At 38.0% G+C, this 144,179-nt stretch overlaps 5 protein-coding genes and 1 long non-coding RNA gene across 10 annotated transcripts; 2 read left to right on the top strand and 4 right to left on the bottom strand.

Moving 5' to 3' along the window:
• The first annotated feature begins 11,088 nt into the window (after nt 1-11,088).
• LOC104598360 (uncharacterized) lies at nt 11,089-48,885 on the top strand. Its single transcript, XM_010260392.3, has 2 exons — nt 11,089-13,633; nt 13,764-48,885. The coding sequence occupies exon 1, from the start codon at nt 11,462-11,464 to the stop codon at nt 13,349-13,351; it is 1,890 nt and encodes a 629-aa protein (XP_010258694.1). The 5' UTR covers nt 11,089-11,461; the 3' UTR covers nt 13,352-13,633; nt 13,764-48,885.
• Nucleotides 34,691-38,316, bottom strand: LOC104598390 (uncharacterized). The gene is made up of 6 exons (XM_010260424.1): nt 37,910-38,316; nt 37,262-37,809; nt 36,517-37,118; nt 35,688-36,148; nt 35,466-35,552; nt 34,691-34,901 (listed from the first exon to the last, which is right to left on the bottom strand). The coding sequence occupies exons 1-6, from the start codon at nt 38,314-38,316 to the stop codon at nt 34,691-34,693; spliced, it is 2,316 nt and encodes a 771-aa protein (XP_010258726.1).
• A 7,561-nt stretch (nt 48,886-56,446) lies between the features above and the next one.
• On the bottom strand, nt 56,447-60,324 carry LOC104598361 (uncharacterized). 2 transcript variants are annotated; one of them, XR_735373.3, is made up of 3 exons: nt 59,976-60,324; nt 59,498-59,805; nt 56,447-57,080 (listed from the first exon to the last, which is right to left on the bottom strand). It is a non-coding gene; the product is annotated as an uncharacterized LOC104598361 (long non-coding RNA). The 2 variants fall into 2 exon arrangements; XR_735372.3 differs by having other exon boundaries at nt 56,447-57,071; nt 59,976-60,322.
• A 7,429-nt stretch (nt 60,325-67,753) lies between these two features.
• Nucleotides 67,754-70,764, top strand: LOC104598362 (Tetratricopeptide repeat (TPR)-like superfamily protein). Its single transcript, XM_010260395.3, has one exon. It carries the CDS (start codon nt 67,881-67,883, stop codon nt 70,461-70,463), a length of 2,583 nt encoding a protein of 860 aa, XP_010258697.1. The 5' UTR covers nt 67,754-67,880; the 3' UTR covers nt 70,464-70,764.
• A 17,096-nt stretch (nt 70,765-87,860) lies between these two features.
• LOC104598363 (uncharacterized) lies at nt 87,861-92,078 on the bottom strand. The gene is made up of 4 exons (XM_088891108.1): nt 91,137-92,078; nt 89,904-91,026; nt 89,734-89,805; nt 87,861-89,650 (listed from the first exon to the last, which is right to left on the bottom strand). The coding sequence occupies exons 2-4, from the start codon at nt 90,411-90,413 to the stop codon at nt 89,552-89,554; spliced, it is 681 nt and encodes a 226-aa protein (XP_088747234.1). The 5' UTR covers nt 90,414-91,026; nt 91,137-92,078; the 3' UTR covers nt 87,861-89,551.
• Nucleotides 92,079-116,239: 24,161 nt separating this feature from the next.
• On the bottom strand, nt 116,240-123,105 carry LOC104598365 (putative UDP-arabinose 4-epimerase 2). 4 transcript variants are annotated; one of them, XM_088891646.1, is made up of 12 exons: nt 122,555-123,105; nt 121,757-121,920; nt 121,080-121,204; nt 120,325-120,438; nt 120,095-120,202; nt 119,913-120,004; nt 118,220-118,361; nt 117,957-118,051; nt 117,274-117,403; nt 116,986-117,130; nt 116,574-116,858; nt 116,240-116,370 (listed from the first exon to the last, which is right to left on the bottom strand). In XM_088891646.1, exons 2-11 carry the CDS (start codon nt 121,815-121,817, stop codon nt 116,617-116,619), a joined length of 1,254 nt encoding a protein of 417 aa, XP_088747772.1. In that variant the 5' UTR covers nt 121,818-121,920; nt 122,555-123,105; the 3' UTR covers nt 116,240-116,370; nt 116,574-116,616. The 4 variants fall into 4 exon arrangements, with proteins under 4 accessions (XP_088747772.1, XP_010258701.1, XP_010258702.1 ...); XM_010260399.3 differs by lacking the exon at nt 116,240-116,370 and having other exon boundaries at nt 116,389-116,858; nt 122,678-123,104; XM_010260400.3 differs by lacking the exon at nt 116,240-116,370 and having other exon boundaries at nt 116,389-116,858; nt 122,555-123,104.
• Between the last annotated feature and the right edge of the window lie 21,074 nt (nt 123,106-144,179).

Raw genomic sequence — 144,179 nt, forward strand, 5'->3', positions numbered from 1 at the left:
TGGACACATGTCCGTAGGATGACTAGGGATCGAACAGATACCACACACCCTGGCTGGTTGCAATTGTCCTACAGCGAGTTGCCTAACCAAAGCAGTTAAATTTGAAATCTGATTTTCCAGATTAGTATGGCTTACCTCATTTACATGTTTAATGGTACCATTTGTCCTTCCACCGAACTGCTGTGAATTTTCGGCCATGTTGGAAATTAATTCCCTGGTCGCTTCGGGTGTTTTGTTCACTAAAGCTCCTCCACTGGCTGCATCTACCATACTTCTATCCATGGGCTAGAGCCCTTCATAGAAGTATTGGATTAACAGTTGTTCGGGTATTTGGTGGTGTGGACAGCTAGCAACGAGTTTTTTAAACCTTTCCAAATATTCATATAGCGTCTCACCACCAAATTGCCGAACTCCACATATTTCTTTTCCTATGTTTGCAGCCCGGGATGCAGGAAAGTATTTATCCAAAAATATCCTATTCATCTCATCCCATGTGCGTATTGAACCGGGAGGAAGAATATACAACCAATCCTTTGCTTTATCTCGTAAAGTAAATGGAAAGGCTATATGTTTTACCTGGTCCTCGGTCATACCTTGGGGCTTCATACTCGAACAAACAACATGGAATTCATTTATATGCTTATGAGGGTCCTCACTTGGAAAACCATGAAAAATAGGCAGTAATTGTATTAAACCAGATTTCAGTTCAAAAGCTACCTCAAGAGTGGGATATGTTATGCATAAGGGTTGTTGGTTCATAATCGGTGCAGCCAACTCCCTCAATGTCCTCTCTCTATCAGCCATTCTTTTTCCTTCTTCGAAAATGGGTAGATCACAAGCTGGTAGGTTGAAATCCGAGTTCACCCTTTTAGGCGAACAATCCTTCCTTTGCTTTGCCTCCTTCTTTAAACGACAGATAGTCCTCTCAATTTTTGGGTTGTACTCGAGTTCACCTCGTTGAGAAGCACGAGTCATAAAACAAGAAGGTTAACAAAAAGAAGGTAACAGCTAAGAAATTAAAAAGCAAGATCTTAAATTAAATACAGAACCTCACAATGGCACAATCGAACCTCCCCCTTTGAACTAGAAACGAAAAGCTTAGCTGCTCATGATCTTCGGATTCTCCATGCTCTGCTTCTCAATGGCTGAACTGCTCTTTTGATAGCTTGAGTTGCTTGATGATCTCTTGGATCTTGGATTGAGTGATGCTAGAGCTGGTCCGCCCCCCTCTTTATATAGCAGAGGGAGAGGGCTGCTTTCTCCAACTCCTTCTAGGAGATTAACCTCAAATTAGAAAGTTCTGATTTGTTTTGGACTTAATCCTATCCTATCTCTTATCTAGTGATCTAATCCAATCTTCTTATCTTTATAGGATTACATTCAAGAATTTAAATATAATAAGACTCTCTTTCTGAAGGTTATATTCGAAATTGGGACTCTAGGCTCTTGAATTCGAGTTGGGTTACTTTAACACTTGGGCTGCTACAAGGCTCTTCTGTGTGTTGGGCTTCAGCTGGGAAATGGGCCTGGCTGCGAACTTGCTCCAATTTCAGGCCCGGTTTTGTATTCGATGCGGAACGAATCTGTCAAAACCCAAAACATAAAAGTTGTGGGCATTTCTTTCATCTTTCTGATGCCTCTCGAATTGTCTAATTCAGACTCCAGAAATGAGAGTTATGCCCAGATTATTGACTGTTTCCGAAACTGTGCAAAATCATCTGAATTGCCCTGTTTTCCTCCAATTGCCTTCTTTCTTGCCCTGAATCGAAATCCAAGAGTAATGAGTTCACTTAAGTGCTAAATTAATGTAAAAGAGTGAATATTAGGGGATAAAAATAGGGTTCTTTTTGGTCTCATTAACTATATATTGATGTTTTTAACTTGTTGTTGACTTGGGTTCTCTCTTTGGTAAGTAGGTTCTTTGTTATTTTTCACCAAAAATATTATTTTTTTCTCAAATATCAATTTTTAGTTTAAAAATTAAACCTAAAATTAAAAAATTATTTCACAATATATAGCATACACATACATAGCTGTGTTATGTTTTTCATAATATTGACAGAAATCGATAAGTTATATAGCGACGAATTACAAATTCCATCATTTTAACTTGAAACTCTAATGACAGACTAATGAATCTATTGGTATTTTATATACATATAGTGACAGATGATAATATTCATCACTAAACACCACTTCTACCAACAAGTTTTAACCATTAGTAAACATGGTTGTTGGTATATATAAGGTTTTAGTGACAGAATTATGCTTCCACTGGTATATTGTCAAGACATATAGTGACAGATCCAAATATCTGTTGATAAGAAACATCAATACCAACAGATTTTGACTATCAATATATGTAACTTTTTTTGTAGTGCTTCCCTCTTTTAGTCCACCTCACACATTATTACTTTTGCCAATGTTTCTACCTTTCCCATTTGTGGTGTTGGTAATGTTGATGTTCAATCTTTATCCTTGTCATCTACTTTATATGTGTCTAAATTTCCTTTTAATCTTATGTTTGTTAGTAAATTAACTGCATTCCTCAATTGTTTCATCACTTTTTACCCACCATCTTGTATTTTTTTTAGGATCTCAAGAAAAAATATTGGTGGAGGGCATGAAATCAGTGAATTGTATTATCTTGATGGTGGTAGTCTTATAGTAGCACTTCAGTCTTCCCTTACTCCTCTCTAGTGGCGTTGTAGAATTGGTCATTAATATCTTAAAGCTCTCAAATTACTTGTTTCATCATTGAGTTATCTGTCATTATTACCATATGAATCATGTGAGCATGGGAAACACCGTTGGGTTTCCTTTAGTCCTAGAGTCAATCATTATGTATTGAGTCATTTTGCTTCATTTCATTAAGATGTTTGAGGTATAAATAGAATTTTGTCATATAATTGTTATAAATATTTTGTAATTTTTGTTGATGACTATTCAAGGATGACATGAATTTATCTTATGAAAAAATAAGTGAATTATTCTCTATTGTTCTAAAGTTCTATGTTGAAATTCGCCTTTGGTGTTTTAGTAAAAAATTATTCATTCTAATAATAGGAAAAAGTTCTTTTTTACTTCATTCCAACAATATTTGGAACATCACAGTATTATTTATCAAACTTCTTATACATATACTATACAACAAAATGGGGTGGGAGGAAAAAAATGAACTGCCATTTGCTTCCCTTCTACATCATATGAATGTACCTAAACGATTTTGGAGTGATGTTGTTCTTACTAATTGTTTTCTTATTAATTGAATGCCTTCATTCCTTCTTGATGGTTGTTCTCCATTCTCTATTTTCTTTCCTATGTTGTCTCCATTTCCTTTAACTCTTTAAATATTTGATTGTCTATTTTGTTCAAAACCTAGGTCTTATATTGGACAAGTTGGATGCTTGTGCTATAAAGTGTATCTTTTTTGGATATTCTAGGACCCAGAGGGTTATAAGTGTTATAATCCTCTTACTATCATTTGTTTGTCTTGATGTTACTTTTTTTAGTCAATTACTTTTTTAGTATTGTTGTTGTTTCTCCCTCTTCTTTGGTGGTTTTTCTTCCAATTTCAATTGATGATGCCATCCCTTTTGTTCTAATTGTAGCCAAGCTTTCACATCATCTAATGTAGACACACTGAGTGGCCACTAATCGGGCAAGTGTATACTCATAAATAGACACCAACTCCCCCTCCTTTAGTTCATTCTTCATTGATAGATCCTATTTCAATTGTTCATATCCCTGTATTGCCTCTTTTTCTAACCTTGACCTTTTCATTTCTTTGTTTAAAAGTAAATGTAGTTGTACTCTTCATCTAATATCCAATTATGTTTCCATTTCCACTTTCCATCACAAGTTTACTTCTCTTTTATTTTCCATATCTATTTTTAAGGATGTCCAAGAAGCTCTTACCTCATAAGTGTGGTTTCAAGCAATGGAAGAACTCTTTGCTCTTGCACATAATCATACATGGGAACTTACCACTCTTTCTCTTGGTAAAGATGTTGTAGGTTGCAAGTGGTGTATACTGTCAAATACTTATTAGATGGCATGGTGAAAATATTGAAACATATTTAATTGGTAAGGGTTACTCATAGTTGTTTGGGGTGGACTATATGAAAACCTTCTCTCCAATTTCTAAAATTGGTTCAATGCATGTTTTCTGATCTTCGACAACTATGTATGATTGGTCATTGGTTTAGATTGACATTAAAAATTCATTTTTACATGGTAATTTGGTTGAAGAAGTTTATATAGAGCAACCTCTTGGGTTTGCTGCTCAAGGAGAGGGTGGTAAGGTAGGTAGGCTCAAGAAGGCAATGTATGGGCCAAGACAGTCTCCTCGAGCTTGGTTTGGTAGATTTAATGAACTTGTAAAAGAATTTGGTATGAGATAGTGTTAGGTTGATCACTCGGTATTTAACTATAATTCTAAGATATAAATATTTTGTTGTTTGTATATGTAGATTATATTGTTCTAATCGGTAGAGATAGGTTGGGGATTGATAGGTTAAAGGCCTTTTTGCAAGATCACTTCCAAACAAAGGACCTTGGAAAGTTGAAGTACTTTTTGGGTATAGAAATTTCAAGATTAAATGATGGTATAAATTTGTGGCAAAGGAAGTGTGTTCTTGATCTATTGGAGTAACAGGGTTGTTAGGTGCTAAACCGACGAAACTCCCATGGAGCCAAATGTTAAATTAAGCACTGATGTGGGTGATGTGTTTGATGACCCTAGAAGGTATAGACGTTTGGTTGGAAAGTTAAACTACTTAATTATTACTCAACCAGATATTATTGTGGTAAGCTAGTTTATGTAGAATCCGTGAGCACCTCATTGGGATGCAATTCTCAAAATTATGCAATACTTGAAGGGAGCACTAGGTTGTGGGTTGTTGTACAAATTAGGAGGAAAACATGAAATAGTAGGTTACACTGACGTAGATTGGGCTGGTTCAATATCTGATAGAAGGTCAATCATAGGATGTTGTGCCTTCCTTGGAGGAAATCTAATTACGTGGAAGAGTAAGAATATATAGTTATGGCAGGAAGCAGTGCTGAAGTTTAATACAAGGCCATGGCACACACAACATATGAGTTTGTGTGGTTGAAAAATCTCCTACAAGAGATTGGGTTCTCAGTAAACAATCCTATTAAATTGTATTGTGATAATGAAGTTGACGTCTACATTTCATCTAACCCAGTTTTTCAAGAGAGGATGAAGCACATAGAGGTTTATTGCCATTTTGTAAGAACAAAGATCTTTAATTAGTGGAGTGATAAGCACAGAGCATGTGAATTCAAAAAACTAGTTGGTAGATTTGTTTACAAAAGGATTGAGTCGTGAAAGAGTGGATTACATATGTAACATGCTGGGATTATATGACATATACTTTCCAACTTGAGGGGGAGTGTTAGAATCAACTAAATTGGGGCAATTTGGTCTTTTACATTCTTATTAAGTTGTGCTTTGTATTACTTTAAGTTATTGTCCCCACACTTAAGTAGGGGCATATTAGTCATTGTAATATTATCACAACTCTATAAGCTTGGATAGGCTAAGAGAGAAAGGATTCTCTCTAGTCGAGATCATAGTTCTCTCATTATCTTTTTCTCCTCCCTTTTCTCTTTCTCTCTTCATCTTTCAACTTAAGTCTGAAATACAAGGGCCAAAGTATTCAAACACAAGAAAATTGAATAAAAAAATCTAGTTATTTGGTTCGGTGTTTTTTATAAATTGAAAGACCAATTCAAATTTTGGTTAATGTAAAAAGACTAGTGGTTAAACAATAGGAAATACAACCCCAACCCCATCTTCCTTTCCTACTTGCTAAGTTAACTACCATACTCAATAATCCCACCCCAATCCAATCTCCCGTTCTCATTTCCTAACCCATTTGGCCATTAATACGTTCATTTCCTAATGGCCCATTCAAAACCATTTTTGATTTTCCTAATTTCCTTTCTTTGTTCCCAACCACATAGATTCCTTCAACTTAGTTGCTTCGTCGTCTGATGCCGGTGATGAACCAACTTGTGAGACTACCACAATCCACACTCTTAGTGCATCAGTACCAATTGCTGTATGTTAAAAGCATAGACATGTAGTTGTTAAAACGTAGCTAAACCATTGGATTCACCATTCAATTCTTTCAATTAAGCTATATTTAACACCATCTTCCCTTTATTCTTTAATATGGGTTTAGGGATTTTTTTTTATTTTGAATGAAATTTACAATATAATAAAAAACCAAGAAACTGAAAATTGTTTAACATATGAGCCAATTAACTACTTGTTTTGATTCAATTTTGGTTTGGCTTTTTAAAAAACAAAGTGGTTTGATTCAATTTAAAAAAAAAAAAAAATGGTCACCAAATTGTGAGCACCCCTAATTGAGGCTATACATATCTCCCACCCATATCTCACTACAGCTGTACATTTAGAACGAGCTCGGATTTGCTACCCACGAGATGTTCCCACATCTCTACCCATGAGACATGACAACTGTGCATTGGGAATATCTCCCTTATCATTCATGGGGAGATGTTCCCAATACATGGTGGTGGTCCTTTGTGGGTATGGATGTGGGACAACTTGTGGGTAGCAAATATCGAGTCATTTAGAACATCTACCGCATTTTCATGTTACCATTCATGGGGAGATGATCCCAATGTACAACTATAGTGTCATGCTGGTAGGTGTGGGTAGGAGATCTGAATTGTATTTGAGGGGGCAACTAGCAAGGTATATTTTAAGTAGTGGTTTTGGAACCACTAGGTATAATCCCTACAAGCAAAAAACTTTGTACACATTCTAAAAGCGTAGAATTCAGGTGGACATTGATAACATCTCCCCTTGAATTTAACACGTGGGAAAATATTCCCAATGCATGGATCCATGTTGGCATGTTATGTGGGTAGAGTTTTCAGGCTCTAATGAAAAAGGTATATATATATATATATATATATATATATATATATGTAGTTTAGTCAAATCATGGTATATATATAAAGTAGAAACGTGCCATGTCAAATAGCCTGAGCTTTCTTCCTTACCCCAACCAGGAATTCTTAGTCGCTCTTCATTTTAGCCTTCCTTGCTCTCTCATGAAGCCACCACAACACTCCCTTCTCCCTCTCTCATTTTGACATCTCAGCATGCTTGCCCCATCCCTCTTTCCTCTATGTTAATCCCTTCCTAAAACTATTCCTAAAATCTCTCTCTACCAAAATCTAATATAATATAGCCAAGTGGCACCACTATCCCCCACTTTCTCCTAAATTATCTTTAATTCCTATTTATCTCCTAAATTATACATAATTCCTAATTATCTCCAAAATTATCTCTAATTTAGGTGGCGTTTAATCGCACTTTTCAGATGTTTGAATCTGAAAACGTTGCTTTTCAGACCTCAGACCCGTTTGATGTCTCCTCTAAAAACTAATATGAATTTTGTTTTCAGATCTGAAAATCATAGCGTACAGGCCCACTCTTAACATGCTCAGACGCATTTCAGAGCCGATGCATGGTCGAAATTACCCTTCAACTCTTTTTGAAATGACACACTTTACCCTTGTGTAATCCAAACCCAAAAAACCTAGGTCATTCGTGTTTTCGCTTTCAAGGATGGAAAGGAAGAACACCGCTCGTTATTATAATAATAATAATAATTATTATTATTATTATTATTATTACTAATTATTTTTAGTGATTATTAATTATTAATTATATTAATATTTTTTATTAAACATTAATTATTTTTTATTAGTGATTATTTATTTTTATTGTGTTATTTATAATTATTAATTATTTTTAGTAATTATTATTTATTTTATTATTTTTATCGTGTTATTTCAGTATTATTAACAATTAAATAATGAATTATTTATTAATTACTAATTTTATTAATTTTTATTAATTATTTTAATTTTTATTATTTTAATATTTTTGTTAATAATTAATTATTTTATTAGTTTTTTGTATAATTTTGATATTATTTTGAATTTGATTAGTTATTTTATATGAAATAGTGCTAATTGCATTCACAATTACAAAATAGCCTGTTCTAGGGGTAAAATAGTAAAACAAAGCAATTTCAGATGTTGTAGAATTGATCCAACACAAACAACATTATCTATTCAGATCCTCTAAAAAGTAGAAAAGCATTTATTCCTTTTTTCTGGTTTCAGACACTTTTAATATCTTTTTAACTTTTCAGACTTCAGATTTTAGATTTATCAAACGTCACCTTAGTAGAGAGTTCTCTCCTAAATTATCTCTAATCCGTATTTATCCTATCCCCCACTTTTCATCTATATCTATCAAAAGAAAGTTTCAATTAAAAAATTAAAGAATTATTTAAATATTATAATGAAATTATGTAATAACTTTAAAATATTTATTAAAAACAAAAAAAATGTCATAATTTAATAATATTCATATTATTAATAATTTTCTACTTTTATGAAATTCATAATAAAATTATGTACTAACAATATAAATTATAATTTTATTAATTATTCAATTTACATATTATTTAAATAATAAAAATCTAAAATTAAAAATATTATTTTAAAATTTCAATAACTAAATATTATAAATAACAAAATATTAAAAGTAGCTCAATATTTATATAACAAAATATTTAATATTATGTAATAACTTTAAAATAAATAAAATTTTTAAATATTTTACATATTATTTAAATATTTAAATAACAATATTTTAGATAATGAAATATTTAACATAACTAAAATTTAAATAGTTAAAATAATGAAATATATCTATATATATATAGCAAGATGGTTCATGTCACCATGCCTTTCCTTGCTCCATTACCCTCACACTACATTCTCCTTGACTCTCTCTCCTCTCTCCTTCCCACCACTCCCAATAAGCCAAGTCTCCAGACTCTCCCTCTCTATTCCCAACCTAACTACCTAAAAATATTCCTAGAATCTCTCTCCTAAGATATCTCCCCTAAGTCATTAGGAAATGTATCATGTAGTAAATAATTATTGAAAATTATTGGAATATTTTGGAAAATTTATTACATTTGATAGATTTTGGAAAATTATTGAAAATTTGTGTAATTTTCATTGTAAATTATTAAAGCTAAATGAGTATGGGAAAGGGAAAGTTGTTACACAAATTATTAAGATAAATTAGTATAATATTGGAAAAACAAAATTATTTGATTAGTTTATATTAGAAACTATAAGATAAATTAGTGCAATTTTGTGAGTAAACCATTTAAAAAGAAAATAAATTATTTAATAGCAAATTAAAAATAAATTTCAATAAGTTTTCATAATTACACACATGTAATAAATTTTCCAAAATTTTCATAAAATTACATTTTTGAAAATTAAAGATAATTTAGTATACTTTTGGAAATTTACCATTTGGTTGATACTCAATATATCATTTTGATTATTTTTGTCATCAAATTGAATATTGGGTTCCTCGTGTTAGATAGTGTATACCCTTAGCTCCAATCAGCATGATGTACATTATGACATTTATAGTAAATAAATAAAGTACATATTTGATTCATGTTATTGTGGTGTGTTTCTGTGTAATACCCTTAAACTGGACACATATGAGACTCGTGTTAGTTTAGAATCTTCACAGTCGTTGAATAGATCTGGGGAGATTTATCCTGTCAAAGTTGACACTGATGTACTACCAAGTTGGTTGGGTGGCTTGTCTCAACTTCCAGAGTGAGACCTAAGGTACATACAGTGTGAGTTTTCTTGAAACCCTGAACCGAACCAAAATTCCAGTATTACCCTAGACCTTGGAGACAGATGGGCAAAACTAGAATGTTATACCTAACCCCTATACTCGATTATGATACTGCACTAGGTGTCGGATTGGGCTGTCTTTGATATGCCAATCAATGAGATCCTTAGAGGGGGTCAAAACTTGGGTATGTTGGGACAGTCTGAGAATTCATCTGAGTGGGTAATCATAGTGACAGGATCAGCCCCTTTGTTGGACAAAGTGAATGATCGGGAAAATGCACTATCTTTGATGGAAACCTAAACTGCTAGTAGTGGAATTCAAATGTGTTTGAAATTTGGTTTTGTAAAATATATATATAATTGTTTCAAAATGTCCGCAAAATGTTTTAATTCCCGGGATCCATGTGAGTAGAGAGGTCATTGCAGTCGAGGGAGAGGTCCTCTCTTGTTGGGCAGTGTTTGATCATTATGGGCTAAGAGGTTAAGTGTAAGACCATTGAAGGTTATATCTGATGGGATAATTTTGCATCTGCCCACAGTCCTTGGGCCTTCATAAGATGGCTGCACCCAATGACCATTTAGTGTAAATGTTGGGCCCATTGGGAACCCATAGAGAGCCCATAGTGATGGACTCAGGGGTTCACTATATTCAATAGTGAATTCGGCCAGACCTTGTAATAGAGGCTAGGCTGAACCCATGTGGCTGATGTGTAGATCAATGTTAGGGTCCCACGCCATATAAAGAGTGCCAAACTAGCCAGCATTTAAAGGGAAAGTGAGCTATGTGACTAAATAGGCCCAAAGCCCATTTCGAACTGGGTTAATTGGATTAATTAAATATGGGCGGATCTGGGTTTGGATCAACAGATAATGATAAGATGATAACTCTTATCCACTTAAAGAGTTTAGATCCAAATAGAGATTTGGATCAAGGAACTCCTAATGATTAGGGATAGCTGATCTTTATCTGTAGATAAGATAATGGATTATCTTTATCATTTAAAGAGTCAAGGTCCAAATAAAGATTTGGATCAGGAGATTCCTAATCAGATTACAGAAGACAACTCAGTTAGAATGATCTTGCTTTCAGTTCTTTTTCTTCCTGCTCTTGCCGCCCTACCCCGTTCGATTTCCGATTCTTGGATCTGATCAAGATTTGATCTTGATATTGTTTATTGCTAGAAGAAACAATTTTGAAGCTATGCTCACTACCTTATTTGATTCTTGCTGAAGAATCATATGTTCTTAGTGAAAAATTACCTGTTGATCCTGCCTCATTCTATGCTCACTACCCTTATATGCTTTATTTCATGGGAAGATATTCCAATGCAAGACTGATGGAGACTGTTCGAAGGGTGTGAGCATGGACATGCCCTTACTGAAGCCGAATTCGTTTTTTCCAAACAGCCAAAGTGATATCTTTTTCGAGAATTTCTATTTCCCCATCATTTCCAAAACCATTCAATTTAGTTAACTCAGCTATTTGGGTCGGTCCAGCCTTTTTCCTTCCCTTTCTAAAGTGTTAGGGGTTCTTTTTCCTTTGTTGCTCCTCGTTTTCGTTTTGAAATTTGAGGGAAGAAAAAAACAGTAAATTTGAGAAGCTGAGGAAGCGCGGATTTTGCTTAATTTTAGCTCCAATTAATCAAAGGGAGTTGATGGGTACTTGCGTGTCAGTTCAGTTGGTCAGCCTCGTTAGAAAACCTAACTTATGGGCGTTGCTCGCATCCTACTGTTCCAAAATCGAGCTCTTCTTCGACAAGAATCGATCTTTAGAGTACACTTTAGTGCTTCTGCAGCATCTTTGGATGAACATCCGTCCGCTTGCGCCCTAGCTGATGAAAATGATGTCGTTCCCAGCGAGAGTTCTTACCACAGTAGAGAGTGTAAACTATTTCCATTGATAGTCCGAGTATTCCATTCTTTGAGTTGGAGAATTGCCAGAAAAATAACGTTCTCAGAAGCTGTCGAAAGGTATGGATTTTATTGTTCTATTCATGCTTTTGGGTTCATGGTCCATATCTTCTCATCAGCAGGCATGGGAAGGGAGGTATCCTGTTTATTGGGAGAGATTGTGCGCTACTACAGGGAAGCAGACTATGATACATTTGAATTGCTCCCCTCATTGCTGCATTTGTCTGGGGCAGAAAGATCAGTGTTCACATTCGAAGTCCTTATGCACGTTTTCTTGAAGTGTTCAATGCTCGAGAATGCAATCGATGTGTTTGTGAAAGCCAAGGGCATTGGACTTGAACCAAATGTTTTGTCCTGCAATTTGTTGCTCAGGTATCTGGCCGAGGGGAACCGAAAAGAATTGCTTACCTATCTGTTTGATGAAATGAAGAACTCTGGGCCGTTTCCTAATGTCTATACTTATACCATTTTGATGAACTTTTACTGCAAAGGAGGTCTTGGGCAGGCTGAGGCAGACATCAAGCGAGCTACGGCAATACTAGAAGAAATGGGCAGGTGTGGTGTATGCCCAACAGATGTGACATATAGTACGTATATTCATGGGCTTTGCAGATTAGGAGATGCAGAAATGGCACTGAACTTTCTTCGTGACTTGAGACGTAGAAACCAGCCTCTTGGTTGTAACTGTTACAACGCTGTTCTATATGGTTTTTGTAATAAAGGTGAGCTACACACGGCTATGTGGATTTTTGAAGAAATGAAGAGATATGGAGTATCACCGGATGTTTACAGCTACAGCATTCTGATCGATGGGAGCTGCAAGAAGGGGGATATTCCGAAAGGCCTGAGTTTACTGGAGGAAATGGTGATCAGTAACTTAAGGCCTTCAATGCATGACTATAACTCAATTTTGAATGGTCTATGTGAAGGTGGATACATGGAAATTGCACTGGATGTGTTCTATAAACTTGAATCTGCTGGTTATATGCCGGATCAGGTTTCTTACAATATCTTAATCAATGGATTTTGTAAGTGTGGAGAATTAGATTGTGCCAATAGATTTTTGGATGAAATGATCAGAAATAAATTTTCTCCTGATGTTATCAATTATACCACATTGATCCATGGTTACTGCAAGAGGGGACGCTTGGAGAAAGCCTTGAAACTTTTTAGATTCATGCTGGAGGGAGGTATATTACCGGACATTGTGACTTGCACCATTATTGTTGAGGGATACTGCAAGGAAGGGCGTATGAATGAAGCATTTTTACTTATGAATGAAATGAAAGACCTAGGTATTACTCCCAACTTGTTTACCTATAATGCAATAATTAACAGGCTTTGCAAGGAAAGGAAATCAGAGAGTGCTTGGGAACTATTCCTTTTGATGCTGAAGAGTGGTCATTTTCCTGATGTTGTTATCTATAATACTCTTATTGATGGGTTTGTCAACCAGTCAAATTTAAATAAGGCCTTCAAGTTGTATGCAAGGATGTCAAAAGATGGAGTGACACCCAACAATATTACATATACGAACCTGATCAAAGGATTGTGTAGTTGTGGCAGATTTCATGAAGCCTTGAATTTGTTCAAGAAAATGATTGCAAAGGGTTTGATGCCGGATGAAATTTCTTACAAAAAAGTTATTGCTGGCTTTTGTAAAATTAGAGATAGGAAGATAGCTTGAAAACTGTTCTCTGAAATTAAACAAAGAGGCTTTTCACCAGATGTTGTCGCTTATTCCTGTCTGGTTGATGGGTATTTGCACATTGAATCAGTTGGACAGTGAGCTCCTTCTGGATAAAGGTTGAAGGTGTTCAATGAAATGAAGGAGAGGGGCATCTTCAGATGGTAATACCTATCTGAGACTAGGATTTGGTAATGTCCATGATGATGGTTAGGGGCCCAAAGAAATGATTGCCGTTAACCAGATAATATTATTCAGAGTATGAGACCAAATTTATACTTGGTAAGAACCTGGCATCCCCATCCCATAAAATTTGATAATATATCTTGGTTTTTTTTGATTGTTAATGTGATAATATGGCATTGTTTCATAATAAAGGTGATTATTATATCATCGACTTTCTCTCTTGCAGGGCTGTTCACTGCTTTTCTTCATCTCAGGAAATATGAATAATGATCTAACATTTGCAGTGCTTCAACTCACCAAGTGCCAAATCTAAAAGGAATCCTTGTGTGGTTTGAACCAGTAACTGGGTTGCATATTAACATGCACAAAAGTGAATATTGCAGCAGGTGAAGTGGCTAATCTTGCTCTATTGGATGACAAAATGGGTTGTAAAATGTGGATTTTGCCATCTAAATATTTGTGGTTGCCTTTTAGGGAAAAATATACCTCAAAAGCAATTTGGAACCCCATTATAAAGAGGGTGGAAGTCGAAGTATTTATCTGAAGGGGGAATTGGTGCTGAACTGCTGATTAGAAATGTGCTTTCTTGTTTTCCTACTTATTTGCTCTCCATAAAACCAATTTTGACTAGCACTGCAAGAGCAATTAAGAAGAAAATGTGAAGCTTTTTATGGAAAGGTTGGAGGGAGGAGTTTAAATTTCACCTAGTAAATTGGAGAAGAGTTTGTGCTCCATGGGAGGAAGGGGGTTTGGGGTAAGGAACATTCATGAAGTCATTGTGGCTTTACTAGGAAAATGGTTTTGGAGATATGCCAAAGATCGCAATATTTTATTGGAGAAAATGATTGCAGACAAGTATGGATCCAATAATAGAGATTGGGGTCCTGGTTGGGCAAATAACTCCTTTGGATGCTCACTGTGAAAGGATTAGAGAAGGTACCGACAATTTTGCAGGGGTATCAGCTTTGAGGCAGGGAATGGAGCTAGGATTAGCTTCTGGGAGGATAGATGGGGTTTATAAAGGTCCGTCAAGGATGTGTTCTCTGCTCTTTTGGACTAGGTTCTAAGCAAGGTTGCTTCTATGAAGGAATATTACGATGAGCAGAATGGTTCTATTGGTTAGAATCCTGTTTTCAGGAGAAATCCTAATGATTGGAAAGTAAATCTGTATTCGAATTACTGTAGGTCCTAGATGATGCAAAGATAAATGGTAATTACCCAGATAAAAGGATATGGCATTGGAGTAATTCAAAGAAATTCTTTGTTTTGTCCTTTTACAAAAGTCTAGTTTTGGATGGAGACACCACGTTTCTGATTTGAAAGGTTTTGGGTATAGCGGTTCCCTCCCAAATTTCATGTTTTTTTTTTCTTTGTTATGATAAGAAGAGGGCTGGGTTGAAAATCCAAATTGCATCTTTTTGTAATAGCAATTTGGAACACCCAATCCAACTACAGAAGGACAAGGACCACAAAGACACAAACAATCATAATGAAAACTAGAGACCCCCATACAAAAGCAGCTAGCCTTCAGCTTCAAAGGTCTCGTCATACCCGTCGTCGTCCTCGTTCCATACCTTAACTTTTTTTTTTTTTTGAAAAGTAAATAAGAATTCCATTAGAAAAACCAAAAGAGAATACAAGAGGAAGGTGATAAGTTATCACCCGAGAGGAGAAACAAAACTGAGACACAGACTGATACAAATCAACAGCATACTACAGAATTCTAGCATAATAAAGATGAAAACACCTATAGGACTAGACCCTGAGCCATCTCCACATTCTCCCACCTGCATCGCAAGCATATAGAACCTAGCGAAATCAGGACCCTAATCTTCCCCTTCCAACACTTCCTCCTGCCCATCGTCATCTTCATCTGACATCTCTCCTCATCCAATTAAACCTTTAGGCTTTCTTCCCTCTTCCTCCTCCCAAACTCTTCAAAGGCTTTCCTGGCAAACTCCTTTACTGCCCCAGAAGAACAAGCCAAGGCTTTTACCAATCTCTACATCTTTTTCAGCAGCTTTCTCAATGGAAATACTTCCAGGTCTCTCCACCTTTTTTTCAGAGCTCTTATCAGGAACTCTCACAATAGAAGCAGATCCAATTTCCATAGTTTCTTCATGCAGAAGAGTCCCCACCTGATTACCCATATAGGAGACAACCTGAGAGTCCTCCTTAACAACTGCTTCGCTTGTCGATAAAACATTCTTACTCCCTCTTCTCTTATACACCCTCTTGTAGTTCCTTATGGGACCAGTCCCTACCAACCCAGGTTTCAACTGAGAGAAAACTTTGGTGATGTGAATAGTATGTGAATATCTCACTCCATTGACTCCAAGAGATTTTTTGGAGGTCACTTCTTCAGCTACACCCATATTTTTCTCAGCCTCCTCTTTCCTCCCCGAATTCACACCTAACCTTCCAATCACCATCTCAAATAGCCGGTGCTCAGCATCATCACCTTTGGCTTGAGGCAGGGCTCAACAGACCGTGCCAAGGTCAACATTTCCTCCATTGCCAAACCCTGATTTGCCTCCTGAGTCCTGAATCAGCAACAACAACCCCTCTTGAGTCCTTCTCCCTCTCTTTCAGCCCAATCTTTCCTTCTTTATGGATCTCGATAGAAACATTAGCCAAAATTCCAAATTCCTTTTGCACCAGAAATAGAAACCGGAGACGACGTACGAACATTTTCCTTCAATGTCACAGCTCCAACTTCCACCATAGATTGATCACATCAAACATGGGCCTCATCGCTATTGCTAGGGATTCAGACAACATCATGATCAGTATGATCCTAGCCCCCTTTGCAATCTTCACAGTGACCTTCTCCTTCTTCCTTCTACCATGCATTTCCTCCTTCCCCTATCAAATTCTTCTTCATTCTCTCTTCCCTTTTGCTCTTTTCAAATGTTTCGAAAGCTCATGAATTCCTCTCCACCCCAAAAAATAACCCTAAGCTCTTGCTTATTCTAACACCCCTGTCGGCCAAGCTCTTAATCTCCACTATATCCCCCTCCTTTCTAGCTTGTTGAGACATAGTGAAACAACTCTCACCATTCCATTTTTTCCTTTGTCACTATAAGGGCCAGCCGAGTTCAAGAGTCGTAGAGCAACTTTAAGTTGTACCACTAACATCATTGTATTCTCTAGGGGCACATCCTTCTTAGCTCGGTACATTATTCCTATTGATATGCCTAACCCCATTGATGTAGATGCTTTTACCGTGGATGATCTTGACATTCCTATTGCAAAAAAAAGGGTGTCAAGTCCTGTACCACTAAGCATCCCATTTCCTATTTTTCTTCCTATGGTAACATCTCACCTTCTTTCCATGCCTCTCTTTCTTCTATTGACAATGTTCCTATTCCTAGGAATGTGGTAGAGGCCTTGTTGGTACTTGAATGGATAGATGCAATGAATGAATAAATAAGTGCTTTATATAAAAATGGTACATGGGGATTGGTGGACCTTCTTGAAGGATAAGAACCATTAGGATGTAAGTGGGTATTTACAGTGAAACACATGGTTGTTGGCATAATGGAAAGGTATAAAGCCCAGTTGGTGGCAAAGGGTTTTGTTGAGCAAGAGCAAGAGAAGAGAGGAGAGGAGAAGAGAGAAGAGAGGTGAGTCGAGTGACTGAAAGCCCTCCAGAACTTAGGGGGCGAATGAAAGAAATTATTATTTATACTAGTCCAGTCGAACAATATAAATAGAAGAGAAATTACAACAGTACCCTTGTGGTACTAAACCTGAATACACAAACAACTGTCAACACTCCCCCTCAAGTTGGAGCATAGATATCAATCATGCCCAACTTGTCACAAAGATCATGATGTCTGGAAAGGTTTAAACCCTTTGTAAAGATGTCTGCAAGCTGGTTCTCAGAAGTGACATAGGGGGTACACACTTCGCCTGTGATAACTCTCTCTGATTAAATGCTTGTCAACTTCGATGTGCTTTGTTCTATCATGTAGCACCGGATTGGCAGCAATGCTTATAGCTGCTTTGTTATCACAAAATAGAGTTATAGGTTTGGCCACTGTGAAACCCAACTCCCCCAACAAATTCTTTATCCACATGCCTTCAGCAACCTTGTGGGCCATAGCACGATATTCAGCTTCAACACTGGATCTAGCCACCACATTTTGCTTTTTACTCCTCCATGTAACAAGGCTCCCTCCTATATAGGTGCAGTAGCCACTGGTAGACTTTCTGTCACTTTGGGATCCAACCCAATCTGCATCTGTATAAACTTCAACTTTCAAATGTTCGTGCTTTTGAAATAACAAACTACTACCTGGATACTTCTTTAGATATCGGAGGATTCTCTCTGCTGCTTCAAGATGGGAAGACCTAGGAGCATGCATGAACTGACTGAGGACACCAACAGCATATGCAATGTCTGGGCGAGTCATAGAAAGGTATAACAATCTCCCTACAAGCCTCTGAAACTGTTTCACATCCTTGAAATGTTCACCACAATTGTCACCTAATTTATGGTTGGGGTCAATGGGAGAGTCAACTGGCTTCACCCCCATCTTCCCAGTGTCCTGAAGTAAATCTAGGACATTTCCTTTGAGAAATGAAGATACCCTTCTTTGATCGGGTGACTTCAATTCCAAGGAAGTATCTGGCAGGTCCTAGATCCTTCACTTCAAATTGAGTGGCAAGAAAAAATTTCAATCTCTGAATTTCATCCTCCCAGTCACCAGTAACAATTATGTCATCCACATATACAATTAGAGCAGCAATTTTACCTTTTCCTCTTTTCACAAACAGTGTGTGATCTGATTGACATTGCCTGTATCCTTTCTATTGAACTGCCACATGGAATCTACTGAACCAAGCTCTTGGTGATTGTTTCAGCCCGTATAAGGACTTCTTCAACTTGCACACTTTCTGTTCATTGCCTTGAGCTAGAAAACCAGGAGGTTGAATCATGTACACTTCCTCTTCAAGGCCACCATTCAAGAATGCATTCTTGATGTCAAGCTGGTGTAAAACCCAATCCAGATTAGCCGCAAGAGAGAAAAGGACTCTAATGGAATTCATCTTGGCAACGGGGGCAAAAGTTTCTGCATAATCAACTCCATACACTTGAGTAAATCCCTTTGCCACTAAGCGAGCTTTATACCTTTTCACTGTTCCATTAGCCTTATGCTTGACTGTGAACACCCATTTACATCCAATTGGAACCTTTCCCTTAGGAAGATCAACAAGTTCCCATGTGCCATTTTTGTGAAGGGCATTAATTTCTTCCCTCATGGCATTTGTCCACTCAGGAACTGAAAGAGCTTCTGCCACATTCTTAGGGATAGGGACACTGTCAATAGAGGTAAGGAAAGCACAGAATGAGGGTGAAATGTTCTCATAGGAGACAAAGTTGGAAATGGGATGTTTAGTGGTGCACAATCTAACACCCTTCCTGTGAGCAATAGGGTGGTCAAGATCATTAGCAGTAGAGGAATCATTTTCAATAGATTCGAGGACATCATCGGGAGCCAAAATACCTAAGTGAGTATGATCCTCCCCCGAGGAGTCTGGTGGCACTAGAGGAACAGCTTCCGGATTCTCTACAGCTCTTGAATTTGGTTGGCCTTTGCGACGACGAGAAAAAACATGAAAAGGCGGAGGGTCAGGGAGAGGGGGAAGCTGAACCAGTTTCTCCTCATGCCTACACTCCCCCTGAGGAGAAACAGGATAGAAAGACTCATCTTCAAAGAAAGAAACATCCATGGAGACATAGAATTTACGAGAAACATGATCAAAACAACGGTATCCCTTTTGAGTGAAGGAGTAACCAAGAAATATACAAGGGATAGCACGAGAATCCAATTTCCCACGGTGGGAGACAGATTTTGGACAAAACACCGACAACTAAAGACACGAGGAGGAATAGAAAGAAGAGGAGCCTTAGGAAAGAGAAGTTGATGTGGGGCTTTGTACTCTAACCGACGAGAGGGCATACGGTTTATAAGGTAAGTGGAACAAAGAACAACTTCAAACCAAAACTGTTTGGGAACATTCATATGAAGAAGTAAACCCTGAGCCACTTCAAGGAGATGCCGGTTTTTCCGTTCGGCCACACCATTTTGTTGTGGTGTGCGGGCATAAGAGCTACGGTGAAGGGAACCATGCGAAGCAAAAAACTCTGTGAGGTCACTATGAAAAAATTGTTTTGCATTGTCTGATTGAAAAATTTGGATTTCAGTTTGAAATTGAGTGAAGATCATCCGCTGGAAATCTTGAATGATTTTTGGTACTTCTTCCCTAGTTCGCATCGGGTATACCGATGTATATCTAGAATAATCATCAATGAGGGTAATGAAATACTTGTAGCCACTCTCAGATGGTAAAGTAACAGGGCCCCATACATCAGAATGAACAATGTGAAACGGAGATTCAGATTTACTATTTCTTTGAAGAAAATGAGTTCTACAATGCTTACTTAACTGACACGTTTGACAAGAAAAATCAGAAACAGACATTGACTTAAACAGTTCTGGGAATACAACATCAAAGACTCAAAAGACAGATGACCAAGACGACAATGCCATAAATAGACCTTTTTCTTACAGGACTGACTCATAAACTGACTCATAGATTCTGTAACATGAAGACCAGCCTTATTCTCCAGCATGTAAAGTCCATCAGCCATACGACCCCTACCAATCGTCCTCCCCGAGGCCAGATCCTGAATCACACAATGGGAAGGGAAAAAAATCACTGAGCAATTCAAGGAATTAGTAACACTACTAACAGAGAACAAATTAATGGGAAATTTTGGAACATGAAGGACATCAGAAAGGGTAAAACCAAGAGGAAGAGAGAGAGTTCCTTGACCAGCAAAGGGTGTTTGCATAGTGTCGCAAGTAGAAGTACAAGTAGAAGATGCTGCCTCTCCCCCTGTCTACAAGTAGAAGATGCTGCCTGCAATTGATAAATTTTGGCATAGTGTCGCAATTCTGAATATGTAGACTTTGCTTGTTCCCAGATTTCATTTGCAGTTTCAGCCCACATGAAATTCTTCCTTAATTGAGGTTGCATGGAAACCAAGAGCCAGGACATGACAATACTATTCTCCTGATTCCATTTATCATATTCAGCACTCCCAGAGGATGGTTCTTTTAACCTCCCATTGATATAGCCTATCTTCCCCCTTGCAGTGATGTATAATTTGATCCCTTTTGACCACTTCGGGTAATTTAAACCATCAAGAGGGACAACAGCCATAGGAAAGGATAGGTCACCCCCACCCATTCCATTCAGCATTGAGGAGACTCCAGATGTGGCTGAGTCTTCACTGCCCATGATATCAGAATAAAAAATGAAGGAGCAACCAAAAAAGTACAGCCGTACAAGGCTATTGCAGAAATAGGTCCTTTTGACCTCCGGTTTCACTAAGAGCAAAAAAAAATGAACACCGTTGTTGTTTGTACAAGAACAGGTCCTTCTGACCTACAGTTTCACTGAGAACAAAAAATAGAACATTGCTGTTGCAGTACAAGAATAGGTCCTTCTGACCTACAGCTTCACTGAGAACAAAACAAAAAACTGAACACTGCTGTTGCAGTACTGAAACAGGTCCTTCTGACCTACGATTTCGCTGAAACAAGTCTGAACACTGCTGTTGCAGTACAAGAACAGGTCTGAATGACCTAATTAGTAGGCCTGATAGCTAACCAGTCGAGGAGATCAACAGGGTAGCCGAACAGTCAATCAATAAGATTAATATTGAGCAGACAATCAATCGGCTGAACAAACAATCAACAGTCCACAATACAAATAAAAAAAAAGGTTGAATACAGTTACTGTGTTAAGGAATACAGTAGGGCAGCCGAACAGGCACTTAACAATAGGCAGCCAAACAAACAACAGTAGGGCAACCGAACAGTTCATCAAACAATAGGCAGCCGAACAGACAAGGATGATAGTACCTCTTTTAGTTTCAGATGATAGTCTCCCTGTAAACCAGAACTCCTTCTACGAACCTCAAACAATAGGCAGCCGAACAGAAGATGACCAATACTTCTTTTAGTTTCAGATGTTACCCTTTCTGAAGACAGAACACCCTCTACAAACCTCAAACAATATTCTCTCTACAGTCGAGCAGACAAGAGGTGCAACTTCTGGGCTGGAAGATGAAAAGACTCTGTAACTTCTGGGTCGAACTGATTTCACCAGATTAGGAGTTTGATTGGAGACAGCACTGGATGCAATAGCAGTTAGCTTGACATCACCCTTCAGGCCTGGACGACTTGCTCTGATACCATGTTGAGCAAGAGCAAGAGAAGAGAGGAGAGGAAAAGAGAGAAGAGAGTTGAGTCGAGTGACTGAAAGCCCTCCAGAACTTAGGGGGCGAATGAAAGAAATTATTATTTATACTAGTCCAGTCGTACAATATAAACATAAGAGAAATTACAACAGTACCCTTGTGGTACTAAACCTGAATACACAAACAACTGTCAACAGGTTTCACACAAGTGTATAGAGTGAGTGGATTATATACTGACATTTGCCCCAGTAGCCAAGATGAATTCCATTAGAGTCCTCTCATTGATAGCTAGTTTTGACTAGGACCTTAACTAGTTAGATATCAAGAATGCTTTCTTAAATGGTAATATAGAAGAAGAGGTGTATACGGTTCAACCTCTTGGTTTTTGTGCTAAAGGCAGGGAGTAGAAAGTGTGCAAACTAAAAATATCCTTGTATGGCCTAAAACAATTGCCAAAGGCTTGGTTTAATAGGTTCCATCTAGTTGTGCAACAAACTGGTTTTAAGTAGTTCTAGTCCAACCATACACTAATTGTGAAGAGGGGCGAAGGTAAAATTACAACCTTGATAGTGTATATTGATGACGTTGTAGTCATTGGAGATTGGACAAGTGAAATTCAAAAGTTGGAGAAGTTCTTAGACACTCAGTTTGAAGTGAAAGATCTAGTTACCTTGAGGTATTTTCTTAGAATTGAAGTTGTCCACTCACAAAAGGGGATCTTCATTCTCAATGGAAATACATCCTAAATTAAATTTGTTGTAGGACATAGATAAACTAAGAGTAAAGCTAGTTGATTCTCCTATTGATCCAAATCACGAGTTGGGTTTCTATCATGGAGACAGAGGATGTGAAACAATTTTAGAGATTTGTGGGAAGAATTTTGTATTTGTCTATGACCATGATTGTTCTTAGTTAGTTCATGCATGCCCCTAAGGCCATTTACATGAGCATTCTTAGGTATCTCAAGAAGTTTCTAGGGGCTGGTTTGTTAATCCAGAAGCATGGACATTTAAAAGTGGAAGTGTATATAGATGTTGATTGGGTTGGGTCATAGATGACAGGAAATCCACCGGTGGATATTACACCTTTGTGGGAGGAAACCTAATCACATGGAGAAGTAAGATACAAAGTGTGGTGGCTAGGCCACTGCAGAAGCAAAATACATAACTATATCTCATGGAGTTGCTGAAATATTGTGGATAAAGAATTTGTTGAATGAGTTGGGATTTGCAGTTGATAGACCCATGTCATTGTATTGTGACAATAAGGCTGCTATTAATATTACAGCTAACCTTGTCCTCCATGATAGAACTAAACACATTGAAGTGGGCAAACACTTTTTCAAGGAGAAGCTTGTGAATTGCTAAGTATGCACCCCTTAGGTTAGTTCTGAAGAGCAACTTGCAAATATCTTCACAAAGGGTTTACATCACTTTTGGCATAGTTGTGTGACAAGTTGGGCATGATTGACATCTATGCCCTAACTTGAGGGGAAGTGCTAACAGTACTTGTACTTATAGTTACAAGGCCTTTTTGTCATTGTACTCTTTTTTATTTTATTAGTTGGGTCACCCTAATATAAATAGAAGAGATGGTGCCACCAGTCTTACTTTTTAACTCCCAATCATCTATTTCTCTCTTCTTCCTTTCTTATTTACCATCAATTTCTTCCAAGAAACAATGGATAAATAAACTTTGTAAATGTTTAACTCACAGCTTGTCATCTCTTAGTGCCAATCTATTGTAGTTCAGAACTGTCTGATGTATAAATTTGGAATGTTGTTTTTTTCAAACAAAGCCATGACTATAATACTTAATCACTATCCTTTGATTGATATGGTGAATATCAATTTATTTTTCCCTTATCTTAAGTGGCATATTCTTTTTTGCTACACAGTTTTGGCATTTTGTAAGGCAAGAAACGAAAAAAAATCAGGAACTTTTGTTTTCCATCTTACACTAGAAACATTAAGAGAGCTAAACTGTTTACAACAAGCATCATTAACCCATGTAGAAGAAATGAGTCCAGGGCATGAAATACTACTACAAGGAAGAAAATGGGTGTGCTGATTTTATATGACTTTCACACAAGTGGAGTGCAAAATAAAATATAATTGTCCACTCTCAAATATTAATATGGATCTGTATGTTGATGCCTATTGGTGTCACCCCAAGATTGTCCAAACTCCAAATATTTAGTAGTTGACTCGTTGAAGTATCCTTGCCTATCAATAAAAAACACCAAAAATATAGCAAATGCAAGCCATTTCCAAATTTCAGTGCAGAAGGCTGACAGCTCTCATAAAAGAGACCTTACCAGCAAGCTAGCTTGCACCTTCAGGTTTAAGTGTCACTAGTTAACTTTTGTTTGATTGAAATTGTTTATTGATTTGCCTTTTAATGAATAAAATGGCCATATAATTTATGGTTAAAATAGTGAACCCAACTTGTCATTCAGCAATTAAGGAGTTCACAGCCTACTTAATTACTTATTTAGATTACTGTGTTTTTTGTTGTTTTGGATGGTATGAAAGAGCATGGCGATCTTCAAAATGGTATTTTCTGAAGTATCAACTCTTGAATGCTGGGATGGGGGTTGAATCGTTTGATTTAGATGCTCTTTTTTTTGTTGAGGAAAGTAAAGCCTGGAATCTGTGTATTGTAGGATGTATTTTTATCCTTGTTGAAGATGTTGCTAGTCAACTATGGTCTCTGTGAAGGTCGATGCATAATCTATGCAAATGGAGCCATTGCAACACTGTTTCTTCAAATTTAGATTTTAATGAGCAAAATTACACAATGCATTGGGCCAAGGTCTCTGAATTTTATTTGTCCAGTGGTTAATCCTTCAAGAATGGAGTCCTGGAAGACCTCTCTTAAACTGGGCTTTGCATGAAGCATGAATGTGAGTTCACATTCATGATCTTACATTGGAACATGTTAGATAATTGGTTGGGGAAAGGATTGGACCTACTCTTAAAGCTCTAAAAAATTGAGGTTTGTGGGTATTTTTGAGGCCTTAAGGTTGTGATTAATATTAATAGGACTTCAAAATAGATGCATTTGTGCATAGTTTGATTTGGGTATTATATTGTTATAGAATTTGTAATCACTCTGCCATGTTTGTGGATGAGTGGGCCACCAGTTTAGAAGAGATAATGTACCATTTAGTGGGAAGGTGAACCTTATTAGTATCTCCATAATTGCTCTTTGATTTGACCCAGTCCCTGGTTGAGGAATGAAGTTACCTGAAGGTCTTGGACTGCACCTGCTTTCCAAGGTTTGGTAATGTCTTAGCAGCAATCTATTTTGAGGGGTTCTGGTGAATCATCTAGATTTGTTTGTGCTGATTGAGAATCTGATGTTGGTGTGGAAGAGGATTATTGAAGTGGTGTGCTACTCCCAATGGGCTATTTATGTTCTTTTACATAAGCCTTGTTGAGGGATGCCTAAATAAGGGGATCTGGGGATTCATATAATTTCTCTTTTTAGTATAAACTATAAAATATACTGATTAGGGTGCGAGAAGAAACTATAACTCTCAGCTAACTATTCTGATTTTCTCTTCTTTCTTTTTCTTCTTCTTCAAACTTGATTCTAATAAGGAATAATTCTCAAGTTGGATTCAGAGCTTTTTTCAAGTTGAATCTATCTTCATACACTTTCCAAGGTGTTGCTGATGTCAACATCCATTAAGCATCCCACAACTGTATGTCCTGTCAAGTAACCCCTCACAAGAAACCCTAGAATCTGTTAAGAGGCCAATTATGTTTGATCTGTAACATATTTCTGAAGACTATGGAAGTGTTCCTATATTTTTTTTGATCGTATTTGAAAATTTGGCAACTTTTTCTTCCCTCTGTTTTGCTTCCTATCTTTATCAGTCCTTTTGAGTTGTTCTTGGTTGAATCATGACTGGTTCGAGTAGATATAAATTCCAGAACATTATCACAACAATGCTGCCGATTGGTGATGATGTTGGAAGCATGATTTCAGTCTCCATTGATGTTTGAAGGGGCTGAAATGCTGTTTATTGCTTTGTGTTTTCTGCCAGAGTGTTTTGATTCCAAGGACTAGGAGAGAATCCTTTTTTGTGTCCCAGAAGAGGAGTTCTTTGTGGGACTGTTATGTTTGGTCAGTGAATTGTAGATGGTGTTTTGAGTTTAGTATTTTATGACTGTCCCCTTTGATCCTATATTTTTGTCTTTTGGCTTCATGGGGCTACACAATGGTGGGTAGCCCATCCCCCATCCCCTTAACCCCCAACTGGTGGCAGTGGGATTTGATTCAAGGTATCTGCTACAACTAGTCAGAGATCCTACCAACTGAGACACCATCAGCTTGTCCCCTTTGATTTTATAGATGGTGCAAGTAGTCAGTAGTGTTATGGGAATTTGAGAGGGTTCTAACATTCAGATCACTAAGTTATGTTGGATGGAAATAACTTTTTAGAGTAGTCTTAATTGGCTAAGTCGTCTATTGAAGGCAAAGGAAAGCTAGGATATCTTACAGTAAAACTTACTGTCCTGGTTAATATGTTCTATGTAGTAGCATATGGCCAGGAATTACATGTTCTTATCAACTTCCAAGGAGATCCGGGATAGAGGTCATGCCACTTATTCTCAACCCCAAAATGTTGCCATTGTTAGAGTCTATAAACTAGGAGGGAGACTTGTAATATACAGCAGGGAGAGAGGTCTATTGTTGTATATTTCTCCTCATTATGGGTTGTTTGGGAAGAGAGTGGTCATTTGGAGGCACTAGAGTTGAGGGATCCACTTGATGCTAAGTAGTGTGGGAAATCAAATATTTGATTTCTCATGGCTGGGCTGAATGTATTGTGTTGGCTAAGTAACATATTTGAACAATTGAACTCCTGGCTGGGCTGAATGCTAGTTGTGATTTTACCAAAAAACACATTCTAAGCTGATATTCTCATTCTTCTTATTGGCATTCTATTGTCTAGGAAGAAGAGAGGAGGATCATTGTGATACCTATTCTGGTAGAAGAGCATTAAACTTGTTTACCATGAGATAGAAAAGAGAAAATGGTAAGGGTGTATCTTCTGGGAAATCTAAAGAGGTGTTATGTGACTATTATAAGAGGTCAAGACACATTGGAGATAAGTGTTGGAAGCTTCATCCTACCTTGAAGACTGAGCTGTTTAAAATAGGAAAGAAAGGAAATGCTATTGTTGCTACCTCTCAGACACCTACTCAACATTCTTCCACATGAGCTAGCAGTTTTGAAGTTGCAAGGAAATTAAGGAATCTATTGGTTTGGTTTGAGACTAGTGGGTGTCTAGTTCTATAGGCCTTGGTGCACCCTCCATTGCCTTTGCTAAGTCATGGTAGGTGCTTGCCTTAATGCCTTTTATCACTTTTCCCAGTCCTTTGGTTCTAGATTCAAAGAGTTACTGATCAAATGATGGTATGTTTTCTCACATTACTTCTTGTAGCAGGGTGTAGCCTAGTGCTGGGAAGGAGAGGTCTGTTTGGAAGGCGACTGCTTGGCTTAATGTGTTAGGGGAGGCTTTTTCTTATTGGGTTCTCAAAGGGTTACTAAGGTTTCCTTCCGGATAAGAAGATGATCTCCCTAGTAATGGGGTCCTCTATATATAACCTTGCCTTCTGTAGAGATTACGAGGTATTCCATCATTGGGAAGTTTCCTCTTATATGACATGATTGATGTTGATTTGTAATTGGGGGGCGGGGGAAGACAGGGAGTGGGGGAGGAAGATGAGGATTCTTAGTTGATTTGTAAGAGGTATAAGGAATGGAAGGAGGAAGTTAGTGAGGAATTGCCTCGGTGGTTCTTCTCCAAGAAATTATTTCTTGTAATCTCTGTTTTGAAGTTGGTTTGTCAACTAGACAACCAACATTTTGAGATGTATTGCGTTTTTCAGTTTAATGAAATTTCCTTTCATCCTTCAAAAAAATGATGTTGATACCTAAAAGTTCAGGATCATGTTGATCTGTTTCCTCTTTTGTGCTAATTAGGGCTTTGCCACATGCTTTTCTGGGGTTGTGATATTGTCATGTGTGCCAGAGCATGCTGACTATAACCCCCTTCCTTCTGTCTTAGTATTTGGTGTTGTGGCATCCTATGACATGCTATGTAATTAGTGGCTATTTAACTTGTTGATGGTGCGATAGCATCTCCTTTAGTAAGCACTTATTCCAGATTTTGCTAGTGAGAATTGGACTGGTGATTTTTGGGTCGTTCCATGTCACTCAGCCACCTTACCTACTAAAGGAGTGAATTCTTAAGTAGGCATGACCTTGGGTTGTGGTGTGCTTCCTATTCGTACTTTGTTTGCCCTTTCCCCTAATGGTAATTTTGATTGTCATTTGTGTCATTCCTTTTCTTATTGTTATTATTATATATTTTTATATTTTGGAAGCGGGTTGTTTCAGGGGCCCCTATTTGTAAAATAGAGAGATGGCAGTCCTTAGAAGTTATTCTTGGCATCATGGGTTGAATATGGGTTGGATGTGTGGCAGGTTAAGACATGCGACAGGCTTCAAAAGTTGCTCCCTCTATCCATTGGTTTCAAATTTTGGCTATTTGAATCTCTTGGGGTTTTTTGTTTCTTCTATCCATGGCGAAGTCGGTGTCTGGTGCTTCTATCATTTTTTTAGCAATTGGATGTAGAAAACCTGGAGGAGCAAGCTAGAAGGGTGAAGGAGTCGTTTGCTGGTCAAGCATAGTGCCCCCTACGCTTGCTATTCCTGGTGAGGTGCCTTATGACATTATTAAAGGTGAGGAGCTTCTTTGTTTTCGCTCTCCATCGCTGCACAAAGAGATTGTTTGGCATTTCCATGTAGCCGATGGTGACAACTACGACAAGTGGGCTAAGTTTGTTCTGTAATCGCCCATATTCTGTAAGTTCCTTCTTGATTCCTCTCTAATCTGGGCAGTTGATTATTTTATTGGAATGGCCAAGGTGAGGGACCTATGGTTTAATTCCTTTCGTGTCTTGGTGGTGTTGCCACACACACACTTTTGTGAGTGCCTTTGGGGAGTTTGCTCCCACAATCGAAAACGTAGTTTGTTTGTTGGGTTTGTCCATGAGGTTGAAGTATAGTCCTTCCGAGTTGTAGAATATTGAATGCCTATTGAGGGGCTTTTGGAATTTATAAGGCTTTATCGAAGCACATTGCTGCTTTTAAGGGCTCTTTGAGAGGTATGAGCCATTGTGGCAAGACGCTGCTACATAGATGGCTTAGTTATTGGTATCATGACCTAAAGAATGTTATGGAAGGTAGGAGTCAAGTTCATTTAACAACCTTCATTTGGTATTTCTTATCAAGGCTTTTATTTCATGGTAGTCCTGACATGGGTTTCAGGCCAGTTTACTATCCGTGGTTGTTTTAGTATCTATGGGTTTTAGTCTTCCGCTAATGCCTATTGGAAGGGTTACAAATCAAATTAGACATGGCCGAACTAGGTTTAGTGGCTGGCTGAATTTTTAAAATTTTTCTAACCCCACCAGGGAATCGATTCTTCAGTAATTTTGAAATCTGAAATTTCAGGATCGATCTTGCACTGAACTGGACCATGTTTGAAACCCAAATTAAAATTGATCATACCTGATACAGAGACCGCAATGTGCAGCTTCCAAAGTCGTAGCTCACGCCTAATATCAGTCCCAAAATTGGCCTCCAATTGAAGATGGCGAAGTGTGTACGTGAAGCCGATTCAACAACACCGTTTCAGCAAAATCGGTCTCCAACTTGCTTGGATCAAAGTGGGTATGTGAACTTGATATCCTTTGATTTTTTTCTTGCAAAAACACAGTAGAGGACTGATGGAAATTAGTCCTTATCACAGCTGGGCCAAATTAGGGCTTCTGGGAGGTAATGAAGAAAAAAGAGCAAGAGAGAGGAAAGAATTGGTGAATTCACCCCTCCCCTCTTAGTCCCTTATATAGAGCACTCTCCTAACCTGATTAAGAGCTGATCTAGATCAAATTTGGATGAGGACTTTATCCTTAATTGATAAGAACTCTCTTCTTAAGAGAATGGGTGCTCCATACCTAGATCCATGCCCATTTTCAACCCAAATCAAGTTGTCATGTAATCGCTTAAATAATCATATTAGTAGTGGGCCTTAGGCCCATTTTCTCTAATGGTTCACGTACTAAGGTGTTGTATGGCCACTTTGGCTTGAATATTGTATGGTGCGGGACCCACAAAGGTCTCAAAAAAGTCCATAAGGGTTTGACCCACCTTTGGTAGAGGTTAGGCCGAATCCACTGCTTAGGGGCAGTGAACTCTTGACCCAATCAGCTTGGGCTCAGTTTGGGCCCAACATTACACATAAATGATCATTGGATTCAGCCACCCTATGAAGACTCAAGGATAATGGATTTATGTAAGATAAAGCCCATCAGGTAATCAACCCTGTAATGGTCTCTTGCACCTAGTCTCTCAGCCCATAATCATCGAAACACTTGCCCATAGGGAAGGACCTCTTCCATGACTGTGAAATGCAGTGTCACACTCTCTGTTTGGATGGATCTCGAGATTAAAACCTTTTACAAACATTTTTCATAAAATAATAATATTACATATAAATATATTTTGCAAATCAGATTTCAAATACAGTTAAAATCCACTGACGGCAGTTTAGTTTCCATCAGAGAGTGTAAAGCTTGATATTCACTTTGTCTAACAAAGGGGCCGATTCTATTACTATGATCACCCACTCAGGTGATATCCCAAACTGCCCAAACATGCCTAGATATTTGACCCTTGATGGATCTCATTGGTTGGCACATCAAAGACAGTTCAGTCCTAAACTTAGTGAAGTATCATAATCAAGTCTAGGATTAAGTGCAACCAGTGATTTAAAAGGCATACTTGAGGCGCACCTAGGTGCATAGGCGAGGCGCCTCGCCTAGGTCCTAGGCGTAGCAGTTTCAAAAGGTGCACGCCTGGTGCGATTGGGCGTGCACCTGATGCGCCTTATGCCTTAGCCCAAGTGTGAGCCTTTTGAAAATTTTACGCTTTTTTGCTTTTTTTGAACCTAGCAGATGGGCCGGTCCACCCTTGGACCCCCGACCACGCCCCTTGAGGCAAGCCCAAACAGTTCCATGTTAGGGTCTTAAATTCTTAATTTTCACATAAAAAATAATGATTTTATAATTTTAATTGCTTTTTGAGAAGATATTTTATTAAGGTGAATGAATGAACAACATTACCAAATAGGGGGTTCTCGAAGAAATGACACTTCAACTTCGAAAACTAGATATAAAAACATAATACAAGGATATAAAATAGGACACTATTGCTTTCCATATTCATGTCTGTGACAATACTGTTCGTTGTCGTTGCTAAGACATGATGACTCTCATAATGGCCTTAGCCTTTTATTTGAAGGGATGGGATATCCATCTTATGGACGCCAAAATCTTGCGGAACGGATAGGGCGAATTTCAAAAATTTCTCCCATCTTTGCAGGGAATCGAATTCCCTATTTCAGAAAACATATTTTCAAGGATCAATATTGAATCAAGAACCAAAAGAAGTAGGAGGGAGGATATACCTGATACAGAGAATCAATATCTCCCAATGGAGGCGTTCACGCCCAAGGAAGGATCCAAAATCTGCTCCCACTGAAGATGGCGCAATGCAGAATGGAGCAGAATCAGCAATGTTCTTTCAAAAGAACTTGACCCTTCACAAGAATCAACTGGATGGCTTGTGAGTACAGCTCCAACCAATCTTTTCTTAAAAGATTGGAATCAAGATCAGATCTTGATTTCTCCCAAGAACTGGAGATCAAACTAAAGGCAATGGCGGCGGCAGGAAGGAGGCGGCAGGAGAGAATTCGCAGGGTGCAGAAATCTCTTTCTGTGATTTTTCTTAGCTCTGAAGAGAATCAGATGTATATCTTTCTTAGGCTGCCGCCCCCTTCTTTTGTTAACCTAAAAGATCAGCTCCTAATCCAATTAGGAACTGCTTATCCAATTTGGATAAGATCTCTCTTTAGGTGATAGGGATAAACCCTTATCTTATCTGCAGATTAGATTAGCTTTCTCCTAATCTCATTAGGAGGTTTCTAAATCTGAATCACATAGAGATCTGGACTCTCTGAGTGGATAGGGTTAAGACCCTATCCTATCTGCTAATCTATCTTAGAATTTGCCCCATATAATTGACTGATCAAATCAGCCCAGTTCGAAATGGGTTTAAGGCCCATTTAAGGTTATGTACTCAATTAGCCTTCCAAACTGCTGCCCAGTTGGGCTTCCTTGTATGGCGTGGGACCCAAACATTGATCTACACATCAGCCACATGGGTTCGGCCCAGCCTTTGTTGCAAGGCCTGGCCGAATACACTGTTATGGACAGTGCACCCCTTAAATCCCATCTTATGGGCTCTATGGGCCCAACACTTACCCTAAGTGGTCCCTGGGCCAAGCCACCTTGTAACACCCAGGGACTGTGGGCAGATGCAAGATTAGCCCATCAGGTATTATCCTCAATGGTCTTATACTTAACCTCTCAGCCCATAACGATCATACACTGCCCGACAAGAGAGGACCTCTCCCTCAGCTGCAAGGAACAGTGTTGCACTCTCTACTTATATGGATCCCGGGAATTAAAACCTTTTGCAAACATTTTAGAAACCATAATATATACTTTTATATCTCATATAAAATATACTTTGCAAAAACAAATCTCAACGGTTGAAATCAGCTGTTGGCAGTCTTGGTTTCCATCAGAGAGAGTGCATCCCCGATCATTACCTTTGTCTGACAAAGGGGTTGATCCTTTCACTATAAAATATACTTTGCAAACATTTTAGAAACCATAATATATACTTTTATATCTCATATAAAATATACTTTGCAAAAACAAATCTCAACGGTTGAAATCAGCTGTTGGCAGTCTTGGTTTCCATCAGAGAGAGTGCATCCCCGATCATTACCTTTGTCTGACAAAGGGGTTGATCCTTTCACTATGATCACTCAGTCAGATGAATTCTCGGATTGTCCCAACATACCCAGGTTTTGACCCTTGCTAAGGATCTCACTGATTGGTATATCAAAGACAGCCCAATCCGACATTTAGTGTAGTATCATAATCGAGTCTAGGGGTTATGTGTAACTTTCCAGTTTTGCCCATCTATCTCTAAGGTCCAGGGCAATACTGGAAATCTGGTCCGGTTCAAAGGTTCTATTAATCCTACACCGTATGTGCCTAGGGTATCACCCTGGTAGCTGAGACAGGCCACCCCAACCGACTTGGTGGCACTACAGTGTCAGCCTTGTCAGGATAGGTCTCCACAGACCGATCCACTGGCTGTGAACATTCTAAACTAACACGAGTCTCATCAAGTGTCCAGTTTAAGGGTATTACATAGAAATATACCAAGGGAACATGAATCAAATATGTACTTTTATTCATTTACAATAAATTCATAAAGTACATCATTCTTGATTGAAACTAAGGGCATACAAAACTATTTAACATCATTCCCTAGATTCCTTTGAATTTGGGTATTCTTATTGTAGATTGTGATGCCTAGGTTCCATTAGCAATAAACAACATTATGTTGGGCCCATTCTCATGATTAAACCACGTTGAATTTGAGTGGTCACCCTCTAAGTTTTAGGAGTTTTAGGAGGAAAAGCCAGGGGTCCTTTTGGCCTGAGATGGGTTGATCCAGAGTTAGGAGTAATAGATAATCAACTATTGTATCCTAGTTTGCTGGTGTTGGTTCCAATCAGAATTGTCCGTTAGAAGCTCATTGGCATCTTTGGTTTCTAAGATGAGCCTCCCCATTAAAATTCCAACCCCCAAGATAGGTTATGGGCCCATTCCAAACTTGGCATTGCATCAACCCTTTCTCTTGAGTCTGTGATAGCGTTGGTTAGGTTGCAAAACATGGGACCATAAGCCATAAGAGAAGCTATACTAGGATTCTGGGCACTCTCATTGACTGACACTTTTTTCTCTTGTAATTCTTATTTATTGCACACTTTTTGATCCATTAATGAATTGAAATGATGCAATTATTGATAAAAAATAGCTGTAATTTACTAGGGTATGTTGGATGCTTTCCTCAACCATCCCATAAAGGGAGCATTGGTTGACAATGACCATACTTTTCATTCTCAGCACATCAATGGTTGGGATTTTTCCTTTGAGAGTGTTGAATATGTTAGCCTTCTCTTTAGTTTAGTGCCACAGGGGCACATATGTAATTTTATCTTGTTTTATTTATTTTTGATCAATAACACACTTCATTAATTTCATTAAAACTTTTCAATGATACTTACAAAGAGGAAGCCAAACTTTTTTATCTTCTAGCTATGCCATGAGCCCCAAAAGAAGGAAAAAGAAAGAGAGAAAGAAAAGGAGAAACAGAAAAATAATTACAACTGTGCCCAGAACATTGACTCCCTCACCACCCCTTGTTTAGCTAACCCATCAGCAAAAGAATTAGCTGATCTTTTAACCCAACTAATCTTAACCTCCATTTCCCGAGCCAACCATCTAAATTTCCTTCTCGTATTACTGTAATTCCATAAGCCACTGTAGTCTTTATTTAGCCATCCAACCACCACCTCCGAGTCCCCTTCAATTACAAGTTTTTTGATATTCATCTCTCTGGCTTTCTGAATTCCTTCCATAACCGCATGGATCTCGGCTCGGAGAGAGTCACCCACTCCAATTGGGCCTGAGAACATGGCAGAAACAACCCCATTCTCATCCCTGAAGAGACCCCCAACCCCTGATTGTCCAGGATTCCCTCTGCATCTCCCATCAAAGTTTAGTATTATGGAACCCACGGGGGGGGGGGGGGGGAGTCCAAGACAAATTCATCACTGTTTTGGTTTGAGTACTTCTATCAATCTCATCCTAATTCCTCAACATGTCATCCATTGTATAATCTGTGAATAGCTCTAATGATTTCATCCACTGTACCACCCTTATAAGGATCAAGGCCCTCAACTCCTCAGTGCTTTTCTCAACTTTCGAGAAAATCCTAGCATTTCTTTCTTCCCATAAGGACCAGCAAACCGCAGCCCTCAATCCTCTCCACATAATCCTGCCCCTTTTCATGTGCCACCTGAAAAAAGGAGAAAACAGATTTTGCATGTTTGATGGAGGGTTCCAGCTACACCCAAATAGGGAAAGAGCCCACTCCCAAATAGACTTTGCATATTGGCAAGACACCAGTAGGTGAAAACCGGTCTCCCCATCAGCTTTACAAAGAACACACCAGTGAGGGGACAGACAAGTATTGGGTCTCTTCTTTTGGAGCAAATCACCAGCGTTGAATCTTTCCAGAAAGGCTTCCTAGCAAAAACTACCAACCCGAGGAGGGATTGGTTTGCACTAAACCTCATGAACAGGAAAAGGGAGGGTTACAGGACTGGTGGACTGGCTTAAGACTTTGAAGAAAGAGGCATAGGAGAAAGAACCAGTGGGGGTAGGAGTCCAAATTCTAGAGTCCACCTTAGCAGGGTCTAAGAAAACATTGTCAAGAAGTTGAAGAAGACTCGAGATGCTATCAAGGTCTTAGTCTCTCACAATCCTTCTCAAGCCCAAATTCCACCCAAACCCAGAAGTGGAAGAGGAGGGGGATATGAAGGATGAAACTGGCTCATTTTTAAGGTTAGAGAGTGCATACAAAGAAGGAAACTGGTCCTTTAAGGGACCATCCCCCACCCAAGTTTGTTCCCAAAATTTTATAGCATTACCAGAGTTCAAGTCATACCTGATAAAAGGGGAGAAAATTGGTAACAATTCATGAATGACTTTCCAAGGTGAAACACGTAGTCCTAGCTCGAATTCCAGCATCCCATCCATTTAGCTCTAGCTCGTCTCCTTCTCTAGTGGGAATCTCCACAACCATTTCCCCAGAAGAGCCAAATTCCTGTTTCTAATGTTCCCGAGCCCCAGACCACCACTATTTTTACTCCTAGTCACCACCTCCCAAGCTACTCTATGATCCCTTTTCTCCTCTCCCGTCTCCCAAAGGAAGTGTCTCATCATCTTTTCCAATCTATTGGCAACCTTTACCAGGATCTTGAACACTGAAAGGAAATAAATAGGTAAATTTGCTAGAGTAGCCTTAATCAGTGTTATCCTCCCACCCATAGAAAGGTAATTCCTTTTCCAAGAGACAAGTTTCTTTTCAAAACTTTCCACCACCAGATTCCAGAAGCTCTCTCTCTTTGGGTTGTCACCCAACGGTAACCCCAAATAATTCAAAGGCCACTTTGAAACTTCACACCCAAGCACTTTTGCAGTCTCCCTGACCTCACCTTCCTCCATATTCACACCAACTACACAACTTTTCTCAAAGTTCACCTTCAAATTTGACATTTGTTCAAAGAGTTGTATCATTAATTTCAAGTTCCTTATATACCTCATATTCCCCCTTCACAGAATAGAATTGTGTCATCTGCAAACTATAGATGGGTTAGGGGGGTATCCTCCCTTCCAACTCTCCAACCTCTAATAAGGCCCCTAGAATCTGCTCTGTAAATTAGTTTCCCCAGAACATCAGCAATTAGTGTGAACAGGAAGGGAGATAGGGGATCTCCTTGTCTTACACCCCTAATGGCCAGGAAGGAGTCAACCATTGTCCCATTCATTAGTACCGAGTAATGGCAATTACGAACACACCCCATAATCCATTTGCACCATCTAGCCCCAAATCTAAATTTGGTCATAACCTTCCTCAAAAATTCCCATTCCACCAAATCATTGGCTTTTTCCATATCCAACTTACAGACCACTCCTTTCTTCCCCTCTTTCCTGAAATGCTCCACACTCTCATTAGCAATTAGAATTTGATTTATTATTTGTCTTGCACTCACAAAAGTTCCTTGATTTGGTGAGATAATAGTTGGCAATACTTCCTTCAACCTTAGAGACAACACCTTTGCAAGGGTCTTGTACAAGCTATTCACCAAGCTGATTGGCCTGAAATCCTTTGGATGCAATGCATCTTTCTTTTTTGGAATCAAGGCTAGAAAGGTGGAATTCACACTTGGGTTAACCACTCCTCTCCTATGAAATTCCTCAAAAACCAACAAAAGCTCATCTTTCACTGTATCCCAATAGTCTTGGTAGAAAGCCATTGTGAAACCATCCGGTCCTGGAGCTTTTGTTCTATTCATAGAGAAAATAGCCACCTTAATCTCTTTCAAATCAAACATTCTCTCCAATATTCTCCTGTTATCATCTCCTATATCTGGCCAATTCAATCCTTCTAACCATACCCCCCTACTTACAGGCCTTCTTAGAATTGATTTAAAATGTCCCACAAAGGCTCCTGCAATCTCATCTTGTTATGTTAACTCAACTCCATCTACCTCCAGTTTGGAGACAAAGTTTCTCCTTCTCCCATTTGCCAGAGAATGAAAGAATTTGGTATTTCTATCTCCCTCTTGTAGCCATTTACATCTAGATTTTTGCCTTCAGCTAATTCCTTCTCATGTAGGTAGTCCTCAAGTTGGCTTCTCAAACCTCTTCTTTGTTCCTTGTTTGCCTCTCCAAAGTCTCCCCTTTCTTCTTTCAAGTCAAGGCTCTCAATCTTGTCCATCAAGGTTCTCTTCCTTTCTTCAAGCCTTCCAAACTCCAATTGGTTCCACTCCTTGATCTTTGCTTTCAAGAATTGTAGCTTCCTATGGAACCTCATTCCTTCCCACTCCACCATTGGGTTGCACTCGTACCACCACTCCCTTACTCTTTTAGTGAATCTAGGGTGGAGCAACAACATATTCTCAAACCTAAGGGGGGCAGGTCCACCATTCCTCCTTTCCTCCTTGCATATCATTATTGACCAATGGTCAGAGGTCAATCTTGGAAGAGCCTTAGAGTCCAGGTTTCCCCAATGTTCTTCCCAATCCAAAGTGAGCAGAAACCTATCCAACTTGGAGCAGGTGGGCCTCGATTGGAGATTTGACCAAGTGAATGTCTTTTGGGCTAATGGTATCTCTTTGAGTTCAAAAGCATCCACAAACCTATTAAACTTCCTCATACTAGTTGTCACCCTCTGATTAGTATTATTAGTTTCCTCCGTGAATCTCACCACATTGAAGACCTCCCCCCCCCCCCACGCACCATGGCTCATCCCAAAGTCCCCTAATATCAGTCAGTTCCTCCCACAATTCATTTTGTTCTCTGTAATCAATTGGCCCATAAACATTTGTGAGCACCCACACAAAATCATCCTCTTGTTGCTTGAACTTCGCTAAGATTGAGTATTTTCCAATCAGTTCCTCCTGGCCATCCACCACATCCTTCTTCCACATTGTCAAAATCCCCCCTGAAGCACCCCAAGAGGGAGCAACCACCCAACTAATCCCCCTGACTTTCCAAATACTTCTTGCCCATCTATTATTAAACTCCATTCTCTTGGATTCCTGCAGTAATACAATGTCTGGGTCATACCTCTTTATTACCTCTTTAATCGTCATTCTTTTCCTCGCACTTCCAATACCCCTCACATTCCAACTAAGAATCTTCATAGATACTTCTTCTTTAAGTCCCTTCAAAAACCACTACTTCCCCCCTTTCCTTGTATCTCCTTTTACCCCAAACTTCTTGTCACCTTCAACATATCTTTTCAGCCTCTCAACTTTACTCAATTTTCTTTTCTTTATTTTAATTTCCTTCTTCTCCTTCTGCAGGCCACCTTTCAAAACATTCAAATCTTCCATTCTGCATCCCAACTTCCCCACAAAGTCTGCTATTAGGTCCTCCCTATTGGATGCCTCCATGCTTGTCCTCTCTAGATCTTCTCCTCCATTTCTCCCCTCCTCTCCTTCTTCCCTTTCACCTGATCCCTCCCCTCTTCTCTCCTCTATATTCTTCGTCTGTCTCAAATCTTGTTCAGGGTTGCCCTAATATAAATAACAAAAGGGTTGGCACTGCCAATCTATGTTTTTGACTCCAAAACTTTTTCTCCTCTTCTCCCTTCTCTTCTCTCACTGTTCTGATATTCTGTTGTGTGTTTACGAAGAAAATATGGTATTAGGGCGATAGATCTGGGTTTAGGAGCAGTGCGATCAGTCTTTTTCTTCCTCCAATTTTTTCTTTTGTCTATTGTGGATCGAATCCAAAGAAAAGGTACATCTGGTTGATGAGAAAACATGGTATTAGAGTGATAGATCTGGGTTTAGGAGCAGTGCGATCAGTCTTTTTCTTCCTCCAATTTTTTCTTTTGTCTATTGTGGATCGAATCCAAAGAAAAGGTACATCTGGTTGACATGAGGAGACTTGCTGTATAGTTCTTCCTCTTCCCTCTTGGTTGTGGGCCCAGAAAACACCAAGGGAAGGGAAGTCAAATGCTGTAAAGGGTGTTCCTGATTATTTTTTTTCTTCTCACCTTTGTGGATCGATTGATCCTTCTGTACCCGGGTGAGTGGGTTATGTAGGTCTAATGACCTGTGGCTGCTGTGAAAGTGTTTCTTCTCAACCTGTGTGGATTGAGTGATCCTTCTTTTTGCCTTGAAACTTGAAAGGTGGGCTATTCAGGTCTGCATGTTCTGTAACTGCTGTGACAGCAGCTTTTTTTCCTTGGTTCCTATTAAAACTACAATGATCGTGTGGCAAACAAAATGGTGAATTATTGCTTGAAGGGACTGGTTAGACCTGATACTGATATGTTTTTACATCTGAACTGGTTCAGTAGTGTGGTAATCTGAGAACGAGTGATGTTGTGTGATCAGATTTGATTATGCTGTTGTGAACAAGAACTAATTTGTGCCTAGAACTGTGACTAGACTAAGTTTTAATATCTTGACTGAATTGTGAGTCTGTGACTGAACTGAGAACTAGTACCTTGACTGAATTATGACTGAACTGAGAACAAGTACCATGTTTTCTGAGGATTCTGTTATGTCTGGTGTGACCTCTAGTCAGAGTGGAATGAGTGAAGGTTTTGACATGAGTTTTCCCATGGCTGTGATTCCCTTTGATGGTCTCAATTACCTAGAATGGTCAAGAGGAATCAAGCTTTACATATTGCAAGGGGGAAAATGGGGTATATCAATGGTAGAGTTAAAGAACCATAGTTTGGAGGTGTAAAACATGATAGGTCATAGGTGGGACCAAGAAAACAACATGGTGATGTCATGACTATTATTGTCCATGCTGCAACAAGTGAAAAAGACCTTCATGTGGGCAGAAACAACTCCTGAAATATGGGAGCAGGCTATATCTACATATTCAGAACAATGACATTATGCCAAAATATATCAGTTGTAGGCTGCCTCCTCAACTTGTAAGTAGGGGGAGAGGAATCTCTCCATCTACTGTTCAGATTTGACCTCTATTTGGAAAGAATTAGATCATTATTAGAATATAGATTGAAAATGTGATGCAGATGCTAAAGCCTACAAGTCTCTGAGTTCCCAGCAATGGGTTTTTGCCTTCCTCTTAGGGTTGAATTCTACATACGAGGCTATTAGGATTCATTTATTGGGGAGTAAAGATCTCCCATCAGTGCAAAAAGTGTATGCCCTAGTACAGTCAGAAGAGTGCAGACGAAATGTGATGAATTATTCTGAGGTGGAGCAGATTGCATTAGTAGCTAAAGGGCGTGTTGTTATAAGAGGTGGCAATTCCTTTAAGAAGAGCCACTTCCCAAAGAAAGTTGATGACAAGGATAAACTATGGTGCACTCATTGTCAGAAGTCTATACACACTCAGGATACATGTTGGGAACTTCATGGGAAGCCAAAGTGGGCCTAGGAGCTGAGTAAAAAGTCAGACCAAAATAAAAAGTCGGGACAACAAGGTCAGAAGAAGTTTAATGCAACAAACTTGGCCTATCAGGAGCCTCAATCATCTACCACTACCATGAGCCCTTATGTGATTGATCCCAGGGAAGATATTATTAATTCTTTCCGTGACCATTTGGAGCTGTATGGGAGGGCAATCCGCTAGATGGATTCTTCTTCGACCCCCTCGACTTCCTTTGCGTCTACATCAGGTAATGGTTATTCTGCCATAACTTTCCATGTGTCCTTCATCCCTCAGACTCCCTTTGAAAAAAAGATTATGGAGCCTTGAACCATATGACAAGTAAGTCAAATTGTTTTCAATCTTATCATCTGTTATCTGGTAGGGACAAGGTGAGACTTGTTGATGGTTCTTTCTCTACCATAGTTGGTCAAGGAACCATCTCCATTCCTCTTGGACTTACCTTCTCTGATGTTCTACATGTTCCAAAACTACTTATAAATTTGTTTTCTGTTAGTAGTATAGCAAATTCGTTAAACTGCTTAGTAACCTTTTTCCCTTCTTATGCGATACAGGATTTAGCCTCGGGGGAGATGATTGGTAGAGGTCGTATGGTGGATGGTCTTTATATGCTAGAGAATAAAGCTAGTCTTACGGCTCTTGAGTCCAAGAGTTTGTCTAGTACGAGTCAGTCTATTTATGGTAGAGTCGTTTGGGTCATTCATCTTTTGAATCGTTGAAAGTTTTGTTTCTAGATTTGTTTAAGTCAGTGTTAGTGTTTGAACTCATATGTCAAACTTGAGCAAACATTGTAGAAATCATTTTACTTTAAGGAATAATAAATCTGATTTTCCTTTCCATATTGTTTATTCTGATGTTTGGTGCCCTGTTACTTTAACATTCATAACTGTCTATAAGTATTTTATTACACTTATTGATGACTACGCCCAATATACATGGGTGTATCCTATGCAGTCCAGAGATGAAGTACCCAAAATTATTAAAGATTTTCAACATTTAATATTCACTCAATTTCAAATGGAGATCCAAATTTTCCAATTGGACAATGCTAAAGTGTACTTTCATAGTGATCTCCTGGAGTTTTTTGTTTCATGTAGGTCCATCCATCATAACTCTTATGCTAGAACCCCCCAACAGAATGGTGTTGCCGAAAGAAAAAACTGCCATCTCCTTGAAGTTGCTCGTGGGTTACTCATACACATGAATGTTCCTAAACGTTTTTGGTTGGATGTTGTGTTGTGTATCTTATCAACTGTATACCATCTTGCTTGTTAGGGTACAAGGCCCCTCATCTACTCTTATTTCCCAAGGCTCCCCTCTTCTCCATTCCTATCTGTGTGTTTGGTTGTTGTTTTGTTCAAGACCTGTCTCCTACTCATGGTAAACTTGATCCTTCTACCATTCCCTGTGTATTCTTGGGTTATCCTTCTTCTTAGAAGGGTTATTGGTGTTTTGATCACGTTTACCGAGTTCAAGAGCTGTGGAGCAACTTGACGCTATACCACCAACATCATCAGATTCACTGGGGACAGATCATACCCAACCAGGTACTCTTATTCCTATTGATGTTTCTGATCCTCTTGCTATTGATACTTCATCTGCTAATTACCAGACATCCCTATTGCAAAAAGGGAGTTAGGTCTTGTACCACTAAGCATCATATTTCCCATTTTCTTCCATTGACAATGTCCCTATCCCCAAAAATGTGGTAGAAGCTCTCTTAGTACCTAATTGGACAGATGCAATGAAAGAAGAGATAAATGCCTTACATAAAAATGGTACATGGGAGTTAGTGGATCTTCTTGAGGGTAAGGAACCGGTAGGGTGTAAGTGGGTGTTCACAATGAAGCACAAGGCTGATGGCACAGTAGAAAGGTGCAAGGCCAGGTTGGTCGCGAAAGGGTTTACCTAGGTATATGGAGTAGATTATGCAGAGACTTTTGCTTCAGTAGCTAAGATGAACTCCATCAGAGTTCTTTTCTCTCTTGTTGCAAATCTTGATTGGGATCTTCATTAACTAGATATTAAAAACGCCTTCCTGAATGTAGACCTTGAGGAAGAGGTATACATGGTACAACCCCTGGCTTTAGTGCCTAAGGAGGCGTTTGATTGCACTTTTTAGAGGTCTGAATCTGAAAATGTTGCTTTTCAAATCCTTGCACTTGTTTGGTTTCTCCTCTTAAACTTGATTTGAATCTTATTTTCAGATCTGAAAACTTTAGAGCTTGGTCTGGCTCTTTAACGCGCTTAGACGCGTTTCAGAGCTGGTGCATAGTTGAATCTACCCTTCCAATATTTTGGAAATGACACACGCTACCCCTAATAACCCCAAACCCAAAAAACCTAGTCATTTTCGTGTTTTCTCAGGGAGGAAGCTCTGCTCGTGAATCCAAGCTCCAGGAAGAACGCGCGTGAATCCAAGCTCCAGGTAGTCATTCTTCTTCAAACAAATGTGTCTTCTTTATTTTGTTGTTTATGTGTTTAAATATTTTTGCTCTGGTGATAATAATCTGATTCGTTTGATTTATTTATGTGTTTTTCAGAAGATGAACTTTTGTTTTTTTGCTTTGGTGGTTTTTGGAAGATTGCCTTGTTGAACGAAGGATTATTGAGGGTTTTTTTTTTTTCCTCTTGGCTTTGGGTGTTGGGGGAGTCATATGGTTTATGTTCTGAGTTCCTCTAGAGACCTCTGACAGTTTACTTTACCCTTGCCTGTGGTGATGTTTGTGAGGTCAAGGTGGTAGCGCAGCTCATCCTTTGGAGCTGCATAGGGTATCTTCTGCCCTAAATGTGTTCGACAATAGGCCGAAGAGGAGTACAAAGACTCTTGGCAGAAAAGCTATAACATAGCTTCGTTTCAAGTGTTTCAAGTTCATTAACTTTTGGCATTGAAGACCACAGACTTGCATTTCTAATGAGGTCATCAATTAATATAGGATTGAATTCAACATCCATACCCAACCATTTCATTAATGAAAGTGTAGCCGTTAATCCACCGCCAATGAAATAAGCTCCTATTAGTGCTTCAACACAATCTGAAATAGTCTTGGAGCACATCCACCTATGACCTCTATCACAGACTCTTCCAACTGCAACAGAAGTCTCTTCAGTTTGAAACTTTCTTTCAACAGGGCTTCTGTATATATATATATATATGCACTTGTTTATTTTTTGCTTGTTCTTACCACCATATCCAGTGCTATGTACAAGTCTCCCTTTTTTGACTCCTTTTCAAATGTTAGAACTTCAATGCAGTCATGTTCTGTAATGCGCAGTCTTTATTAGTTCTGGGGACCCATCAAAATGGTGACTGGTGAGAATAACAATTCATTTTCATCCAGCTTATAATTAAGTTGTCTTAATAGGGTATTTCTAATAGTTTCGGATGAGAATAACCCAACCGTTAAGTACTACTAGAATTTGGATTTTGTGAAGGGTTAGCTGCCCTTGGCCATGCAATATAATTAATATATATGATTCATCTACTAATAATATAATTAATAAACTTATTGGAGAGGATCAACCCAGCTGGGTTAAATTAAAGGATATATCTCTTATTGAACCTTAATTGTCGCCTTAAAAGTGATCTGCTGTTTCTATTAGCTTAGCTAGAGATTAAACAAAAAACAAGCCATGAACACAACCTTGTAAAGCTCAAAGCAGATCTACAACAGGCACTTCATGAAACTTTCTTCAAGTGGTTTGAGAGCAAGTGCCTGGGTTGGGTAATGTTGCATCAGTGGGAATTATGAAGAGGTTCTATAAGATTTCTATAAGCCTCATTTTTTGTTTCTTTCCCCCGCATTTCATCTTTTTGCCATTTGGGCAGAAGCGACAGTAGGTACATGACTAGTAATCCATTGTTTCTTTCCTTCTGTTTTTGGGATTCTTTGCAGCTTTTACATTCTTTCTGTGGAAGATTCCAACCTAGTTTAAGGTTAGCCTTCTTACTTTAGGGATTTAATCGAGTGAAACAGCTGGGCAGTAAGACTGTATCCTAGTTGCTAGTTTCTTTTTTTTAGATGTTTCCCCCATCTTCTAAGGGGGACTAAATGCTGAAAAATTGACATGATAATGATTTATGAGGAGACTTGTATCTTTCTCGGTTAACGGATTGCATTGGGCCCAATGGCTTTGTATTTCTCTTCCATTTTGTTGCTTTTCGAGTATTCCTTTTCAATAAGCTCTCGTATCTTGTGGATTTCTCTCCAAGATCTGATTCCATTTTGATCGGTAGTATGCTTATCGGTTAATTGTCTGAATTTTGCTTGCATACAAATACTGTAACACAACTTTCTTTAATCACATCACTTCTTGGTTTCTTACTTAAATGTTATGGGCAATAGACGATACTGATTTTATTCAGTAATCTTGATGATTTTGATTTTATGAATGGAATTACAAAAGTATATTCTAAATTTAAGTGGAAATATTGGATCAGATACTTCGTAAGACTGATGGATATAAATGGAAATATATTCTAAAAACTAGTTAAGCAATCCCAATGTGGTACTGCTAAATCTGTTTGGGAATGGGTTTTCTCCCGTTTTGGGCGTTCTTGGTATCCTCCGGAGACTGTCCAAGGTTTGTTTTCTCCTTCTTTTTTCAGTTGGCCTAAGAAGCGAGGGAAGACTATGTGGAGGTGTATTAGAGCAACGGTTTGCTGGTCTTTGTGGGAAGAAAGAAACTCACGCATTTTTTCTGACAAGGAAAAAACTTTGGAAGATTTGTTAGATCGAATCCTCATAAGAGCGGTCCACTGGCTAAAATCTTTGGAGTTGTTTTCAGATTGTCCTATGGATGACTTACTAAGAAATTGGAAAGAGATTGCTTTCACTGCTAGATGCAAGAGGACTCTGTCCGTTCTGGTCCCCTTCCCCCTCGGGCTTTATAAAGCTGAATTTTGATGGCAGCAATGTAAGGAATCCAGGGCCCTCTGGGATTGGAGGAGTCTTTAGGAATGAGGAAGGGATTGTTACTGCTTTATTCTCTGGCCCTATTGGAGAATGTGACTCTCTTAGGGCTGAGATCCTTGCAGCGCTTGAAGGAATTCGAAGAGCAAAAGACCTAAATATTAGCCGTTTGATTCTGGAAGGTGACTCGAAGGTGGTGGTTAATTGGTTGAAGACAGTGGACAGTGGTTCGCGGAACTTTAACAATGAGAAAAAACAGTTCTTATGGCTGGGTAGGGACATAGAGATTCAGTACAACTGGGTGAAGAGGAGTGCCAACTCATTTGCAGATGGGTTGGCCAAGCAAGGAGTGAATAGGGAGGCTATTTTTTGGGCTAGTTTTTAACTTTCTTTGCTTTCCCTGTGTTTTCTGTTTTTTTTGGGGAGCTAAGTTATTTTATCTCCCTTTGTATTCTTTTCCCTCTATTCTCTTATTTTAATGAAATTGATGTTATTGATAAAAAAAAAATCCCAATGTGGTACTAACCACAAACTAGCATATAGTCATTATAGAGATATCTTGGTTGCAAGGAATCTAGTTTGCCATGTTATAAACTGAATCCATCACTAATCTGTAATCTCCTTTGTCCACCAAGGTAGTGTAGAATTGAAATCAAACTCCCCACCTGAATTGAAAACAAACTCGGTTATTCCCATATGAATTGAAACTTGGTTAGATGTTTTATGGCATACAATAGGATGGTTTGTCATTAAACTCACAACAGAGTCATTGTATAGGCTATGCATACAATAGGATGCTTTATTTTATGGCATGCTTTCCTAAATGTGATTAGCTCTTTCAGGTGTGTAGGGTATTATTTTTTATTGCTTTGAGAATTTTCTTTTGTGTGATAACTATATGCTTTGAGTTTGGGTTTTTTCTACTTCTGACATAAGCCATACCTATCATTAATAGGGGGTTAGGAATGGCTACTAGAGATAATTTTGATAAAGCCACTTGGAAGGACCCAAGCTTTGCAAAAACTATTGTTGGACTAATGCCTTGATGAGGTGTCCACCCATGGGAGACAAGGTGGATCATTAAAGAAAGAATCGTGGACACGGGTTCAGGAGAAGTTATTGGAAAATATCCAAAAGAAATTCTCACAGAAACAACTAAAGAATGGGTTCGATTACCTAAAGAGAAAATATCAACTATGGCTGACACTATCAATAGGATTGGAAATGGGTATAATCCATCTACTGGTACAGTTGACTAGTCAAATGAGTAGTGGGAAGTATTCTTGAAGGTAAACTACACTAAAAATTTGTTGTTCGGAGGTAATGTATTTGTGTGTAGGATCTAATAGGATGGTTTGTTTGTTTGTTTGATAATAGGCCTACCCAAATGCGAAAGTATTTAGGTATGCAGGACTGCAATTTGCCGACGAGTGCAAAGCGTTTTTCGATGGGGTTTGTTCAATTGGTAAAGTTGGCTGGACTCTGTTGGCAAATAGGCCAAGACCAGTGGCCTTTACCCGTGTAGATGATGATACATAGGAGGATGGTCCTATTGACATTGTTGACACTCCTGCCACACCTCCCACAAGGCCCCAAACTCAAACACAACATACATTTGAAGAGTCTATAGGTCCAAGTGAAAGACCTTCGATGTTTATCTTCACTTGCCAAATGTATCTCTCAATACAAAGAAAAAACATGATCATTGCATTTTTGGAACATTTCACTTTCAATCCACATCTTTTTGTCATGGCTTTTAACAGTCAAGTATAAGTTGAGATTTCCTAGTGCAATGGCATCAACGATCTTAGCATGACAGCTATTTGTTATTTGTGGAGGTTTCCTTGAAATATTGAAGGGTTTTTCATCCCTTTCATTCAAGGATCCTTGGCCAATTATCAAGCTCTCTCTTTCATGTGTCATTCTCTAGTATGTTTCCTTTTGTTTTTTATTATTAAGTTTGTAGGTAAAGTATTCAATAATGAGTTTGTAAACTTGAACTACTAAACTTGTTTAAGTAGCCAAGACCCCTGTTGCTTATTTCTTAGTCCTACCATAGTGAGTTTGCATAATCCATGTGCTAGAAATCCATGAGAACCTTGAATATTGTATCTCAAGGTTTATATTATATTGTCCCTTTGTTTTTTGGTGAAAACGACTATATTTTTCATGTTTGAATTATAATAGAGAAAATTTTAAAATTAAATATGCCAAAATAGTTTTTTTGCATGCAAAGCATTACCTCTCTAAAAGAAATTAGAATGCCTCTGTAGGATGTAATTGAACACCTCAACAAAAGGATCCAGAAAAGAGAAAATTTAAATTCGAGGCTCATTAACCATTACTATATATATAGGTCATAACTTTCCTAAAAATGTTTCCTTTCTAAATTTATTAAACCATATGAGAAAGGCTTGGATGATGATGATGCCATATGAAAAAGGAAAGTTTCTTCTTGTTCCAGCTTCATGGACAAAGTCTACAATTAGCCCATAAAAAGTACCATGAGGGGGGTTGGAATTTGGAACACTGTTTGATGTAAGAAATTGCATGTCATTTGGAACAATGTTTGATTTAAGCCATTTTTATTCTTTTTTCAGTTTTGGTTAGAATTGTCTTTTTTGAAAGGAAAGCTAAAGGTTGGACAAAGGTGTTAGTTACTTTGTGAAAGAAGGAACCTCAAACATTTTTTTTTCTTTCAATTGTTTTTTTATTTAAAAATGAGCCATATATAAAAATATTCAACTTTTGGGGTGGTGCTTTTGTTAGACAATTATGCCCTTAGCTCCAATCAGGTATATCCTCTCTTTGGGCGTGAACACCTTCATTGGGAGTTACTACTACTTCGTATCAGGTACATTCATCTCCTCTCTTTTGGTTTCAAATCTAGTCTAGTTTTGGATTCAATAACAATCATTGAAAATGTAGTTTTCTAAAATAGGAAATGCGATTCCCAGATGGGAGAAATTTTTGAAATTTGTCTAACCTTTCTGTAGGGTTCGGCTATCCATATGATGGATCTCTCATCCCTCTAGTGGTATCAAAGCCATGGTTTGATTCTTGAATCGAAATTGAACCATATTTAATTTGCGCAAATCGGTAGAAACTGTTCTACCTGATTTGCACAATTAGCGATTTTTCTAGGAATTCGGTTTCCAGTTTTGGGCGAATGATCTGAAAATAATTCTTTATTATTTTGTTATATATTTAGAAATGTTCTATTTATATTTCTTGAATTTTTGGGCTGTTCGTATTGGAGGAGATCAAAATCTTTTTACAGCGTAAGAAATTTGTGCATTTGCGTTTTTCTTATTCATTCTTGGTCTGTAATTAATTTTATTATTTTTTTTTAATTTTAGACAGAATGTATAGGCATTCGAATCTGATATAATATTAATAGAAAAACTAGGTTTTTTATTTTATTGCATTTGTAGACGAAGCTGAAAGCGCGAAAGAGAGAATTTCGTAGATTTGTGTTCAACGATTTGCGATTTACAGTTTTGGAAACTGCATACTGTGAATTGATATTTGTTTTGTAGAGTAGCAGCCGTACGAACAACACCCTTACTGATTCTTGATTGTCATGTATCCGTTTCTTTATTTTCATATCAGGTTTTTTGAATTGAATCTTGAATTAAACATCAAACCCTAGATCCATTCGAACCAGACTGAACCAAATTGGTTGGACCGAATCTATGGTTCGATGGGGTTGTTCTCAGCCCTAAAGTTTCCTATATGGGTCGTGGAGTTGATGGTTAATTGCAAGATGCAATTCGGCCCACATCTGTAAAACCCAATTTTGGATTGTTAAAACTACTTTAGCCCAATTCAACATAAATGCTATATGGGCTGAACTGCAAAGAGCAGTTCAGCCCACGTACCTAAGTAATATTATTTGATAATATCATGGGCTCTAAATGGGCTAAACGTTTTTTAAATTTAACTATGGGTTTTACAGTTATTTAATTGATTGGATCAATTATGGATTCCATGCATGTGATGTGATGTGTTGCGTACATGGGCCAAGCATGCACATCATTGCCGTGGTGCCTTTAAGATCATTGGATGATCTCCTTTACTCAGTGAGGCCCACTTTAGTTTCTCTCCTAGAGGAACACCTTAGAACCTTAGCCGTTTTGGGTCCACTTTGAATCTGGTTTTATGAAAGTCAATGAGAGCCACTTTGGTTTGACCTAAATCAGATCTAGGGGGTTTTCGTTCCCTCCATTAAATATAAGTGCATGTGATAGGGAATTTCATATGATGAATTCTCTAAAGGTCTTCCATCATTAATATGAAGGTTGGCTATATTAGTGGGTGGAGATGCACTATAAAATTGGGTCATTCATTTATTAATGTAGTTGGCTGGATTGCTTCATGAGATGATAGGGGCGTCATAGACCGATGTAGGAGGGGCTTATCCTAAAATGGAAGACTCTCTCATGGTACCTTGGCGTTCACGAACATGATGGGTGAACACTTATTGGACAGAAATGTTTAACCTAAAATGACTGTGAACCTTGTTTGACAGAGGCCAAATGAAAAGCTCATAAGATGAGTGGATGAGATCCTTCACAGAAGGTGGTAGAGTTTTGCAGATGAAACAGTTGATTCCATGCACCACATGTGGTTTCCCACATTTCTAGAGACAACTATCTCCGTCACTGAGATTGGAGGGAATCTCAGAGATGTCAAAAAATGGAAATGAAACATAGATTAAAAGCCCTTTCTATGTAATGACATGAATAAATTAGGTTGTGGACTTATAAATCTGTCTTGCCTTTACCAGAAATGGCAAACGGAAACTTCACCAAATTGTTGGATGATAATAAACTCAAGGGCTCTAATTATGCTGATTGGTTCCAAAATCTTATGCTGGTTCTGACGTCTTAGAAATTAGACAAAATTGCTAAGAACCTTGTTCCGGATCGTCCGGGTGACAGGGCTTCTAAGGCCCGAAGAAGAGAGTACCAAGAATGGGAGGAGAAAAATTCTCTTGCCCAGTGTTATATTATAGCTTCTTTAGACAATCCGATACGACGACAATTCGATAAGATCGAAGTGTCCAAGGACATATTGGACAGTCTGAAGACTGTATGAAGAGCAGAACCGTTCTACTCGACAAAAGGTCTTAAAATTGTTTATAACTATACAGATGACCGAGAACCAACATGTTCATGACCATTGTCTAAAGATGATGGGTTATATCAATGACTTGGAGGCTCTCGGGTCAGGGCTAGATCATGACACCAAAATTGATGTTGTTATCAATTCCTTGCCTTTGTCTTTCAATCAGTTTATCATAAATTACAACATGAATAAGTTAAATGTTAACCTTCAGGAACTCAACAATATGTTGTAGAGGGCTGAAGAACTGATCAAGAAGGATAAGCCGATAGCCATGCTTTTTGAAGGTGGCAAATCGGGCAAGAAAAAGCGGGAGGCTAAAAGGAAGGCTCAGAAGAAGTGTAGCAAAATCAAAAAGCAGAAGAAAGATAAGACATTGAATGTCTGTCACTTCTACAAGCAGACCGACCACTAGAAGAGAAATTGTTCTCAATACCTGGAGACTAAGAAACAAGGTACGTTCGATTCTTTCATCATAGAGACCAATCTGTTGGTCACTTCTGCTTCCTGGTGTATTGACTCCAGGGCTTCGACTCACTGGTAGGAGTGGCTGCATCTTCTCCTTTTCTTCTTTAGTTCCATGGTTTGTGAAACCCTAGCATCTTATGTTGGCTTGACTGTAAGTAGGAGATTTGAAGTTAGTATACATATTTTTTGTTTGTAATAACCTATTTATTTATTATTTTAAATCAATTGAGCAATTGGGATTGATCCAACACAGAATTTGGAGTTCAAGGTTGTTCCAATAGTCTATAGAGAATTATCTCACTTCTGTGATTGTAGATAGGCCGGCTTGCCTTGCTATTGTTACTCTATTGGTTTTATCAAATATAGCAAGTTCAGTCTTTGGAGATCACTCTTGCTTATTCTTGCCATATTCAATGCTTGCTGAATTTAACACATCTATTAAATGAAAAGTGTTGCTAACATTTTAATGCTTGACTCACAAGGAGCAGTGAGGAAATTTGAGAAACCCAATGTTTAATGCCCAAAAGGAAGACAAGTATTATTACCAATGGCATATATCGTTAATATGTCAATTGGATATTATTGGAAAATTTGAAAGTTTTTAAGGTTCTTGTAATATTACTAGTTGTTTTAGGTTACATCTTTTATTCATCAAATTTTTCATGTATCAATTGTCATAAGATTTCTAGCATAATAAAATGCTGAATCGTTAGAAAATATCAAGTACCAAAAATGCTGAAATTAAGTAGGCATATAAATTTTTTTAAAAGAAAAAGGTCTATACCGGCGGTCGGTATCTGCTGGCTTAACTATGAGCAAGATAGAAGTATGGGCCAAATAAGACCTAAAGCGGCAGTCAATGTCCGCCAGTTAGGTATTAACAAAAATGGCACCTAAGGGTTTGGACCACCAGCTACCAGGCTAAGCCAACGGTCATGGAAAAATCGCTGCTTTTGATAACTATGAACCACCTCAGACTAGGAAGCAAAGCAGTGGTCTTTCCTACCTAAGCTGGTGGTCTTGATCTAAGGCGACAGGCGGGCGTATGACCGCCCTTATATCTAAGCCAGTTTAATTGCTCCTTAGAACTAACATATAGGATGCACACTTCCCCATTAACAATTTTCTCTATGATAAAGTGTTTGTCAACCTCAATATGTTTAATACTATCATGAAGAAATGGGTTGGTTGTAATGTTGATGGCATCCTTGTTATCACAATACAAGGGCATGGGGCCATCAATTGAAAAACCTAGTTTGCTCAACAAATTCCTTATCCACATAGCTTCAGCCACCACATGGGACATTGTTCTACACTCAAGTTCTATCTCTAGACCTAGCCACTACACATTGTTTATTGCTTTTCCATGTGATTAGGTTTTCTCCCACAAAAGAACAATACCCACTAATGGACTTTCTGTCATCAACTAATCCAGTCCAGTTAGCATCTGTATATACTTCAATCTTCAAGTGCCCATTCTTCTGAAATAGCAAACCAGCTATTGGAAACTTCTTTAGATATCTGAGGATTCTCTCGGCTGCTTCTAAGTGTGTGGTCTTAGGAACATGCATGAATTGGCTAAAAACACCTATGGCATAAGCAATGCTTGGCCGGGTCATGGACAAATACAGGAGCCTTCCCACAAGTCTTTGGAATTGCTTTACATCCTTGATAATCTCACCACAATAGTCATTCAACCTATTATTTGGATCAATGGGAGTGTCAGCTGGCTTAACCCCTAGTTTTTCTGAATCCTGTAACAAATCTGAGGTATTTCCTTTGAGAAATGAAAATTCCCTTTTGTGAGCGGGCCACTTCAATTCCAAGGAAGTATCATAAGGGACCTAGATCCTTCACCTCAAATTGAGTGGCTAAGAGGTCTTTTAGCCTTTGAATTTCCACTTTCCAGTCACCTATGATCACTATGTCATCAACATATACTATCAAGGCTACAATCTTTCCTTCCCCCCTTTTCAAAAGTAATGTATGGTTAGTTTGACACTATTGTAGCCAATCTGTTGCATAGCCAGATGAAACTTGTTGAACCAAGCTCTTGGTGATTATTTTAGACCATACAAGGATATTTTTAACCTACACACTTTCTGCTCTTTGCCTTAGGTGGCGTGGCGTTTGATAAATCTGAAATTTCAAATCTAAAAAGCTAAAAAGATATTATAAGTGTCTGAAATCTGAAAAGAGGCATAAATGCTTTTTTTACTTTTTAGAGGATCTGAATAGATAATGTTGTTTGTTTTGGATCAATTATGAACATCTGAAATTTTTTTGTTTTACTATTTTACCCCTGGAATATGCTATTTTGTAATTTTGAATGCAATTAGCACTACTTCATATAAAATAACTTATCAAATTCAGAATAATATCAAAATTATACAAAAAATTAATAAAAATAATTAAAATTGAATAAAAAATAAAATAATTAATAAATAATTAAATAATTAATTATTTAATTATTAATAATATTGAAATAACACGTATAAAAATAATAAAATAAATAATAATTACTAAAAATAATTAATAATTATGAATAACACAATAAAAAATAATAAAAATAATTAATCACTAATAAAATATTCATATGATCAAAATTTAATAAAAATAAAATAATTAATAATTAATTAATTATTTAATTATTAGTAATGCTGAAATAACACGAATAAAGTAATAAAATAAATAATAATTGATAATAATTACTAAATATATTTAATAATTAATTAGTAATTATAAATAACACAATAAAAAATAAAAAAAATAATTAATCATTAATAAAAAGTATGAATATGATTAAAATTTAATAAAATTAATAAATAATATTTAATAAATAATTACTTATTTAAAATTACTAATTCTGAACCAACACGAATAAAAATAATAAAATAAACAATAATTGATAATAATTAATAACAATAAATAACACAATAAAAATAATAAAAACAATTAATCACTAATAAAAAATATGAATATGATTAAATTTAATAAAATTAATAAATAATAATTAATTAATTATTTAATGTTAATAATAATGAACCAACATTCATAAAAATAGTAAAATAAATAATAATTGATAATAATTATTAAAAATTTTAATAATTATAAATAACACGAGAAAAATTAATAAAAATAATTAATCACTAATAAAAAAAATAATACAATTAAAAATATGAATAAATTCCATGTTTAATTAATAAAAATAAGATATTTAATAATTAATTTTATTAAAAATATAAAAATATAAAAATAAAAATTAAATTATTAAAATATAAAATAATACTTAATAATCAATTTAAAAAGCTTCAATTATTAGTACAAATATAAAATGATAAAAATGCCATAAGATACATAACATTTAATACAAAACATAAGTTTACAATAATAAAGCAATGGTCATCACCTACATGTCCGTATGTTGTACATATAATTATCTAAACCATTGTCATTTGTTCATATGTCACATAACTATCCTATGCAATTGCAACAACAATAATAAACAAAAAAATTACTACGACAATAATAACAAATTGGATGACATTGTAAATAAGAGGTGCATGTTGCATCCAAGTGCCATATCTTCCTTGAGCGGTTGCGATATTTAGATTTTCTACAAGCCATGGAATGGGTTGATTGAACTCCTTGAGCTCTGCCACTACGTCAACAATCAGTTCATCGACCCAATAAAAAGAGTACGTATGCTTTTCCCACATTGGGCAATGTAGGAAAACTCTTCCCTGATTTTCATTTGTTCCAGCCTTGTAAAGTTCCATATAACCAGCCCCACATGCACACATGATTGAAGAACGCCTATTAACCATTTTCCTTACATAAAAGAGAGTTTGTTCACATACATAACCATAACAGTACAATACAAATAAACAAGAAGTACATAACTATAATCAAAGATAAGTAGTTCAATGCATGTTCCTATTTAATATTCTTGTGTAATTTCCTCTCGCAACCATGAATTTTGCATTGGCTTGACCATGAGGCATCTCTCCAATGTCGTGATCTTTTGTCTCTACTTCCTCTACATTTTCATTAGGCACTTGCATATTAGATTCATCGTAGTCATTGAAAAGGGTATCAACTATTGATTCCCTTCTCAAATAGTTTTGGATAGCAAATCATGCAATGATTACGTCCCGTTGGACATGGAGATTGAAAGGTGCCAATCCATTTAAGAATCAGAAACCGAGCTTTTAAAACACCAAACGATCTCCCGATCACATTTCTCAACTTTTCATGTGCTTGGTTGAATTGTTCTGTTTTTATCCTAGCACACTCACGACGAAAGTTTGCTGCCAAATATCGCACATTTCGATAGGGTGCATAAAGTGTTTTGTATTTACGAATGCAGCATCACATAGATAGTACTTGTCAATGTCAATCAAACTTATGTATCAAAATAATGAATTTATTAAAAAAAAGAACACCCCTACAACATCATACTTACCAGTAGGTGGAAATGGGAAGTTATTGCCAGGGTTGTATGCAACCTCATGTAAAACCCTGGCGTCATGTGATGTTCCTCCCCAACCGGCATAAACATATGTGTAAATATCATGTTAAAATCACAAACAGCTAGCACATTTTGGAAACATTCTTTCCCTTCTCTTCCTCGGTATGCCAGTTGTTTTTCTAGTGGTACAACATGAACAAGTGTTCCATCTAAAGTACCAATAACACCTTTTAACAACAAAAGAAAATATCTAAATAAAACTAGTTCTAAGCTTAACCCATATCCTATTCAAAATTATGAAACTTGTGTGGCATTACCAATTATTTACCTTGAAAACCTGTCAGAGTCGTTTATGGTGCCCTGGGATGTTTGGGTTTGGGTCAAATGTAGTTGGACGGATCATTTCTCATGCAAACTCCATCATAGCAGCTAACACTTGATGGAAATATCTATGCACTGTTTGGGTGAAATGTTGGAATATTCTTTTCAAAATAGAGAATCTTTCATTATGGCTTAAATACAAAAGAAACATAGTCATCTTCTCCTCCCTTGATATGTATCGACTATCATGTAACCATCCGCGATTGCGAAAATGGCCACATAACTGTACATATGCTTCAACTGGCATCCTCATCATCTCGATGGTTTGTTGGTCATTTCCATTTAATAACTCTTATGTATAGATATATCTGGGTAGTGCAGATTCACAATCCGATATCCGTGCAATACGCCTCTGTAAAGTTTTTTTTATATACCAATACAAGAGCATAATCATACCCAACCGCTTCATCCTAGGTGTTAACATATTTGTTGTGTACCTGGTGGTTTATTTTCTACATTGAGATTAATCTAAAAGCAAATCTTCATGCATGTATAATATATTCAAAATATTAATTACACCAAGTCATCAAGTATCACAAAATAAGAGCATATGTAACATATTCAAAATATCAAAACAAAAAACCAAAAAGCATATTGCATATGTCGGGTGTGGCAACCAGACTGAAACCAAAACATCAATCCAAACATGAAAGAAACCGACGTATAACTCCTATGATAAGTTCATCCTCCTAGCATAAAGTGACAACCACCTTTTCATTGCCTCCTCATCGGGTGTGTCACAAGATCCATACAAATGGATCCATTCTTTCCTACATTTTGGATTTTCCAAAAAGATAATTGAAGCCTCTATATATAAAGGAGTTCTGGTTGTCCAACTGATATCAACTAGCTTCTGCATACATTCTTCCACAGTTGGTCCTCCATCCTCAACAATCATTATGTCGAGAAACTGCTCCATCTTAGCATCAATCTCATTAGTGAACACCGAGCATATAATCCCTGCCACCTCAGCTATATATTCATCTTGGCCTAAGAGCTTCAAAATCGGGGTTGTGAAAATGAAGACCGGAAGCAAAAATAATGAGCAAATGAATAGAACAATCCATGACCTTTGAAGATAAACACCTAGCATATGGTATTGCTTAGCACCGTATGCTTTCCCACAAAGAGTTTCTAGTGCACTAGCCATGCCTAACTGCATACACTAAATGAGTAATCAGTCATAAGATGATTGAATATCTTTCATCAAGATTATGGAATGGCTTGTAATGGGCATCTGAGAATCAACAGATTTTTAAAATACAAATAACAAAAAGAGGCAAATTTATTAGTTATCATAATCATAATACTCCTTTATTGCTCTGACAATTGAGGTAGCATGGACCTCAACTCATCAAATTGAAGGGAGTTTCCGATCTTCCATACAAATAAGCTTGTTGATATGACATGTACAGTTACAACTATAATCAAACATTGCAATATATCACCTGCCATCTAAGTTTAGAATTGGAATTCCATCCATTTGGTGGACAATACATGCAACAGTAGACCAATTGAGTTTCACATATATGTCTATATGACGAAGGACATACTCAGAGGAAGGCGAGGAGCATGTTCACCCACTCAAAAATTTTGAAAATCCTAATACTAATATAAACTGACCCCACAATCCATGTTGAAATTACCAACTTGGTTATTTCTCATCAGAAATTTTTCCTAGTCATAATTTTGAGATATCATCAACATTAGTCAGTTTTGCACAAAGCAATGTAACTGAATATTCAAACACTGATCATATTTTTATCAACTTTATGTATAGGCAATGTATGAATTAACAAATTGTGCAGTTTATACATATTGGAGTTAACCAAGGTTTTAAATCTCAATGTATAGGCATGCAATGTCAACCAAGGTTGGAGTTTCTTTCCATTGATTGTTTGTATGTTGTTTTCGTTTGTGTTTAATATAGAATGGAAGATGTAAATGATCTCCAAAATCCCTAGGATCAAGCCAAGTTATTTAACCTTTTAAGACCGAGTAAAAACATATATGTTTTGATCTTCAATGGCCATCAATGGCATATCTAAAGTATTTTGGACACATTTTCAATATAAAATTTAAATTAATCTAGGATGATAGTATACAACCATTTATTCACATCACTTCCAGATGGCAGTTGTAATCCTTGAAGAGAGTACAAAGAGTTACCAAAAATAATTTGATTTTCAAGAGAAAATCTTTACTATATAAGCTAGTACTAATTAGCCATAGTTTCACATCCAAGCCATAATAGTAAAGACCATAATAATTTAATAGCATCATAGTCAATGTATGCAAAAATAATCGTCAAATATTTTAATCTTTAAATCTAATCAGTGAGAAAGCATTTAAATAAGTACAATGAAAACATATAGCTCACTAAATTTGCACATAGTCAGTTAGTCACCTTTAGAAGGTCTTGGCACAGTATTCATTTGCTTGCTTCCAAAAAAAATAATTTGAATGCAAATTCTGATTTCTTTTTCTTTCAGGTTTTGCCCTATTTTTTTTTTTGTTTGCATTCAACAAATAAAACCTGAAGCAAAATAAAATCAACTTAGTATGTTCTAGACAATGTGTATTTATTATCATCTACTTAGATACGTCCTCATGTTCTCATAGTTTGGGTACAGAGGCCTGTCTTGTGGCTCTCACTGTCCATTGCTTAGCCGTTCAACTAAAACGATTGAAATATACCTCATATTTGAAATATATATCAATTCTTTGCTAATTATTCTCCCCTTTAGTTAAACAACATCTCACAAGTAAAGACAACATTTCAACGCTAATATTGACATATTTATGTATTTTATGGATCATACAGACAAGCAGACAAGTTGAAAAAAGAAGAAATAAGCATAACTTCTTTATCTTCAAAAGGAAGAGTCTAGAAATTAGACTTCCTTCAGCATCCATCTTTGCCATTGGCTTATATGGACAAGAAGGTGGAACCCTCTCTAGTTTCCTGTATTCCCAACCAAAAAGCCAATAGATTTTTGCTTGCAAAAAATGAAAACATAGACTTCAGCAAAAAGAAGAAACATAAAGAAATTGAATCATGCTCATTGGGGAAAAAGGAGGAGGAGAAGTGGCACGAATAAAATAAGATGAGAAGATCAACACAAATAGAAAAAATAAGAGAAAAAACAGAGAAGTAAAAAAACATACATAAAGTACAGAAAGAATAGAAGGAAGAAAAACCTAGATGCAAAATGAGGACAAAACGAGTAAAAGACATCTCACCATGATAAAATCGAAGATCAGTGGAAAGACATTGAGAACTGGGACGAGGAAGAGCAACAACATACAGCCAAACAAACCTTTTTCTTTCACCAAATGTCTTTAAGGACATCCCAACAACTTAACTAATTTCAAGTATTTCTTAGAAATTAAATCCAAATTTTTTGTTCTTAAGCCACTTGTAATCAAAATAATCCCACTACAAAATTTAGCAAATCAGATTGGGGAGTTTTGGGCTTGTTAACATAAACTAAGAGCAACCAAAATTTCTATAACAAAACCACGACAAGTTAATCAAAATATCTACCCTACGAGAGATCCTAATTTTGAAAAAGTCTATACCATACTGAAAGGGTCTCCTAATCGGACAAGATGAATACTATGTCTTCGTCACTCTCTTCCTTGGTTCTTCCTTCTTTTTCTTGACAGAAGGAGTAGCAGCTGTGCCAGCACCTCATGATGAGATCTCCAATATTTATCCTCTGCAAACTTAGCAAATAAACTTGGCCGGTAAGATTTGACCGTCACGTTCACGGGATCTCGAATAGATTTAGCCGGTAATATTTCTCCTCTGCAAGCATGCTCTCCTAGACGTCATAGCAAAATCTCTAATAGATGCACCTGAAACGAGGTTGTGAATTTATCCTCGGCTACAAATATTGGGTTTTCAGGTTCGACAAAGCCAAGCAAACATGAAAAAAAGGCAGAAAACAAAGAAAGAACAAAATTAGTAAGCAGAAAAAATGCTTAAGCTATCATCGAAACGAGACTCAAGAGAAAGGAATTATAGAAAAACAAAATAAAAATACGCAGAACTCACCTTTGGGGCTCTCTTCCTAGTTCATTAATTCCTCCTCTCACTCTAGTTTTGGGGCTCTCTGTCAAAATCTTGTCGAGGGTGGGAAATAGCAAACAATGCAAGAGTTTGAAGAGTTTTTTTGGCTTGTGCAAGTGTATCTCTCGCAATCGATTGATTAATTAGATTTAAGAAAAATTCCCATCCTGTATTTTGGATTGAGTGGTAATTTGGTCTCCGAAGTTTAAAATGCGATAATCCAGTATTCAAATTTTTAAATTGGGACAATTCCGTTAAGTGGCATGTGAAAAGACATAAATAACGCTAATTATGCGGAAAATTCAAATCTCAGATGTTGGTCAATTTTTCTTTAACCAGTTTTCAATTTCCCCTAGTTGATGCTCCTTCAGCAGCTAAAACGAAACGAGAAGAGAATATCTCAGATATCTCGTCGCTTTAGTGTTAACTGAAAATCAAATGGAATAAAACATGATAAAACAGAGATGGATTGACATTTTGCATGTATCTTTTAAACTGTTAATGCTATACATCTCTCTTCCAGCCACCTAAATACTGATAATGTATATTGAATCTTCTACAAATACAGCAGAGAAAATTGGACCTGTCGGCTACACGCCAACACCAACACCCCTGGCCTCAATTTATTGCTCCGCCCTCTTTCATCTATTGGTCATCCACTTAAATTAATAGCATGCAATGAGATGGGCCCCATTAACTGTCCTCCCTACTCTTCCCCTCTCAATCGGATAGTCCAGCCTTGCTCTTTAGGTGCTGCTTGAAACCCAGTTGAGATGGTTGAATTCATAGTCAAGCTTTGCTCTGTCAGAGACACACAGATACAGAGGGAGATATGTTGCAGAGCAGAGCTTTGGGGTTGTGAAGAAATTAAGCATAGTTGCTTCTTGCATACTTGGGGCAGCAGGAAATGTTGCATAAAAATGGTTTTGTTATACAGTTGCTTCTTGCACACTCGCACGCATAGAGGTTGCCTTGAGGTAATAGTAATACAAGTGGAGAACCCAGAAAGGAGATTTTTTGGCTTGATTGACAATTTGGTCCAAGACTGTGCTTTTCAGGACTGATACCCCAAAGCTTTCTCTCAATTTAGTCTTTCGACCAGATTCTCTCTCTCTCTCTCGGTGACATAGAACTTGGACTCTGTTTCATTTCTTGAGGAAGAAGATGATGAACAATGTGTTTTATTTTTAAGAGTAATTTTGACATTTTTAAAACTCTTAAATTGCACATGAGATCACGTGATATAACATAACTGATAGTCCATTAACGACAGATATTAGATTGTCGCGTTTCGAAAGTTCGGGTATTGGATTGTCGCATTTTAAAGTTTAGGGACCAAATTGCCACTCGATCCAAAGTACAAGGCATTGATCGAAATTTTTTCCTTAGATTTAGACCGGTTAAAAGCTTAGAACCGTCGTGCCAATTCGCAAAGACCGCTGCTTTTAAAATATTTTATTTTATTTAGGTTTTTCAAGCGGCAGTCCTTTGAAGACCACCACTTCAACTCTTGCTATAGTGGCAGTCTTAAAGACCGCTGGCTTAAGACCATTTTTCTTGTAGTGATAAAAACCTCCCTTGTTGTTTTGAAAAAAAGGTGTAAATACCTTCCTTTTGTCATCATTCCAAATAAAAAATGTTGATGCAATGCATTAATTTCAAGGTTCAAAGTATCGAAAATGTTATGCGTATTAGAAAGGCAAATTTAAGAGACATATCGGGATACACCTTGGATACGCATGGATATGGACGAAAATTAAGATATGCAAGGAAGCACATGGAAATGCTATAAATACATTAATAGCTTATAAATAAACATCAATATCACTAAATATAAGACATAAATATGGGCTATTTATATATAAAAATAATATGTTTTAGTGGGTTTTATGAAAAAAAAAATATTATAATCAATATATGGGAACAAAAACATACTATTTAATAAAGTACTCAATTCAGTTCCAATGTGTTTGCTTGTTTTATTCTAAAAATTAAATTAAAATTAAGAAAAGTAAATATGTAACAGAAAATTTGAATGGATTTATGGACATAATAGATCAAGTAGTTATTTTGCATGTTTCATTCTAATTTTCTAAAAACTGAACAATTATTTATTTTTATTCAAATAATTATTTTTGATGTTTTATTCTAAAAATTAAATTAAAAATAAGAAGAGTAAATATATAATAGAAAAATTGAATGGATTTATGGACATAATAGATCAAGTAATTATTTTACATGTTTCATTCTAATTTTCTAAAAACTGAACAATTATTTATTTTTATTCAAATAATTATTTTGGATGTGTATTCTAAAAATTATATTAAAAATAAGAAAAGTAGATATATAATAAAAAAATTGAATAGATTTATGGACATAATAGATCAAGGAATTATTTTGCATGTTTCATTCTAATTTTCTAAAAACTGAATAATTATTTATTTTTATTCAAATAATTATTTTGGATGTTTTATTCTAAATATTAAATTAAAATTAAGAAAAGTAAATATATAACAGAAAAATTGAATGGATTTATGGACATAATAGATGAAGTAATTATTTTGCATGTTTTATTCTAATTTTCTAAAAACTGAATAATTATTTATTTTTATTAAAATAATTATTTTGGATGTTTTATTATAAATATTAAATTATAATTAAGAAAAGTAAATATGTAACAGAAAAATTGAATGGATTTATGGACATAATATATCTAGTAACTATCTTGCGTGTTTCACTCTAATTTTCTAAAAACTGAATAGTTATTTATTTTTATTCAAATAATTATTTTGCTTGTTTTATTTAAAATTTAAATTAAAATTAGGAAAAGTAAATATGTAACAGAAAAATTGAATGTATTTATGGACATAATAAATCAAGTAACTATTTTGCATGTTTCGTTCTAATTTTCTAAAAACTAAATAATTATTTATTTTTATTCAAATAATTATTTTTCATGTTTTATTCTAAAATTTAAATTAAAATTAAGAAAAGTAAATATGTAACAGAAAAATTGAATGAATTTGATCTATGGACATGGTAGATCATCCATAGATCTACAACATAATCAATTTCTAGAGGTAGATCAAAAGAAAAACCTAAGAAATTCATTTTTTCAGATTTTTTATTATTTTGGAATTTCTTCAAATATTCACAAAGATTTACATATACCAGCAAAATAAGTGAGATTTTTTTCACAAGAATAGCATATCAACATACATAATGATGCTTTCAAGCATCCAAACTAAAAAAACCTAAAAACATTTGGCTGAAAATGTAAAAAAATTTTGAAAAAACATCATATTTTCGCTACTTTTTAAACAACCTTGAAAAACTTATTGAATATTTCAATTTTGTAGGGGTTTTGATGGGTTTTTTCTAGATTTGAGTCTTTAGGAATGTAAAGAAAGTTTCTAGAGGGTTTAGGGAAGAAAGAGGGCTTCTGAAATGGGTTTAGAAGCCCTCTTTCGAAGGCTATTCTATTTGTAATAGTGAAGTCGTCGCGTATCGGCCGATACTCAACTAGAACAGAACATACCGAAATGGGCCGATACTAGCCTAATACGAAGTCGATACTGTTTCGGCATGGTGAAAAGAGACGGTACCTTCGATTTAGGACCGTCTCTCATGCTGGTAAGTCGAAAGACCGATACGTAGATACGTGATGAAATTTTAAACCTTGATTAATTTTACTTCACTTCAACCTTTTTGCCTTTGTCCAAGAAGAGTAAAGAGGATTATTCTTTGAAAGTTTTCAAGCAAAATAAATTAGTGAAGAGTAAAATTTAAACTTTTTAAATTATATATGATAATGCATTAACAATGATAAGGGTATTTTGGTAATTTTAATGTCTTTATTTGCTGAAAGCCAAGGGAAATAAGGTATTTGCACTGCTTTTTTCAAAACTATGGAGGGGGGGGCATTGTTAGGGTCAAAACACAAAGTGGTTTATAGAATTGTTATTTAGATGTTTTTTATAATTTTGATTAAAAAATGCAAAAATAATAGGGTTAAATACTTAAAGTACCCCTATAGTTTAGCAAATGGACAAAAGCTTACCCTATTGTTTGAAAAATGACTTGAAGACCTTTAAGTTTTTCGACAATGGACAAAATCCTCCCCTACCATTAGCATGCCGTTACAATCCGTTCGCATGTGATATCACATGACTTATATAATTTTTCTTAATTCCATAGCTACCCTTTTATGGTAGATTTTTCTCTTCATTGTTCTTTAAATTTTCAAAACAACGCCTACCTTACCGAAGAAAGAACACAAAAAAAAAGATTTTTTCTTCTCTTTTTACTGTTACCGGTTTATTTCAAGTGCAAAACACAAAAAAATTGTGTTTTAGGTGTGTAAGTACATGTAATTTACCATCACTAGGATTATGATGAGGATGCCAAAGGAAAGCCATGTGGAGAAATCCCGACCAGGGCATCCCTGCAATGGTACAGAAACATTTCATCGAAGCAACAAAAGGCTCACGCACTTACGATGAGCACAGAAAGCTATCCAGGGCATGCGATGGGCATAAAATGCCTTCTGGGACCTACGATGAACATAAAAAAAACTTTGGAGATTTGCGATGAGTAATGAATGCCATTGTAGATTAGTAATGGATGCAAGACGACATTGCATGCCCGCAATTAGCCCAACACGACGATGGGTATCCTGCGATGAGCATAAGAGTGGAAATTCATTCCATGACAAGCGGTAGAGGAAGTCCAAAACCACCAAGGCTCGTAATACTCGCTTGCGGGTAATCCATAGCACAGCAAACTGTGACAAGGCATCTTGAGGGTGACCGATGAGAGACTCAAACACATCATCCGAGCCAATATTTCATTCCGGACAGGTCGCCGTGAGGGAACCCCTAAGGGGATGTAGCCAACACGTACCATGTGAAAATCCTCATAAGAAAGGAAACTTTATTTCTAGAGGATCTTCCTGGATATGTGGTGAAACCACAATGGCAAAAACTCTTAGGAAAGGTCTTCTTTATAGATCCTTCTCTCAATAGCTTCGGGATCCTCCCTATAAAAAAGGAGACAGAGAACAACCACCGGAAACGACCGTCATCATTATTCAAGACCTCCCAAATCTCCTCAAAGACCTTGGCATACCCATAACTTTGACTCGCAACCTTGACCCAAACCCTACTCCATCTTCACCTTTCAAGGAGACCATCCGACACTGCCTTACCACTGTACTACAAGGTGAAAAAAGTCTTGAGAAACACAAAAATTTGTGGTAAGATATGCAGTGGAAGTAGAAGCCTTCTTTGAGAAACACAGAAAAGAGTCTTGAGAAACACAAAAGTAAAGTGACCTCCATTAACGAACTAACAAAGCCTTTTTTTTTAATGGTTTTGGAGAGGCTTCCAGATTCTCTTGTGGGGTTTATGGGACTAAGAGTGGCGATGAAACTTCCATTTACAGTTTTGTGAGAAACCAGATAGGAAATCTGTAGGAGTAAAAGTGCAGAAGAGCAATACTACAAGAAGACATTTACCTTTTGTCTCTCTTTTATTTCTCTATAGTTGAGAAGATCTAGTTTCGATTATTGGAGGTTTGAACTATAGAAGTTTCTTGGGGTGTAGTAAGAGGACAGGAAAAAACAGGGGTGGAAGAGTGGGAGTGGAGTGGAGGTGAGAAACCTTCAAAGATGGCATGCTTGCCGATATAGGTTGAGTGGTGGGGAGAAACCTTCAAAGATGGCGTGGGAGTGAACTGATCCAAAATAGGTTGGGTTAAGGCTACATAATCTGGAGAAGCCTTCATATACTCTTGCCAAAATTTGAAGAAAAATCAAGAGTAAAGTAGTCTTTTTAATCTTTCTGTTACCGGTTCCTAATGGTTGTCCATTGTTAGAAACTATAGGGGTACTTTAAGTGATTATGCAAACATTAGATTAAATGTTTAATACAAAATAATAATAAACCAATAAAAATTAATAAAAAGTTCTTTTTTAAAAAAATTAATAAAAATTAGCATTAAGATACAAAAAAATAATACAATTTTTTTATAGAGAATAGGAAATTGATCACTCTCACTAAAGTGGAATTTAAATTGTTATTGGATAAACTAGACATAACCCAAAAAATAATACTTGAGTTGAACTTAGATGAACACTTAATTGAAAATGTCATAAAACTCGATCTTCAATTTTGCTTATAAATAAAGCCCGTACAATGTATGGGTACTGACTAATAATATATAGATGGGCAAATTTCTTAAATTACTCTTATGGTTTAGTTAATTGATTAATTCTACCCTTATTGTTTACATATTGTCTTAGAGTACCCCTAAGTTTTTTGATAATTGACTAAATCCTCCTTACCATTAACGTCTATTAATGGAAAGATGAAAATACTATTTTACCCATTATTTTCGTTCAAATTTTCAAGCCTCATTTCTGTAGTTTGACAACATCAATTGATGGAATCATCGCTGTAGCTGTTGTCAGCTACATTCATCCAAACAGAAAATGGAATCGCATCCCTGAATTTAAATGGAATCGCTGCCATTGAACGGACTCTATTCCGGACTAGGGGGACAGCTCGTATTGTGGCAACTCAATATCCTTCTCTGAGAGAGTTAGTTCCCAAGGCCATATACCACCTCAAGGTTTATCAGGCAAGAAGTCATCTTCATAGGCAAATCTCATACCCCATAAATAAAACTGTAGTGAGATGAGATACAAAATTATAGATATTCATAGAAAAAGGAAATGGGTGGCCATTGTTACCCTCCGTCAGCTCTGTTTTTCTTCTTATTTACAGTTACCCAGGATGTATTGGAGAGATGCAGAGAGTTTGAAGGAGCTAAAGAGGGCTATTGATTTTGGGTCAGTGATGCTGGAATCTTTGCCTCAAGGAGCTAGGAACAAGTTTCCTCAACCAAGATCGCTGTCGGAAATCCCTCGTTGCCTCCTCGTCCTCTTCCTCCTTTGCTGCTCTGTCAACCGATCTTGTTTCTAATCTGTTTATAAAACTTTTGAATCATCAGCTGCAATGCTGATTAAAAGGTATACAGAATCATCAGCTGCAACTGCAGATCACACAGTTTGATTCTGATCATTGGACGAGGTTGAAAAGGTGGTGTCGTAGTTGATGTATGGAGCTATTGTGATTGTAAGTTCTGAGCCCGTGTACAAAGGATGGTTGGCGTGTTTATTAGGGATTTGTGGATGTGAGGAATCACACCTCCACCAGCTATAGTTCCTTTGATCAATATATCAAGTTCTTCACCCCCTCAACTTGCAATCTGCAGATGCCTTGGTGTAATATGTTTAACCTTCAGATCCTTGCTGGCATTGCCTGACAGTTCCAGTTCCAAGACTTCTGCAATAAGATACTCTAATTGTTGCCCCTACTCTTCCATTAGCTGCAATCCTGGACTTCAGGAGACGATGGATACACTATAATCCTGCTCTAGAAGAGCGAAAGCCATGTTTCTTCTGGCGCTCAGAGCTGAGGACGTAATCGGACCTTTCGCCTTTTTCCGACATCTTTCCCACCAAAAAGATTATAGTTTTCAATGATTTGGAAACGGAAAACAAACCCAGAAGCAATAGAAGCAATTGTAGAGAGGGATAGAAATAGAGAGATGAAGAGCGTCATTAACTCCGAATAGGGAGACTTTCTCCCAAAAATCACTACGAAAACAATTAAAAAGCCGAAAGGGTATTATTGGAAATTTTGAAAAGAAAATATCAATTACATGACGGAATATGCAGAAAGTTAACTCACGATGGGAGAGGTTTTAGACAATTGTCAGAAAATTAATTTGCCCTATATAGATCCCTCTAACAAGTTCCCTCCATTAAATCATCTCAGCGTAATATTCGAATTTCTTCGACCACGAGATGCTCTGTTTATCTGCAGTATGAAGGATAAATATCTATTTTCAATATATAAATGTCTGCCGTGCATCGCTGCATTTGGGTTAAGATCAATGCATGTTAGTTGCCAAAACGTGGTAAAATCAGCCCATAATTTGATAGATTTTGATGGGATTTTGGCCGACAGGTTTGCATCACTCGCGCAGTCGTGTTCCCATCCTTCTACTCTCCGACAAGGGCGCCAGGTTCATGCTCAGGTCGTTGTAAATGGATTGAGTGAAAGTGATTTTTTGGAAACAAAGATTTTAGCTATGTATGTTCTTTGTAAAAGTTTGATAGATGCACAAAATATGTTTTTCCGGTTAGATTGGCGGTACCCATTGCCATGGAATTGGATGATAAGAGGATTTACCATGATGGGTTCGTTGGAGTTTGCGTTGTTATATTACTTCAAGTTGTTGGCGTATGGAGTTTGCCCTGATAAATATACGTTTCTATATGTAATTAAGGCTTGTTGTGGTTTATCAGCTATTAATTTGGGTAAATGGATCCACAAGACCATTCATTTGATGGGTTTTGAGATGGATATCTTTATAAGTAGTTCGTTGATTAAGATGTATACTGAGAACGATTCAATAGACGATGCGAAGCGTTTGTTTGATATAATGCCTCAGAAAGATAGTGTTTTATGGAATGTGATGCTTAATGGGTATGTGAGAAATGGGGATGCTGACAAAGCTATTGAAGTATTTCGGACAATGAGAACTGAGATGACACCCAATTCAGTGACATTAGCTTGTATTCTATCCATCTATGCCTCAAAAGCAATTGCTAAATGTGGTACTCAGCTACATGGACTTGCCATCAGATGTGGTTTGGAATTAGATCCTCCAGTTGCTAACACTTTGTTGGCGTTGTATTCAAAATGCCGGCATTTATCAGATGCATACAAGTTGCTTGATTTGATGCCGCAGATTGATTTGGTGGCTTGGAATGGGATGATTGCTGGGTATGTCCAAAATGGATTTATGGATGAGGCTAGGGGCTTATTAAATAAGATGCTATCTTCTGGTTTTAAACCGGATTCTATCACTTTGGCAAGTTTTCTTCCTTCAGTTTCTGACTTAGCCAATCTGAAGCAGTGTAAGGAGATCCATGGTTATATCATTAGACACGGTGTGCATCTAGATGTTTTTCTAAACAATTCACTTATCGATGTATACTTTAAATGTAGGGATGTAGATTTGGCAGAAAAGGTTTTTAACCAGGCAAATAGTTTAGATGTTGTTATTTGCACAACAATGATTTCAGGCTATGTGCTTAATGGGATGAACAGTGATGCTCTGGGGATCTTCCGGTGTTTGCTTAAAATGAAAATGAAACCAAATTCAGTGACACTGGCAAGTGTTTTACCATCTTGTGCTGGTTTAGTGGCTCTGAAGTTGGGGAAGGAGCTACATGGTAACATTCTTAGGAATGGCCATGAGGGAAGATGTTATGTAGCTAGTGCATTGACTGATATGTATGCAAAATCTGGGAGATTGGATATCGGTCATAGGATTTTTTGGAGAATGGTAGAAAGAGACACTGTTTGTTGGAACTCAATGATAGCAAACTGTTCGCAAAATGGCAAACCAGAAGAGGCCATTGACCTTTTCCGCCAAATGGGATTTGAAGGAGTACAGTATGATTGTGTCTCCATATCAGCTGCTCTTTCAGCATGCGCAAATTTACCAGCACTTAATTGTGGGAAACAAATCCATGGATTCATGATGAAAGGTACCTTCAGTTCTGATCTCTTTGCTGAGAGTGCTCTCATAGATATGTATGCTAAATGTGGGAATTTGGTGCTTGCACGTCGTGTATTTGACTTGATGCAAGTGAAGAATGAAGTTTCATGGAATAGCATTATTGCTGCATATGGGACCCATGGTCATATTAAGGACTCTCTTGATTTGTTTCATAAAATGTTGGAGGAAGGGATTCAGCCAGATCATGTCACTTTTCTCGCCATAATATCCGCTTGTGACCATGTAGGTAATGTTGATGAAGGTTTCCATTATTTCCGTGTCATGACTGAGAGGTATGGAATTATGGCACGGATGGAGCACTATGCTTGCATGGTTGATTTGTTTGGACGTGCCGGTCGTTTGCTTGAAGCATTGGACATCATAAGAAGAATGCCATTCAATGCAGATGCAGGTATCTGGGGAGCGTTGCTTGGAGCTTGTCGTGTCCATGGCAATGTTGAACTTGCTGAGCTGGCCTCAAAACATCTCTTTGAGTTGGATCCACAAAACTCTGGGTATTATGTATTGTTGTCAAATGTTCATGCTGATGCTGGTCAATGGGAGTGTGTTCTTAAAGTAAGAAGCTTGATGAAGGAACGGGGTGTGCAAAAGTTACCAGGTTATAGCTGGATTGAGATCAAAGGCATTACACATGTGTTTATGGCTGCGGATAGAAGCCATCCACAATCTGTTCAGATTTATTTATTGTTAAAGATCCTGCTTCTAGAGCTGAGAAAAGAGGGCTATGTTCCCCAACCTTACCTTCCAATGCACCCACAGACAATACACTTAGATGATCAAGTTAGATTCTCATCTATTTTAGGGGGAATGTTGTAAGACTGTTTTGTATTGTTTATGTACCTAAGGGTATATTTGTCATGTTATATCATTTTATTTGATCCTAATGTAAATACCCAAGTGGGTACTGCGAGACCCACCTGGGAGCTTTCAAACATTTGTCTTCTTTTCTTCTTTCTTCTTCCTCCTCTTAATTACACTAGCAATGAGATTTTTCTTTTTTTCTTTTAGGAAAAAGTGTAGTAAGGGGCTTTATGGCCCTAAAACTTGACATGTCTAAGGTTTATAGGTTGTAATTGGATTATCTTATGACCATTTTGAGACTTCTGGGGTTTGATAATCACTAGTGTCATCATAAAATGCAGTTCTTATGTTAGCTTTTCTATTGTGTTGAATGGTTCTATTGGGGGTTATTTTAAAACATAATTGTGGTCTGGAGGATGTATATTCTTGACAGAAGAAAGAAAAGTTGAGTGGTTGGAAGGCCTTATGTTCAAGCAGGGAGAGTGATTCCTATTAAACCAGTTTCGAACTCTGTCCCCATTCATTGTTATCACTATAGCTAAATTTCCATGTAAAGAACTTTTTTAGATGTTGATAAAGTATCAAAACTGGTTTTTTGGTGGAGACAGGATGCTTCCAGAGGTGGCTTTGAATGGGTTTCTTGGGATGCTCTTTGCTTACATTTGGAGGTCTTGGTTTCAGAATGCTTCAGGGAGGAATTATGCTTTGCTGTCCTAATTGTCTTGGTACTTTCTTTCTTCTCCTAATCATCTATGGTGTAGAGTGCTTAGAAGCAATACTTGAAGAACATACCCTTTTCCTAGCAAGGTGAGATGTAGTGAATCCTTTATGTGAAAATTTTTAGTTAAGGCAATTGAGAAGATGATAAATTCTGTTGGTTGGAAAGTAAAGGTAGGATTCTAATCTAAATATCTAGAAATTTCCTTGGACATTCAATTGGAAGGGTTTCCATGCTCCTATGGATCCTCATTTGTCTTCTCTTATAATACACTTACACTGTGTTTGGTTTGAAAGAGAAGTTCGGGAAACCAGTTCAAGGTCTTGGAAATTGGATTAGAGGTTTGTTACTGATCAAGTTGTTTAATTTTAAAATCTCACATTTTTCAGAACATTGAAGCAGATCAATTGATTTGAACCAAACAAAGTAATGGGTTACTGATAGTTAAACACTTCTATCACTTAATGTTCTTGTGGATATAATTATCTGCATGGACCTGTTTCTAATCTTATTAGGAAAACTTAGTGCTAGAAAATTCTCCCATTATTTAAATCGTTTTGATGTATGATAATAAGGGGTTTTGTTGGCACTACTGTAGTCTTTACTAGTAAAGGGATATCTTCTAAGTCTTCTTGTGTTCTATGCCTTAATTCAATGGTGTCTATGATCACTTGTTCTTGATAAGAGCTTGTTTTTTTTGGCTCTCAATGGAGTTTAAGGGTTTCTGATGGTGTAAATAGATCATGGGTGGAGGATTTTAGTGAATGTTTAAATAGTTGAGTCCTCATGAGATCTGATGAAAGTTCCGACCTGATTTGCATTTTATTTTAATTTCATATGGCAGGATATGCATTTTTTTTTAGAATAATACTGTTGACCCAGCCTTATCTTGGGAAAACAGATTGGTATTTTAATGCTACTGTGCCTAATGATTCCAATGACTAATTTTACTTTTGTTGGTGGAAGAAGGCATGCAGATTTCAGATCTTCATTCCTGGGTTTTCCCACCAAATGGATAGTGGGGGGTGGGGGGAGGGAGAGTTAATGGATGATCAATGAGTTTTATGGTCATACTCTAAGAACTCACTCTGGTTGTTTTCATTCAGCTGCATGTGGTCCTCTTTTGCTGAAGCAGAGTATATTCGACGAGTTGTTTGTGGGTTGTTTAAGAGCTTTTTGGTGGGCTATAGTATGGCAGTTTCAGCTTATCATTTTGGTATCTGATTTGTGGTTGGTGATCAATGCTGTTACAAGGGACAAATAAATCATATAGTGGTCTCTTAGAGACAAAGCTTTCAGGTTGAAAATCATTCAGATTTTCCGTTTGTCACTTTTAGACATAACAAGAGACAGAGTAATGAGGCAGCTCATGTTACTGCACAACATTCTAAGACTTTTGTTGGTGAAGAGGTTTGGTACGACTGTCCTCATTTTGGTATCTTTGGATAAGTCTTTTATAAGCTAATATAAGCTTATTTTTAATTACAGAGAAGAAAAAAGAAGAGGGAAATGATTATTTCACGGGCTAGTTTGGCCTACCTTGTTTTTTATATTTCACTTCTTTATTTATAATTAGAGGAAGACCATTGTAGTGATTGGTAGAGTCAAGTATAGGCCTGAGAAATCCCCATAACACACAAGTAACTAGTTTGACCAATTTTATTTTTCGCTTCATTTTGTTAACATAACCAAATAAATTATAAAAGATTAAACAAAGGAGATTCAATAACTAGTGTTGTTATTAGATCTACTACTAATCAAATAGGTTAATTTCCCACTAAATGTTGTTGTGTGTGCAGCTTAATACATTATACATAGGTGTGCTTTTTTAGTTCGTTCGGAGACCATATACCCAATTTTCTCTTTTCTCTTCTTTACATTTTATGGAGTTGGTTGACATGGCTTGAATGTGATCAAATAACTATATGAACCTTGTAAAGTTTAACATAAATATACACAAAGTATGGTCAAGTGTAAGGTTCTAAAGTTCTAGTGTACATAAGCCAAGCCTATGTTTCTTATGGATTTCGTGTTGATATATCCACTTATATTTCATGACAATTGAATGGACAAAATATGTTCCAGTTTTGAATTTGGGGCCCCTAATCTATATTTATATACTAAAGTAGAACATGCCGCGTTAGATGGTCTCTCCTTGCTCCATTAACCCAATGGAGCAATTCTAGAGGGGGTTCAAAATTGCTTTTAGAAGCCCATGGAGTTGCCACCTTAACATGGCTTATCTCCCTTTTTTTTCTCCTTTTTATTAGGAAACTAATTATCCCCCACTTTCTCCTATATTGTCTCTAACTGTCTCTGATTTCAATTTATCCTCTCCCCCATTTTTCATCTATGGGATTATATGACAATTGTTTTCTCCTATTATACCACAACTAAATGGTGTGTTCGAGAGAAGAAATTGGACTTTATTAGATATGGTCCAATCACTCTTTGTTAACTTAGATTTATCCATATTCTTTTGGGGACATGCATTAGATGTTGTGATCTACATAATAAAGTGGGTTTCAACCAAGCCAGTTCCTAAGATTCTATATGAGCTTTGGGCTAACAAGAAACTAAGTGTTAGAAACTTTAAGGGATGGGGTTATCTAATACATGTCAAAAAGATAAGTGTAGACAAATTGGAATAAAACCAGTTGTTACATATTTATAGATTACCTTAAGGATTCTATTGGGTACTTCTTCTATAACGCAAATGAACAAAAGGTATTTGTTAATTGCATGCCCACTTCTTAGAGGAGGAATACATCCTAAGCAATCATCACAAAAAAAAAAACATGTTTTTTTACGAAGAGGGCTTAGGAATAGTGGGAGACATCATTCCACAAGTTCTAAATGCCAATACCCAACTTAGAAAATCTATTTGGGTTTCTAGATCCTCTGTTCACTTTAGTTTGGATTAAAAAAGTTACTTGATGGAAATCATGGACAATGAGGAAGAACCCTTGATTTGTATGAAAGCTATGTTAGATATACACACCTTGAAGTGGATAGATGCTATGAAAGCCAAGATGGACTCAATGAACACCAATATATTCTAGGTTCTTGTAGACTCTCCATTAGGATAAAAGCAATTGCTTGAAAATAGATCTACAATAGCAACAAGGCCTTGATGGAAAGGTTAAGACCTACAAAACTTAGCTTACGATGAAATGTTATACTTAGAAATGAAGGGATGGGAGATCCATCATATGGATGACCGAACCATGCAGGGTGGCTGGGCGAAATTTCAAATTTTTTTTTCTCCCATCTGGGAATTGTATTCCCTAATTTAGAAAAAACAGCATTTTTCAAGGTTCGCTCTTGAAACAAGGATGACCGAACCCTGTAGGGTGGCTGAGAAAAATTTCAAAATTTTTTTTTCTCCCATCTGGGAATCGTATTCCCTAATTTAGAAAAACTGCATTTTTCAAGGTTCGCTCTTGAAACAAATCAGACTAGATCTGAAACCAAAAGAGGGAGAGGGATATACCTGATACGGAATTAATGTAAATAACTCCCAACGTAGGTGTTCACTCCCAAAGAGGTCACCAAAACCCACCTCCACTGAAGATGACACAACTTATGTTGAGACAGGATAAGCAAGAACCATAATTCTTCAGCAAGAATCACGTAGGGTGTGTGTGAGCATGACTTCAGATTGTTTCTTCTAGCAAGAGACAATAAGAATTATTCTTGATCATATCCAAGAGTGGAGATTGAACTGGGTAGGGGTGGCAAGAGCTGAGGGAGAAAACTGCAGAATGTTGAATGTGTAAACTGAGGAATTCGCCCCCTTATTTATAACCTTCTTTGGATCAGCTTCCTAATCCAATTAGGAGTGAGTTTCTTGATCCAAATATGATATTTGGATCTGGACTCTTAGTTGGGTAAGACATATCTTATCCTAATCAGATTACAAACCTAATTCGCCCCATTTAATTAAAACACTTAAGCCTAGTTCAAAATGGGCTTTAGGCCCATTAAGTCATATGTCTCACTTTCCCTTTTAAATGCTGGCTAGTTTGGCTTTCTTTGTATGGCGTGGGACCCTAGCATTGGTCTCCACAAAAGCCATATGGGTTCAGCCCAACCTCTGTTACAAGGCCTGGCCGAATTCACTATTGAAGACAGTGAACCCCTGAGCCCATTAGTATGGGCTCTTAGCAGGCCCAATATTTACAGTAAATGGTCCTTGGGTCCAACTACCTTATGAAGGCCCAAGGACTATGGACTTATGTGAGATTAGCCCATCAGGTATAACCCTAAATGATCTCACACTTAACCTCTCAGTCCATAATGATCAAACACTGCCCGACAAGAGAGGATATCTCCCTCAGCTGCAAGGTACAGTGTTGCACTTTCTGCTCACATGGATCATGGGAACTAAAACATTTTTGCAAACATTTTGTGAAATCAAAATATATATGTATATATCTATATAAATATATTTTGCAAAACAATTTTCAATAAGTTTGAAATCAACTGCCATAAGTTTAGGCTTCCATTAGAGAGAGTGCATTCCCTGACCATTCACTTTGTCCGATAAAGGGGATGATTTTGTCACTATGATCATGCACTCAGGTGAATTCTCAAACTGCCCCAACATACTCGGGTTTCGACCCGCTCTAAGGATCTCATTGATTGGCATATCAAAGACAGTCCAATTCAACACCTAGTGCAGTACCATAATCGAGTTTAGGGGTTAGGTGTTGTTGGTGTTCGGATTGGCCGAGGGAAATGAGGTAAATTCACTCCCAAGTTCCGAAGACAGGCCGAAGGCTTTGAGGACTCTGAAGAGGGTAAGCCGAGGCCGAGGACTGTAGGCCGAGGTGAGGTGCTCCCTTCTGAGTACAGTAGAAGCTGAGGACTACAGGTCATCATCTCGGTAATGAGGCTCCGGGAGATCCGATGTACTGCAAAACAAGAGGTGTCAGAGGCCTCGGGTGGAGACCCGAGGTGGAAGATCCGACGCTCAAGTTAGTACGAGGTGTAAGGTAGGAGGAGGTGCAGATGAGGCCTCAATGGTAGTCCTCGGATGCACTAGGTCCCCAGGAGTAAATGCTAAGGAAGCGAGGTAGGTGCAATGATGTAAACTTCTTATGCGTCTTCCCTCCTCATTAGTTTGGAGATGCGTGTGGCATGGATGCCTTGAGTTAGCGGGGATGGTCCGTATCACGTACAGTCAGACCACGTCAGGGGTCTATCGTGTGGAGGATAGTCACCCAGATAGGCACACGTTTGCCGGGTTGAGTGGTTCGCCTGGTGGGTTGCGATGGGCAGGCCCCGCGGTTTGCCCTATGGGTTGCGGCGGGTGAGCCTTGCGGTTCACCCAGTGTTGTTACGTCTTCCGAGGGCATGCGCTAAGAGGTGCGGTATAGATAGTTCATAGAAGTAGAGGGTCCTCGTAACCGTCGGAGCCGTAGTGATCTGAGTCGTTGCTTGGGCGTCGTTTCGTCTTCTGAGGACAAGTGCTAGGTGGCACATTATGGTTGGATGGTGGAAGTGGAGGTGCCTTAGCCGTTGGATCTAGCAAGATTAGGGCTGTCCATTTTCCTATAAATAGGATCCCTGGTGGTGACTTTCCCTGTCATTTGAACTTAGAAACCCTTGTTATCGAGTGAACTCAGCTCCCTATCTCTCAATCCTTCAGGACATTCCTAGGTTCTCCATCCTTCGGGACACCCCGTTTTCACCTTCTTCAATGTCTGGTAATTCACTATGTCGTTCTCAGACTCTGGCCCAGAATGCCATGAACTCCCGAACACCTAGGGAGGGAGCTCTCTTGAAACCCCTTCCCCTCTCTCCTCCTTAGGTTCTTTGGCAATAGCCCCTCTTCGACGAGAGGTAGCCATACTAAGAGAAAGGGTAGCCTCGGGGGGGCGCTGAGGGCTGTCACTGGGGAAAAAACTCCCCCCATGAAAGTGCTGCATCGGCGTCGCCGAGGGAGCCCGAAGGGTCTCCTCTCTCCGAGGAGGAAGATGTTGTATAGATCGCTGCTGGACTGGTGGGAGGGAGTGCTGCCCGAAGGGTGGTTGACGTTGGTGTCCCATGCTCGGAGTTTGACTGCTCCTTGGATGTGGGCCAGGTCAAATCCCTGACGAAGAGATTCCACATACCCCAGTCCTTTGATCTTAGGCTACCCGATGTAGGTGATCAGCTGTGGACCCCTGACGAGGGGGAAATCTGTGTCTACCAACATTTTTTAGAGTCTGGCCTTAGGTTTCCCCTCCGTTCCTTAGTCTCTGAGTTACTGGAGTGATACGGTATCACTATTAGTCAACTCGTCCCCAATGCCCTTAGGACCATCATAGCGATGTTGTGTGGGCTCTGCTTTGAGACGTGGAGCTGACGTTGAAAGTGTTTTGCACCATGATCGCGTCGAGGAAGCATGCTTTCGAGGCCAACATGTATACTTCCACCCCCGGAGAGGGAAGCCGGTGCATAACCCCTCGTCCGTCGATGGCTGGAAGGACAAGTTCTTTTACGTCTCCTGCCTTGAAGGCTGGAGGTTTAGGTCTGAGTGGGGGGAGGCCTGTGTAGTCATCGAGAGATGTCCCCCTTCGCTCCGAGATGAAGAGGTTGCTGCTGTGGCTCATTTGCTCATGATGGGGACATTCTAGGTGAATCCATTAGTGGAGGAGGAGGTCCCCGAGAGAGCCAAGGGGGCCGATAAAATCTTCCGTCCACAGTGGTAGCTCCGAGAAGGGGACTCCATCCTGGACAAGGGGGTTAGTCAGGCCCTGGTGAGTGGGGCGATCGTGTCAAGGGACCATTACCGCTTGCTGCAAAGTGACCCCAAGGCCATCTACGATGAGGGCCTATACCACCTAGCCGAGGTAAGACATATATACATTTTTGTTTTTTGTATTTCCTTCTCTTCCTCCTCTTTTGCTCACTAATTGGTTCTACTACAGGCCTGCCTGCACTTCGTTGGTTTGGGGGACCGGATGAGGCTGGCGATGTCCTGCCTCGACAGATTGGGGAAGGGGAAGAAGACTGCTGAGGAGAAGCTCTAGAAGGAAAGAGAAAAATTCCAGAAGACAGTTGTTGTCGCCGAGGAAAAATACCAGAAGTTTAGAAAGGCGTTCTTGGATGAGTAGTTAGTTCGGGAGTGCCTTGAAATACATCTGAAGGAGGCGTGGCAAGGTCTTTTCCATGGAACAGGTGGAAAAAGTTCGTCTTTGAAGCGGAGAGGCGGGCTGCCGAGGCCATGGCGTCAGCAGAGCAGTCTAAGAAGGCAGTGACCGAAGCGGTGGAGGCATAGAAGAAGTCCTCTGACTTTCTAGATGCACTTGCGGAGTATGCTTCGGCATCCTACCTTGACGGGATTGAAGACACGAAGAAGACACTCCTGCTGGTGATGCCAGATTTTGACGTCGAGGGGCTGTAGGTAATCCCAGATGCTCCCAACGAGAAAAGTTCCAGAAGACAGCTGCCACCGCCGAGGAAAAATACCAGAAGTTTAGGAAGGCATTCTTGGATGAGTAGTTAGTTCGGGAGTGCCTTGAAATACATCTGAAGGAGGCGTGGCAAGGTCTTTTCCTTGGAACAGGTGGAAAATGTTCGTCTGGAGAGCATTGTCTTTGAGGCGGAGAGGCGGGTTGCCGAGGCAGAGAAGAAGGCTGCCGAGGCCATGGCGTCAGCGTAGCAGTCTAAGAAGGCAGCAACCGAAGCAGTGGAGGCATACAAGAAGTCCTCTGACTATCTGGATGCACTTGCGGAGTACACTTCGGCATCCTACCTCGACGGGATTGAAGACACAAAGAAGACACTCTTGCTGGTGATGCCAGATTTTGATATCGAGGGGCTGTAGGTAATTCCAGATGCTTCCAACGAAGCTCAGCCTGCTGACGACTCCACTCCTCTTGCCGGTGGCAAGGCCCAGGCGTCGATCTCCCCCCCCCCCTTTTTCTTTTTTGTTCAGTTGTTGTTATTTTTGTTGTTTTTCTTTTGTGAATGTACATATATTTGGCCTACGAGACCTTCAAAAACTTTTTTTAAAGGCAACATAGGAATTCAATGATGAATGAAGCCATTTTTTGCATGCGTTGTGTCTTGTGTATGTTGTGTCTTTCTCCTTCTTCTTTCTTCTTTTCTTTCTTCTTTTTTGTTCTTCTTCGTGAGGTCCTTGCTCCTCCGAACAACGGGACCACAATACACAAAACACACAGTTTGCTCATAGAACACATAGTTTGCTTGCACGCTCACTTTAAGTAGTTAGGGCATTGGGAGTTGAGGCGGGGCCACACGTCCGAAGTGAGGCTCGCCCGACTCCAAAATTCCTTCAAGTGTCAACTTAGGCAAAGCTGAGGTGACCTGGCACCGTAGCTAAGGTCGTTGGTTGAGGTACATCACTGAGGTACTTGGGAGGATGAGGAGCCGAGGTGGAGCAACACTATCGGGGTGCAGTTCACCTGGCTTATTTCTCACCAAGTGTTTCCTCAAGGGAGTCCAAGGCATACCACCGGCGAAGCCGGGGGCTCAAGTTGAAGCGAACTGCTGAGGTAGTCAGGGTCGCTATTTTTGTTGCGCTGAGTATAGGTGGCCGAGGGGGTCACTGTACTCTGCAGAGGTGATGATGCATGTGGGGCCTCATTCGCCCTGGTGTGCCGAGGGGGCCACCATCCGTCAAGGAGGTGATGAGGCATAAAAGGCCTCATTTGCCCTAGCATGTACGCTTTTGATTAGGTGCTCATCCTAGGGTCGTCACAGTCTTCTGCATTGGTCTGTACCGATAGCTCATCCCTCGGAGGAGGGTTTCCCGTATCAGCAGGTCACGAAGCTGAGGGTTTTTTTGGACATAGGACACACATTCATTAAATATTTGAGGCGGAGAGAAACTTTTGCTTCATTCATTCATCACTTAGCCATAGGAAAATACATTCATTGTAAGTACATTTGGAGGTTCTCCGAGTTTCATATCCGGGGGGCGGGTCTTCAATCCAAGTGTTCCAAGTGAAATGTTTCAGGGCTGAGGACTCGCTTAACTCTGTAGGGGCCCTCCCGGTTGGGGCCCAGCTTTCCTACTCCAAGTTCGGGGATCATGGACTTTCTAAGGATGAGGTCTCCTTCTTGGAAGTGTATTTCCTTTACTTTTGAGTTGTAGTAGAAGGCCGCGCATTGCAGGTAGGCCGCTACCCTAATCCGTGCCTCCTCCCAGGCTTCTTCCAGTAGATCCAGGTTGGCTCTGAGGGCTTCACTGTTCTTGGCTTGGTTGTAGGCTTCGACTCGGAGCGTCGACTGACCGATCTTTGTTGAGATTACCGCTTATGTACCATAGATTAGGCTGAAGGGAGTTTCTTCCGTGGCCGTCCGAGGTGTGGTTCGATATGCCCAGAGTACACTATTCAATTCGTCGTCCCATAAGCGTTCATCAGGTATAAAAGCCCTAAATGGTCTTACACTTAACCTCTCAGCCCTTAATGATTAAACACTACCTGACAAGAGAGGACCTCTCCCTCAGCTGCAAGGTACAGTGTTGCATTCTCTGCTCGAATGGATCCCGAGAATTAAAACTTTTTGCAAACCTTTTTCATAAAACATAATATATATATATATATATATATATATATATATATATATATATATATATATATATACATATATATAATATAAATATATTTTGCAAAAACAAATCTCAAACACGGTTGAAATCGATTGCCGACAGTTTTGGTTTCCATCAGAGAGAGTGCAGTCCTCGATCATTCACTTTGTCCGACAAAGGGGCTGATCCTATCACTGTGATCACCCACTCGAGTGAATTCTCAGACTGCCCCAACATACTAAGGTTTTGTCCCTCGAAGGATTTCACTGATTAGCATATCAAAGACAGCCTAATCCGACACCTAGTATAGTACCATAATCGAGTCTAGGGGTTAGGTGTAACTTTCCAGTTTTTCCCACCAGTCTCCAAGGTCTAGGGCATAATTGGAAAATGGTTTGGGTTCAGTGTTTCAAGCAAACACACACTACATGTGCTTTGGGTCTAACCTTGGTAGCTAAGACAAGCTACCCCAACCGACTTGGCAGCACATTAGTGTCAGCCTTGGCAGGATAAACCTCCCTAGGTTTATCCAATGGCTGTGAACCTTCTAAACTAACACGAGTCTCATAAGTGTCAAGTTTAAGGGTAATTACACAGAAACACACCAAATATAACGTGAATCAATTATGTACTTTTATTCATTTACAATAAATGTCTAATGTACATCAATCTGATTGGAGCTAAGGGCATACATTGTTTAACTGGTAGCCCCTCCAAAGTCTAGTCAAATGTTCTCTCTCTTCCTTCTCTCCTCAGTTTAGACAATCCTTTTTAGACCTTTAGGGTAAGACCACATAGTCCATGATCTTATAGTACTTTAAAACAAGCGTCTTAGGGAAACTCAATATGGATTGTCCTAGCACCATCAATTAGTTCAAAAATTTGGTAGGATGTTGGTATAGTTTAGAAACAAATCACATTCTGAGAAGCTTCAAAGAAAATAACTAAAGTTGAAAAACATGAGGAAGAACAATTCTTCATTAAATAATTAATAGAAAATCAAATGAACCTCCTCTTCTCCTTTATAAACTTCTTTTACAACCTAATGCCTTCTACAAGAAAGTTTCTTAATCTAGTTTGAACACTCCTTATTAGAATCCTACCAAGTCACTTCAAAGAAAGTCCTAATTGAAGACAAATTCAGAAATCCGATTAACATGCTGGCTTGGTAAATGCAAATCAAGATAGATAGATTAAAATATGTTGTAATTATGCTATGTCGGTAAATATGATCTAAAATGGGTCATCAAAAATGGACTTAGTAAATGTTTACTCAATTGGGCCAAATCTCGTACTTCTTCCGTTGTGTTTCTTTGTTTCTAACTTTATGATAGATAATTGGTGGTGTAAACCTCTAATACGAATTGATATTTCTTCACTATATATCTTATATTTTGCAATATATTTCTTGCACTTCACATAAGCTAATCTTCCTTTAATGATCATTTTGAACATTGAAAAATTGCTTGTCAATAAAGATCTTCATAAGCTTATATGAAGACAATGTGATCAAAACCCCCAAGATGATAAATATTGTCTCCATAAATTTGAAGTTCATTATGAATGATGGAAGATTCCTCCTTAGAAATTGGTTTTTCATCAAAGATTGGAGGGTTATTCCAATCAACAGGTTTTTCTTCTATAGATATTGTTGGGGAGAATGTCCACATATGGTTTTCATTGCAATCCTTAAATATATTAATCAAATCCATAAAGTCATAAATTTGATTTTGCTTTTAGGCTTTGAAAACGATAAATCCTCCATGAAACTTCAGTTCATGAATTCATTTGGGGATATTCTTTTATGAAACTCCGGGAACTCAATCTTGAGATCTATTTCCCACCACTTTTGTTCACCACCCACAACTATAGCTAGTTTGGTTGTTTGCCTTGATGATGATAAAGAATGAGTGAAGAAACATTCATGAAAGTTTGGGATTTCAATCTTGAAACTCGTTTCCCACAGTTTTTTGTCACCATATGCAAATACTATTGATCTGGATGCTTTCCTTGATGATGAAAAAGAGGCACTTGTGCTAAAGTAGTTGTCCCTTGTTTTAGAATAGGAATATAGAAATTTCAACTCTTAAGTAAGTGCATCGACTTATTTTCTTAACTCCTACCACTTCTTTTAGTGTTTTGTTGTTGATTTCCTTCTTCATGATGTGAGCCACTTGTCTCTTGTCTCTTTTTTGGAAGGAAAAACCCAAAAAAGGATCAAACTTGTGCTTTGATACCAACTGATGCAGTTTGGAAACAAATCACATTCAAAGAGGTTTCAAAGAAAAGAACTAAAGCCGAAAATAGGAAGAATAAATTTTCACTGAATAATTAAGAGATAATCAACAAAACCACTTCTTCTAGCAATACCCTTCTCCTTTTATAGACTTTTTTTTTACACCCTTGTGCCTCCTACAATAAAGTTTCTTAATCTAATGTGAACACTCCTTATTGAAGACAAATTTGGAAATTCTGTTAACATGCTAATTTGATAAATGTGAATCAAGATAGATAGATTAAAAAATGTTGTAATGATACTATTTCAGTAAATAAGAACTAAGATGGGTCTCAAAAACCAACTTAGTAAATGTTTACTCAATTGGGTCAAATCTCATACTACATCATATATGTTCATCTACAAATCTGTTATTACTAAGGATGTTCATTGTGTCATTGGGGATGGATGGGACATTAAGATATCTGAACCTTGGTTCCCTAACTTCTTCTCATGACAAAAACTAAGGGGATGTTTGATAACTGATCTAAATTTTGTTTTGAGATTTGAAAATGATAGCGCATCGTTCTATTCTTAACGTGATCAGATGTGTTTCAGAGCCAGTGCAATGACAAGGGTGTCGAGTGTTTGATTTATTATGCCAATAGTACCCTAAAACCAACTGAGAATAATTATTCCCACATGGAGCAATAGTGTTTGCGACATAGAAGTTTAGACATTACATCCTAGGTCAAAAGGTGGAGTTAATCGCAAGGAGTGATCCAATCAAGTACTTAATAGACAAACCTCCTTTCTCAGGAAGATTAGTCAAGTGGATGATGCAGCTAAATGAATATACAGTCGAGTACACCCAACCAAAAGCAATTAAGTGTCAGGCAGTTGCAGATTTCTTAGTTGCCTTTCCCACCAATGGCAGTTTCCCATTTTTGAAGAGGTACCCGGAGAACTACCCATCATCGCAATAGTTGAAGATGGGGAGTGGACCTTAATCTTTGATGGAAGCAGCACCAGCACCTCATTCGGAGCCGAAGTCACATTGACTTTGCCCACTGGCGATACCTCGGCATATTCATTCAAACTGTAGTTCCCCCGTTCACATAATATAGCTGAGTATGAAGCTTTAGTACTGGGACTGATAGTAGCAAGGGACTCCGGAGCAAAAAAGGTCAAAGTAGTAGGGGATTGGAAACTGGTGATTGAGTAGATGGACGGTAGCACTATGATTAAGGAACTAATGATCTTTCCATATAGGACCTTGATCCAAAGATTAACCAGGGACTTGGAAGTGACCTACGAACACTAGAGCATAGCCAAAAATAGGTATGCCAATGCATTAGCCACATTGGGATCAAAGATACAACCAAGTGAAAATCCAATCAACATTACCATCCAGATGCATTATGAACCATCAACTGAAAGATTGGGACACTGGGTAGAGAAGAAGGATGGCATAACAACAAAAGATTAGAGATACAATGTTATACAGAAGTTGAGCAACCCAATAGAGGCGATGCAAGACGGAAAGACACTATTAAGGTTCCAACTGGTGAACGGAGTATTATACTATAGATTGGCAGATGGAGTTAGGACAAGATGCTTAGGGCCCAAAGAGGTAGAAGTAGTCTTGAATGAAACTCACAAAACTTACTGTAGAGACATAACCGGCACATTATATAGAAGGTTGCAAAGGTTGGGATACTATTGGTTAGAGATGAAAATAGATGCAGCCAAGGTACATAATGACTGTGAGAAGTGCATTCCGGAAGTAGACAGAAATGAATGTCTTATAGTTGGTGAAGCATGTACATAGATTATATTGAGAACAACACCACACCGACCGACCCAGAGAAAACTCTTAGCCAAAGCCAAAAGATTTTACTTTCATGATGGAGTGCTCTACAGAAAGTCTTACACTGGAAAACCTCTGCGATGCCTAGCCGGTGAGGAAATAGAAGAAGCCTTAGATGCAGCCCATATCACTGAACCAATAGCTCACCAAGGACAGCTAGCCTTAGACATCCACTTTCTACACTTAGGGTTTTATTAACCTACAATGATGGAAGATACCTAGAAGCATGTACTACGGTGCCACAAATGCTAAGTGCATGTCGAAAGGATACACTGACCATCCAATAACCTTTTACCCCATTGTCACACCGTGGCCTTTCCATACATGGGGGTAGATTTAATAGGCAAAATGCACCCACCTTCCCGGGGATATTGTTTCATCATAGTAGCCATAGACAACTTCACCAAATGGGCAGAGGCCATACCCTTGAGAAGAATTTGTGCAGAGAACATCACAAACTTCCTTAGGCAGCATATAGTCCACCAGTTCGGGGTCCCTATGAGAATTTTAATAGATAACGGGTTATTCTTAAAGGATCATGAAGTCCAGGACCTATTGGGACAGTATGGGGCAAGACTAGGCACATCTACAACCTATTACCCACAAGGGAATGGGCGAGTAGAGGCAACCAATAAAACCTTGTTAAAGATGCTGAGTAAGATGGTAGCAAAAACCAGAAAGATTGGTCAGAAAATTTGTCTGAAACACTGGTCTTATCTTATAACAGTTAGGAAGAACACACAGGCAACTCCCTACTCGTTAGTATATGGCCAGGAAGTTGTTCTACCAGCAGAGATACAGACAGTGTTTACCCGAGTAGCCTACTCAATGGGAAAATTGTTTCAAATAGAGGAGATGAACCACTTGCTCAGTGACGAACTAGAATTCATAGAAGAAGGAAGAGAGAAGTCATTACAGAAACATATTAGATACAAACAAATCATGGCTTCTAACTTCAACAAATTAGTAAAGCCCAGAAAATTTAAAGAGGGTGACAAGGTTCTTAAAACAACACTCCACATCAAACAGGGTAAATCAGATGGAAAATTTAAACCTAACTGGGTTGGACCTTACATAATCCAAGAAGCTTACCGAACTGGATACTATATACTCAAGACTGTAGACACAAATGAACAAGATGAGACTGTGAATGGTCACTGGTTGAAACCGTATCATGACTAGTAATGTAAATTGTAACTCTGAAGGAAAAGCATGTTATATGTCTCCTATACTTGTACTCAAAACAAAGCATGTTGTGAATTTTTGATTGTGCAATCTTGAAAGAAAAGTTTGTCATTTGTCCTTGTATATAAAAAGTATCTTGTACTCAAAACAGAGAATGTCATGAATTCTTTGTATACATATTCTTGAATGAAAGCATTTTACATTCTGAACATATTATTGCCCTCGAATTGTATGATAACTCTTTCCTAACTATGCCTACTATATATATATATATACATACATACATACATTACATACCCTGGTCTGCCTAGGATGCCGCATGCACCATGCAAAGACCTGGCAACCCTGGGGGAGATTTGGCAACCCCAAAGCGGATGACATGTTCCCTAGTCCGCCTAGGATACTGCATGCTCCATGCGAAGACCTGGCAACCCCAGGGGAGGTTTGGCAACCCCAAATCAGATGACATATTCCTTGGTCTGCCCAGGATGTAGCATGCTTCATGCGAAGACTTGGCAACCCCAGGGAGGTTTGGCAACCCCAAACTAGATTACATATATTCCCTAGTCTGCCTAGGATGTCGCATGCTCCATGCGAAGACCTAGCAACCCCGGGGGAGGTTTGGAAACCCCAAACTAGTATTACATACCCTGGCAACCCCAGGAAGGCCCTAACAACCTCAGACACGATCTTACATACCCTGACAACACTAGGAAGGCCCTGAAAACCCTAGAAACGATGACAAAGCAAAGCAGTTAACATTCCAAATTGCGATGAATTACCCTGCAACCCCAAGGAGAGCATGTTAGATACAAGGTATGATAATAAAGCCCTAATAATTTATTTCTCTGAATATGTATAATTACCTTGACACCCCTAGAAAGACTTTGATCGCATTGGACACGATAAAGCATCTTGGCACTTAGACCCTCTTATGTGCAATGAACTATCCTGGCAACACCAGGAGCGACTCAATCTAATCTCTGTATACATGACAACACTTATCCCTCTCCAATGCGATGACAATTAGCTCTCAGTTGGTCAACATTCATTTTTCGCATGTGTGATAAAATTACACCATCTTAGGAGTGCGATGATGTTTTTTTATCTCAATATGCGATGAAGTTTAACCGGCTCGCACAAAGGGGTATTCATTTTTCTAATGAACCCGATGGTACTTGACCACATGGTGACACCTAACCCTTCTCATATGATGATACTTAATTCTTTTGACAATTGCGGCAAGTTCTAACTTTCGCAAGTGCAATGCAATTTCAAATTTTCTTATGTGATGAAATCCATCTTTTCATACAATAGTACTTAACTTAGGCATACGTGATGAATTCTTTCTTCTCATGCAATAGTACTCAACTTCGGCATATGCGATGAAATTAAAACTCTTAATATGCGATGCCATTTCAAAAGAGTTAACCTTCGCATATGTGACGCAATTCCACTTTCAACAATATTGAACTTTGTCAAATGTGATATACTTTAATCTTTGCGGTAAAGTTCAATTTCTTGGAACATGATGAAATTTAAATCCTCAAATGGGATAGTCTTCAACTTTTTTACATGCGATGAAATTTAACCTTTTCACATATATTTACCTTTTTTTTTCAAATATACTGATACCTAATCTCAGTAACTATGCTGCAACCTCAACCATACTATGGGGCCTTGGTACACAAAGGCCAAAGTGGAAAATATCACAAAACCCACATTTGCAAGACTCACAGGGCCTGAACGACTTACTGGCATCATATTCGGCCTACTAAGGCTTACTAGCGCTTTGATCAGCCTAGTAGGCCCATGGGTATGCTTCCTCCTGATTCATAAATATAACAGAGGCAACAAACCATAGCAAATTAAAAATATAGATAGGTACAAAACGATCCTTTCATTCAAAAGTTCATTTGGTTTTACAAAATACAAAATGGCATAACACTTCATTCCTTGAACCATCCATCCCTGACACGGGAAATTTCTTCTAAACTCTGTCGCTCGGCCTCAATATCTGTTAGTTCCTTGTCCTCTGCCTCATATTGCTAGACTATCTTCCGTTGTCGAGCGCATTCGTTGAAAAAAGCATTTAGCTTCTCCTTGGCCTTTGCAAGATTGGCCTCAACAATCTTATGGCACTAGCGAAGCTCTTTCAAGGCTTGTGTAGTCAGTGGCTGAGACTCCTTGTAGCCAACCTTCCTGAAAATATGAGCTAATTGGACCACCTTCTCCTCAATCCAGTCCATTTTGGAACCCATTGTGGAAAACGATGAACATGTCTTGAGCTAGTTGGCAAAACCTGACCATGAGAGCTCCTCTATGGACTGACCCGTAATACAGTTCATCATGGCCACAATAGTGTTCAAGTACCTATAACCACCGACGGGAGCTCCACAGTGAGTAACCACCCCTTCTGCATGATCAGAGAAGCAGATTTCACCACAGAATCAGAAACCACATATTTTTCGTTTCTTCACAACCCCTCATTCTAGTGAGCCACCTCAGGGAGTCTTTGCTCATGCTCTCCTTCGGCAACCTGGCCAGACACAAGGACAACCTCTCCAGTGCAGCAAGCCACATCCACCGAACTCTGAACAGGACATTTTGGCATTTCGGTTGCCAGCAAATCTTCTCGACTGACCTCATTCGGACCCACCGTAGCACTGGGGGGCTGCTCCTGTAGGCCTGCTGTGGTTTTTTCTCCTTCTCCTTGCGCAGAGGGGATAGGCGCAGAGTCACCGATAGTAGCCTCCTCAGTCACTCTCGTGTCCCCCGAGTCACCAGGATGCTCCTTAGGTTCTCCCTGCCCCTCTGTCACGGGGGTAGTTCTACAGCGGAAGAAACCCGTGCGACGTCCTGGCCAAGGCAGGCCAGGACAAGCCTTTATGCGCTTAGAGGCTAGGAGTTGCCTGATGGGATGGCTCCACCAAAGTCAGTAGCACTGGATCATGACCTCAAGTCCAATGGCCGAGGCACTCTCTTGACTCAGACCGGTCCATGGGAGGCGCCGCTTACGTGCTAAAGGGGGACAACCATAATGGAAAGCGACCATGCGCCGATGAGGTGACTTGGCACCGATGTGAAGGGTCTCCTGTATGCCGGTGATGACAGGCACCTGTGTGCCATGATGATAGGCAACCGCTTGGGCCGGAACCCACCCGTGCACTAGGGGCAATGGGATAGCTCAATCAGCTTGGGCAAAGGGGCTGGCGAAGTGAAGGACATGCTTGAGCCAGGCCCGCATGCCAAGCCTCCCTTGAGTATCGGTAGCGCAGTGCCGGTCCAACACTATCCCCATGAGCAAGTGTGCGCCCATGAGGAACCCTGGTAGCCATGCTAGCCGTTAACCAGGGCTGCCCCGCAAGGGGATGAAGGTCTAGGAGTGCCAAAGTTAGGCACCCAAGGAGGTCAACCACCCCTCCTCAAAGAGTACGTTAAGCTTTTGGTGGTCTGCTTGAAGATGACATCAGTTCTCCCAAAAATCTTATAGGCGAAAATGACGGGCATGACCCTAACGTAAGCCTGCCAAGCGTAGGCAAGGCAAGGCTAAGCCTGTGCTGAACCGTCACACCTCGGCAGGGGGCTGTAAGGATTGCAGATCTCTCACCAATTGCCTGATCACGGGGGAAACTAGAACAAAAGAGATATTGACATCGCAAACCCCCTACGATGAAATAAATAACACACGATTAGTACAAGGAAATAAAACATACTAAAGAATCAAATAAACATGCGCACTATCTGTACCTTTTCACCCACAATGTCCTTAGAAGGGACTTGTGGGGCTCCCACATCGCGTCGGGCATTACCGACCTCCACCTGCTTGAACACAAACGATTGTAAAAAGATCAGTACAAGTCAACATAATAACATAAGTGGCAATAAACCAAATACACTACAAAGTTATAGAATCTTACCAAATCAACACTATCGGGCTCCCTCCTACGTGGACGGGGAACCATCTTTTTCACTTGCCCACCAGTGACCAGAACAGAAATGACCTTAGAGGAAGGAACCGACACTACAGACTGCATTGATTCTGTATCAGTTGTTTCCTTTGCCTCAGGAACTGAAGTTGGAGGATTGCCATGTAGGTGCTCCTCAGCCCGGGAAGAGGCAACATCGGACCTGGCATCACAGGCCTCCCCAGGTACCGACGGCCAGTAAGAGCGAGGCACCCGCACTGTCCTAGCCTTCTTTGACGTAGGTGGTCGTCTGCCTTGCCCCTCCTCAACCGCAAGACGCTTACCCTTACGAATAACGCCCATGAATTCAGGCTCCTCTGTCATCGCTGCTGCAGACCTTGGTTGAGGAGGAGCTGGTCCCGGTCCTTGCTTAGCTGCATGACCCAGAGGAGGAGCCATGACGTGATGAGGACGGGGGGTCGCAGACATGAATAATTGGAACCCGCCAAGCAATGAACACATGTAGGCCAAATGCAGGGACTTAAGGACCTTAACTCCCTTGTACCCTGCGACAGGGAATCAAGAAACCCTCGGGATTGCTAACCCATTCCCACGACTCCAGAACACATCTTCCCCTATAGACTGTAGAAACTGAGAACACAAGTCATCATACCCGTACTGATGGAGGACTCTGTTAGGAAGATAGGCCACAACTTGCGCCTCGCCGGATTGATCAAGATAGGCGATGACACCGGGCCAAAGAATAAGACGTGCCATGCCAGGAAGGGGATGAGTCGCCTCAGCTGCACATTTTGCCATCTTCAAGAATGACAGTACCAATACAAAATGGCATGGAATGCCAAATGGCCTGAGTATAAGGTCTCCACACAAACCCTTCTAGAGAAGACAGTTTCAATTTGATCTCGGCAACCCTGAACTGCCTAAGCCTCTTGGAGCCAAGCCAACGTTTTCCCCGACAAACACCCAAGGAATGTCCTTTAGTCTGATCTCCATCCAAAGTTGCAATGCTAAGCTCGAGACGTTCACACATGTACATGAAGAGAAAGGGAGAGAATATGTAGCTGCAATGCCTTTTATACCTTGGATCCATTATTTGATGGACGGTGTCTTCCATCTGCTCGAACAAATAGCCCAAAAACATTGAAACCAACAGCAACTGATGACTGCCAGTAGCAAGCACGGAAAGGGGAACCAATACAGTACGAAGGCCATATTCAGAGTTACCTGGAAAGAGGAACCGGGATGCAACGTATAGAATGAACACATAAGATGACACTGACTATCTCCCATGAACCATCACATCACCCGTGTTGTTGGTTTCGAATCAGTAGGCCACCCACGCTTCTAGTGGCATTTTCCCTCAGGCAGTCGACTCATCGACTTGGGACATGAAATCATGGAACAAATTGGCAGGGATGGACTCAGGAAACTGTAAGTGATGGGCGAACATCGACCCACCAAATGGGAGCGCCAAGAGCACAACATCTTCTACAAGTGACCATAAAGACACATTAACTCCTTTCAATCGATGGCGTCGAACCCTCCATCCTTGCGACCGTCATCCATCTTAGCCATCTCACGCTCCGACATCATTTCGATGGTGTCAACAACCCTAACAAATTCGATAAAAGGGCATTCAGATTTATTTTGTGAACGAGGGGCCATTTGTGAAATTAGAGAAAAAGATAGCAATGCAAAAGGGGAATCGAACTCAGAAGGAGAAACACAGACGCAAAGACAGCAAAATGGACTCCAAGGAAGAATGCAACTAGAAAGTGCAAACGGCTCCCAGGCACTGCCATTTTGTGGAGTATGCTAGCAGAAATTAATGCACTGCCTGGAATACCAAACGGCACTGGGGAAGGTGAAGATATGATTACATCTCTCCCGCTGTCACTCAACCAAAAAGTATGCTAACAGAAATTACAAACATAGCCTAGAAAGGCGGTATAACTGGCGAATTAATTCAAATGTACCACCGCAACCACCACTTTAAACTATCACACTTAATCCCCGATCCATACGAACGACCGCAGTGCATTAGTACAAGATGACAATTATAAGAAAGTAATGATGAATGCCATGTCACTCGTACATAACGGATCTCCCACCAATCCAACTAACTAACGAATGCGAGAGGCCACTTCACCCAAACAACCAGTCACAACCTTGTACTATGTATTCCACGATGGACAAAACTTCGCCAAAGACAACGGGGCTAAAAATCAAAATCACCACTTTGTCTATCTTCGGCAAAATATTGCCCTATCGTGAAACAAGGGGGCTTAAATTTTAATTTGGAAAGACCTCCTTTAACCGAGAAGGGGGCTGGAAGCCCGGAATCTGCTATATATAGCAATTGTCTTTTGACAAGTCGCTTATTGCCTGTAGTTAAGGGGCTCAGAACTTCGCCAATCAATTGAGCACATAGTTACTTATCAATAGAAAGCAACATGTCAAAAGACAGAGGGCTAAATCACAAGGAAAGTGAAAGTTGACCCAATACAAATGCCTTTGATTCTTAGCCAAGTACAAACAACACCATTGAATTGGACGCGAGAATGCTTATTGGTAAACTACCACTTACCAATAATCAGGGGGGCAATAACCCACCCAAATTAAAATTTTCTATACATAAAGTCCACAAAGCATTCTATCAAGAGAAGGAACGCTCACCAGACCCAATGCGAAAGAATCAAGGTACCACAACACCTACAATCCTCATCCCCATCACTCCATAACAAACTTCCAAAGCAAACCCAATAACAGAAATGCTTATCAGTAAGATCCCACTTACCGATAAGCAGGGGGTTAATGTAGGTACATAGTGGTCATTCAGACCATCAGAATATAGAGGGTGTCAAACCAATGCTACACGAATGTTTGCGATGCATCTATAACCCATCGCACATCTATGATGAGTCTACAACTCATCGCACACCTGCGATGAACTCTTGACCTGAAACAGGTTGTGATGAACTTTGGCCCCGCATGAACTTGTGATAAGTTTTCGACTCGTGTAGACTTGCGATGAGCTTAATGCCACCGTAGAACTGCGACGAGCGCGGACTCACCGTAGGTCAGAAACAAATGATAGAAACACGTGTGTGGTTAAATAACGTGTGTGATGGGACACCCGTGGGCCTAATAAGGACGTGCAAGTTAAATAATGATGTCACCCATAACACATCAGTTTAAAAGGGTCACAAAAGGAAGTAACATACGTGGATTATGAGAATCCTCAAACGAAATGAAAGTTTGTCCTTGAGATGTCTCATAAGACACATGGCGAAACCCTAACAGTGCTTCCTAGCAACTGATAGTGAATATGAGATTCCCTTTTCTAATGAGAATCAAATGCTTTTGGCTCCTTCATTTTAGGACCTCATGATCTCTCCCTTTAAATAGGGGTCCAACTCATAACGAGATCATCATTCTATCCTCTCATTTGCCCTAGCCTTTAGCTTACCTCTTGCACTCAGTCTTCCTTTGTTTTTCAAGGAGACCCCAATACGTAGCCTAACCACCCTACTCACAACCCCAAACCAAAAACCTTGGTCTTCCATGTTTTCTCTCAGGGACGGGATGTTGAACAGTTTTGTATGCCCTTAGCTTCAATCAGAATGATGTACTTTATGAGTTTATTGTAAATGAATAAAAGTGCATATTTGGTTCATGTTCCCTTGGTACGTTTTTGTGTAATGCCCTTAAACGGGACACTTAATGAGACTTGTGTTAGTTTAGAATGTTCCCAGCCAGTGGGTCGGTCTAGGGAGACCTATCCTGACAAGGCTGACACTGTTGTGCCACCAAGTTGGTTGGGGTGGCTTGTCTCAGTTGCCAGGGTGAGACCCTAGGCACGTATAGTGTAGGATTAATTGAATCTTTGAACTGGACCAGATTTCCATTATTGCCCTAGACCTTGGAAATTGATGGGAAAAACTGGAAAGTTACACCCGACCCCTAGACTCGATTATGATACTGCACTAGGTGTCGGATTGGGCTGTCTTTGATGTACGAGTCAGTGAGATCCTTTGCGGGGGTCAAAACCTGGGTATGTTGGGACAGTCTGAGAATTCATTTGAGTGGGTGATCATAGTGACAGGATCAGCCCCTTTGTCGGACAAAGGTAATGATCGGGGATGCACTCTCACTAATGGAAACCAAGACTGCCGGCAGCTGATTTCAATCGTTGAGATTTGTTTTGCAAAGTATATTTTATATGAGATATAAAAGTATATATATATATATATATATTATGGTTTCTAAAATATTTGCAAAAGGTTTTAATTCTCGGGATCCATATAAGTAGAGAGTGCAACACTATTCCTTATAGTCGAGGGATATGTCCTCTCTTGTCGGGCAGTGTATGATTATTTGGGCTAAGAGGTTAAGTGTAAGACCATTGAGGTTAATACCTGATGGGCTAATCTTGCATCTGCCCACAGTCCCTAGGTGTTACAAGGTCGCTTGGCCCAGGGACCACCTAGGGTAAGTGTTGGGCCCATAGATCCCATTTGATGGGTTTCAGGGGGTGCACTGTCCATAACAGTGTATTCGGCCAGGCCTTGTAACAAAGGCTGGGCCGAACCCATGTGGATGATGTGTAGATCAATGCTTGGGTCCCACGCCATACAAGGAAGCCCAACTGGACAGCAGTTAGGAAGGTTAACTGAGCACATAAGCTTAATGGGCCTAAAGCCCATTTCGAGCTGGACTTATTTAATAAGTTAAATATGGGCGATTTCTGAGATGAATCAACAGATAGAATAGGGTCTTAACCCTATCCACTCAGAGAGTTCAGATCTAAATATGATTCAGATCTAGAAACCTCTTAATGAGATTAGGAGAAGGCTGATCTAATCTACAGATAAGATAAGGGTTTATCCTTATCACCTAAAAAGAGGTCTGATCCAAATATGATTTGGATAAGCAGCTCCTAATCCAATTATGAGCTGATCCTTCGGGTTTACAAAAGAAGGAGGGGGCGGCAGCCTTTAGAATCATTAGATAATCAAATCTTCTTAAGTGCTGAAATTACAGAAGAAAGAATTAAGCAACCCTGCAGAATTCTCTCTTGCCGCCTCCTTGTTCTTGCCGCCCAGTTTGCCAGTTCGATCTCCAGTTGTGGAAGAAGTCAAGATTCGATCTTGACATCAATTCTTTGAGAAAGAATTGATAGGATAGCTGTGCTCACGTGCCATCCTGTTGTTTCTTGCAAAGGACAGAATTCTTTGAGAAGAATACTGCTGATTTTGCTCCATCCTGCACTGCGCCATCTTCAGTGGGAGCAATCTTTGGATCATTCCTTGGGCGTGAACACCTTCGTTAGGAGATATTGTTTCTCCATATCAGGTATAATCTTCTCATACTCCTTTTGGTTCAGATCTGGTTCAGTTTATGGTTCAAGATTGATCCTTGAAAATATGATTTTCTAAATAGGGAATGCGATTCCTAGTTGAAAGGAGAGAAAAAATTTTGAAATTCGCCCATTAATTCCACAAGACTTGGGCGTCCATACGATGGATCTCTCATCCCTTTAGTGGTATCAGAGTCAGGTTCAAATCTTGAACCAATTTGTTTCAGATCTGAACCTGCGCAAATGGGCAAAAGGCGTTCTACCCAATTTGCGCAGATATGGGTTTTTGGAAAAATTGTTCCCAAAATTAAGGGCGAATAATCTGAAATTAATTTTTATATAAATCTGATTATTATTTAGAATTGTTCTTTATAATTTTCTTGATTTATGGGTTGTTCGTACAAGAGGAGATCGAATTCTTGATTTGCGCAGGGAACCTGCATTTTTGCAGATTATGGATTATTTTGTTACATTTGGTCTGTAAAATAATTTTTTTTTTATTTTTAGACTGAATGTATAGGTATTCGATCTAATGTAAATATTAATAAGAATTAGGTTTTCTATTTATTTTATTTTGGATCGAAGAAGGCGGCATAGAGAAGGAGATTTCGTAGATGGGAAATCGTAATCTGCGATTTGCAGTTTATGAAACTGCAAACTGTGATCTAACCTCTGTTTTGCATGATGGTTTGTGCCAACAGCCCTGGTTGACTGATTATTGTTTTTTCTTTTATCAGTATTTAATTTTAGATTATTTTATTGAATTAAAGATTTAATTAAAGATCAAACCCTAGACCCAATCGAACCAAGATTGGTTCAAATTGTTTGGACCGAATCTAAGCGTTCGATCAAGGCTGAAAGTCAGCCCTAATTTTCCCACTAATGGGCCTGAGGATTGATATTTAATTAAATGGTTAATTCGGCCCAACCTGTAAAGGCCTAGTTTTAAATGGTTAAAACTGCTAAAAGCCCACTCTGTGGATAAAGCTATATGGGTCGAACCCATCAACCCTAATTCGGCCCATATACCTAGATAATATTAATGGTTAATATTATGGATTTAAAATGCGCTTCAAATGGGCCTTACAGATAATTAATTGATTGGATCAATTTATCCTTGCATGTGATGTATGGATGTGTGATGTGCTACGTACATTGGCCATAAGTGCTTGGCCCATGCTCAATCGACAGTGGCTCTTGCACACATCATGGCTGAATGCACATCATTGCCATGGTATCCCTTTTGGTCATTAGGTGACCTCCCTCAGTGGTGGGCCCCACACCTCATGGAGAGGTTACGTGCGGGACCCTAGCCAATTCAGGCCCACCAAAATCTGACTTTATGGAAGTCAGTGGGAGCCACTTGGGTTTGACCTAGATCAAACTAGGGCATAATTGATTGTTCCCTCCAGCTAATATGAGTGCATGTGATAGGGAGATTCATGTGATGAACTCTCTAAAGGCCTTCCATCATTAGCATGAGGATGGGTCCTTCAGTAATGAGGAAACGCACCAGAAAATGGGCTATCCATTTGTTGTTGGGCTTGTCTGAATGTTTCATAAGATGATAGGGGCATCATAGACCGATGTGGGAGGGGCTTCACCAGAAAATGGAAACTCTCTCACGATACCTTGGCGTTCACGAACATGATGGGTAAGCACTCACTGGACAGAAAGGTTTACCTGAAAACGGCTCTGAACCTTGTCTGACAGAGGCCAAAGGGAAAACTCATATGATGAGTGGATATGATCCTTCACAGAAAGGTGGTGGGGTTTTGCAGTTGAAATAGTTGGCTCCATGCACCCTATGTGATTTCCCACATTTCTAGAGATAACCCATGGTCTCCGTCACTGAGAAAGGAGGGAAATCTCAGAGATGAATAAATGGAAATGGAACGTAGATTAAAATCCATATCTATGTAATGAACATGAATCAAATTTGATTGTAGACTGATGTTTGCTCTTTTATCAGAAAATGGCAAACGGACAATTTGCAAAGCTGCTTGATGACAACCCAAACTATGCCGACTAGTACAGGAACCTTATGTTGGTCTTAACCTCTGAAAAGTTGGATAAGGTATCCAAGAATCCTGCCCCGGATCGTCCGGGAGATAGGGCTTCTGAGGCCCGGAGAAGAGAATACCAAGAATGGGAGGAGAAAAACTCCCTTGCCCGCTACTATATCATTGCCTCCTTGGACAATCCAATTCAGAGGCAGTTTAATCAGATCGAACTTGCTAAGGACGTATTGGACAGTCTCAAGACAATGTACGAAGAACATAATCATTCTACTCGGCAAAAGGTCTTGAAACAGTTCATGATCGCGTAGATGTCCAAGGGCCAACAAGTTCACAACCATTGTCTCCGGATGATGGGTTATATCAACGAACTGGAGGCTCTTGGATCCGGGCTAGATCTGGTAACACAGATCGATGCTATTCTCAACTCTCTGCCTCCATCCTTTAATCCATTCATCATGAATTACAACATGAATAAGCTGAACGTCAGCTTGCAGGAACTTAGCAATATATTGCAGAGGGCCGAAGAATTGATTAAAAAGAATGAGCCCAATGTCATGCTTGTTGAAACTGGAAAATCAGGCAAGAAAAGGAAGGCAAAGAGAAAACCCCAGAAGAAGGCTGCCAAACCCAAGAAACAGAGGAAAGACAAGGCATCAAATGCCTGTCATTTTTGCAAGAAGACTGGCCACTGGAAAAGGAACTGTCCTGCCTACCTGGAATCCAAGGAAGGTAATTTCGAAACTTGTGTTATAGAAACCAATCTATTGGTGGCTTCTATGTCCTGGTGTATTGACTTCGGGGCTTTAACTCATGCGTGTAACTCACTGCAGGGGTTCAAGGTAAGCAGAAGGCTGAGTGAAGGAGAAGTTACGCTCTACTTGGGGACTACTACAACTGTTGCAGTCACCGCCATAGGAACTGTGGAGTTATTTTTTAGAGAATGAACTATTGTACTGAAAGATTGTCTTTATGTACAAAATTTAAGAAGAAATTTGATTTCTGTCTCAAAACTATGTGCAGATGGTTATTCTGTCTTCTTTAGTAATACGATTACTATTAAAAGAAATAACAGATTCATCGCATACGGGGAACTGGAGAACGGTCTCTATGTTCTACATCCTTTTCTAGACACTAACATAATCGAAACTACGTCGGCTGAAATCCCCAAGAAGAGAGCCCGTGATACAGTTAATCCCACATGTCTGTGGCATTACCGACTAGGCCACATCGGTGTTGACCGAATCATAAGGTTGGTAAAGGATGGTCCTTGGGATTTTCTAACCGTAGAAGATCTTCCCACCAGTGAGCCTTGCCTACAAGGCAAGATGACGAAACAACCATTTAACGGTAAGCCTGAAAGATGTACAGGCACACTTGACCTTATGCATACTGATGTATGTGGTCCCCTGAGTGTTAGGACACGGAATCAACACGTGTATTTCATCACCTTCACCGATGATTTTTCACGATATGGTTACGTGTACCTAATGAGACACAAGTCTGAATCCTTTGAAAAGTTCAAAGAGTTCAGACAAGAGGTCGAGAAACAGTTAGGGAGAGAAATTAAAGCCCTTCGATCAGATCGAGGTGGCAAGTATCTCTCTAACGAATTCAGGGACTACTTAAAGGACAATGGGGTAGTATCACAGTTACCTCCTCCTGCTACACCACAACTTAACAGTGTTTCAGAGAGGAGGAATAGGACCTTATTAGATATGGTCCGGTCACTTCTCATACACTCAGAGTTGCCCACATCCTTTTGGGGTTACGCATTAGAGACTGTGATATACGTGCTGAATTGGGTTCCAACCAAATTGGTTCCGAATACTCTATATAAATTTTGGACCGGAAAGAAATCAAGTGTCAGACACTTGAAGATTTGGGGTTGTCCAGCACACGTTAAAAGAACGAGTGCAAACAAGTTGGAATCCAAGACCAGTCGTTGCCTATTTATAGGCTACCCGAAAGGCTCTGTGGGTTACCTATTCTATGACCCAAGTGTGTAGAAGGTGTTCTGCAGCCGAAATGCACAATTCTTGGAAACCGATTATATCCTGGACAACCATCGTCAGGAAATAGTTCTTGATGAGGAGAGCTCAGGAGTAGTGGGAGATGTCCCAAAAGTTCCAAGTAGTGACCAACCTAGAAGATCCACTCGGGTATCCAGGCCACCAGTCCGTTATGGTTCTGACCAGGATAGTTACCTGGTAGAAACCTTGACTAGTGAGGAAGATCCCGTGATTTATGCGGAAGCTATGTTGGACATAGATTCTCAGAAGTGGGTGGAGGCCATGAGAGCAGAGATGGACTCAATGGAGACCAATGGAGTCTGGACTCTAGTAGATCCGCCCTCCGGGGTAAAAGCAATCGGTTGCAAATGGATTTACAAGAGGAAGAAGGGCCTCGATGGTAAGGTTGAGACCTTCAAAGTTCGTTTGGTGGCGAAAGGGTACACTCAGAAAGAGGGTATCGATTATGAGGAAACCTTTTCGCATGTGGCCATGCTTAAATCCATTAGGATCCTGCTAGCTGTAGCAGCATACCATGATTATGAGATTTGGCAGATGGATGTCAAAACTGCATTCCTGAATAGAGATCTTACTGAAGATATCTATATGCAGCAGCCGCAAGGCTTCATTGCTGCAGGTCAGGAAAACATGGTATGTAATAGATCCATTTATGGACTTAAGCAAGCTTCTAGAAGTTGGAACATCCGTTTTGACTCTGCTGTCAAATCGTTTGACTTCAAGTAGAATCCGGATGAACCCTGTGTCTATAGAAAGTACAGTGGAGATAAGGTTACCTTATTGGTTCTGTATGTAGACGACATTCTACTCATTGGGAATGATGTAGGAATGTTAACTACGGTGAAAGTATGGCTTTCACAATAATTCTCCATGAAAGATCATGGAGAAGCCTCCTATATACTGGGTCTTTGACTCTATAGAGATAGATCGAAGTGGATAATAGGATTATCCCAATCTGCTTATATTGAGTCAAAAGATACAACATGGAAAACTCCAAGAAAGGAAATGTTTCTTTCAGGCATGGAGTCACTCTCTCCAAGAAGATGTCTCCCAAGACTTCTGAGGAGATTGATGGCATGAAAGACGTTCCCTATGCCTCTGCCGTAGTGAGCATCATGTATGCCTTGTTATGCACTCGTCCTGACATTGCTCATGCAGTAAGTGTAGTAAGCAGATTTCAGGCCAACCCAAGGCAGGAGCACTAGACTGCTATGAAAAACATACTTAAGTACCTTCGAAGAATAAAAGAGTTTTGTCTAGTATTCGACGGTAGCTCACTACAGATCCATGGGTATACAGATGCCGATTTCCAATCGGATTCAGATGATAGAAAGTCTACATCCGGATATGTTTTCACGATAGGATCATGTGCTATTTGCTGAAAAAGCAGCATACAGGGGTCCACTACAAACTCCACGACCGAGGCCGAGTACATTGCCGCAAGTGAGGCTGCCAAAGGAGCCGTGTGGAGGAAGAAGTTTGTTCACGAGTTGGGAGTAGTTCTGTCCAGCACATCACCCATCCCGTTGTTGTGTGACAACAATGGAGCCATTGCTCAGGCTAAGGAGCTATGAGCCCACTCGAAATCGAAGCACATCGAGAGGAGTACCACATACTGCGGGAGATTGTTGGTAGAGGGGACGTCCGGATTCAGAAGGTAGCGTCAGCGGAAAATGTAGCAAACCCATTGACGAAGCCACTATCATAGAAAGTGTTTGAGAAACACGTGGAAAGCATGGGACTCCGGCTTGTACCAGATTGGACCTAAGTGCAAGTGGGGGCTGTTGGACAGTTTTGTATGCCCTTAGCTTCAATCAGAATGATGTACTTTATGAGTTTAATGTAAATGAATAAAAGTGCATATTTGATTCATGTTCCCTTGGTACGTTTCTGTGTAATGCCCTTAAACTGGACACTTAATGAGACTCGTGTTAGTTTAGAATGTTCACAGCCAGTGGGTCGGTCAGGGGAGACCTATCCTGACAAGGCTGACACTGTTGTGCCACCAAGTCGGTTGGGGTGGCCTATCTCAGCTGCCAGGGTGAGACCCTAGGCACATATAGTGTAGGATTAATTGAATCTTTGAACTGGACCAGATTTCCAGTATTGCCCTGGACCTTAGAGATTGATGGGCAAAACTGGAAAGTTACACCCGACCCCTAGACTCAATTATGATACTGCACTAGGTGTCGGATTGGGCTATCTTTGATGTACCAGTCAGTGAGATCCTTTGCAGGGGTCAAAACCTGGGTATGTTGGGACAGTCTGAGAATTCATTTGAGTGGGTGATCATAGTGACAGGATCAACCCCTTTGTCGGACAAAGGTAATGATCGGGGATGCACTCTCACTGATGGAAACCAAGACTGTCGACAGCCGATTTCAATCGTTGAGATTTGTTTTGCAAAGTATATTTTATATGAGATATAAAAGTATATATATATATATATATATTATGGTTTCTAAAATATTTGCAAAAGGTTTTAATTCTCGGGATCCATATAAGTAGAGAGTGCAACACTATTCCTTATAGTCGAGGGATATGTCCTCTCTTGTCGGGCAGTGTATGATTATTTGGGCTAAGAGGTTAAGTGTAAGACCATTGAGGTTAATACCTGATGGGCTAATCTTGCATCTGCCCACAATCCCTAGGTGTTACAAGGTCGCTTGGCCCAGGGACCACCTAGGGTAAGTGTTGGGCCCATAGATCCCATTTGATGGGTTTCAGGGGGTGCACTGTCCATAACAGTGTATTCGGCCAGGCCTTGTAACAAAGGCTGGGCCGAACCCATGTGGATGATGTGTAGATCAATGCTTGGGTCCCACGCCATACAAGGAAGCCCAACTGGGCAGCAGTTAGGAAGGTTAACTGAGCACATAAGCTTAGTGGGCCTAAAGCCCATTTCGAGCTGGACTTATTTAATAAGTTAAATATGGGCGATTTCTGAGATGAATCAGTAGATAGAATAGGGTCTTAACCCTATCCACTCAGAGAGTTCAGATCTGAATATGATTCAGATCTAGAAACCTCCTAATGAGATTAGGAGAAGGCTGATCTAATCTACAGATAAGATAATGGTTTATCCTTATCACTTAAAGAGAGGTCTGATCGAAATATGATTTGGATAAGCAGCTCCTAATTGGATTAGGAGCTGATCCTTTGGGTTTACAAAAGAATGAGGGGGTGGCAACCTTTAGAATCATTAGATAATCAGATCCTCTTAAGTGCTGAAATTACAGAAGAAAGAATTAAGCAACCCTACAGAATTCTCTCTTGCACCCAGTTTGCCAGTTCGATCTCCAGTTGTGGAAGAAGTCAAGATTCGATTTTGACATCAGTTTTTGAGAAAGAAATGATAGGAAGTTGTGCTCACGTGCCATCCTACTGTTTCTTGCGAAAGACATAATTCTTGGAGAAGAATACTGCTGATTTTGCTCCATCCTGCACTGCGCCATCTTCAGTGGGAGCAATCTTTGGATCCTTCCTTGGGCGTGAACACCTTCGTTGGGAGATATTGTTTCTCCGTATCAGGTATAATCTTTTCCTAGTCCTTTTGGTTCAGATCTGGTTCAGTTTATGATTCAAGATTGATCCTTGAAAATATGATTTTCTAAATAGGGAATGCGATTCACAGTTGAAGGGAGAGAAAAAATTTTGAAATTCGCCCCTTTATTCCGCAAGACTTGGGCGTCCATACGATGGATCTCTCATCCCTTCATGGGAAAGAAGAACGCCGCTCGTGAATCCAAGCTCCATGTATTTTTCATGGCCACAATTTATTACATTTTTCTTCTTTTCGTTCGCACACATCTGATTTCTTTGTATTTCATTTTTTGGAGTTTAAAGTATCTTCCTTGCACCAGACAATAGCCAAAGGTTGATAAGTGGCAAAGGTATCATTGTCGTCTTCTTCTTCTTCTTCTTCAAATGAAGGTATCTTCTTCTTTATTTTTCTGTTTTCATGTTTAAATATTTTTCTTTGTTGATAATAATCTGATTTGTTTGATTTGTTTTTTTTTCCTCATTTCCCTATGTTTCGGTAGTTTTAAGAGCTATGCTGTAGAGGGTCTGTTCAACTTTTGAAGGTTGAAGGAGCTAATTTGAGAGCTATACTGTAGAGGGTCGGTTGTGTATGTAGCTTTTCTTAATGGCATGGGAGAGATGGTGAAAGTCAGCAAGGGTGAGAAGGGGAGAGATCCAATCACACCAATGGCATATATATATATAGATAGATAGATAGATAGATAGATAGATAGATAGATAGAGAGAGAGAGAGAGAGAGAGGTGATCTACCTGTGAAGTGGACAAATGAACGAAGGATTATTGAGGGGGTAATTACAAGTAGTGGGACAGGATTTAGGAAGCTTCAGACCATGAATAGGGCATAGCTACCTAAATGGTAGTGGAGATTTGGTTGTTAGTAGGGTCAGTTGTTGAGGGGGTAATTACAGGGAAGTTTGGTAGGTCTGCTATGGAATGGGATACTCTAAACCCATATCAACCTTATGGATGCATACCTTGAAAGGGGATCCTTAAGCTAAAGCAAGAATTAGGATCCATGCTGATTTCAGACCTGGTCTGGGTGATTATATCCATTTCAGGGATGATGTTTGATGTGGGAACAAGCCACTGTGTGAACAGGCCACTGTGTCAGGGATAATGTTTGGCTAGTTAGCATTGATGTCTTTGACCAAGTATTCACAAATATCAATGATAAATCATAAAAAGGTTGTACAACAATAGTCAAGACTGAGCTTTGCTTCCAAAGGTGTTGTCATAAGGAAGATCACTAGAGCCTATGTGTGACTAAAAACATATAGTATGCCTATGTGTGTATCTTGGTATCTGAGATAGAGATAGAGGTAAAAGTAACCATTATAAAAACATAATGCTCATTAATAACGTAGACGTCCATAGGCCCATGCATGCCTAAGTAAATCTCTAAGCCCATCAAGGAAACCTACTCATCTAGGTTCTTGTAGGTAACTAGGATAATTCTAATCCTATCTCAAGATAGCAAACTAGGATAATCCTAATCCTATCTCCAGATAAGAATTATCCTACATAAACCTAAACTAACCCAGATAAGCTCTATCTCTTGACTTCTCATCTTTGTATAGTTCTACTGTAACTCAATCTCTGTAATTATAAATAAGGTTGATTTGACCCTAGTAAATATAAGTTAACCAACTAATTTCTCAATTTATCTCTCCAGATATCTATTATTTTATTTCTGTTTTTCTGTTTTAACTTGGTATCAGAGCCATATCGACAGAGACATGCACACATGGTAGCAGCCCAGCCGCGTCCAACAATGGTTCAACATCAAGTAGTACGCTCCCTTCAATCCAGAACGTGACTCATTATCTTCCTATTAAACTAGGAAGTGATAATTATCTACTGTGGCGTGCTTAGTTCCTTCCCATCCTTCGACACCATCACCTTTGGAACTCGTAGAAGGGAAGAAGAAGCTACTGCCTGAAGTTATATCCAATCCAGATGGTACAGGGATGATTGTGAACCCTGAATTCAAAAAATGGACAGACATTGATCAACTTGTATTGAGTTGGTTGATTTCCTCTCTCACCGAAGGAGTTATGACGCAAGTGGTAGGTCTGTTGATATCATCTGAGGTATAGACTTCCCTTGCTCACAATTATTCTACACACTCCCGATCCAGGGTACTGCAATTACGAAGACAACTGCAAAATCTTAAAAAGGGGTCTCTTTCTATTTCTGCCTATATACAACAAGCAAAATCCATTGCTGACAGTCTTTCTATAGTATCTGAACCAATCCTCAAGTCAGAACTGGTACTTTACATTTTATTTGGCTTAGGGAGTGAATATGAGTCGGTGGTTACAACAATTACCAATCGACCAAATGTAGTAGATCTCAATATTGTTGATATTATAGGAGCACTTCTGAACCATGAGAGCTGGCTTGAAGCTATAGCTCTTGCGTCAGACACTCGAAGTGCAAATACGTCCCTCCTAAGAAAACTAATTTTCAGAAGCCCTCACAACAGTTCTCTCCAAACTTCAACAACAACAAAGGTAAGGGGCGTGGATGTGGTGCTCCACAATATAATCAATCACAGCAATTTTCTAGAGGACATGGAGGTAAAAATAATGTTACTTGCCAAATCTGTAATAAATTTGGACACAATGCCTTGTAGTGTAGAAAAGAAAAATATGCCTTTGGCTTTTGTAAAAATTCTTGTAATGATCCTTTTGCATTTCATGGAGGGGTAAATACACCTCAGACTCAGTATGAAAATAATTTTGACCCAAGCTGGTACTCAGACTCGGGGGCTACTCATCACATGACTCCAGATTTAGATAATCTACAGAATCATACTGAGTATACTGGATCAGATTAAGTGAAGGTCGGCAATGGTCAAGGTTTGAATATTCATCATACAGGATCTTCTATGATTTTTAATCAACATGCTTTCTCTTTGAAAGATATCTGCCATGTTCCCTCTGTCTGCAAGAATTTACTTTCTGTCAGTTGATTTACAAAGGATAATGATTTGTTTTTTGAGTTTCACCGTGACTGTTGCTATGTGAAGGATTATATGGGGACAATCCTCCTTCGAGGGGCCAATAGAGATGGATTATATAGTTTTCCTACATCAGCCACAATTACTCTCGATGCTCTTCTTGGAGAACGTACTTCACTTTGTGGTTGACATCATCACCTTGGTCATACAACTATGCAAAATGTACGGCAAGTTATTTCAAAGTTTGGTCTTCCGTTTGTTAGATCTAGTATTGATGAGTCTGTTTGTGAGTCCTGTTAAATGGGCAAGAATCATAAAATGTCCTTGAAGTCATCCAGTTCTCAGTCCAAGCGTCCATTAGATTTAATTTTTTCAGATGTATGGGGACCTGCTCCTGTTAAGTCGAATAATGGATTTTCTTATTATGTTACTTTTATGGATGATTTTTCAAAATTTTCTTGGGTGTATCCTATGGCTCGAAAATCAAATGTTTGTGATATATTTATTAAATTTAAGATACATGTAGAAGTTTTGTTCAATGCCAAAATAAAAGTCTTTCAGTCAAATTGGGGCGGAGAGTATCACTCTCTTTCCCGGTACTTAGATCTGAAAGGCATCACACATCGATTGGCATGCCCTCATACACATGAAAAGAACGAATCAGTTGAATGGAAGCACAAACATGTGATTGAGTCTACTTTATCTCTATTGGCCTCCTCCAAGCTCCCCTTCTCCTTCTGGGCTAATGCGGTAGAAACTATAGTTTTTTTGATAATTCGACTACCAACAGAGATATTGCATGGTATGTCCCCTCATGAGAAACTCTTTTAGAGATCTCCTGATTACTCTCTGTTGCATTGTTTTGGGTGTGCGTGCTATCCTTTTCTACGACCCTACAACAAGAATAAGTTTCAATTTTGGTCACTTCAGTGCATTTTTATTGGTTATAGTACCTCTCACAAAGGGTACCGGTGTCTCCATGTTCCTTCAAGGCATATTTTTATAGCTCGCCATGTGGTATTTGATGAAACCTTATTTCCAGGAATTTTGAAGCACCACCAAGCATAATTCCTGCTTCCATAGGTACTATCATTTCAGCACCTGCACCTCTACAACCTGCAACACCAGCAATACCTCCTTCATCGCAGCCTCCAATCTGCACCAACGTCTAGCTCTAGCTCAGTGACCATTTCTCCAGATTCAGGATCATTGGAGCAATCTTCTTCTGATCAGCCACAAAGGTATTGAAGTATGTAAGACTTACTGAACTCTACAACATCGGTTTCTCAGCTGATACACATTCATTCTATGCGTATGCGGTCCATGGATGGAACCCTTCCTTGGTCCCAACTTGCGACAAGGTATCCAATCTCGTCTGCTCTTCTCACTCTCCTACAAGACCAAGAACCTAAAAATTTTAACAAAGCCGCCAAATCACCAAACTGGCAACTGGCTATGCAAAAAGAATATTAGGCCCTCATTAAAAATGACACTTGGCAATTAGTTTTATATGATCCCTCCATGAACATCGTCAGAACTAAGTGGATATACAAAATAAAGAGGAAGGCAAATGGAACCATTGATTTTTACAAAGCTTGCCTGGTCGCTCAGGGCTTCAACTAGGTCCTAGGTCTAGATTACTTTGATGCCTTTAGTCCTGTTGTCAAACTGGTAACCGTACAGACAATACTTTCCATTGCCCTTGTGCAGAATTGGCCAGTTCATCAACTAGATATGAACAATGCCTTCCTTCATGGCATCCTTGATGAAAATATTTATGTGCATCATCCGAAAGGGTTCATTGATCCCAGATACCCGAATCATGTCTGCAAATTGAAGAAGGCTCTCTATGGCCTAAAACAAGCACCGCGAGCCTGGTATTCACGATTAAGCTCTGTCCTCAAACATATGAGATTTCGCAACTCCACTGCTGATTCGTCTCTCTTTGTTTTCTCCTCCAAACAATCAACCCTACTTCTGTTGGTATATATCGATGACATTATTTTGACCGGAAACTCTACCGCTGCCAATAGTGATTTTCTCAAGTTACTCTCTTCGTTTTTTCCATTAAAGGACTTAGGGTCGCTCCACTATTTTTTGGGGGTCGAGGTAAGTCGCAAATCTGGCAGTTTGTTTCTCTCTTAGCAGCACTACATCCTGGATCTACTACATCAAACCAACCTTGAAGGGGAACCTGCAAGTTCGCCCATGTCTACCTCCGGCCGTCTCTCAAAAGATTCCGACAAACCCTTATCTAACCCCACGGAGTATCGGAGCATTGTTGGGGCTCTATAGTATGTCACCATAACTCGTTTGGATATCTCCTTCACAGTCAACAAAGTCTACCAGTTTCTTCACTCTCCCACTGAGGAACATTGGATAGCGGTCAAGCGAATACTTCGCTATCTCAAGGGCACTCTCACTCACAGTCTTCACTTTCGGGGATCCTCTTCTCGGCAATTGACTGCTTACACAGACACCGATTGGGCCAGCTGTCCTGATGATTGACGATCTACAGGGGGTTACGCAATTTATCTTGGCTCCAACCTGATTTCTTGGAGCTCTAAGAAGCAACATACCATTGCTCGCTCCAGTATTGAATTGGAGTTCAGATCTCTTGCTAACACAGTCATGGGGTTGTTATGGATTCAGTCTTTGTTACGAGACATTGGCTTTCTAGCTCCTCCCCCTATTCTCTGGTGTGAAACATGTGGAGGTAGACTTTCATTTCCTGCATGACCTTGTCACCCAGAAGTAGCTTCAAATTTGGTATGTTCCAACAGCGAACCAGATAGTAGCATCTTCACCAAACCTCTCTCCACAGCTTGGTTTACTAGTCTTCAAGACAAGCTTCTCATCACCCCGTTCAACTTGTGGGGGGATAATAACGTAGACGTCCATGGGCCCATGCACGCCTACGTAAATCTCCAAGCCCATCAAGGAAACCTATTCATCTGGGTTCTTGTAGGTAACTAGGATAATCCTAATCCTATCTCAAGATAACAAACTAGGATAATCCTAATCCTATCTCCAAATAAGAATTATCCTAAATAAACCTAAACTAACCTAGATAAGCTCTATCTCTTGACTTCTTATCTTTGTATAGTCCCACTATAACTCAATCTTTGTAATTATAAATAGGGTTGATTCGACCCTAGTAAATATAAGTTAACCAACTCATTTCTCAATTTATCTCTCCATATCTCTATTATTTTATTTCTGTTTTTCTGTTTTAACTCTCATAAAGCAAGAGAATAGATGAGAGGGGAAATCACAATATACATGAAATTATTATTCTACTTTGAGCTGTAAATAACCTATCCTTCACCAGCTCCAAAGCATGTAAACAATACTAAATAGAATAAGTGCAGAAAAAAAAAAGAAAAAAAAACTTGACTTATGAAGAAAAAATAACATCAAATCATACCTAGGCAACAAAGTAGGCACTTAATATTTTATATTTTTTATAATTTATATAATGTGGTTTATACAATTAATATGGGTACCATTAGATCAAATCGTTTATATTATTTCATATATATCTACTTTTGTTCTTGGGGTGATGTTGCATACTATCTACATTCTTATTAAATTACAATGTGCTTGTTGCTTATTTTGCACTTGTATTCAAATCTGAAATGGATGATTGTTAACAAATAACCATCTGCCTTCCTTTCTTCCATCAAGTTAAAGATTCCCCATCAATAATGGCAAGTTAAACAATTGAATGTTTATATTGACAATCTTGCTTGTGGGATGTGGTAGCACAGACATGATCCATGAAATATATATTTCATCCTCTATAACGGCTGAAGTATGAATCTGTTTCTTGCAAAACTATAATTTCAGTAATGGTAAAAATTGATTTAACCATTCCCTCAGTCATGAGCAAAACCATAAGGTTTTGGCTGAAGTTTCCAAAGTGTTTTCTAAAACATTGATTGAACCATACCCTCAGTCATGAGCAAATGTCTGTAGTCTGAGCCGAAAAGGAAAATAACATAGCTATTTCATCTCTAACAAGATGGTGGATAAGTAACATAGCTATTTCAAGTAACCCCCCAACTTGAGTTATATACCAAACATCTAGTTTCATAACAAGTAACCCCCCAACTTGCTAGCCGAATGTTGGTGAAGCTAGCTATTTCAAGTTACGATTTGCTTTGACTTTTGGAAGGATCCAACACTATAGAAGCTATTGTTGGACCAATGTATTGATGAGGTGACTACCCACGGAAGGCAAGGGGAACCATTGAAGAAAGATTCATGGGCACTGATACAAAAGAAGTTAAAGGAAAATATTCAAAAGAACTTTTCACAAAACAACTTAGAAATGGGTTCGATTATTTGAAGAGAAAATATCAACTTTGGGCGACCCTAATTAGTAGGACGAGAAATGGATACAACCCAACCATGAGTATAGTGGACTAGACAAATGAGCAATGGGAAGATTTCTTGAAGGTAATTAGTTTGGAATTTTGTTGTTGATAGGTATATCTTTGTGTATAGGGTCTGATAGGATGGATTGTTTGTTTATATGGTAACAGGCATATCCAAATGCAAAAGTATTTAGGTATGTTGCAGTTTGTGGATGAGTGCAGAGCATTGTTCGATGGGGCTTGTGCAACTGGAGAAGTTGGCTGAACTCCATTTCCGAATAGGCTGAGACAAGTAGCCTCTACCAGTGTATCAGCTACTTCACCATCTTTTGAATTTGAGGATGAGACCCCAGAGAGTGGTCCTATTGATCTTGATGACACACCTGTCACACCTCCCACAAGGCCTCAGACTTAAACACAACAGACATTTAAAGGGTCTACAAGTCCAAGTGAACAACTATCTAAAAGGCAAAAGAAGGGCATTAGTGATATTGATGTCAAGATAGAGAAGCTTCTTGACATACTGATTGCTGAGGATGGAGTTCTAACTGTAGAAAGTTGCATGCAAAAACTCCATGAAATGGGATGGACAGCTAGAACTCCTTTGAGGTTTCAATTTTCTTCGCGGAAAACCCAAAAGCTAGGAAGGAGTGAATCCATTGGTGTGGAACATGGAACAAATTCAATGAGGAGGAGATGAAAAGGTGGATATCATTGTGGGCTAAGAGGATGAACCTCTCATAGGAGTTGTTTGTCGATTTCAGTCGTATTTGAACATGATGTTTCGATTGAACAAATGGGTTGAACTTTTTTTCTCTAGTTTGAAATGATACACTTTACTTCTAGGTGGACATATGCAATATGCTTTTTTATAGATTTTTTTTTTTATATTTTGGATATGTTATAGATTATATTAGTTTGTAGCACTCGATGATTTGACATAATTGACATTTTCATATTTCTCTTCGACATGCTTGAATATTTGCTTTTAGATTAATCCCAATGTAGAATTTTAACTTTCTAGGTATCCAACAAATGTGTTAACACCTAGGATGAAGAGATTGAGTATAATTATCCTCCTATATTGGTATATAAAAAAATATTTATGACAGTGTATTCCGAGGATGTCAGATTGTGAATCTGCACTACCCGGTTATATCTATACACGAGAGCTATTAAATGGAAATGATACCCAAACCATCGAGGTTTTGAGGATGCTTGTTGAAGCATATTTATAGATATGTGACCATTTTCGAAATCGTGGATGGTTGCACGATAGTCGATACATCTTAGTGGAGGAAAAGATGGCTATGTTTCTCTTGTATTTAAGCCATAATGAAAGGTTCTCTATTCTAAAGAGACGGTTCCAGAACTCCACTCAAACAATGCATAGATACTTCCATCAAGTGTTAGCTGCTATGATGGAATTTGCACAAGAGATGATCTATCCAACTACATTTGACCCAAACCCAAACATCCTAGGGCACTACAAATGATTATGATAAGTATTCAAGGTAACTAATCGACAAAATCACATAGGTTTCATAATTTTTATTAGGATAGGGGTTGAGATGAAAATGAGTTTTATTTGTTTGTTTTCATTTGTTGTTGAAGGGTGTTGTTGGTGCTTTAGATGGCACACTTGTTCATGTTGTGGTACCACTGGAGAAACAACTGAAATATCGAGGAAGATGAGGGAAAAAATGTTTCCAAAATGTGCTAGCAGTTTGTGATTTTAACATGGTGTTCATGTATGTCCACCTTTTGGTAAGAATGATGTTCTAGGGGTGTTCATTATTTTTTGGTAAATTCATTTTTTGATAGATAAATTTGATTGACATAGACAAGTACTACCTATGCGATGTTGCATACGCTAATACAAGACAGTTTAGGGCACCCTATCAAAATGCATGATAGTGGGCAGCAACAAACTTTTGACATGTGAGTGCTAGGACTAAAGAAGAACAATTTAACCAAGCATATGCAAAGCTGAGAAATGTAATTGAGAGATCATTTGGTGTCATGAAAGCTTGGTTTCCAATTTTTAAAAGGATGGCACCTTTCAATCTCCATTCCAACGAGACATAGTCATTGCATGCTTTGCTATCCACAACTATCTAAGAAGGGAATCAATAGTTGATTCCCTTTTCAGTGACTATAGTGATCCTGATATGCAAGTGCCTAATGAAAATGTAAAAGTAGAGACAGAAGGGCATGATGATGGAGAGACTCCTCATGGGCAAGCTGATGCATAGTTTATGGCTTCATTGTGAGAGGAAATTGCACAAGAATTAGTAGATAGGAACATGCATTGAACTATTTGTTTTTAATCATAGTTGTGTACTTGAACTATTATTAGAACTACTTGATTGTTTGTAGTGTACCATTATAGTTATGTACGTGAATAATGTAGGGAAAATGGTTGTTAGGCGTTCTCCAATCATGTGTGCATGCGGGGTTGCCTATATGGAACTTTACAAAGCTGTGACAGATGAAAATCGGGGAAGAATTTTCTTGTGTTGCCCACTATGGGAAAAGCATACACACTCTTTTTATTGGGCTAATGAACTGATTGCCAACCTTGTGGCAGAGCTCAGGGAGTTTAATCAACCCACTTCATGGCTTGTAGAAACCCTGAATATCACAACCGCTTGAGGAAGATATGGCACTTGGATGTCGCATGCATCTCTTACATGCAATGTTATCTAGTTTGTTATTATTGTAGTTCTATTTTTTTTGTTTATTATTGTTGTGGTGGTTGCATAGGGGTAGTTATGAAACAGGTAGGATAATTATATGTATGACACACAAATGTGTAGGTACTTTACTTTGGGAATGATATAATTTTTTGAAACCTTTTCAAATATTATTTTGCTAATTACCATTATGCACTCGTGGCATTTATTGGTATTTTCAACATTATTTTATTTTTTAATAATTTATTTTCAAATTTTCAAGTAGAATTCATAGTTATTAATTATTTTTATTAATTTTTACTTGTATTTTTTATTATTTATTAGCTATTTTTAATAATTAATAATTATATTTATTATTTATTAATTATGTTTTTTATTAATTAATAAGTATTAGTTATTTTTATTAACTATTAATTATTTTTGTTAATTATTAGTTATTTTTATTAATTACTAATTATGTTTATCAATTATAATTTTTTATTATTATTTATTATTATTTTTAAATATTAGTTATTTTTATTTATTATTAATTTTTATTTGTGTTTTTATTAATTATTAATTATTCTTTTTTTATTTATATTTAATTATTATTTTAATTAATTATTAAATATTATTTTGAAGTTGATAAATTATTTTATATGAAATAGTATAAGTTGAGCTCAAAATTACCAAATACTCTATTCTAGGGGTAAAATAATAAAATCAGGAAATTTCACATGTTAAAAGTTTGGTCCAATACAAACAAGCTTGTCTATTCAGAGCCTCTAAAAAGTAGAAAAGCATTTATGCCCCTTTTCAGATTTCAGACACTTAATATCTTTTTAACTTTGATACCGACTGACATAGTTAGGAAACAAATCACATTCAAAGAGGTTTCAAAGAAAAGAACTAAAGTCGAAAATAGGAAGAATAAATTCACCGAATAATTAAGAGAAAATCAACAAAACCACTTCTTCTAGCAATACTCTTCTCCTTTCATAGACTTTCTTTTACACCCTTGTACCTCCTACAAGAAAGTTTATTTAATTTGAACACTCCTTATTAGAATCCTACTAAATCAGTTCAAAAAAGAAAGACCTAATTGAAGACAAATTTGGAAATCCCGTTTACATGCTAATTTGATAAATGTGAATCAAGATAGATTAAAGAATGTTGTAATGATGCTAATTTGATAAATAAAAACTAAGATGGGTCTCGAAAACTAACTTAGTAAATGTTTATTCAATTGAGCCAAATCCCATACTACATCATATATGTTCATCTACAAATCTGTTATTAAGATGCTCATTGGGTCGATGGGGATGGATGGGACATTATGATATCTGAACCTTCGTTCCCCCACTTCTTCTCATGACAAAAACTAAATGTTACATTCCCAAACGGCAGAGATGCAAATTTTATCGATCATCAAACCATGCAATGGAAATTAAATCTGATGTTGTCCGTGCCCATTTCCCAGAGCCTATAGCCTCTGGTATCTTCCCAAGTGGCATTTCCAGAAGCCAGCGCAACCATGAAAGAATCCAGATTCAGTCCTCACACCATCCTCAACCCTTTCTGCCGTGCATTGGGAACACCTTTTCATGAATAAAAATATACATGGAGATGGTCCCATTGCACAGCTGCAAGTGCTGTGGGGACTAAATCCTAACTCATTATGAAGGATGTATTAGCATGCAAACTCAACCCCGGATATACTGTAAATTCAGGTTATAAGTGTCTGTGGGCTGACTCTCCAGGCCCATCCATGTGCACTGAATATGACCTAGGTTTGTGGTGGAAATCCTAGTGGAAACACTTTAATTTGCCACCTCGGGTTTTTTCTTATTATGGAGATGCCTCAATGGGGTGCTTCCGATGGCATTGGAGCTTGCAAAACGAAGCACTAAGGTTGACCTCACCTGTCCACTGTGTGGAGTGGACAATGAAAGCTTACAGCATCTCTTTTTGGTGTCCACCTGTCAAAGCCATTTTTGGCTTCCAAACTATGGTTCAAAATATCAATACAGGGCGATATGCCAATAGGGCGTGTCGGCCTGTATCAGTACTGTTTCTTTTTTCTGAATCTGGTTTAGAGGGGCCGGTCTAAGGCCCGTCTACCCCCTGAACCACTTGCCGATCCGAAATATCCCCCATAGGAGTATATTGGAAAGGCTCCGATACAATATGTATTGGCCGATACGTGATGATATTTTGAACCTTGTTCCAAACTGAGCCTGATAGACGTTTATGTGAATTAAAGGAATGGCAAAACATGGACTCGGATTTGGGTACTGTCGACAGTACTGTTTTCAATAATGGGGTTATTATACTATGGTGTATTTGAAAAACCAGATGTAAGAAAATTTTTTATTAAGAGTTCCTCCCAGAGAAAGTGTTGGTCATATCTTGTGCACAAACTAGCATACCCCTCTCCCTAACCCCTCTCCCAGCCCTCTCACAAGATCGGTTGTGTCCCATAATTGGCAAAAACCAGGGGGAGTTGGGCTGAGTCCGGATCTCCTGCCCACACAAACTTTGCCCACGTCTACCCACATAACATCATAGCTACACATAAAAAACATCTAATCCTCCTGTATAGTATTATGAAGGGGAGGTGTTCCCAATTCATGGGATAGTGTTATGAATAGTCGTGAGCAGAGTTCTCATGAGCAGAAAATCCGGAGTCGGGCTTAACAGCAATATTTATGATGCCTTAAAGTCTACTAGTGCGGGAAATAGGCATTGTCATCGTGAATCATGCGGGTGATTTCATTACTGCTTGTGCAAAAGGTGCCATTCATCTTCTTCTCAGATCGCGACGCAGTAGCATTTAAAGGATTGCTATTGGCCAAATCTCTTGGGATTAATCACGTGTGCATTGAACGAGAAAACCAAAAAACAATTAAGCTGTATAAGGGCTAATTAATTCCTCTGCGTCGAGATCAAATCAGCCCCAACAAGATTGCCCTCCGCTCCGCAATGTTCTACAGCACATCGGGAACATCTCCTGATACATCATCATTTCTGATTTTCTCATCAGATGTTTCCTATACACGGCGGGGATGTGCCGTGGGACGTTATGGGGGCTGATTTGAACTCCTCTCTGTCGATCATTTATCAGACTTTAGCCACTTGCAGAAGTCTTATCAGGGAATTCTCTCATATCTCTATAACCTTAGTGGACCTGGTGGTTACTGTTTTCCCCCATTTGAACTCCTCTCTCCACCTTTTTTCCCCCCATTTTCAGAGAGAAACAAAGTACAAGTTTTTGATGATTACAATGAAATCGTCTTTCTGGCTTAAAAAATGATATATATATAGAGAGAGAGAGAGAGTGAGTGAGAGAGAGAGAGGTTACTGTTCGAAAATTCAGATCACCCATGGAGATCTTTCAGTAACATCTAGATTACCATAAAATGGAGGCTTCTTTTCCATGTTACAAGCAAGAACAGCGACGAGTCCAAATATAATTGTTGTCAGAAAAGACTTCTGCAATAATGAGAAGGGTTAGTATAAGGAGCTATATGGGCTGGATGCATTATTATTCAACTTTCTCTGTTCTCATTAATATAACAAATGGGCTTGCTCCTACGCTGATTTATCTCCAAAATGAATACCCAAAACCTCCCCTTTGCATATCAAGGAAAAGGTCAATAAGAAATAAATGTGGGAGCTCAATGCCACAGCCGCACCTATCTGAATCTTCTGTTACAAATTACAATGTGGAATGATCTATCAAGAGGACATAGCCAAGGGGGGCCCATATCCATTACGATGTGACTGCTGCCATCTCCATGCAATCTGCAAACTCTCTTGAAGATTGGTGTACTGTGCTGTCCAGTTTAACTCATGCAGTATCTTGGATGGATCACTGTAAACTTCAGCATAATCTCCAGGCCGGCGGCTGAGATATTCAACTTTGATGTCCACACCTGTCGCCTTCTTACATGCCTCCACAAATTCCTTGACTGATCTACCTGTTTACAAGATACAGAAAAGCTTTAGAAATTTCAACAAGAACACTATTCCATCCAAAATGCCTGCATTCCTCAAATAAACAGATGTATTTGCAATTTGCCATCTTATCTACGTTGAATTCACTACCTTTTCCTGTGCCAACATTGTAAATACCAACTTTTCCAGGGGTTGCCTTCACAAGAGCCTTCACATGAGCATCAACTAAGTCTGTGACATCAATGTAGTCTCTTATGCAAGTGCCATCAGGTGTCTTATAATCTGTTCCTTTGACCTAATGAAAATGCCAACTAAAAGTCAGTAACAAATATCATGCACATAAATAAAAGAAACTTGGTCATTTTTCTTATGTTGCATAATCTGCAGATTCTTTTACAAGCAGAAAAAACAGTGAAAGGAAAACGATCAGCAGCAAACCTTCAACCCAGGAATTATCCCCATTGCTGCATCAAAGCAAGCACCTGATATCCGTCCATGCTCACGCAATTCAGGTCTGGGAGCTTCCCCTAGCCTTCCCTCTGGATCTGAACCAATCACATTGAAATATCTGGAAGTTTTTCATAGAGGGAAATTAGTCTTGCAACTATTGGTTCAACTAGTTCTACTCTTTAGAGATATGGATACAAAGCTTAGTAGGTTTGTCATATTTGATTATGTGGATTATTAGCATACTTTAACTTTAGCTACCCATTTTGTCTATGTTCACTAGGAGGATTTCGTAAAGCTTTTTAACTTAAGTTACCCAGAACACCAATGCCTAAAAGGATGGAAACATAACTTGCTCAGACTAAGAGAAGACAGAATAAGCCTTGGCGCTACCACACCGTACTGACACTAGCTATAAGAAACCAAAACCATTTAAACCATTGAACTATACCTTTCAAAAAGCTTGAAAAAGCAGCAGAGGACCAGTGTTTCCATTGGACTTTTAATGGTTGGTCAGGATTCAGGAATTAAGGTATGGGGTGTAATGGGATCTATATGAATTCCCGGAACAATGTACCATCCCAAGATCAAATAAGATGGACAGATACAGACAAATTAACTTCATCAAGAATAAAAACAACCCAAATGAACAACACATACATACACACACCAACCTTAAGATCATGACAGCCATGTCTGAATTCTTTGAGAAATCGAGAATGATATCTTCTGCCATCTTCTTGGCTTTTCCATATGGGTTAATTGGGGCCTGTATTTGTGCATCATGGTCATTTGTCATGTCACAATGAATGTAAAACAGATAGAAGAACTTGTAACAGCCACTTTTTCTCTATTTCTGTAGCATTTACAAATAAAGGAAAATAGTGTGCATCCCTAAATCATTGTCAACAAATACAATGTAGCTTTAAGCTATAACCTGATGAGTTGCTTCTGTAATAGGCATCCTTTCAGGCTCTCCATATGTTGCACATGTACTTGAGTAGATTAGTGTCTTCACACCATGTGCAGCCATTGCCTCCAATACTACCAAGGTATTTGATGTAATATTGTGATAATATCTGCAACGCAGAGGAAGGTGTCATTACAAAAAAAAAAAAAAGACAGGGTATTTTTCACTTTTTCACTATAAATAGTAAAATAAAGTTGTTTAATCTTTTGAAAACACTAAAATTTTAGGGGGCTTTCACAACGAGGTAGAAAATGGTTAATATCCCATTAGAGCTGCAATGATACACAAGAATGCAAAGCAAGTTAGGAAGCTAAAATGAATCCCAACTTCTGAGTTAAAGATACATACATTATAATACTAGAGAATTAATTATGCCATTTGGAAAATCCTTGGATTTCAAATCAGCTAGACATTCTTGGTTCTGCTACAGGTTTGCATGCCTTTCAGATCCATCTGGTCAAATTGAATAAAAGCTCTGCTTCGCAGAATCACCATTTTAAGAATGAAATTCGAGTAAAAATTGATTCTTTTTTTAAGCTATTTTTTTAATTCCAATAAGGGAGTTCTTAGAATGACTTTTGACCCCCTCCCCCCCAAAATAAAAATGATTCTTAGAATGACAAAGTAATCAAAACTAACTCTCTGAAAGCATGCCAAATGCATCCTAAATTGCCCTAGATTAAATGGGTATTCTGAGAAAGTTTACTTAATCAGGGAAATTCATCTTTCTCCATCCTCCAAGCTTGTGTATTAATGATCAGAGAACTTAGTGCTGTAAACCCCACTAAATGGTGTCAAAATCATGTGTAGACACATCTATGTGATAATAGAAACAATTATAGCATTAGTTTGAAGAGCAGAGTTTACTAAAGATATGGAAATTATTAACTGATTCTTGCTGATCAAAAAGGGAAAAAAATCTAAAGATTCTTGATCCTCTACAGGATTGCATACTTAAGGGACACATCTAACAAAACTGAGAAAAATTGCTCTGAATTAAATGGATAGTACTTGTAAATGTTAATTCTAGTTTCTCATACTCAGACAAAGCATCCATGACCAAGTAGAAAGTCTTTATGTTTGATATATAAATAGATCGACACATTGACAAATTCATCACACCTCTCCAAATATAGCTTCTTGTAGTTTAGCTCTAAACAAACCAAACATGACTATGAACTTTCAAGACTTCAAAATAAAAAAGACAGCCACCTGAACAGGCTTAAAATCTGGAACATAAATCTTAGAACAGAAGTTTCCTCTACAGTTCTACCAATGTTTAAGAAGTTAAGGGGAAAAATCTAAATGCTTTATTTTTTCTATTCAGACATATAAATTGACATTTATGATTCTTTTCTTCCAAGAAAAGTCACTTCAAGAAAAATTCTTATCAAATTTTCAAATAAATAAAGAAGTTTGTAGTCTCAGATGGGGAAAAAAGTTTCTCATCAACTTAGCAACCCAACTGTCAGAATTGAGTTAATAGTTACTAAATCCTGCAAATTAATGCAGAGATTTCTACAGTTCTACTAATTAACTAACCCAAGGTACTAAGTAAAATTTTCTGCACTCTAAGGAAGTTGGTTATTAGAATATACCAATCTTTCTCAAGATCAACTGATGTTTAAAAGGGTCCAGTTTAAATAAGAATAACCCACACCTGAGAGGATCAAGTGTGCTTTCCCCAACATAAGCAACAGCTGCAAAATGCATCACAGCATCAAATGCATTTTCTGCAAATATTTTGTGTACCTGAAATATATCAATTAAGGTAAAAACTTTCAAAAGATTAAAAGCTAAGTTAGAGAAAAAAAGCACCCAATGACTGTAAAAGTAGGATACAGCTTTCACATCGCCCAAATCAGCATAAATGAACTGAAGTCTCCCAGGTTCTGGAAACTTCTCCTGAAGGACCTTAATTGCACCAATGTTTCCCCGGGAGAGGTTGTCCTGTCAGAATTAAAAGATACACACAACATTTTATATTTTTACATTGTTTTTTCTGGTACTTAAATCTCAATCATTTGAAACGAACAATAAAGAGGAAACTCATAGTTCAGAATGATAAATACCACTATGGTGACACGGTATGAATCCTTCAGAAGTCTAAGTGCAGCATGTGAACCAATATAGCCAGCACCTCCAGTTACTAAGACATGTGTCATCCCTGGTTCATGACGGGAGAACTGGAGAAAAGAAAAGAGAAAAAAGAATACTGTTAGAGAGGGATAGCAAAGTGGAAACAAGTAAAAGGAAACAATTTAATGAATTCAATCAAGGAAATTTTTCTAACACTCTACAAAGAAGTTGTTGAGTAGTTGGGTAGTACTAGATGTAGATGAACATCTCATATGGTGATGGAAGAACCATGCAATTTTAATATCAACCTAGGTAACTATGCATGTGGGTAAACGTAAACAAAAAAAAAGCCAAGTAAAACCGCTTTCATGCTTGATATTTTAGGCCAAAGTTTTACCAAGAAAATGATCCTATTACTATAAGCAGTAAAGTAACAATTGGAACAGATATTTTAGCTCCAGAGGAAAACTAGATTGGTGGTGATGTGATAGTTCTTTCTCATAATCATGAAATTGTGAGGTTTTGATCCATATGGGTCCATACAGGAGGCATCAACTGGGGGGAAAAGCATATGAATATAATTTGTTCTATTCAACTCTATATATTTCCTTTTACTTTGGTAATGCAAATCAAGAAATGTGTATTCAACACCAGCTTTGCACATGCAAATCAGGAGAAAGTTGGTGTATTGAATACCAACTTTTTCTGGGAAAGGCAAATGTCATATTGCATTCTATGAGGAACTTACCGGGCTCGGGCTACTAAATCCAGGTGACTGCTTCAGCATAATAATGCATAGGGCTGTGAGAATAGCAAGCAAAAGAACCTTGCCAACAAAGTTGCTCTTCCGTTTTGAATCTGCATAATCCATGCCTGCATGAACAACAGGAAAAATTAATCAATAGGAATTCCATATAGACAACCAAATACTAACCAACAGCAGTATTGTTTATCCTTTGGTTACAGAAACCTCCTGGCTAAGGCTCTGCTGCAGAAATCAGAATTTCAATTCAATACCCAAATTATAAATCCACTTGTTCATATCCCAGTTTAGCAGTCATTCTCCACTAAGATCACCTCTACCTTTAACAAATTTATTTGCAGCCATCTCAATACTTCCATATCTTAATTTGTTCTATATTTGTATATATAGAAATAACAAATATGTGATTTGCATCATTTCACCGTTACTTGAATAAGCTTCGCTTTTTCCTTCTTTTTTCCTTTTACACATTTTATTTTATTTTTTTGACGAGCTTCTAAGTTTTTTATCCCACCTCTCTCTCTCTCTCTCTCTCGTTGTTCGACTGTAACAGAAAGTAATTTATAATGAATAAACGATCAGAAATTAAATTAATGTGCAAAAAACCAGGTCTTCTAAAATATACGAGGGTCCTCCAGCGATTGACAAAGAAACCCACCCACCTGAAAGAGACCAAGATCTGCTGGTCCTTGGCTGATTTCTGTTTCTGTTGAAGGGTAACATGTGTGATATTTCTTCAACCGTAATAAATTTGCAAATCAAATCCTAGTCCTCCCACCGACGAGAGCGCAGGGAAACGTCTCGTCAAGCGTGTAACGGTTCTAGTCTGTACCAATCAAAAAGGCCAAAAATCATACAAATTTTCAAATAAAAAAAGAATAATAAAAAGAATGGAAAGAGGGAACAAAAGGAGTTGAGACGAAAAGAAGCTTGGAGATGGACAGAGTAATGCAGAGAACAACTAAAAATTTAAAATTTTCGAAAAGGATCAAAATTTACAATTAAAGAAAGACCCACAGAAGATCACCGATCAAAATTTAAATTTCAAGGTTAGAGAGAAAAAAGGATAAAAAAAATAACAGCCCATGCAGCAAAATCCATTAAGAACATAAACGGCTAAAAAAGAAGGGCATAATGAAGAAGCATATAACAGGATATATAGAGAAAAAAAAGATAAACACACAAGTCCCAAAAATTCAACTTTTCAAGAACATAGTACCCCATAAACGATAACCCATCAGAGATCGACCGTCAAAATCAAACTTCAAGACATCGAAACCATAACAACAAAATTTGCTGATAGGCAGACACCGGAAACACGAATTAGCAGAAATAAACAAACCCTAAGGGAAGAGACAAATAGAGCATAAAAGCTCAACCATAATCAACCAAAATACTCCTCAGAATCAAAGAACCCCAGAAACCCACTTCGATTAAAAGCTTAAATTTCTATATGTTACCTGAAACAACCGGCATTAACGCATTAATAACGTACTTCCGACAAGAAGCGAAAAAAGGGGTGGGGAAATTAAGAAAAACAAAAACACCACAAAAGCATAGTTTTCGAGATCAGGAGGACCTACTAGCAAGAACAGAGAAACGAAACCCCGATTTAAAGAATAATTCTATGAGCAAGCTTGAGTTTCTGCCCCCAATCAACGAAAGAATGGACACCATTGAGTAGAAACAACGACGACGGAAACCTCCAGAGGGAGAAGAAACTACCACGAAGGACAAAAAGTCAAGAACATAGAGAGAGAGAGAGAGAGAGAGAGAGAGAGAGAGAGAGAGAGAGAGAGAGAGGGAAGTCAGAGAAGATAGAAAGGCGGAATAAGAGATGGTGGCCTTGGAGGCTTGGACCGAGTCCTGGTCTTCTTCCTGCGTTTGAATTGTGGGAAACAGAAAGAAGAAAGAGGACTTCTATTAAGTTATTTTGGTGTGAGACTTCTAGGCTCTCGCCATGTTATAGGGGGTGGTGGACAGAGAATCAAGGAAGACAGAGGGCTCCGCTCTCCCTTTCTCCTTTTTTCCTTTTTCTATTTTTAAAATTTTCAGTTATATTTATTTCTCTCTAATACAAAGAATCCTTGCAGGCAGCATCTCATATTCTCAACTGCACTTAAGTCACAAAGGCGCTATAGACACGGTGGGACCCGTAAGTATTCTAGCTTCATGAATGGCATTGCTGTATACATGTTCTTTCAACCCCAAACTTGTATACTTAATTTTTTTTTAATGCAAGAGAACTTCTATACAAATCTAAGTTGCTTTTTCTTTTGCTACTCAATATACAAAATATTCTACTTGTAACGTACCAAGTTGCTAAAACAAGCCATCCCACGAGAGCTGTGTGATAACTGTTTGAGTTGTTTTAATAATTACATCCTAGAATTTAGACTCTGGTTAATGTGGATCCACAATCTACTCTACCATAAGTCAGAATCTGAAACCCACATAGCGTCATAGACTCATAGTTAATAGGAGGAAACCAAATTTCAAAAGCATAACTTTTGCTTCTGAGCTGTAGTTGTGGAAAACAAAATAGAATCAAAAGGTGTTTTAGGCGTTTGGTAAGAATTGTTTTAAGAATACATCAATTTGAAGTCTAAAGAGTTTTAAACTAGAAGTACAAAACTAAACATGGGACTTGGTACTTTTGGGTTTTGGCGCACATGTTATTCAAATATAATATATATTTATAATTTAGTTTAGGAGATTGATATTTAATGTGATATTTTTTATGGACAAAAGTAATAAGATAAATCACTAATTAAACCACAAAATTGGAATTAAATGGATCAAATTGTCATTGAAAAATTAGGATGCAACTATTTGTATTTTGTTGCTTGTTTTTTAAAGATAACTAAGGCTGCTTTAAGTGTCGTTGGGCAAGTTTTTTATCATAGGTCTTTCGGTAAAGTTGGCAATAAAAGACGATGTGAACTTTTGCATTAAGATCTTAGAAGCCTGAAGACCGTTTGGTTAAGGCGTGTCTTCCCGCACGTCTTTCTGCACAAAGATGTGATAAAAAAGTCGAAAATAGCCCAAAACAAGCTTTGCACATCTTTTCGAGATGACATGTTTTAGAAATAACATCTTTTAGCAGCTAGATCTTTTCTCAACCAAACGAGAAAAGACCAAAACACGAACTGCCAGGTTTTTAAACAGCCGATAGCCTGTACAGAAAGATGCACCAAACGGGACCCTATTATATTTGAGATAAGAGTTATGAAAAGTACAATTGAGACAAAAAAGTTTTTTGAGCATTTGGTAAGTTAACATTATAATTTGAAGCCAAAGCACTCTTAAGAGGTTAAGAGTGATTTGGCTGCAACTTGGGATTGGTCAGGTTAGGGTTAGCGTTGAAATTCATGAACCCGACTTTACTTCGGATTAGGTCAAAATTGACCCCTTAACTAACTCGACCCAACGCGAATCCAACACCATAGAACATGTCATATATAAATATATGTTATATGTAACATATAACATACAATGATTTGTTTAGATGCATGATATTTGTATAGCGCTCACCACATAGTATCATGTATTTTTTTTAAGATAATCACTTCCTTTAACCCTAATGAAAAAGACTAAAACCTTAATAATATTATTTTATGTTTTTTGACAATTTTATTCTTCATCTCCTCTATGTTGTTTTCCACCTAAGAAAGATCTATCATAAGTCATAACTCATAATAAACTATAATCATTTCTAACACTTGTTTTTCTGAATTTTGTACCAAAAGAACAAAAAAAAAAAAAAGCGTCAACAAACAAATACTAATGAAACATAGGATTAATATATATACTGAAAGTTAAGATCTAAAATTGAGAAATTCTATGAGGTTTTAAGGGGTGGGAAGAGGGTTGGGCCCAGCCCAACCCAACCTGAAATTGACTTCGGGTTGGGTTGGGTTAGGGTTGAAGGAATTTAATTAGGGTTAGGGTTAGGGTTGGATTGGTCGGATTGGGTTAGGGTTGAAGGAATTTAGTTAAGGTTAGGATTAGGGTTGGGATTTAGATCTTAGGATTGGTCTAGGATTGACCTCAACCCGACCTAACCCGGCCCGACTTTTAACCCTAGCCTTATTATGTTGCAAAATCAGAGGTTCGGTATTACTGTTGTTGGTTGTTCTTTGTGAGTCTTCCTTCATTAAATCCTGGCCATACCAAACTCTTGTAGTTTCATGGATTTACCCTATAGTTTGCAATTGACTTACTTAATCAACCTTCCATTAGACATGAGTAGAAAATGACAATTTTGACCCTAACACCCATTTGAACAAATTTAATCAAAATAAAATAAAAATGAAAAATTAATTCTTACCCTTTCCCTTGGAAAAACATGGATGACCACTTTGTCGGATCAATTTTATTTTCTGTTCGTACAAGAAAATGAAAAACCCAAATGCCATTGTTTTCTTTTCTTCTTCATTCCGTTGAAACCAAACATTATTTCTAAATGCTTGATATGACATGCTAGGGGTACTCTTGCAATAAACAATCATATATCGATGCCCTCAAAACAATTTTCAATTGGTTTAGGTGCTCAAGAAATCATGTCTAGATGGCAAGACAAATAGTTCTTAACAAAATGTCTAAACTGGTTGCAGACTACAACCTATCCAAATACAACCTAAATGCTTCTTCGCAAATACATTTTTTTATAAAGAGAAAACCTCAAGTATGCATTAAATATAATAGGTCCATTACATTCAACCCCATATCATCCTTCTTGATATCTATATACATATTCTTCACACATGCCATATATATTCTACTTTATGAACTAGTTCAAATTTTCCAATTTACATAAAAAATAGCTGTGTGACATATGTCCCAATTAGTGTGTTTTTCATCCAAACGTTTTTGTTTCGTTAGAAATTATCCATTATTTTATTATTTTTGTCAAAATAATTGAAAATAAAAACAATAAAAAACGAAAACCTAAACGTGTTGGGAGTTGGGACTCATTTATGTTTTCCTTTTTTATTGTTTTTTATTTTTAATTATTTTGACAAAAATAATAAAATAATAGATAGATTCTGTCTAACGGAGTAAAAACCTTTGGATGAAAGGCGCATTAACTAGAACATGTGTCACACAGCTATTACGTGCTCATTCATTGTACTTACCTAACGTGCCTAATACATCCGGACCCAGGAAAAACTATACAAGGTTTATAAAGGTTTCTCTACTTTTCCCTTCTTTCCCTACTTTTTCCTTCAAACCAAACACAGTCTTAGTTGAAAATCTAATGGCAATATCAGGCAGGAAATGCTAACAATGACATTATTGCTTGTTTCTTATAGTACTAGTAAAGGTAAAACTTTGCCACATTGTTTAAAAGTATCTAAACATAACTTAAACCACTTCCTTGTCAACACATTAAGCACTAGGTAAGGGGAAGATTAGGTCAAAAACTGGTGGCTGACAAAGTGCTCCATAAGCAATTATGTTGCTTGCAATTTGCAAACACTTCAATTTTTTTAAATGCTTTTTAAATGCTAGGTAAGGGTAAATTTAGGTCAAAATCTGGTGGCAACGTGAGGTTGAAATGTAATAATCACATTATTGCATTTTACTTGTGAGTTTGAAATGTAATAATCACATTATTGCGTTTTACTTGTAAAGGTAAAACTTGCGACATTGTTTCTTGTAATATTTGCAAAGTAAAGCTTTCATTTAGATAAATGGAAAACTACTGGGTTCTGATCTTGATTATGTTGATATGCTTGTTCATGTCAGTGCTGAATATTGTCGAGTTGATTTTTGTTCGACATTTGATTTTTCGAAATACTTGATTTATTTATGGGTCATTTACTTAGATACCCCTATGGTTTTATCTAATTATTAAGATATCTCCTTTAGTTTGCATTTTACTAAGAAATCCCTCGTAATTTGCAATCATATTTAGGGATGGCAACTTTCCCGTAAAACTAGAGTTCCGCCCTACCCCGCCCCACTATGAATTGGGCGGATTTTCCCCGATCTTAAATGGGGCCGAGGCGAGGATGGGAAAATATTATTGCCCTGAATTGGGGACAAGGTGGGGATGGGTTTTACATATAATTCTCCGAACCTGTTCCGAACCCGGTGATAAATTATTAAAATATGCCTAGATTTAATATTAATTTTTAAAATATCTTTAAATTTTTCCAAATTCCTAAAACCTTTAGGATCCAATAATGTAATGTTTAAAATACCCTTAAATTTCCATAATCCAATAATTAAAATACTCCTAAATTACCATAATATAATTTTCAAAATATCCCAAATATGATATATTTTTAAATGTTGAATCAGAACGAAAAAAATTTAGGAATTCCCCGTCCCCGATAAAGAAGTGCTCCACCCTGAACCCACCCCACCACAGGAACTGGGCCGGAATGGGGTAAGGGATTTTGGCTAAGGGGCGGGGACAGAGAGGGGTGCCCCGCCCCGTTGCCATCCTAAACATATTTATTCATGGTTATAGTTTTCCTAAATGTAAGCACAAAATGACATTTCTGACCTTAACGAGATCGGCTTCAGTCACTGCAAGGTCCGCTAGAACACTGTTCGAACAGCCTTTTCAGCCTTGCATTGGGAATATTTCTGTACTTTTATGTTTTATTTCATGGGGAGATATTCCCAATGCAATAGGATGGTTGTTTGAATGGGCCTTGCAGTGACTGAATCCCAGTAGTTTCCCGATATGGGACTTATCGAATCCAAGGAATAAATTAACTGTGATTTTTTGGTTCTCTAGGTGCAAGAAGGTGTAGTAGAGGAGCACAAAAAAATAAACTAAGGTTCAGTTTGGAAGGAGTACAAATACAAATATGTAGAGTGCAAATACATACAAAATAGTACAAAATACAAGGTTTTCAACTCTGCATATTTGCATTTGTACTCCTTCCAAACTGCTAAAGACCCACAAGCCCCACAATCTCTCTCATTGTGTGTGGGTGGGTGGTTTTGTGTAATGGATGTTCATGGGGATCTTTGGTTAAATGGGAACAAGAAACTAAACTTATCGATCTTTATTAGTTAAATGGGTCGGATAGGGTGTGGGAAGAAAAGTATGTCTCTGCAACTTCATCAAACATAGAACTTTAAAACTATAATCACTACTAAAAGGTCAACGAAGAGCTTGAAACATCTTTAATTTACCTAACAAAATCAAAGTAAGTTGATTCATCATTTCTTGACTTAGGACGAGCTTCCTCCTCAAACTTACCTTATATTGGTATCCCCCTCCTGAAACTTGATGCAGATTCAACATCATGAAAGCTTGGAGTGAGTCCCAATTCCCAAAGACCCAGAAGAATCCATTCTTCACACCTTTAGCAAACTCAAAGAAATGGCTGAGGCAACCAAACATATTTCCCTCAATGGCTTCAATGTCTCCATGTAGCCCAAGAAAGTTGAAAGGTTCAAGTACTAAGGATCCCAAATGTAAGGTCCTTTGACCATCTCATTCATGAATCATGACACCATCTTCACTATGCTCTGTGTTGGATTCTATCACCTCAATTCCAACGCAGTCCTTGAAAATATGTTCTGTCTTCTCGCACTTATTGATAAGCTTCTTGGCTTTGACCTCTTCTATCTTACATCGCTTCTTCACCATTCTTATTAATAGAAAACCAATGTAGACAATGAATCATTCTTGTCTTTCCACACCCAATCCATCTTTGCTTTTTACTCATTCCATACAAAACTTAAAAACTTAAAATCACTTGGTTTCTGCAACTTCAGTGTAAGATGAGAGAGATGGTTTGTGAATTGACATGGTTTGTAAAATGGTTCCTACGACTTCAACTTCAAGTGGCTGATGGAGAATGAAACACTCAATAAACATTTTCTATTTAAGAAAGAGAAATCAAGAAACTAAATCCGGATAGCCTTAAGAATATTTCTGGATTTTTTAGGACAAAATTTACTCCTCCATATTCAAATTGATTAATAAAAAATGAGGGAAATAAGGCAAGTGGTTATTGATACTAAATGAGTTGAAAAGATGTAATTTTATGATATTCAATGCATTAAATTTCCTCTCATTAAATGCAACATTTAAGGTATTCACTTACATTCACCTTCATTAAATCATATACTTAGGGCATTTTTGTTTCTTCTCATCATTAAATTCTATTAATTAAATCCATACATAATAAATTAATAATGTCAATAATACAAAAAACTTATACTTTTAAAATCTACTTAGGAAAAAAGTGTTTTCATCTAAGTGGTGGTAAGAATTGAAATTAAATCATTTTGGGTTAAATGGGCCAATCCATGTAGCCACTATTAAATAATAAAATTCAAAAATTTATAAAATGCAAAAGAATATAGTAATTAAAAAATGGGAACATTTTTAACATCATATATTCGACATATTAAACAATAATAAGTATGATAGATAAGAAATATTTTTATTAATGATGGAAATGGAATGTAAAATTTAAAACTAATTGAAAATAAAATTATTTTCCTATTTTTACTCATTAAATCTCATATCCAAGGTATATTCTCTCATTAAATCCTATATTTATGATATATTTTTCTCATCATTAAATTCTGCCAATTAAATCCACAACATCAATTTTAAGAGTATAAAAATAAACATTTAAAAAAAAATGAATTTAAAAACAAAACCATTTTCTTCCCTTTCGATGGTGGGTGAGCAAATTCTACCATATGGGGTCAAATGGGTTGATAAAAAATGTCATAATTAAATAATAAAGAATTAAAATAATTAAATATATAATACAAATAAAAATAAAAAGAATTAGGCATATCTCTTGTATTGTATATTCATTATACTAAACAAAAATAAGTATAAAATGTAAGAAGTATTCTTTATTAATGATGAAAATGAAATGCCAAATTTAAAATCAACATATAAATGAAATGATGCCATAGTCAAATGATAATTTTTTTAAAAATAGAAAATACAAAGAATCACAAAAATAAAAAAAAAAGTTGAGAAAAATTTGGGCACATATCTAATGTTATATATTTATAAAAGATAAAATATTGGTACATATCTAATATTATACATTCATAATTATATTGAACAGAAATAAGTACATATTATACATAAGAAATAATTTTATCAATGATGAAAATGTAATAAAAAATTTAATTCCAACCTAGATACCAAATTATTTTTCTTTTTGAGTTGTGGGTTAGTGATTTGGGTCAAATGGATTAATCAATGATACGATAGTTAAATAATAAATATTTTAAAAATAAAAAAGTACAAATAATCAAAAAATATATATTAATTATGTCAAACAAAAATTAAGTGTGATAAGTAAAAATTATTTGTATAATGTAAATGAAATATATAATTTAAAACTAATCCAAAGGCAAAGTTATTTTCTTATCTAGATGGTGGGTCAATGGTCCAACTTTTCAAAGAAACTCATGGTGTCATAATTGAATAATAAATATTTAAAGAAAAGATAGAACACAAAAAAATGAAAAAGTACAAAATTTTGACAAAAACATTTGGGAACATTTTTAAAGTTCTATATCCATTATATTAAATTAAAATAACTATTAAAATAAAAATTGATGTTGCCATAATTAAATAATAAAATTCAAAAATAGATAAAATGCAAAGAAAAACATAGAAATTAAATAAAATTTGGGGTCATCTTTAACATCATATGTTCAACTTATTAAACAATAATAAGTATGATAAATAAGAAATGCTTCTTTTAATGATGAAAATGGAATGTAAAATTTTAAACCAATTTGAAATAAAACTATTTATCCATTATCTCTCATTAAATCTCATATCTAAGGTATATTCTCTCATTAAATCTATATATAGGATATATATTTTTTATCATTAAATTCTACTGCTAATTAAATCCATAGTATTAATTTTAATAGTAAAAAATAAATATTTTTGAAAAGTAATTTGAAAACAAAACCATATTCTTCCCTCCCGATGATGGGTATGCAATTCTACCATTTGGAGTCAAATGGGTAATAAATAATGGCATGATTAAATAATAATAAAAATAATATATATATATATATATATATATATATATATATATATATATATATATATAATACAAAAAAAAAGAATTGGGCACATCTTCAATATTGTATATCCATTATACTAAACAAAAATAAGTATTGTGAGCTATGGGAAGCTCATGGCCGGCTCAAAACATTTGGAGTTGCCACCCATTTTTAGAGGAAATGGGCCCTCATTTTCAGCTGTAAAAAATCGATCTAAGTATTTGATAGTGACTCTGTTTTCCATGGGAAAGGCACACAACCAAGAATTTCGAGTTCTAAGGATTGGGAGAGGAAAGGTATTAGACACTCCTCTCTCCAAGCTGTAGTAGCAGCCTGATACGGGATTTATTCAAACTCAGCTTCGTTTGAAGAAAAACAGAAATGGTTGCAAGAATTTCTTAAATCTGGAGGAACATGCTTTCAACTTCTCCTAGGACAAATTTTGAAGTGATGTTATTGGGTTTTAGGTTCTGATTTCCCTAAGACCCTTGCCTCTCTGCCTTTACTCTCAGTCAAGAAGGAGTTGCAAGCCAAGTTTCTCCAACATTTCAGAACCTCAAGTAACCCAGAAAAACTAAAAAAAGAAGAGACTCGCCTTTTTGTATGTACCTTGTTGAAAGATTGCCAATAGCTAAAAGGACTTCAAACAAAACTTGAGTAAGGCACACCACTGAGTTAAGCTTTTTGGTGTTCAGTTTGGAAGACAGGATATGAGGCTTCAGGGACTTTGGGATTTCAAGTAGAACAGGTGGGTTACAAAAGTTGGAAAACTGCCCTCTTCCCCTCTTCTCTTTTCTAGGGCCTCTCTTAGGTTTCCTTTCCTCCCTCTCCTCAGTCCCCCCTTCCCCAAGCTCGAGTTGGGCCTCTAATTATAAAGAAAAATGGAAGGAGATGGGTCTGGAATTCGCTCAGCTATAGTGTCTGTGACTGAGCAAAGTTCTTTCACTGAAATAGGCAAAGATTCTTCAAAGAAATAGGCGCATAGTCAAGCTTTTTTGTTTGGTGAAACATTTTCTTCAATTTGGGGGGGGGGGGGGGGGGGGGGGGGGGGGGGTTCACGGGTTTTGTGCGCCTAATGGGAGCTTGGAGCGTGCAAGACATTGCAGTCTCGTATTTGGGGCTGTCAGTGGCAGAAAATATAAATTTGATGAATTTTTAAAAGCTATTTTGTCTTTTCTTGGTCTTACGTAGGGGTCTGTTTGGTATTTTGAGCTTTTTGGGTCTATTATTTGTTTGATTGGTCCAGGTGTTATAATGGGTCAAGAGTGGGTTTGACATCAGCCATCACCTTTTTAAGGCTTCAGGTTGGGCAAGATGATGTGGCAATTTAACCTGGTACGTCGAAATAATATCTTTCTAGTTTAACAGTCAAACGAATGAGTCTGGTCATGAAATTTGGCATCCTAGAGTTTTTTGGGTTTCTAAACACAATGTTGAGGTTTGATCGGACAAATGGGGTTGGGATGATGGAGATCTATGGTTGATAAGTTTGGATTTATGCGATTTGCTGAAATAGAATCTTTGTTTGATGAAGGGTCAAATTGAGGAATTTTGGGATGAAATTTGGTGGGTTGGCACTTTTGATTATCCCGAATCTAATGAAAGTGATGGATCTTTGATCAGGGGTCAGATTGATTGATTTAGTTCAGATCATGGTCTTAGCTTATGGAATCTTACATTTTCAACGGGCAAAAGGAGGTGTTTAATCGTGAGATTTGACATGTTATGGTTTTCTGGGTCTTCGAACACAGTGGTAAGGTCTGATTTGTCATTAGAGGTTGGGATGATGGATGGTGGGCTCTAATTAATGAGATTTGTTAGAATAGGATTAGGCTTGATGGGGGGTTAAACGAGGGAATTTTGAGCTATAATTTGGAAGGTAGGCATGGATTAGGGTGATGAGTCAAATGGATGGTTCTAATCTGAGAAATATATGGTCGATCTTGGTAATCATTCAGGGCCATCCAAATGAGATCTTGATGTTTTTGCGGTTGGTTGTTGAAGATTCATGGTGGGATTCGCTAGTTGATTGTTTCCTAATGATCTTGAGGTGATGGATGTGTTGGATTTGATTTTGAGGAGTTGGAGTTTGCATAGATCGGGACCGTTAAAAAGGAAGTTGGCATGATGAATAGTAGATTTGTGTAGTTTGGTTATGAAAATTGTCGTGTAACTAAGTTGTAGTTTTTCAAGTCTAGAGAAAATTTTTTATCAAGGTTCTTATTTGTCCTGTGGGTTGTGTCAAAGGAGGGTTTTTTTGGTTTGGAAAGTTATAAGTTGGTCTGGTTGTGTTTCAAGTTTTTAGAGTTCCAAAGGGGAGTACAAAGAGGTAGGGTAAAGGGACTGAGCAAAAATTGGATGCTAACAGCTGTCATTCTTTGTTGGAGGTAGCAAGTTGCCAAACAACAAAGAAAAAGAAGCACAGGAAGATTTTTGTGAGGGCCAAGAGTTTGGAGGAGAAGATTTTGCTGTTGGAATTTCAGTCAAGGTTGAAATTGATGGAGTGCAAAACCTTTACTTGGAAAGTATTGTACCATCCCAAGCCTTGGAAGGCAATTGCAACGGTCAAACATACATAAGAAAAACATAGCAGTGCCTTTCCAAAAATAGCTAGTATTAATTGATGTTTGATTTTTTTATGCTTGCGTCCATATGTTTTGAAGGATATGATATTTTTTAATAGTTTTTTTGTATGGATTTGTTATGTCTATAGGTTAAGTTTGTATGTGTTTGACCTTTTTCTATTGATGATTTGATGAAAGCCTATAAATTTGGATTTGATTTGATTTTTTTAAATGATTAGGTTTTTGAAGATCGAATTTGTTATTTGATGAAATTTTACTAAGTTGATATGGATTTTGGTTTTTTTATTTGAGTTTTTTAACGGTCTTGATTTTGATTTAAATATTTGATTTTTTTTGCGGGTTTCATTTGATTTAAATATTTGATAGACTTGTCTCTTGGTTTTGATTTTTGAAATTGGCTATTTGATTTGAATATTTTATGGTTTTTGAACTTTTATGGGTTTTGATTTTTGAAAATATTTGATTTTTATGGGTTTTATTGGATTTAAATATTTGATGGGCTTTGGCTTTTGATTAGCTATTTGGTTTGAATATTTGATGGTTTTTGAATTTTGATTTGAATTTTTATGGGTTTTGATTTGATTTGAATATTTGATGAATTTTGACTCTTGATTTGAATTAGTTGTTTGATTTATGGATTTAAAATAATTGTTGGAAGTGTACCAACTTAATATGGGTTTTGGTTTTTGAATTCAGTTATTTAAAATGTTTGACAAAAGTTTATGGGTTTTGATCCCCCCCCCCTTTTTCTTGAGTTTGTCTTGATTTTTTAAAACATGTGATGGAAGTTTAATATGGATTTTGTTTTGGGTTTTTATAGGTTTTGATTTTTGAAAGGATTTTGATTTTTGTTTGTTTTTTTTATGTATTTTGATTTTTGTTTTAGGATGGATTTTCATTTTTGTTTTGGGTATTTACAGGTTTTGATTTTGAATATATTTGGTGGATTTCGATTTTTTTTTTGTTTTTGGTTTTTTGTAGGTTTCAATTTTTTGAAATAAGTTATTTGATTTTGAGTTTTTCCAGGTTTTGATTTTTGAAAATATTTGATGAAAGTTTAATATGGATTTTGATTTTTTTATGGGCTTTGATTTTTTATGTTTGATGCTGAAATCATTTTGGAAACTTAACAAAGGTCATGTGATTGCTATAGCGCGTGTTATCATTCTGAAAGGTAATAAGATTCCTTCAGATAGGAATTACTTGCGCATTAAAACTTTGATAATTCAGGCGACAAAAACTGTGTGGTGCAAAGTGTACGATGTTAAAGTAAGTCTAATGCCCCCCAACAACAGCATGGATTTCATAAAAAGGTGGTTTGAGGATATGGTGGTTTGGGTCATAAATTATCAAGATTTCTGTGCTTCTGAACATACTACCACACATTGGGGGAAAAAGATCTTTGAATTCTATAATTGATCGAACTAAAAGTTTTTTCTTTTTTTGAGTGATTTGCCCGAAGGTATCTCACATGGGATTTTCTTTTCTTTCTTTCTTTTTTTTGATTAGGCCAAGTAACTGCTTTTGATTGACTCTAAGATTTTGCACGAAGGTAAGCCACACAAGATGATAAATTTTGATGGTAAGAGATTATGCCAAAGAGATTTTGTTAAATTTGGATGGGTATTTGATTATGTCCGAAGACGAAGTGCACAAAGCGAGAAATTTTGATGATTTTTATGGGTATTTGATTATGCCTGAAGGGAGATCGTACAAAGCGAGAGATTTTGATGATATTCGATGGGTGTTCAATTTTGCCCAAAGGTGGACCGCACAAAGCAAGAAATTTCGATGATATTTGATTATGCCCGATGTCGAATTGCATAAAGCAAGAGATTTCATTGATTTTCGATGGATATTCGATTCTGCCCGAAGGTGGATTGTACAAAGCAAAAGATTTTGATGATTTTCGATGGATATTTGATTATGTACAAAGCAAGAGAAATTTTGATGATATTTGATGGGTATTCAATTTTGATTATTTTCAATTTCGATTATGCCCGAAGGTGGATTGCACAAAGCAAGAGATTTTGATGATATTTGATGGGTATTTGATTATGCCCAAAGGTTGATTGCACAAAGCAAAAGATTTTGATGATATTTGATGGGTAATCGATTATGCTTGAAGGTGGATTGCACAAAGCAAGAGATTTTGATGATATTCGATGGGTATTCGATTATGCCCGAATGTGAATTACACAAAGCAAGAGATTTCAATGATATTTGATTTTGATTTTGGTGATTTTCGATGGGAGAAAGTTGGATGATTAATGACTTTTGGATTTGGACAACTTAAATGAAAGCAATTTGCACAGAAGGACTATGGAAAAAAGGTGGCTTTCGATTTAGATAGATGGTGCATGCCAAAATTTTGGATTTGATGAAAGATTTTTGGATGGTTGGGATGAAAGATTTTGGATTTACTGAAAAACTTTTGGATGATTTGAAAACAAATTTTCGGATGCTTTATATGCAAGAAAAAAAATAGGATGTTATGCGATGATCCAAGACCTTTTTTTTTTGCCATAAGGGACTTTTGATGCCATGAGGGACTTTGATGCCTTGAGGGACTTTAATCCTACAAGGGACTTTGATGCCGCAAGGGACTTTAGAACAGATTTAATGATCAAACGATGATTTTTATGCCATACTGCAGGAAATGATATGCCCATCTGGAAGCAAGGTAAATGGGTGAGGAACCTTTTCTTCTTTTCCTGTGATGATTGGACATTTTAAAACCTTTGGGCTGGAGAAAAGGATAATGCGTATGATGCCAAATGGGAAGATGATGACAAGAGGTTGACAAGGATTAGATGAAAGGTGATAGCTTACTTTTGACAAAACAATGACACTCAAAAGAGCCTGTTTACCCTCAATGTGGTGTGAGATTTTATGACAACAACACTGTTGGTTTCAGAGATATGTGTCTTAGAAATGTCAAATGCCAATTGGAATTTTACTTCAAGAAAATGTTCGAGCGAGAGGTAGTCACCCCTTCGCACAGAGATTGAATCTTTGCCACTTTGCTGAACTGAACTTCTTGTGCTTTGATACCTTTGCCCCAAGTTTGGAATGTATCTTTTTTTTGTTTTTTTTTGCCTTTTATGCCCCTGGTTTAGTGCAGGTCCGACTTCTTTTTTTTTTTCTTCTTCTTCTTCTTCTTTTTTACTTGGAGGGGCCTACACTTAATCCTATCATTGTTAGTGAAAAAAGGTGTACTCGAGGTCAGTTTGCTAATCTCTTAAAGATCGATGAGGTCTTATTAGATGGGACGAAACGTTGCTTAGGACATGGTTCAAAATCGAAAGATAGGAGGCTCAAATATTCTTTTGACATAGGTTTTAGATGCTTGAATTGACAAATTGGGCCTTTAGCACTTTCGTTTTTGGTTCTTCTTTTCCCTTTTTTTCATTTCTTTTTTTTTATTCCCTTTAGATGTGAAATGCTTTTCATGTCTTTCAATGCCATGAGTCATACATCTTTTTTGATCCAGGATGACTTTTTGTTGGGGTGAAGAATGAGGTGGAGTTAGGATGGAGTTAGAAACAGATGTTCAACTTAGCTGCCCCGTTTTTTTTTTTTTCTTCAAAGTTGCACTTTCCTGACTTAGTTTTTCCTTTGGACTTTATCCCCCCCTTTTTTGACTTGTTATAAGGGCATTCAAACATTTGACATTTGTTACTTAAAACATGGGGTTTAGTCAAGGAAAAGGTTCAAAGGATTGGTTAGTGGATCAAAGACATGGTGAAATGATTGATAGATGGCCTCCCGTCATCTCTTGATTGATGTATGACTTATGAAATGAAATACATGTTAAGCTTGTCCCCAATTGATCCTTCAAGGGAGAAGTATTACTCTTTGACAATGTTGGGGTCCTTTAGTGAACTTTCCCCTGGTTCTTTTTGCCCCTTTTTATTTTCATGTTTTTTCTTTCCTTTTTTATTTGTCTTCTTTTTTTTTTTTGCCCCTTGATTTTTCTTTTAATTCAAGCATCTTTGGAAACTTGTGGGTTTTGTCAAAGAAGGGTTTAGATGAAATGCTCAAATGTGCTAACTATTGTCTGAATGAATGATAAGGAATTGAGGGAAATGATCGACCGAAAATGGCCTCCAGTCCTTTCTTTGATCAATCAACAATTGACCATGGTTTTGATGACTTGATGCCGACTTAGGAGTAGCCACTATGAAGTTGATTTAATACCCTATTGCCTTTAGTGCTTGTGCTACCCATGGTTGACCCCTTCTCCAAAAATTTCCATTCAACAACCAACTTTTCTCAAGAACATATCAATGAGACTTGTTGCAAGTTTTTGATCATCAAATCTAGATAGAATGGAAGGATAAATTGGGTCCAATTGAATTCATTGTTTTATCAGGAGTAAGCATTAGGACAAAAACATAGAGTGATAAAAGGCACAAAACAAGATTTCATTAAGTAAAAACTGAGTACACTGAGCTTTTAAGAAGCAAAGAAAAACAAAGTTCAATGCGAATGTTCTTTAGGTGGCAGTATGTCCATAAGCTTGAGTCGTAGGGTTGTATTGGCCATCATCAATGAGACGTTGGATAACATACTTAAATTGCCAACATTCATTGGTCTCATGTCCTGGTCCTTGATGGTAGGCATAATAAGCCTTTTGGTTGAAATTCTTTGGATCCGTAGGCAGCTTCCAAGGCAATAAGTGAAGGTATCATTTCTTGACCAAGATGGGCAAAAGTTGGGAAGGTTGGCAAGGTAACAGGCTGAACTTCTTCTCTTCTTTCTTGGATGGTTGAGGCAGTGGCGTAGGATTTGAAATAAAAATTGGTGGTGTTATTCCTGTGTGGGAGATTAGCCAATCAACTTTCAAGGTTAACACGTTCATTGCTTTTCGAAGTTCTTCGATCTCTTGTTGGACTTTGAATTGATCTCTAGTAGGTGTGGTCATCTTTCCTGCTAAGAGCATTAGACTTTAGATGGAATGCAAACATGCAAATATGCATGAAATGAATGCAAGCTATTCCTAAACTATTTGGGTTGGTACTTAGAGGGTGTTTGGGTGGATAACCTAGGGTTTTAGGGGTATTTGAGGGTCCTAAGGTTTTATTACTTTTATTTGGTTATCGAGTTGCACCCAAGCACCAATGCCTAGGCTGCCTACGTACCACTTGTGAGGGATCAGACTAGTCGTAGCTCTTGAAAATGTTACAATTTTGATTACATATTTTAGTTATATTTTAAGGAATATTCTTCGACGCTGATTAGATCTTGGATGTTGACCTTGATAACTGTGCAATTGTTCGTTGAGTGCCCTAGTACTTGGTGATAAGAGCAGTACTTGCCTAACTTGAAGCTCTTTGGTAGGGGATTGGGAATTGGTTTAGGTGACAAAGGTGCTAAATATCCACTCTCAATCAGTCGAGGAAGCAATTGAGACTACAAAAGGAGGGGAGTGAATCGTTTATAGACTTTTCTAGTTAAAGTTCGATGCTTCTGTGTTGAAAAAGAAGGTTGATGTATAGCGGCAACTACAATAGGTTCTTTGATCTCAACTAAGGGATTTGTGGATGCTAAGTGGATTTTCTTGTCCTTAGCTCCTCATTCGCGTGCACTAGTCTTTTGCAATTAAAGAAAGCTTGTCCTATGTCATCCTAAGGTGTTCTAGATCATCAAAACTCTTGATAAAATGTTCACCAATTTGCTCCATGTTCTCCAAGTATCTAGGTATCCAATCCAAAGTGGATCCTTTTAGTTTCTTATTTAGGCTAACTAGATTTGTCGTTCTTGTGGAGTTTTGGGATTTTAACCTAGGAAGGTTCAGGTTAGGACTTGATTAATTTTTTTTTTGGCTAGGATGCTTGTATGTCTTTCATGTCCTCCTTCATCTTGGCTAATTCTTCTTGGTAGAGCACAATTGACAAAACTTGCTTAGTGGGAGGTTGATGAGAGGCTTGTTCCATGATGATCCTAAAAGGGTTCTTTTTATTTTAAGAGGGATTTAGACTTTTGATTTGATTTGTCTTGATGTTTTAAAGTTGGTTGTCTAAAGGGCCTATGTTGTTGGTTCTATAAAGATATCAATCTAGGTTATAGGCATCTAACGGGTGGGAGTAAACTGGTGTGGGCTAAGTACTAGTGCTAGGGATGCAACATGCAATGACATGTGGTATGCTCATGCAAATGATGAAGTGTGGGCAAAAAACAATGGAAAACCATGACAAAACCGACCTACCCCTAGTATGCACCTAGAGCTATTGATGCTGCTATAACTTGGCCAACTAGATATTGGATTCTAAGCATGATTGGGTTGAGGTTAAACCTGACTTGCGAGGGTGTATGATGCTATGGGTGAGGTAGAGGTAATAGACTTGGTGTGAAGTGCTAGGGTTGATGGGGTTCCAGAGGTGTCGATCCTACAGTGGGTGTGACTACTGATCGGAGGAGTCCTAAGAAGGCTAGAAGTGTAGGTGGTTAGATAGGATGGCTTTCTTGGAGTGGGTGAAGGGAACCTAGCAAGGATGTTAAAGAATGAAAGAATCTATGGTCAATTAGAATAGGCCATGCAAGGGGAATGTCTTAAATTAGTGGACCTCTGTCAAAAATTAAAAAGCATTTAGAAAGTAAAAAACTAAGGTTGTGCTTGAAGTTGGAAAACAAATGCAATGTTTTAAAGAAACTTTGAAAAAAACTTTTAGGGCTTGAGGAAAGAGCATTAATGAACTTTGGTATTTGCTCAAGTTTGTGGCGCGTTGATTTTTGCAATTGACTTGAAATTATGTGAGTTAGGATTTGATAAAGAGGCTTTATTCAATAATCCTTACAATAGAATCTTGTGGTTTGATAATTTTATTTCACCTCAATTTATGGGCCGTTCCTTTACCATGATTTTGTTGACTTGATATATAGATTGGGAATTGATGCTATTTGGTACATTTGTTCTTTTTCTCGTTTTATTATTAATTTTGGGTCTTGGGCAAGTAGTGTTGTAATTAGGATCGAGTTCTAATCTAGAAAATACACTTGGTTTTAGAAAAGATTTTTGGGTTTTTGAAAATGTTAAAGAAACGTCGAGGGTATTGAGTCCTTGCATTATGCCTATGAAACAATAATATTTTTAATGTTGCTTCTTAAGAGAAAACTCATTGGGTCAAACATTTACTTAGTTTGGAGAAGAGCAAGACAGATATTTGATAGATCATGAGAATGTCCTTTTGATACTAGATAAGGAAATATCCATCCCTACACCATATGTATACCTACTTGACATCTTGGAGTTTTAAAGGAATGAAGGTCGAAGTGGCCTTTTGATGTTATTTCTCAAGAGCTACTCATAGGGCTAAACATCTACTTGGCCTAATGTTCAATTGAGGGAATGGAGTATCCTTTGATATTGGTCAAGGGAGGGCTAGACCCTTTCCATGTATATCTACTTGAAACTCCTGGAGTGGGTCAAGGTGGTGTTTTGATGTACTTTCCAAGAGTTGGATTCATTGCATCTTACTTATCTATACAAATGATGAAATATGTCATAATGGCCTTTTGATGCTACTTCTTAAGAGCTAAGCTCATGGAGTCATGCATCTACTTAGCCAAAGAGATGGAAATAATGAAAATGGGTTAAAAATAGTCTTTTGATGCTACTTTTCAAGAGATGAGCTCATAGAATCATGCATCTACTCATCCAAGAAATGGACATAAGATGAAGAATAGTAAAAGTGATCAAGATGGCTTTTTGATGCTACTCCTCAAGAGTTGTACTCATAGAATCATGCATCTACTTAGCCTTGAGAACAATAGCCTTGAGTGGCAAGATAGGTTTTTCTAAGTATTTCGAATGGGAACTTTAGATTTGGAGAACTTAATGGATTTTCATTTTGATTCCAGATTTGATTGAGTTTTTGGGCGTAACATTGATAGATTAAAGGGTAGTTTGATTTTTTTTTTTCTAAATTAAGTTTCTTTTATTCTTTAAGTGATTTAAGGTTTATTTTGATCTTACTTCAAATGATGATAACCACATAGTGCAACACTCTTAGTGCTCTAGTCCTAATTATGCTAAGGTCCTTCTATCATACTTTCATCTAAGGTTTCTATATATGGGCACACTAGGTGCAATGTACGAAGTTGTTAGGTGGGTTCTAGACTCTGAGATTCCAACAAGGTTGCTAGCCTTTAAACCTCCACCCATGGACAAATGGGCTTCTTTAGTTGGTGGTTAGTTTGAAGGTTTTGGTAGAGCTTTTGAGAACCAAAGTCTAGAGGCACACACCTACTATCCTTCCCCTAATAGGTAAAATGGGATTCTAATTTTATTTACATGAATTGTGAGTGTTCAGTCATGCAAGAAAAATGAATAAGAAAATAAAATAAAATAAGGGGAGAATGCAACCACATGTTTAAGTTTGAAAACAATCCTATAAGTCTCTAAGTGGCCACATTTGGGATCTAATAGAAGCTAAGTTCTCTTGATGATTCTTTATCTAAATCAAGGAGGAGAAAAGTGTAGAATAATGAGCAAATGTAGTTTATTGCTACCGAAAACTAAGCTAATCATATTCAGTTACAGAGGAATAAAAAAACTACAAATTTTGAGAGACTACCAAAGGAAAAGAAGGGAAGGGAAAAAAACCCAAAAGAAAACAAAGGAAAAAGAACCCAAAAAACAAAAAATAAAAAAGGGGACTGGCAAACGAGAACTGTACGATTTTTTTGCTATACCGAAGGCTGGTCGCAGTAGACACTTAGTGCGCTACGATAGGGGTGCGATGCGATAACAGGGTGTGGAAAGGGTAGATGGGTGCGATGAGTGGGATGGAGGTGCGGTGAACAAGTTCTAAGTTGCGATTTTGGGTTCTTGGGTTGCGATGAGGTTGGGTTGAGTTGTGATGAACCTCTGAGTTGCGGTGAGGTTTGGTTGAGTTGCAATGAACCTATGGGTTGCGATGAGGTTGGGTTGAATTGCGATGAACCTTTGGGTTGCGATGAGGTTGGGTTGAGTTGCAATGAACCTATGAGTTGCGATGAGGCTCTAAGAAAGTGTGATTTTGGACTTCTGGGTTGCGATGAGGTTGAAAGAAAGTGCGGTTTTGGACTTCTGGGTTACAATGTGGTTGAAAGGAAGTGCGATTTTGGACTTCTGGATTGCAATAAGGTTGAAAGGGGAGCACGATTTTGGATTTCTGGGTTGCAATAAGGTTGAAAGGAAGCCTAATTTTGGATTTCTGGGTTGCGATAAGGTTGAAAGGATATGTGATTTTGGACTTTAAGGTTGTGATAGAGATGAAATGAGGTGCGGTTTTGAAGAAGTGTTTCGGGTGAGACCTTGGTTGAGATTTTGACAAAGGTGTGATTCTGGGTGAAGGTTCGGGTGCGATTTTGGATTGGGAATGGCTTTAGGTGGTTGTGCTGAAAAGGTCTATCACACCCAACCTTCTTGAGGTGCGATTTTGAATCGCGAAATAGCAAGGTCAGAAACTTACCAATGTAAAACAAAAAGAAACCGAGTCTGAACCACTCCCAATAAAGGTTCTAGTTCTCTCTAGTGGAGTCATCAGCTATGAGCTCCAGGAAGCTCATGGCCGGCTCAAAAGATTTGGAGTTGCCACCCAGTTTTTAGAGGAAATGGGCCCTCATTTTTAGCTATAAAAAGTCGATTTAAGTCTTTGATAGTGACTCCATTTTCCATGGGAAATGCACACAACCAAGAGATTTCGGGTTCTGAGGATTGGGAGAGGGAAGGTATTAGGCACTCCTCTCTCCAAGTTGCAATAGTAGCCCGATACGGGAGTTCTTCAAACTCAGCTTCTTTCGAGGAAAAACAGAAATGGTTGCAAGAATTTATTAAATCCATAGGAACATGCTTTCAACTTCTCCTAAGACTGATGTTGAAGTGATGTTATCGAGTCTTAGGTACTGATTTCCCTAAGACCCTCGCCTCTTCACCTCTACTCTCAGTCAAGAAGGAGTTGCAAGCCATGTTTCTCCAACATTTCAGAACCACAAGAAGAGACTCACCTTTTTGTATGTACCTTATCGAAAGATTTCCAATACCTAAAAGGACTTCAAACGAAACTTGAGTAAGACACAACACTGAGTTGAGCTTTTTGGTGTTAAGTTTGGAAGACAGGAGATGAGGCTTTAGCTTGGCTTCAGGGACTTTTGTAGGTAGGTAGGTAGGCATGGATTAGGGTGATGAGTCAAGTGGATGGTTCTAATTTGAGAAATATATGGTCGATCTTGGTAATCATTCAGGGCCATTCAAATGAGATCTTGATGTTTTTGCGGTTGGTTGTTGAAGATTTGTGGTGGGATTCGCTAGTTGATTGTTTCCTAGTGATCTTGAGGTGATGGATGTGTTGGATTTGATTTTGGGGAGTTGGAGTTTGCATAGATCGGGACCGTTAAAAAGGAAGTTGGCATGATGAATGGTAGATCTGTGTAGTTTGGTCATGAAAATTGTCGTGTAACTAAGTTGTAGTTTTTCAAGTCTAGA

The sequence above is a fragment of the Nelumbo nucifera genome, chromosome 7 (genome assembly GCF_055504915.1).
Source record: "Nelumbo nucifera cultivar China Antique chromosome 7, China Antique-T2T, whole genome shotgun sequence".
Classification (NCBI taxonomy): Eukaryota; Viridiplantae; Streptophyta; class Magnoliopsida; order Proteales; family Nelumbonaceae; genus Nelumbo; species Nelumbo nucifera.

Coding starts and splice junctions, on each gene's coding strand:
- LOC104598360 (XM_010260392.3), top strand. CDS start 11,462: ATGGGCGTTGCTCGCATCCTACTGTTCCAAAATCGAGCTCTTCTTCGA.
- LOC104598363 (XM_088891108.1), bottom strand. CDS start 90,413: ATGTGTTCATTGCTTGGCGGGTTCCAATTATTCATGTCTGCGACCCCC. Junction 89,806..89,903: donor AGCCCGATAGTGTTGATTTG/GTAAGATTCTAT, acceptor GTGTTCAAGCAG/GTGGAGGTCGGTAATGCCCG. Junction 89,651..89,733: donor AGGACATTGTGGGTGAAAAG/GTACAGATAGTG, acceptor ATTTCATCGTAG/GGGGTTTGCGATGTCAATAT.
- LOC104598390 (XM_010260424.1), bottom strand. CDS start 38,316: ATGAAGATTCTTAGTTGGAATGTGAGGGGTATTGGAAGTGCGAGGAAA. Junction 37,119..37,261: donor TGAGAAGGAATTAGCTGAAG/GCAAAAATCTAG, acceptor ATGAGATTGCAG/GAGCCTTTGTGGGACATTTT. Junction 36,149..36,516: donor AATGGGAATTTTTGAGGAAG/GTTATGACCAAA, acceptor TCAAATTTGAAG/GTGAACTTTGAGAAAAGTTG.
- LOC104598362 (XM_010260395.3), top strand. CDS start 67,881: ATGAAGGATAAATATCTATTTTCAATATATAAATGTCTGCCGTGCATC.
- LOC104598365 (XM_088891646.1), bottom strand. CDS start 121,817: ATGTTACCCTTCAACAGAAACAGAAATCAGCCAAGGACCAGCAGATCT. Junction 118,052..118,219: donor TTACAGAAGCAACTCATCAG/GTTATAGCTTAA, acceptor GCACAAATACAG/GCCCCAATTAACCCATATGG. Junction 117,404..117,956: donor ATGGCTGTCATGATCTTAAG/GTTGGTGTGTGT, acceptor AAAAACTTCCAG/ATATTTCAATGTGATTGGTT.